The sequence below is a fragment of the Eschrichtius robustus genome, chromosome 7, assembly GCF_028021215.1.
Source record: "Eschrichtius robustus isolate mEscRob2 chromosome 7, mEscRob2.pri, whole genome shotgun sequence".
NCBI classification, from domain to species: Eukaryota; Metazoa; Chordata; class Mammalia; order Artiodactyla; family Eschrichtiidae; genus Eschrichtius; species Eschrichtius robustus.
Genome location: NC_090830.1, coordinates 130,642,464 through 130,755,824, shown reverse-complemented (window position 1 = coordinate 130,755,824; position 113,361 = coordinate 130,642,464). Strand labels below are relative to the sequence as shown.

Sequence of the window (113,361 nt, the reverse complement as noted above, 5' to 3'; positions counted from 1 at the left end):
GGCCATGCCAGCCCCACCCCCGATGGCTCAGTGACCACAGGTAAGTCAAGGGACTTCTTGGAACCCGAAATTCCTCATCAGTAAAATTGTCATAATAATCACAAACTCACAACGTTACCATGAGGATAAAAGATGCTTAACACCAGTGAAAGTACTTCAGAACAGAAACAACAAACTATACTGAACACTGTATTTGCTGGGTAATTTACATGGATGATCCCTTTTAATCTTTATGATGACCCTATGACAAAATTACTACCATGGGGCTTCCCTGGTGATGCAGTGGTTAAGAATCCACCTGCCAATGCAGGGGACATGGGTTCGAGCCCTGGGCCGGGAAGATCCCACATGTCGCGGAGCAACTAAGCCCGTGCGCCACAACTACTGAGCCTGCGCTCTAGAACCCGCGAGCCACAACTACTGAGCCCACGTGCCACAACTACTGAAGCCCACGCACTGCAATGAAGAGTAGCCCCTGCTCGCCGCAACTAGAGAAAGGCCGTGCGCAGCAACGAAGACACAACGCAGCCAAAAATAAAATAAATAAATTAATTAATTAAAAAATATCACTACTGTGATACTCATTATGTCTGGTCCCATTTTAGAGATAATGACACTGAGGTTCCAAGAGGCCAGTGATGCTCCCAGTCTCCCCAGGTAGGAAGGAGCAGGGCTGTCCCTGGGACTTATGTGCTTTGCCACCTGCCAAATGACCTCAGCAGCAAACCCTTTAGATGTCAGGAATGATTAATTGCAACAGTTGCCATAGCGCCTTTTGTCTTGAGGGAGACGGCAACCCAATCCAGTACTGGGGATGCGGAAGCTTCTGGAGCGAAGAGGCCTGATGATGGCACCCACCAGCCAAGGGAAGCAGCCGGGGCAGCACAACCCCTCAGCAGAAACGCCCACCCTACACAGTCCTTCCTGCTGGCAATCTCCCTTTCTGCTGGGAGAAGTAACTTCTTGCTTTCAGCTTCTAGGTTTCTTTCGTTAGGCTACGGTTGTATTTCCACAACAGCCTTGCTGTAAACTGCCTGCTACCCAGCGTCCAGTCTGACAATGGTCTACGTTGCCTTGCTGTCTCTGGTGGCCCTCAGGCCCGTGGAGTTGTATCTGAAGTGGTCGCCAGTAAGTCGTGTCATTCTCCAAACAAAGGTTATCATTATTCACGTCAAAGAGTAATCAAGTGGCACACACAGCAGGGGGAAGGTAAAGGTATGTAGAATCTGCAAATGATGGCGAGGGGACCACAGCCCCAGAGCAACTCCAGGTGGCAGGTGAGTGGGCACCCTGTGACGGTGAAGATGCCCACAGTCTATCTGCAGTTCCCCCTTCCTTTAAGGATAATGGCCCTGTAAATACGCACATGTATATTTAAACCCCAAAGGGGTCTATGATGTCCAAGGCCACCGATAAATCCACACTGGCCGAGGATTCCATAGCACGTTGAGAAAAAGGCTGCAGACCGGAGTCCACACTTGGGTATTGGATTGCTTGTGACGGGGAACCTGAGCACCTGCCTTCTTGCTCCAATAGAGGCCAGGCTCAGATTTAAGCAGTAAGAAGACATTCATAGCATTAGCAGTTTAAGATGTTCCAACCAAATCTCTATTTATACCCCCAAGCAGTTTTTTTTTTTTTTTTAATGGCTCTGGTCCATCTGTTCATTTAAGAAATATGTATTGAAGCCTTATTCTGTGATTATTTTATAAAAGGTTTCACCAAAAACATTCGTGGTTGATTTCAGGGAGTCACCCATCATGTGATCAGATTTTAAGTAAAAGCAAAGAAGCCTGACTATGCAGGCGGCGGCTCCATGCCCCGTGCATTGGGCTTTTCTGAAAGACTCATTTCACAGGTCTCCAGTCAGCAGCAAGGAGAATGAAAACACGGAGTAGAAGTAGAGGTGTTAGGACGTTTGCACTTGGGGCCCTGGAACAGTGGGCCTCCTGAGACGGTAGGGGGCGTGTTGGGGTGTCCAAGCGGAGGGCAGACAAAGGCCTTAGGTGGAGGACCTTGGCTTGGCCGGGGGACACCAGGCCTCCACTTCCTCCAGTTCGTCCTCATGGGAAGCTGGGGCTCTGAGCAGCGTATCTGGCTAATTTGTATAAATCAGGTTTACTTCCATCACCTCACTTGATGCTCACAGCTAACCTGGGAGACTCGTACTGTTATTATCATCCCCATTTTACAGATAAGGAAACCAAAGCTCGGGAGGAAAATGGCTCATCCAAGATCACACTTCTGGTGAAGAAGCAGAGCCAGGACTCAAATGTAGGTTTCCTGACCCCAACCCACCTATTTGGAGACAAGTAGGTGAATTTCCCTGCTGCTTCTTGGAAGACAGTGAAAAGAGGGCGTTGGCTGGGGCCTAGTAAAGGCAGCTCTGAAGATGTACGCTGAAGCCAATTTTGTTGCTTTTATGTAAGGTTTGTATCTTCTCGGTGCAGTTCTGGTTGCGCTTAATTTAATTATTAGAAACACAGCATTTTCACAGCCCCCAGTAAAAATACGTGTAATTATGGTGTGTAATGATGTAAGAATCCCTGGAAATCCTTATGGCATCCCCTTCCGTGGGAAGGCGAAAATTCCTGAATGAAGCAGCCCACTGCTTCTTTACCAAAACATCCCCTATAATTAGGTCACATTAAGGATGCAGTGCCCGTAAAATTAGATTGTTTAAAAGTAATGAAACTTTAAGCAGAAAAAAAAAAAAGAATTTTAACAATTAAAGATTTTCAGAGGGTGATTAAGGGAGACTTTTCTCCAGTTTGAACTGATTAAAATGTCACCAAGGGAATCAGATGCTGGGAAGAAATGAAAGGAGCATATTTATCCCTGTGATGTGGGTGAAACCATGGTGAGTTCTAGCTCCGAGAGGGCGGCCATGGTGAGTCACAGGGACAGAGTGTCAGAAGCTTAGGGGCTGTGGGGCATCTCCAGTTACGGTGCGATTATGGGTTGAAATACGGTTGACGGGTTTTGAAAGAAGCCCAACTACATGCCTTTTGGGCTTTCATTTTAACCCTGGGAAAAATCAGTGAAGTCCACCCAAGATGCCAATCTGGATGCATCTCTCCTGCCACCATCCCCGGGGCCCTCCCTCAGGCACAGCCACCATCAGAACCCACCTTGTTGACAGTGGTATCTGCTTGGTCTCTGTGCCCCTAGACTTCAAGCCTGGAATCAGAGAGAGGAGGCCAAGAGTCTTCCTCACTTTTGCTCTGGAAGCTTCCAGAAAGCTCTCTAGAGAGTCTTGGAAACCAGCCCAATGAGCTGAATTGGGAAGAATGGGGGGGGGGCATGTCTGCTCGCTCAGGGAGGGGCTTCACTTTCCGGCTGAGGTTTCATCCTGCTTCCGGGTCCCCTCCTTACCACCTGTGGAAGATCGTTCTGGGTCATGAGCATCCCTCACATTCATCACTCGTCCACTCACTCCTTCATCCAGAGTTACTTAGCGGGAGGGCTCTCTGTCTCTCGTGCTCCACGCACTTACACTCTTAGGGGGAGAGGCAGACAGTCAACAAGGGAAAAATACACCATTTCAGGTGGTGAAGAAAGCGTGAGCGAGTATGATTGGGGTGAGGGAGGGAGCAGGAGGCGGGAGAGGCCCCCGGGGGGCTCTGCTGCCGGGGCACAGGTATGTCTGCGGTTCCAGTTTCCTTCACCGACTCACAAAACCTGCGTGCTTCTTGGCCAGGAATCGCTCCCAGGGCTGTTGGTGAGTGGCATCCAGAGCAACCCGCTCCCCCGCATAGGGGCTGCCTGGAGGTCCATAATGAGGCCTGCCCACCTCCTGGCAAGCCCCCCGAACGCACCCCCCCACTTGCCTTGACTTCCTTGTGCCTCACACACGGGTGCCCTGGGCTGGAGAGACCGATTCCTTCCTAGAATTGAGCTCTTGGGTGGCGACACCTGTGCTGCTTATCATGGTGGGTGATGAGGGGGCAGAGTCCTCTGGGGGATGGGTCATTCAAAGAGGGGAGGGGAAACGCCATTTCCTTTCTTTCCTCCTGCCTCAGTGGTCAGGGTCTTTCCAGGCCAGTGTTCCTGGGGCCTCCAAGTGTGTTATTAAATTGGGTGCAAAAAATGGGAAAGTCCAGGTGAATGCTGGTGCTCTGGGCCATTCAGACTCTCAGGAAACAGGGCCAGTTTAACATCATGCTACAGCTCCCAGGCTTGGCTGGACCTTGACCCTAATTTATGAGGCCTTTTCAGAGCTGTTTGAGCCTCAGAGACAGGATTGGGTATCAATCCCACTGCACAGGGGGGAAACTGAGGCTCACAAAGAGAGCACGAAGGTCCTGGCCAGACACCTAGCAGGCGCCTGTGGCTCCGGGTGGGAGTTGTGTGCAGCTCCCAGTCTCTGGGGGACCCCTGAAACCCCCCCAGCTCGAGCCTGGGTCATGGGCCGACCCAACATGAGAAGCAACAGGGGGCAGAACATTTCAGGGAAATCATCCTCTTGTCTATCACCTGCCTCTGCATCGGGGCATTCTGATTTACTGATGATTCTCCTTAACTGAGAATTAACTACCACGGGTGCTTCAGTCTAATTGTTCTGAAAGAGGGGACACAGTGACATTCCCTTATGTGGAATAAAGCACCAGCCAGACCCAAATCCTAATAATGTGATGATTCAGAAGGTTCTCTGGGGCCTGACAGCCCTGCAGGGCCACCGTGATGCTCCCTGGTTATCACTGAGGCCAAGATGAGTCCACGTCAACGCTAATTAACGGGCACGCCTGGCAGGTGGAACGCCGGCCAAGTCCCACTTCCCAGCAGGGCTTGGGCTTCCTACCCACTGCCTTCCTCCACTTCTTCTCCCCACAGTTAGTGGAGAGTGACCTTGCTCTGCTCCTATGTCCTGAGTGACCGCAGGCCAGCCTAGCCTCTCTGTGCCTAGAACATCTTCCAAATGGAGATTATCAAACTTTCCCTGAGCCTTTCTTGGGCTTCTCGTGAGGGTCCAATGAGCCAACACATGCAAAAGAGAATTGAAACAGTTGTTTAAGTATGTCATTAAAATCATCACGATTGTTAAAAAGCCCTGCATAGGACAAACCACATGGCTGAGGAATGGAGTAGAGTGGTCTGTGCCGACACCCCAAAGACACGCAGGCTGTAGGGGGGAATCCTGCCCTCTGAGCTGGGACCAGGCTGCAGGAAGACATGCTTCCAGCTCAAAGCCTCCCTGACCACTTTGCTCAGTCAGTCCCCAGACAAGGGCTGGGCCGGCAAGCCAGGACCAACTGTCACTTGCCCGCAGGCCTGGAGCCTAGCTCTTGGGTCAGGCCATCTGCATGCAAGCCAAGGACAGATGAGACATTTAAGTTTTACCAGCTCTTGACATAGAGAAGTGGCTGCAATTCTTTTTTTCAGCTGAGAGAACAGGCATTAAATGACAAAACATTAGCCAGGGCCTAGATTCACAAAACCTACAAGTTCTGAAGCAGCTTCATGAAATGTAAACTTGGGGGGAGGCTGGAGAGAGAGCGGGCCGGGCCTTCCTTTCCAGGCAAGGCTCTTCAAGCATCTTGTCCATTCTTATATTTATTGTTTTGCCCAATCACTTTATTCATCTGTCTGTTTATCTGTGTCAACCCATTTTTTAAAAGTTTTAATTCTTATTTATAGAGTGACTTTAATAAACTCTCCTCAAGTACCGCGGGTTTGTCACTGTCACGGATGAAAACATTATTAATGGTAGGCTGGCTGACCAGGGACAACGGCTACACTTTAAACCCCTCGCAGCTGACCAGACTGCAGAAACGTGGCTGGGGAGAGGGGCTGCAGCCTATGAGGTCAGGGGTCAGCCATCGTAGCCCATCATTAATGCCCTTTCCCATCATCACAGCCAACCACGCCCGCAGGGGGAGCGTTCTGCTCCTGCACTCACGAACGGTCCCCAGCTCTCAAATGCACCGGAAAATCCACAGCAGTGGCCCTGGCCTATTTGTTTAAAATAAAAACAAATAAATGGGAGGTGGAGACAGCCATTTAAGGAGAGTGTATCTGACCTTGCCAAGGGGTGGGGAGCCATAGGGAAGCATGGGGAGCAACTTGGACCGGGCTGGGGGAAGCAGGATGCCTCTCACCTAAGCTCGTCCAATGAGCTGCCTTGGCCAGGCTGCCCTGTCCTTAAAGGCAAGACGCTCCTGGAGAAAGATTTGAAGCTTGGATCCTGCAACCCACATCAGGGCTGACATACCCAGTGCCTAGGGCCCAAAGCAGTGTTTTAATTTTCATTTCTTCTAAAATCAGAAGCAAAAAAACTAATATAACAGTAAAGACTATATAATCATGAATCTAGCCCAGCTTTTATTTGTCAGCATACCAATGCAGTCATAAGGTACAATTTAAAATACATAATATATATTTATACACATATTATATAGTTTAAAAGTATTTTTATATATGTTTTTTTTTAAATTTATTTATTTATTTTTGGTTGTGTTGGGTCTTCATTTCTGCGCGAGGGCTTTCTCTAGTTGTGGCAAGCGGGGGCCACTCTTCATCGCGGTGCGCGGGCCTCTCACTATCGCGGCCTCTCTTGTTGCGGAGCACAGGCTCCAGACGTGCAGGCTCAGTAGTTGTGGCTCACGGGCCTAGTTGCTCCGCGGCATGTGGGATCCTCCCAGACCAGGGCTCGAACCCGTGTCCCCTGCATTGGCAGGCAGATTCTCAACCACTGCGCCACCAGGGAAGCCCTAATTATGTATTTTTTAATTAATTTTTTTTAATGGTGGAAGGGGCACACAAAGGCAAAAGCACCTAGGACCCATGAGAGTTCAAATGCAGCCAGCCACTGGTCCAGGCTCCTGGATGGTTTTAAACTACATCTGACATTCTTCCCATATGGGCAATCCATAATTTCATTAAAAGGCACACCCCGGCTTTGTGGCCTTCTATTGTTACCAGAGATAACAAACATTCCAAAGATGCTGGCTTTACAGGGCAGAAAAATATGGGGTCAAATTGTAAGTCAAGGCTGCTCCTCTTAGCCTTAAAATTAGATATTTCCACGTAAAGTCTTGGTCAGGCTCTTAACAGACCACAGTCACCGGCCTCACTGGGAAATGGGCTGAGTCCTCTCTGTCGCTGGAGGACTAACCTGCTTGAAATAGACATTTTTTTTTCTAGTGACTTAAGCTTAACAATTACTTGGCCATCTCACACACCACTTATTTTCGTCTCAGGAGAGGCCTGCCGTGTTGGGTGGTGTGGTTTGGGTACTAAAGGCAGAGCTGAAGGGCCGAGGTGCCACAGCTTCCCCAAACGTGTGGCCGCTTGGACGTGGGAAGTCCTCCCTGGTCACGGGGCCCAGAGCCGTCGAGGTAAATCATGCCGCGTCCCCCATTAACGCCTCATGTTGTTGCAGGGTGGTAATTTTGACAGCAAAATAAGCCACAAAACTGCATATGCTATTGGGTGACATGCAATTTTAACTTCATTCAGGAGTGAGACCTTTGAGACATTGTTACCTGCAGGAGCAAGCAATAAAACAAGGATGTACAGGGATGTGTCAAATAGAGGCCCTTCCTAAATTACGCCGGGAGGCCCAGATTAATACATTTAATATATTCTGGTCATGAGTGAAGTGCTCATAGCAGAACAACTGCTCCTTCAGCGATATCATTCATGGGAATGAACTACAGTCTCACTGACAGCCTGGAAAAATGCGCCCACTTTTCAAACTGTACAAATGGTGGTTGGACACAGTAACTCAAAACTGGACACTTCATTTCAAGTTTAAAGCTAGTGGCCCAGCCACAAACTATTACTCCATCTTCTTTATTTGTGGTCCATGGTTTTGTACTCTTTAAGAATCAAATAAATACTGGTGTAATGGTTAGCAACTGCCAGTTCAACGAAAAATACTGCTAAATTCACCAATAAGTCTTTTTTTCCACACACACAAATTTATGCCCCAAGAACAGAGCCCATTCCTGCCACAGGGTCTGGATAGTTTTTTAATGTAGAGGGAGACTCACTTTAGTGATAAGAGTTTAAACCCTTATTCTTTTCTCCTTTCCTCTCGCTCATAGATCTAGCGCTGGGAACAGAGGGAGGTAAACAATCAATATACGTAAGCAGAGGTGCATTCACTCGAGGCGGTCACCACCTGGGGGAGCCGGACGGGACTCCTCCCCACGCCGTGCCAGCTGGACTCAGCTTCTGGAATTCCAGTCCACGCCTGGAATCTTCCAGGCTGGCTTCCTGGGCGTCCACCATGCGCTGAGTCCTAGCCAGAGTCAACTTATTGTGATGGTGTTGCCGTTGACAAAAGTATCTCCTGTTTTCAGAGAGTTGTTTTTAAAAAACAGCTTTATTGAGAGATTATTTACATATACAATTCACCCATTTAAACTTTACAATTCGGTGGGGTTTAATACATCTGTAGATACGAGCAAATATCACTACAATTTTAGAACATTTTTATCACCCCAAAAGAAACCCCAAACTCATTAGCAGTCACTTATTTCCCCTCAATCCTCCAGGCCTAGGCAACCACAAACCTACTTTTTGTCTCTGTAGATTTGTCCATTTGGAATATTTATGTAAATGGAATCAAACAGTATGTGGCCCTTTGGGACTGGCTTCTTCCACTCAGCACAATGTTTCCAAGGTTCACCCATGTAGTAGCATGGATCAGTATGTCATTCCTTTCTATGGCTGGGTAATATTCCATTGCATGGATAGATCACAGTTCATTCATTAGTTGATGGACCAGAGTGCCTCCCTTCCCCGCCCCAAATCTTCACAGCAGGCCTACTATGCTCCAAGCACGCAGAGGGCGGCACAGCATGTGTTTATCCATGGCTTCGAGGGCTTGTGATATACCCTGAGCAGCACCCCTGGTATTGTTAGTTCCTGGTTAGTTGACAGCTGGGGACTGCCCAGCTGTCTTACCTGGGGCAACAGCTCAGAATGTGGCTTTCTGCTCAAGCATTTTCCTTCCACAAGGGATGGATACGCCCTCTGTGGACTCGTTACCTTGGGAAATGTAAGCGCCTCCCAGTGAGGGAGGGAAGGAGCTTGGCTGCATGTTCTGTAGAGAGGCAGCCTCAGGGGTCCCTGGGGTTCAGCACCCTGGCAAAGACCACTCAGGGGGATAAGCTGCAGAATGCACAGGTCTGGGCTTCAGCAGGGCTCCTCTCCATACCTGCCCTTGGGTGAGGGGTTGCTGTGACTCAGTCACCATTCCAAGGGGGGAAAGTCCCATCAGGAGGTTGAGTGAGACCCAGAGAGGCTGGTTTCAACAGGAAGCCAAAGCATAGATTTGGGAACTGCAGTCCCTGCTTCTCTGTGTGCTGTGCAGAGAAAGCTGAAGAATCGTGCCCTGGGAAGAGGCTACAAGTTCCTGCCTGACATCCCTTCTCCCCTTATTCCTTATTGATATAACCTGGATTATATCCAGGTATCAGTACACCCAGTTCAAAGACTACATTTCCCAGATTTCCTTTCTGCAAGGGCTGGCCGATGAGAAGAAAGCAAAAGTTATTGGGCAAGGATTATAGGAAGTCTCTCCTTTAAAAGAAACAAACTTTTTATTAAGAAAATCTTCAGGCATGAAAAAAAGGTAGACCAGGGTAATGGACACCCATATACACCCATCACCCAGATTTAACAGTTGTTAACATTTTGCCATGTTTGCTTCTTTTTTACTCACGTATTAACCAGCCCATAATTCAAGTTAGGAAATCTCTTTAAAAGAAGCTGATTCAAATGGGAGACAGGTGTCCTTTGTCCCTCCGTGCTTTATCCTTCTGTTTTCCTAATCACAAACATGAAGGCTGGAGCCCCAGCAGCCATCTTGTGACTCTGAAGCCATCATGAGGATACAAGCCAGGAATAAGTATGGCAAAGTGGAAAGAGGGAAGGGTAGGTTGCCAGATTAGCAAAAACAAACAAAAACCAAACTAACAAAAGGAGATACAAAAAACCAAAACCAAAAAAAGCAAATAAAGAAACCACCAGTTTAATCTGAATTTCAGATAAAAATGAACGATTGGTTTAGTATGTTTCATGCAAAATTGGGGACATACTTATAATTTTAAAATTACTTATTGTTCATCTGAAATTCAAATATAACTGGACATCCTGCATTTTGTATGGCAATCCTGTAATCGGCCTAGGTCTCTGGTGCTTGTGGACTTGCCATACAAGCACTGGACTGTCCACTTAGACCTCCCATTTTATCTAATTAATGCATTAATGAGCATCTATATACGTGACTATTATGAGCTCAGTCTTGGGCAAAGCCCTGTGAGAACAGTCAGATTGGCACATGGGATTCACAGTCCAGTGCGTAAAACGAATATTAAGACAAAGTACCAGTGAAATGAGTAAGAAAAGGGGGCATGGGTTCTCCCCTCCCCCACACTTGTCCATACTGATTATTCCCTGAACACTGGGCTGTTTCCCACCTCTGGTCTTTGCCCACACTGTCCCTCATCCTGGAATGTCCTCATCAACACACCTGCTCATTTCACTTCATTCATTCATTCAGCAAACTTTGGTTAAGAACCTTCTGTGCCATGTACTAGGGAACAGAGGGCCCGCCCTGCAGGGGCCGATGGACTCAGTGCCCATTGATGAAGTCTTCCACGTGCCAGCATAGAGGTAGGATTGTGTGATGATGGTGTTACAGGGACAGGAAGAGAAGGGGAAGGGGAAGGGCAGGCCCACAACAGAGTGGGGTCTTGAGGGATAAATAGGAGCTCACTAAGCATGTGATGTGTGAATGCGCCATAATGGATGGACGAGTGAGTGAAGCTGATCACACAGATGAGGCCACTCCACTTCATGACTGGCCCCAGCCCCTCCTCTCCTCTCTGTGGGGAACAAGCCAGATCGAGGGAGGCTTCGGGGTCCCTACAGGGTGGACAGAGCACTTTTTGGGAGCCAGATGGCATTTCCCTGCCTCTGGTTATGCAGTCATGCCCTGAGCCCATTCCAGAAGGAGAAGCTTGAGTCAGGGCATTTGAATCTCATGGTCCAGCTTCCCCTGCCCAAAACTTAACACTTTGCAAAACGAAGCTGGAAGGCCCCTGAGTTGGCAATTTTTCCAGTGCCGTCAGTGTTTCTGGAGTCCTCCAGGTCAAGGCTGGAAGGTCTCTCTTAGCCACTATGTGGTCCAACCGCCCATTTAACTGATGAATAAACTGAGTCCCAGAGAGGGGAAAACCTTGCCAAAGGTCGCATTCCACAGCCTGGTCCAGTCCAGCGCTGCTGGACCCCAGTACCCTGGCCTTCCAGCCCTACACGGAGCCTTCCTGTGCCATAAGCAACAGAAATCGTACTCAGCGAAAGTTATAAATGACACCTTGCAACCAACTGTTTGGGGCATTCCGGCAGTGGTCCAATCCCCTATTCACAGACCTCAGCCCTCCTAGGCCGTAAGCCCCAGGCAGCTCAGCTTAGCAGGCGTCCACAAGCACCAGCCACCTTAGAGGATGTGGCCGCAGCTGACCTAGGAGGTGGCTCCTGGCAGATGGCCAAGGCCTCTCAGAGACCCTGTTACAGGGGCGCAGGAAGGACTCCTCTCTCAAACTGTCTCTCTTCCTTCCCCCGGGGTGCCTGCCCTCCAATCCAGCGTGTGATGCTGCAGCCACAAGCAAACACAGGGATGAAGCCACGGCCAGTTACTCCTGCTGAGGAAAGGGGAGAGGCTGAGCAGACTTGGGACTGCAGCCTGGCAGGGCCAGAGGATCCAGTTAGCTGCGGGGGGAGGGGGGAAGGGGGCATCACAGGTCTTGGGGGTGGGGGAGTGGCTGCTTCCCCCAGACTTTGGAGAAAGTGAGGACAGGGATGGAAAAGCCTTCCTGGGAGGGCAGCCCAGGAGCTGGGGCTTAGAGGACCTTTAGGACCTGCCTGGACAACCCCTGAGTCACTGATGAGGCCAGAGAGAGGCCGAGCCTCCCGACTCCAAACCCAGAGCTCCCCTTGGGGTCCACCTTAACCCCAAGCCCTCCGTAAACGCCAGCTCCTCCAGACGTGGATGTGGTCCGGATGGCCCGCCGAGGATGTTCCAGGGTCCCGTGACGGGCCGTCCTAGGTGAGAGTGTCCTCTCAGGAGTGGGGGGCATTACCCTTCATGGACTCAAAGGTTAGCTGCCGATTCCACCTTGCCACCAGTAATGAAGAGCACGGAGGCAGATGGAGGCTGTCCCGCGCACAGGATGCTAATTCCGCTAACCAGTGGACCAGGAAATGGCCGATTATTTGCGCCGCCATCAACAGACAGAGATGCTGCCTCAAAGCTCACTTGCCTTTAATGCTGTCCCCCTGTTGAGGATCTTCAGGGTGATCGCTCCAGCCAATTTCCAGAGATGCAGGCGGCAGGAGGAGGGGACGAGTGATGGATGTGCGGGCCTTGGAGGGAGCCCTCCGCCAGCACTCAGACTGCCTGGGGTCCCAGCAGTGACCGGGTGCCCTTGGGGCAGTCCCAGCACCTCCACTTCTGCTGCTCTGCCCGTGGGGCCTCCCTCCCAGGGCTGTGGCCTGGACCAAGAGGCAGGCGGGCTGCTTCCAGGGCCAAAAGGCTCTGATAAGAGAACAGAATTCTTGTTGTGGCTAGCAGGCATTTCTGGACCCTGTGCTGGCTCTCAGACCCGAGGTGGCCCCTTTCCTTGCTCATGGGGTGGTGGATGAGGGTAGGGCCAGAATGCTGTCTGAGACGTGCAGAGCTCCGTTCTCAGATTCTGGGACGTGCCTGAGGCCAAACCAGGGGCTGTCTCCTTGTCTGCCATTCAATCCCTCTTGTGTCCCAGTCCTGGAGCCCCAGTACTTTGAGCTTGAGCCCAGTCCTCCTGGGACCATTTTTTTCCAACGACCAATGGTCCTTTGCCATGGGGAAGGCACCCATACTGGGAAAGCCCTCCCTACCTAGATAACAGAGACCTGGAGTGGCTGGCTCCACCTGGAACCTGGGGGTGAAAGCTCCGGGGAAATGACTCCTGTGTGTGTGTGTGTGTGTCTGTGTGTGTTTGTGTGTGTGTTTCCCCCTCACTCACTCTGGGCAAAGGTATGTAAGTGATGGATCTCTGCAGCTCTGAACCCCTAACATAAAGAATGTGCACCTTTTGTCCTGGGGATCCTGAGACCTCACCTGGGGTATACAAAGTCCGTTCATCCTAGGAAAATTGGTGCTGGAAAAGGCCCACTTTAAATGGATCTGTGTTAAACAGGGATCTCCTTTCTTAGTAAATGGTGAAAACTAGAAAGACTTGATGTGGAATTTGTCTTAAATCTTACGTCTTAAAACTTATAAATCGTATTACAATTTATTAAAATTAATTTTCTTGTGTTTTAAGCTACGGCTATAATTCCATCCATAATCTTTGCGCAAAGAATGAATCAAGTGTTGATTTGGGGGTATAAATTTTTCAGCAAAAAAATTGTGTCATGGCTCACTCTGTAGACATTCTTTGTGCTTGATTTTCACAGCATGGTCTTACCAGGTGTCATTTTTGCAAAATTATCCAAAGGCTTCATGCATTTTCACAGAGGTGTTCGTTAATCCATGGCACTCAAATCGTTCCCTTTTGAGTGTCCGCTGTGTCATCACCTCTGCCCTTTTTTTTCTTCAAATCAAGAATGGCCAGATCCTCATTTATCAATGGTTTTGCATAGAATTTGAATGCTTCTTCAGCATCGTTTTCACTTCATGAAACCCTGTAACTTTGGCACAATTCGCATTTTCACCTTGCAATCAATTTATACTTTGCAATCAATTTATTTGGGTTTTGCGTAGGTGGGCAAAGATGGACACCAGAGTTTAGCAGAAGGGGGCGTTGGGTGGGCACCACATTTATAGATGGTCAGTTTTTTAGTGAACACCGTGTTGTGATGTCTCTAAGTGCCCTAAGCAAGCTACATGACTGGGGGACTCAGGTACTGAATCCTAGGATAACAAGGACCCGTGTGTGGTGCTCCTCGTTTTATGTACCCAGATCCTTCTCCACAAAGAGTAGTGGAGGCAACATGCTTCATCTTCCTGGTCTCTGCTGGTTCCTCCTGGACCACATCTGGGACTCATCCTGGTAGGGTACATGAGCCTCTGAAAAGGACCAGCCAACTCTATGAAAAAGAGCTCCAGATTTAACCCTACCCTCCTTAATTTGGTTTCCGGCAGCCTTCTCATCCCTGGACAGGGCATAGGATTCAATCTGAGATGCCACTTTCCTGCCATTTTCCCTGGGGGCACCAGGCTGCAGGACCCAAGGAAGTGGTGAGCGATATTTAGGGACATCCATTTCATTAAACACCTGTGGTCTTCCAAGTCAAATAATAAATAATAATAGTAATAAGTAAAATGTGTTGAGTGCTTACTATGTGCCGGGTATTGATGTAAACATTTCACAAGTATTATCTTACTTAATTCTCACTACCCTTTAAGTGCTACCCCCATTTTACAGTTAAGAAAATAGAGATGTAGAACGCTGATTTTTTTTTTTCCAGATCATACAGATGATAAATTGCAAGTTGAGATTTGAATCCAGGCAGTCTGACTCTAGACCTCATACTCATAACTAATGCTGTGTTGGAAACTAACTTGGCTTTTTTCTTCTGGGTTTGAATAATGCTGGGGGGTGTAGAATTGACTTGTTATAGGATAATCTAGCTCCTGTCCCACATTTGATAAGGGAAGAAAACTTGCCAAATGCAGCCTCCAAAATCAATAGCAAAGTGCCATACTGAAACTAACAAGTGTACTTTATGTTTACTCATGAATCCATTTTGAAAACTCTGTGCTAAGTCAAGAAACTCTGTCTTTTAGGAATTCAACCCCGAAAAAGCTGGTGTCTCTCAGTTTCAGGCATGGGAAGTATTTTCTCAAAGATGCCTCATTTCTTGAAACTAATAAAATAATTGGGTTGAACATGCTCAATGCAGACTTTCCCCTACCAGTGAGCTCTTTTATAGCCACTGAAAAGTCACTTTTTGGGGGACTCATTATCCCTCAAGATCCTGTGTCGCTCATTTACATTAGAAAGAGGAAGTTCATAAAAGCCCTTTCTTATTTTCTAACACGAGTTCAAATCGGGGGCCATTATCACCCTATAGAAAGACCCAAATGGCATATGGATCATTCTGGAGAAGGGGGTGAGCGCCTTTTAAGAGAATTGTTTTAGTTTTTGCAGGAAATTAATCAGAGGGATGGGCTTTGTGGAGCGGGGAGCAAATCTAATCTGTCCTTTGTTCGAATTTGCCTTGCTCCAATTCCTAGCAATTGTAGACAACATGCTCTTTTGTTCGGGAGACACTTGTTACATGCATAATTAGAGACTGCAGTAGCTGTGTTTAAAGAAAAACTGTTTTCCAATGTAATGTGTGATCTTGATAATAGTATTTTCATCAAAGGTAGCAATTACATTCATTAAGCTGGGACTGGCGTGGAGGCAAGGAAATTAAGTGGAAAGTGAATAAAAAGCTCCCCTCCCCCCATGTTATCTCCTTCTCTTTATAAGTTGAAATGCACCATGGTGAGCTGGAACTGGGAAATACATAGTGCATATAAAAAAATAAAGTCCTCCTTAATCTTTCTGAATAATGACCCTGCAGATATCCTAGGGATGGCAACTATAGATGCACTTTTCAAATTAAAGGGCTTTATTCTCCCTTAATTTCCTATGCAAGTTTTAAACGAGCTCAACATATGATTCAGGTCTTTAAAGGCTGCAGGGCTCTTTAGGATTCATTCACTGTTCTTTGCACACATAAATTAATAGTTTTGTGTTCTCAAAAAAAAACACAACAAGGCATAAATCAACCAGTTTAGGAGAGAAATAAAGCCATTTGCCTATTTTAAATTACCCCTTTAACTATCATTTAGGCTTCCTTATACTTTAATTTCAAAGATGCTATAAACGAAGTCCACACGTGGAGGTGGAAACACATTACAGGAAAAGAGCACCCCCTCCAGGTTCTTGACTCTCACTGTGTTGCTGTGAGAAATTTATTCTGGAAAAGAAAAAAAAATCCCACACATGTATGTGTGTGTGTGTATCTCCTCCAGGCAGATGCTCTGTGTCCCTCCCCCATCCCCCTGGATTAAAAGTCCTGCTTGCGATGCCTCAAAGGGCTTGATGATTTCAATTTTATTCAACAGAGCACAATGATAGCCAGACATTTCTGGGCAAAAGCAGATGGAAATATGCCACCTCCTATCAGCACCCTTGCTCTGGCCAATGTTTGACCTGAAAAGCTTTCTGAGAAAATGAAACCAGTCCACAAAAATCAATTGGGGACCCCTATTTCTTGTGATTGGACATGCGCAGCTCTGCGGCAAGAATCATTATCTCTAAATTGATTGACCCAAATGTCATGCAGATCATCTTGGAGTGGGAAGCCGAAGAGCTTGAACGGCCTGCGCATTTTCTGCTGGCTGCACAGCCAGATGCGGCAGTGGCCTTGACGGCTAACCTCTAACCAAGCGGGTCAGGGTATTCCACTCTTGGCTAAAGGAGTTGCTATAATTTGAGAAAAAGTGGGACTTCAGAAGTTTTTCAACTCTACTTTCTGACCTGCTCGTTAGCAGTTGATTTGACTTTATGAGACAAGGGTATTGAATGAGGAGCCAGGAGACCAGACCAGCCTGTGGTCCCAGCTGGTAATAAGAGCTAAGGTTTGTTGGATGGCTTACTATCTGCCAGCTACTTGGCTGGGGCTCACACGCATTGTATATCTCATTCCTCCCAGCAAGCCTTCGAGGGGGGCGTTGGTATTATCATTTCCATTTTACAGTCAAGAAAATAAAACCTTAGAGAGGTCAAGTAAGCTACCTCGGTCTGTATAATTAAGACATCGGGGACCAGACATCCGTACCCTGCAGTCTGATATCAAAGCCCAACCTCCTGGTCATTGACTGCGTGATCATGAGAGCAGGGGCTTTGACCTCTCCAGACTCAGGTTCCCTGGACATAAATAAGGGGGTAAGCTGACAAAGCCCTAGGGTCCCAAGCAGCTCGACATTTACCACTACAAGATTTCTCAGAAAACCTTTCAAGTTATCTTGTTGAAGCAGCTAGTTTGCTTTGGGGGGACTTCCTTTGAAAAGCCATAGGTAGTCCCCAGAGCAGAGAGAGGACAGAGCAGGGTACCCAAGGATCACAGGCAGCTGAAGCTGCCAGGAGGTGGCCCAGTGACAGGTGATGGGTGTGGATCTTGGTCCACCGACTCAGGTGAGCAAGAAGGAAACAGCGCATTGAGGCTCAACGTTCGGGGATGTTTTCTAATAATCATTCCCAATTACCCTCTACCCAAGCCCTCTCTCCTGCTCCCTTGGCAGTAGTAGATCTCAGTTCAACGTGACAAATTCAGTCACTTTTGGTTCATCGAACAGCCTCGGTTTGTTCTTAAGACTTAGCCCTGCTCATTAAAAAACTGCAGTCTCATGTCCATTTTGAGGTTCGTGTGTCCCGAATCTCAGCAATGGCCCGGCCTGTCTCGTGTCTTTAACAGTCTGTGGCGTGTGTGTGTGTGTGTGTGTGTGTGCGCGCGCGCACGTGTACGAGGGAGAGTGCAAGGTCTCTCTTGACTTTTTCCTTTTTCCCTCTGGTGCTGGGGGTGGTTATGAGTTGGGGGTGAAGGAGGGGGAGGCCTGGGCGGGTGCTGTCTCTCCCCTCCTTGACTCTGTGCTCCTTCTCTATGTGCATGTTATGAATGAGGGCTGGCTGCCAAGGGGACTTGCTTCCTGGGCCTTGGGGGTCTCTTGCAAGAGTGGCTGCATTTTACTGCTGGCTCTTTGCATTTCCTCCTCCGTGCATACCTCTTTGTCCTCAAGGGAAAAGAGTCTATAGAAAGATGGTATAACACAATCTCATCTACCTCCCGTGCCGGCTCTCAGGCCTGTGGGCACAAGCAGGATCCATCTTCCTTAACTTTTTGGAACCAAGAACTCAAGATGGGGTGGTCCTGACCCTCTCTTGGGGGTTCCCCCATTGTGCCACGGTTTCCTGGGTCTCTTTTCTCCTGCTTTTATGGGGAAAATCAACAATCCGCTGGCTAAGTAAGGTGTCCAACTGGGAACAAAATGCCAGGCTGCCTTCCTTGTAGAATCCTCAACCTTGGATTTGGGGTGGTAAAACACCCCTTCCTCCACTCTGGTGGGTGGCCTCCCCTCATTTTGAAGGTGGTTTACTGAACTGGTGCCTCTCTGAGGCCCCGGGGGAAGGTGGCTGGTCCTACCCCTGGGGGTTTTCTGAACTCAGAATATGAGGTACTTAGGTATGGTGACTTTATAATTGATTGCCCAAATTGGAAGGCTCTTTTGAAAATGAAGCATGGCACTATTAACAATCATTCCGAGACAGCAGACATGACCTGGGACTGTCTGGGGAGACGGAGACGTATGGTCCCTGATCCTTGAGCACCTCTGGACTCTAGCTCCAGTTCTGGAAAAGGGAAAAATCACATCCTACACCCTCTATACCGTCAATCAGTGTGATGTCGGCTCTGAGCCCCATCCCAACAAATTGACGGGTATCCAGCTTTGTTCAGGGCTCCTTTCTCAGGAGCTCTGTCTGGGTTCTGGGGTCTCACGCAGGATCAAAGTGCCTCCGTCCTCTGCCATACCACCTGCCTCCACGAGAGATGTCTCTTCTCCTGGTCCCGGGCCCTTCCTTCCAGTTGGCTCCTCTGCCGCGTCTGGAACCTGCTTGTGGTTCAGCATCTTTTGTGAGGCCAGAGGGCTCTGCCCAACATCCAGCCTCTTGGTGTCCCGAATACCTTTCCCTCTGGCACACATTTCCAGGGTGCTAGTCTAGGCCACATGTGGGGCATGGAAGGCCTCTCTTTCCTCTTCCAATCTGAAGAAACCCCTCTTTAATTTGGGGCAGATTCATTTGGGGCAATTCCCTTCAAGACTTATTTTCCACATTGGATTTAGGTTTCTCCTTTCCTTCAAACCCCTTTTGTCCATTGAAAACAGGGACAAAAGTCGGGAAAGTGCTGCTACCAGCCTTGTGGGAGGTACAGAACATAGAGCCTGCATAAATGGGGAGAAGAGAAAGGAGAAAATGCCAAAAAAAAGAGCAATAGCTCCCCAAATTAATCTTTCCATACTGCTTCAAAGCCACAAGTTCTTGGAGACCAGTAAAGTGTGCTTGGCCAGGTGCCCTGGACGCCACTTGTTCTTCTGTGGAAGCAGCTGCTCCATCTTCTAGAGCCACAGGAACCTATAGAACTTTCTGCAATCACTGAAATGCCCTATATCCACATGGCCCAATATGGTAGCCACTAGCCAAACATGACTAATGAGCACCTGAAACAACTGAGGGATTGAATTTTTATTTAATTTTAATTTAAATAGCCACATGTGGCTAGTGGCTCTCATGCTGGACAGAATGGTTCTAGAGAAATCATTGAAGAGGAGTGATAATAACCCAACTTACATTTAAAAGATTGTCTCAGGCTGCTATGGAAAATGGCTTGGATACTGGGGAAAGTAGAAGCTGGAAGCCAATTAGGAGGTGACTGCACTGAACCCAGAGAGAGATCATGCTTCAGATTGGACTAAGGTACTAGTAGAGGTAGAAAGATCTAGAGACATTAAGAATTATTTTGGAGGTAGAACTGGTGGAGGAGGCCCACTGGTTACTGGGTTTCTGCATGCCACTCTGAAGACCCCGTTTGCAGTTAAACAGATCCACTCTCGATGGTCATTTCTGAACCACTCATTAATCGTCACAGAGCCCTTGAAAGAGGACATGTCTTCTCTCAGAGGGGGATGCAGCTGGTTGCCATATGTACTGGGTTGAATAGTGTCTCCCATAATTCATGCCCACCGGGAACCTATGAATGTGACCTTACTTGGAAATAAGATCTTTGCAGATGTAATCAAGTTAAAGCGAGGTCATACGGGATTAGGGTGTGCCCTAAATACAACATGACTGGTGTCTTTGAAAGAAGAGGAACGTTCGCATAGAGCAAGGAAGGCCATGTGATGATGGAGGCAGGGATGGAAGTTGTGCGGCCACGAGCCAAGGAGCTCCTACGATTGCTGGCAACAACCAGAAGCTCAAAGAGGCAAGGAAGCGTTCTTCCCTAGAGCCTCCAGAGGGGATATGGACCTGCTGACACCTTGACTCCAGACTCCTGGCCTCCAGAACTGTGAGAGGATGTATTTCTGTTGTTTTAAGCCACCCAGTTTACGGTGTTTTGTTGCGGCAGCCCCGGGAGATAGAGTCACGCAGCCAGCATCCACTCCTTGTTCCTGCCTAGCAGACCTAGATTCTGCTCTGGTAACTACCCTCCTCCAGTATCCATGTACCTAAGGAAGTGGACCTTTCCTGGGTGGGTACTTCTTTGCCCTAAAGGTAATACTACTTTCTTGCCAGGGATGATTTCGGAATGAGTATGGGACTCAAAATTGGCCCGGAGGAAAAGAAGAGAAATCTGTGGAGGACTGTTCTTCCATCATTCCTAGAAGCTCTTCTTCCCCTGGACATTATTGTGTTAAAGGGTAACACCTGCAGCTGCGGCAGCACCCTGGCTACCTGCCTGAGGATGATGTCTGTGGAAGGGTGGCAGAGTATAGAGATGGGAAGACCCTGGGCCTGATAACTTTGCTGAGCTGCTGAATCAAAACAGCCCTGAGGCCCCCAGGTCTCTGGGGTTCCAAGCTCTGTGAGGTGACTTAGACAAGGCTCATACCTCCTCCATCCAAGTGGTTTATCAAACTCCAAACCCCCTAAGAGTGTTGGCAAATGCCATTGTCCCTATCTGGTTGACTTTCCGAAGGATGTTTTAGTGTCCCCAGCAACTCCCAGCTGGCCCCCACTTGAATGAAGACAGTGAGTAAAAGAAAGGAGATACATTTACTAAGCGGCTACTCTCTCAAGAAAAAACACTAACCAAAGAGTGCTTCCTATCTGGCCATCCATCCTGCAGATACGTTTTCTCAGCATCTGGCCTCAGCCTTTTTGGAGGCTGGGGCAGGGGTGTTGCCTTAGTCTGTTCAGGCTAAACTGGGCGGCTTATAAACAACAAACATTTATTTCTCAGTTCTGAAGGCTCGGAAGTTCAAGATTATGATGGCATCGGATTCGGTGTCTGGTGAGGACCTGCTTCCTCATTGACAGCCGTCTTCTCACTGTAACTTCATGTGGCTGGAGAGGCAAGGGGTCTCAGCCGGGTCCTTTCATAAGGGCAGTAATCCCATTCAAAGCACCTTCTAGAGGCCCCACCTCCTAATACTTTAACCCACTTTGTGGGTTAAGATTTCAATATATGAACACAAACATTCAGTCCATAGCAGATGGGAAAGATTCTTTCTCTCTTACCCCCAATTAGGTAATTCCACCAAAACTTTTCATGGTTTCTTGCTTCTCCCTTCTGTCCCTGGCTATCTCAAAAGTTCCTCTCATCCAGAAAAAAAAGTGTATCTCCTAATTTCAGAAGTCCTCACAACCCACCTGACTTTTAATTCCCCAAACTTATTTTGACATATTTCTCGTCCTTTTTTCCTCCTTAATAGGAGTAACTGAGTCCTCCTTTGGTCTAAATGTACTCAGCGCCCATGAACTCAGGCTCAGCTGCAGGCAAACCTTCAGTTCAGTGCCTGGAGTATTCTATCCCACAGATGTGCTCCCAAGTCCATTTTTCTTCTCCAGGGCCAGGACTGCTGGAGGCTCTCCCTTTGAATGTTCTTCTTCTTCCCTCCCACCCCCATAGTCAGCATCATGGGGCATTTCCTGACTCTTTCTAGCTTCCTGAGCTTGCCTCCTTGCTTGTTCTTAAGATTTTGATTCCCTTTTACCCCACATCTGAAAGCCAGTACCTAACGATTCTTGGCTCCAGGTCTCATCTCATCCTTCCCTTGTCAAGAATAAAAACGGGGCTTCCCTGGTGGCGCAGTGGTTGAGAATCCACCTGCCAATGCAGGGTACACGGGTTCGAGCCCCGGTCTGGGAAGATCCCACATGCCGCGGAGCAACTAGGCCCGTGAGCCACAACTACTGAGCCTGCGCGTCTGGAGCCTGTGCTCCGCAACAAGAGATGCCGCGATAGTGAGAGGCCCGTGCACCGCGATGAAGAGTGGCCCCCGCTTGCCACAACTACAGAAAGCCCTCGCACAGAAACGAAGACCCAACACAGCCAAAAATTAATTAATTAATTAATTAAAAAAAACAAAAGCAACACCCCAACTCACAGACCAGGTTGGAGTGGACCTGACGCTTGTCCCCCACTCCCTTGCTTGACACCTTGAAATAAACCCCTACTTTGCTGCAAATACTGGCTGTCAGAGTTTGGCTTTCTGCACCTGAGCCTGAGCTCAGTAACAAAGTCGTCGAAGAGAAAATTGGAGGAGTTTGTGGGTCAAGCTGTGGAGGGTACTGGACATCTGGCTAATGTGTTAGATTTCATCTGTAGACAGTGGGAGGCTCTAGTGAAAAAAAAAAAAAAAAAGAATAAAAACGTTGGAGGGGAATTCCCTGGCGGTCCAGTGGTTAGGACCCCGTGCTTCTACTGCAGGGGGCTTGGGTTTGATCCCCGGTCAGGGAACTAAGATCCCGCATGCTGCGCAGCGTGGCTGAAAAAAAAAGAATAAAAGCACTGGACTCCTTTCCTCAGAGTACCTGCACCTCTACCCAAAGGCTATCAGCTGCTTTTAGGATAAAGCTGGATGGGAAAAGGGGGCAGAGCCTCCACTTTCTCTCTGGTCTTGAACCTGACCTCCCAGTCAAGGCTGAGAAGCAGAAGCTTTGCTTCAGATATCACATGCCTAGTTCATACACTGGGAATGGCCGTGGTGGTATCCAGCTCTGCTTTCCTTGTGTCAGGAACCAAATCTTAGAACTAACAACCTATATGAAGATGTGGCAACAGAAGCAATTTTAAAACTAGATAAAAGAGTTTAACTTATTTCATCACAGTTCCAAGAATTCGGCAAGGTGTCTCGGAGCATTTCAGAATGATGTATTCCGCAAGTATTGTACGGATATTCTCAATGTTAGTACTGCACTTAGACCTGGGCAAGGGGACCTGCTGCCCCAGGCCCTGCATTTCATAAACACACAACAGTCCCTGTATTCACTGGGATCTGGTGCTCATGCTGGCACATGGTGACCTGAGCCCTAAGCATCCACTCTCATGACTAACACCTTTCAAGTCATGGGGGACCGCATCTCCTCCGCCCAAAGTGCCTGAAACAAAAGGAGCCTGAATCCTGATGAGGACAATATCAGAGAGAGATATTGCTTTGGAGGTGAGGAGGATTTGCTTAGGGAAAAGACAAATTCACTAACTTGTCAAATCCTTCCTCTTGGAAAACAAGAGTGGCATAGATCCTTGCACAACCGATGGTCATTTCCCAAAGCACAGAGCTTCCCTTTTCTGGCTTCTCTGTGTTCCAATGGACAGTTCCAGAAGTTCCCATGAACTGGCATAGCTTTCCAACAGTTTTACATGGTGGCTGACAACATTTTGTAATACTAATAATTCACACGACTTTTATGTATGTATGTCTACATGTAACATGCATGGTATGTGACACCAATTCATTACATTAACTGATGGACACTGAATACTAGAATTGTGAATGGTCTTCTTTTCTATAAAAAGTATTTAAGGGCTTCCCTGGTGGCGCAGTGGTTAGGAATCCACCTGCCAATGCAGGGGACACGGGTTCGAGCCCTGGTCCAGGAAGATCCCACATGCCGTGGTGCAACTGGGCCCGTGTGCCACAACTACTGAGCCTGCGCTCTAGAGCCTGCGAGCCACAACTACTGAAGCCTGCATGCCTAGAGCCCGTGCTCCACAACAAGAGAAGCCACCGCAATGAGAGGCTTGCGCACCTCAACGAAGAGGGGCCCCCGCTCACCTCAACTGGAGAAAGCCCGCGCGCAGCAACAAAGACCCAACGCAGCCAAAAATAAATAAAAATAAAATAAATTTATAAAAAAAAGTATTTAATAACTAATTGAAATTTCAAAAATCAAAATTAAAAATTAAGTTTTATTTAAATAACAAAAGATTTATATAAGTTGGAATTTTATTTGGCCTGTAAAATTTATTTATTTTTTATTTTTGGCTGTGTTGGCTCTTCGTTGCTGCGCATGGGCTTTCCCTAGTTGCGGTGAGCGGGGGCTACTCTTCATTGCGGTGCGCAGGCTTCTCATTGCTGTGGCTTCTCTTGTTGCGGAGCACGGGCTCTAGGCGTGTGGGCTCAGTAGTTGTGGCTCGTGGGCTCAGTAGTTGTGGCGCGAGGGCTTAGTAGTTGCAGCACACGGGCTTAGTTGCTCCACAGCATGTGGGATCTTCCCAGACCTGGGATTGAACCCAAGTCCCCTGCACTGGCAGGCAGATTCCCAACCACTGCACCACCAGGGAAGTCCCTGGCCTTTTAATATTAATAATTTTGAGGGCTTCCCTGGTGGCGCAGCGGTTGAGAATCCGCCTGCCAATGCAGGGGACACGGGTTCGAGCCCTGGTCTGGGAAGATCCCACATGTCGTGGAGCAGCTAGGCCCGTGAGCCACAACTACTGAGCCTGCGCGTCTGGAGCCTGTGCTCCGCAACAAGGGAGGCCGCGACAGTGAGAGGCCCGCGCACTGCGATGAAGAGTGGCCCCCGCTTGCCGCGGCTGGAGAGAGCCCCCGCACAGAAACGAAGACCCAACACAGCCAAAAATATATATATATAAATAAATAAAAATTAAAAAAATAATAATAATTTTGAGTACTTTAAAAGAAAAATAACTTTTGGAAACAGATGAAAAAGAATTTAAATTTTAAATTTTGCATTAACGTCAAATTTACATTTTTTATGAAGGTACATTCTTTAATTAATTAATTAATTTCACCCTCTTTATTAATTAAAAAAGTAATTACTGATTAAAACGATAAGACTAGGGGAGTTCCCTGGTGGCCTAGTGGTTAGGATTCTGGACTTTCACTGCTGTGGCCCAGGGTTCAATCCCTGGTCGGGGAACTGAGATCCTGCAAGCCATGTGGTACAGCCAAAACTTAATTAATTAATTAATTTTTAAAAACCCAGCAAGACCATAGCTGGGCCTCCGGTGGTAGGCTCGCCCCAGGCCCAGGGACATCAGGGCCTGGCCTCCTCACCTTCAGAGAACACTTGCAGAAATGCTGGTGGGGGAGATGTTCCCTCTTACACAGGGCATGCTGAAATTACTGTGGGAAACCCATCAAGTGAGGTAGTAAAAATGCGAGAGGAACTAGGGGCTGGAAAAATGTTAGAAGTTAAGGGCATAGGACAATTTCAGAAGAACATAAGAGAAAAATGAGTCTTGAAAGAAATTACAGAAAAGCCTCAAAATCAACCCACCTACCTGAGAGCACTCTCTTCTGGATGGTACCAAGGAAGCATGAGGATTTTCTTTCAAGAGATATTCCTTTTAGATGCCTGTGGACTATTCTGACTTTTGCATAATCACATGAAGCTCTTTCGTCTAAGGGGCCAGTGGTGAACACTACAGTATTTGATTTGGATTCAGCTTCTTCTTCATCTATATTATTAGTCAGAGATGATGAAATAAACTTGTTTTGAAATTTTTACTCTTCTGGTGATTGCCCTGGATTGCTGAAGCCCAGTAGAAATTTCAGACCAAAAAACCTGCTGGAATGAGGCAAACATTTGTATAAACTTAGGGTCAACTGAGGTGAGAAGTGTACTAACCCCAAGACAGCAGGAATGTCCACCAAATGATGCCTTCTTAGAACACAACAGTAGATGAATGGAGCCTACATTTTTTAATGCTGAAAAAACAACATCCATGCCTTTCTATATCTAGCCAGTTTTTTTTTTTTCGTATAAATTTTTTTAAAATTGGGGTATAGTTGCTTTACAACGTTGTGTTAGTTTTTGCTTTACAACGAAGTGAATCGGCTATATGTATACATATATCCCCTCCCTCTTGGACCTCCCTCCCACTACCACCCCCCCAATCCCACCCATCTAGGTCATCACAGGGCACTGAGCTGAGCTCCCTGCACTATTCAGTTTCCCACTACCTATCTGTTTTACACATGGTAGTGTATATATGTCAATCCCAATCTCCCAATTCATCCCACTCCCCCTACCCCTCCCATGTCCACACGTCCATTCTCTACGTCTGCATCTCTATTCCTGCTCTACAAATAAGTCAGAAAGAGAAAAACAAATACCGTACATTAGCACATATATGTGGAACCTAGAAAAATGGTACAGATGAATCTAGCCAGCTTTTAATGTTGGTACGTTTCAACCTGAGTAATTCCCAAGACTTCTTGCCCATTGGACAAGTGCAGGGTTGTTTCAGTCTCAAAAATGCCCTTTATTACAAAATATACTTAAAATGAGCTTAGCAGCAATCAATAAGTATATCCTTAGCCTTTGTCTACTTGGAAAAATCAACTGGGTTGAAAAGATGGAGTATTAATGTGCAAAGGAACTGTACATACATTATACAGTGATAGGTTTCTGTTGTATGACTGAGTGCAAAATAATGCAAGGGATTCACAGAAGCTGTCCACTCAACCAGATGTGCTCCCCCCAGACTCCCCAACCCTGCAAAGGTGCAAAACCTTACAACTCTGGTATTACTTTATTGTGTTTATATCTCCAAGAGGAAAAAATCCATTTCTCTCTAAGAGAAATTATTAGATTTAAGAACACCGAATCTAAGGTGATTTATCTCATCAGTAGTTTCTTCATTAACTCTCTTGCTAACAAAGGTAAGGTCTCATTAACGCAAGCCCCACTGAGTCTCCTATTTTGGGGTGGGAGAATTGCAATGAACACATTGCCCAAAATTGCTTTTGGTTCCACAGAACTAGGTGCACAGCTTCTAGCTGGAGCAAGTCTTCTCACTAGCGCCCTAGACTGGTCACCTGCAATAAGCAAGTCACCTCTGGACTTGGTAGAAGGGAGGGGGTGGTGCCCTGCCCGCTTCTTCCACTCTGCCCCTCTAAGCAAGTGGGGTGTCTGGGGAGTTCTGCGTTTGCTTAGTCGTTCCTGCTATATTGGGGCGCTGCAGAAGTTGAAAAGGAACATGGACTCTGGGGCTGGAATCCCTTGAACACTACTCAAGTTTTAGTATGTGATGAAAATGCTCTGGGGGATTCTGACATAGGCAGATTCCAGGCCCAGTGATCTGACCGGTAAATCAGGAAATCTTCCTTTTTACAAGGAGCTCTGGTGCTATGGGGGAAGAAGGCCCAGGAGAAGGCTGTTTTCACTGTTCCCAAGACCTTCACCTGTCTTTATACCACTAGGAACTATTTACATTGTCTCCTAGACCTCAACCTCCTACCTTAATCCTCCTGCAATTTAGACATAAATTTCCCAGAGGCGGCTGGACATCTTTCTGGAGGAGATCTGAAAATAAACATCATACCTAATGACGAGGAAGTTCTGGGACTGGTAGTCCCTGGTCTGCACTTTTAAGACTAGAAGTTATTCTCAAACACAGTGAGGACGTTAGTATGGAGGATAGAAGAGGTGCAATGGTAGAAACTTGATAAATGGTAGAATTTCCACTTATGGGAAAAGAAACCAAGAGTCAGCCAAAAGTAGACATTTTGTCAAAAAGCAAAGGAAGCAGAATCTTAGAAGTGGGGTATCCAAAGCTACGTTCGGAATGGATATAATCAGCCACGAGTTAAGGGTAAAAAGATAACTTTAAGAACATGGTTTAAACTCACTGACAAAAGTGAACGCCAAGCAAAAAGGGATTAAAGGATCAGGCGATGAGTACGAGGGGTTGGTGCAGGGAGAATGCAGCAGCGGCTCACGGAAGCTTATCCTTTAAGGATGGGGAGACCCGAGCACTTCTGTAGATGGAAGTAAGGAGCCAATCAGGCTAGATAGGCTACAAATGAAATTCAGAGAGAATAATAGTAACCCGAGTTCCTAGGGGAGGTCTTCTTTTCTTTTTTTTTTGGTGTGACACCCAGACTGACCAACTTGAGTAAAATCGGACTTAGGAGGCACTACTTTCATCATGGGCTGGCAAACTTTTCTTTACGCCTCGTGGGCAAGAGGCAAAATTAAGGAGATTATGCATATATTTATATACCATTTAAAATGCTAAAAAAAAAAAATCTAGTTTGGAGGTCATAGACCCTAGTTTTGCCCACCCAATTTAAACCTGGGTCCTTGAGATGTTTTGAAATTTTTTTTTCTTGTCCAAGAAAATATTATGTTTGAATACCTCAGATTGAATCACATAAAATCAAATTACAACTAAAGACAAGATGCTAATCCCAAGGCCAGTGCGGATGGTCCAGTTCATACCCGAGTGTGAGAAGTGCACCCAACCCAACCCGGGGAAGTCCCCGCTCAGCAAAGCAAGACACACCCTGCTTTTCGTGGGAGGGTCTTTCAACGTGGTCAGTGCTATTTACCCACAGAGGTCAAACCTTCATGGGATTAGGTGTCAGACCCCTTTTCTGTCCTCTCTGTGTCAGAGTCTTGTCTCCCGTGTGGCCGAATGGAGCTGCCTACGTGGCTGTGGCCATTTGAGAAAAGCAGAAAAATTGGTTAAAGGGGAATTGATGCACAAGAGTGAAAAATTTCATAACCCTATACACAGTTTTAATTTATTCTCAATTACGCAAGATTATATTTACTTTATTACAATTGCACAATATTATAAAATTATAAAAATTCAAACAATCTAGATGATGCCAACGATTCTCATGCCATCTTCTTGGCCCCCACTCCCAGCGCAGACCTCAGTGTGACGACTGTATTTTCCCATTTATTCTAAGAATTTATATACATGCTTCGACTTACAGAAACATATAGATTTGTACTGTTCTCCACAAATCTTATGTGATTTGTTATTTTCTTAAACAATATAAGCTGGTGATGATTTAACCTCAGAACATGGGTCTTATTCTTTTAAACTGCTGCACAGGATTGCGTAGTGTGTATGTCCATGATTTATATATTCTCCTACCTAGCCATTTCTAATTTTTCACTACTACAAACTACGCTGTCCTTAAAGTCCCTGACGTGCCTTCTTGCCCATCCTCCCAGAAGCACTGACTAAAACAGCTCAGTTTCCCATACTTTTATCGACAATTTGTAATTTATATCTTTATTTTCCAATTAACCAAGGTTATTTAAAGTTATGATGAGCTTTTTTGCATCCTATATTTTGGTTATTTACTTCTCATTGTGTACAGTCAATGTTGCCTGTAAGTCTGTCTTTTTGGAATTTGTAGAAGTTTCCTTTGTGGCAAAATTCTGAATTAGACAATTCATTTGCATTTGAAAAGAAAGTTTTCTCTCTCTCTCTCTATATATATATCAAACTTGTTAATTATGCTACCCAATCCCTCTCTGTTATTACCATTTCCTACTTGACTTGTTGATTTCTAAGTCAGAGGCTGTGATTATGGCTTTGTCAATGTTTTCACTGTATTTTTATTTTTTTTGTTGTATATAGTTCCTAACTATGTTGCTAGAGACATAAACTTCATGACTATTGGACCTTCTTGGTGAAGTCTTCCTGTTTTATTATGAGATTTACTTTTTTTGTCCTTTAAAATTATTTTTGCCTTTAATTCAGTTTTTTTTAAAAATAAATTATTTATTTATTTATTTTTGACTGCGTTGGGTCTTCGTTGCTGCGTCCTGGCTTTCTTTAGTTGTGGCGAGCGGGGGCTACTCATCGTTGTGGTGCGCGGGCTTCTCCTTGCAGTGGCTTCTCTTGTTCCGGAGCACAGGCTCTAGGCACGCGGGCTTCAGTAGTTGTGGCTCACAGGCTCGGTAGTTGTGGCTCATGGGCTCTAGTGTGCAGGCTCAGTAGTTGCAGCACACAGGCTTAGTTGCTTCGTGGCAATGTGTTCCCTGCATTGGCAGGCGGATTCTTAACCACTGCGCCACCAGGGAAGCCCCTAATTCAGTTCTGATTGCTGTTCCTGCTTTCCTTTTAGTAGCATTTGTATGGTCTTTTTCCTTCTCTTTATTTCAACTTTCCTGTGCTGCTTTTTTTTAGGTGTTTCTAACGTTATGTAGCTGGGATTTAAATTTTCCTTTTGTGCCATCTTGACATCTTTTATTTATAACAGGTGAGTTTAACTCATTTATACTTATAAGTCCTACTATGTTTGGCTATATTCCTGCCTTATTTTTACACTTACCATGATTTCTTTGAAGAAAAAAAAAAGTTTTGTAAAGTTAGGTTTTTTCCCCTTTATAATGTGAGCTGTCCATACGAGCGATGGCAAAGCAAACATCCTACAGCCACCCACTCAGATCTGCATCCCGCTTGTCTTTCTTCCTGCCTCAGGGCGGCTTTTTGATGGCCGTGATGGAGATGATTTTTTTTTGGTGGGGGGCTATTTCCGTAGTTCCCTTTTCAGTACTTTTCTCATCCCTCTACTGCAGCGGTCCCCAGCCTTTTTGGCACCAGGGACTGGTTTCGTGGAAGACAATTTTTCCATGGACGGGGGGCGGGGGCATGGTTTCGGGATGATTCGAGTGCATTACGTTTATTGTGCACTTTACTTCTATTATTATTACATTGTAATAATATATAATGAAATAATTATACAACTCACCATAATACTGACAGGAGGTGGAGTTCAGGCGGTAATGCGAGCAATGGGGAGCGGCTATAAATACAGATGAAGCTTTGCTCGCTCACCTGCCACTCACCCCCTGCTGTGTGGCCCTGTTCCTAACAGACCAAGGACCGGTATCGGTCCATGGCCCAGGGGTTGGGGACCCCTGCTCTACTGCATCTTCCTACTGCCCTATCCACCTACTCTCCCATTCTTTCTCTGAGAACACAGATGTTCCTACCACACCTATTTATTTCTTTTACAGGCCATGTTCTCAGCTAGCTTCTCTGCTTGAAAAGATCTGAAACAATCCCTGAAGAATTATTAGCTAATAAAGGGCTAGTTGGCAGTGGCATTTTACCGGAAGACTCCTGAAAATTAACAAACCTTAAAGACCCAAAGGAATGAATCTGGGAGGGCCTTCATCAGCCAGACTGCCCAAGTTTGAATCATTTCTGTCATGTATCAATAAGCAATTTACTTCTCTCTTCATGCCTCAGTCTCCTTGCCTTTACAATAGGCTAACAAGAGCACCTACTCTATAGGGCTGTGAGTTACTATGTGCCAAGAGCATAGAATAATGGCTGGCACATGATAATAGCTCAAGAGAGCTTAGTGCTATTTTTATCATTCTAACAGATCTAAAGAAATACTTTTGCGTAGGGTTGCCCTCGGTGGTTTTCTATGTGTGAGGATACACCAATGAGAACAGAAAAAAGACACCTGACATAAATACATTTCGATAAGAATCTGGTCTTACTCATCTTTGCATGGCAGCTTGGAGTCCATAGCACCTTGGGCCCTTGGTCACAGTGACTGCTCAGCACAGGTCACTGAATGACAAATGAAAACAGGGACTAATATCTAGTTTTCTAAAATAATGTAGGAAATAATCGGGAACAGACAGGCTGAAATCTCCTATAAGGTTAGACAATAGCGTATTACTGAGTAAAAGGTTCAACGATATAAAATTTCCAGAAGTACTACTATAAACATGGGCAATAAATATCAGCTAGATAAGAGCTACACTGTGAAGATGTGCTCAAAAGAGGTGACCTCTCTATTGAAGAGCTGCTTATTTTGTTTTTTAAAAAAAGGGCGTCCCTCTGGTAAAATTTTATTTAGCATCAAGAATTTAAAGTTAAATTATAAGATCTCTTCCCTGAAAACAAACAAAATTGGTTTACATGAGTCAAGCTATCAGCTTGGTAAACAGAGGTGTTGTGTCTATCTTGCAGGAAGGTTACATTATTTTCTTACTTCTTCTGTATGTATAACAAACAATTTTGCTTTATTAGAGTAGCAAAAGTCTCCAGTTAGAGCTTTATTTTTTCATTCTCCATAGAATACTGACTTTGTAACACTGATTACAGTCTGATACGTACCATTACAACAAAAGTTTCACTTTATGAAAGATGAGCAAAAATACATCAGCAAGGATATAACTAGTGCATGTACTAAAACACATCATAATCATAAAACCAAGTGATCACACACAATAATCTTTACATTTGACATACCAGCTACATCCTAGGAGAGCCAGTGTGTTTGGCAGGTGATTAATATATGTAAGTAACGACACTGATTAATCTTAACACTTCTGAAATGTTAATTCTTTATCAGTTAAACCTAAAATAAATCAATAGAGTATTGAAACATAACAAGGATGAAATCCAAAATCTGTTGAACAGAGACAGTAGTAAACAGTAGGAAGAGCACTGAATTGGGACCTAGTACATTTGGATCCTTGTCTTATCTTTGGCCCTGGATGGATGACCTTGGGCAAGTATTCTGGGCTATATGAATCCTTCACTCTTAAATGAGAGAGTTGGCTGGATGGTTCTCTAAACTCTTTCTAGATTTAGCTTTCCATAATTCTAAAATCTTTGACACCAATTCATTTTTGTGTTGTAAAGTGAAATGTCTAACGATACTAACTTGGCAGTTGGGTTGAGTCCAGCTCTGCCACACAAATACGACTTGTTGCTTGTGTTCAAGTCTCTTCCTTCTGAGCCCCATGACAGCCCTATCCTCAAATTAACAAACAGTAATGACAGGCTTCAGGAGGTAAACAAGCTTGTCCTCCACTAGACACAAACTCAAGACCGCCAAAGTCATGGTTATTAAGAAAAGCTATAATGGAAGAACTATGGGGAAAACCCACAACACCCTCTTTGGTAAATGGTACAATAACACAATTCACTAACAGAAGAAGGCAGGTACAGATATTAATTACAATACATAATTAATTTTCAACTGTTATTTGTGAACCTGTACAAAAAATATACACACAATTAGAACTGTATCAATATGAACTATAAATTCAAGGTCTAGATGTACACGGGAGCCTCTCCCATGCTGCTAATGTGAAGGAGGCTTACTGCAGTTTCACGTGTTTGTAACTCTACAGGAGGAAGCTGGGATTCTTTTTACTAACGTTGGCTTCTATTCCGTTATCTGAAAAGTCCACCTCTCTCACATAATCACAGAAATTAAAGATGTCCAAGCCCCCCTTTAGGGCATTTCCTCCATCCCCTACTTTCCTTATCAGATTACTGTCTTTTTGTTCTAAAACACTGAACGACTGGCTTCCATCAGCCCTATCTGAAAATCAAGTAGACTTTCTCTCTTTTGATCTAAGGTCTAAATTTGTCCGTATTTCTTCCTAATATTTTAATGTAATTCCTATCTCAATTGTATTCACACAATTCTGAATATTTAACTATGGTATCCATTCTAGAAATTAACCCAATTCAATGAACATGAATGCGCAAAGCAAAATTACTTTGAAAATGTCAAGTTTTCTTAATAAACATTATCCTTTCATTAAAGTACTAAAGTGCTTCCCTTTTGACAGCAGTGATTACTTTAAGCAACTGTATGAGCCTTGAAACATTTTCCAACATCTCTAACCCGTGCCCCCTTCCGGAAAATATAAAACACTCACCCTTCACCGTCCTCCTCCCTCCTGAGGGGACTGAGGACCTGCACTCTACAAGGTCTCTTCTGATTGAGAATCCCTGATACTGAAGAAATGGCATCGCCAGCCATATATTATGTTGAGCTTTGCCTTTCCATAATTTGACTGTAAAACAACAGATTTATTTTTGCCTTCCCAGAAATGTCATTTTTTATATTACCAAATATGCTTTTCGAACTCTACAGCTCCCTTCTATCCCTCATTCCTTACAAGATTTTAATACACTTCTTTATGGGGACAAGACATCTCCTCTTGAGAATCACTGAACCAAAATATAATTTCTGAATTACTATTCAAGATAAAGCTCAATAAGTTTGAGAAAACAGCATTCAATTTAAAGACAGAAAAAAATGAATATTACAATATTGAGTATATTCTAATTATTAAACCAAGTTATTTAAACTTCATACTTGAAAACTAACATAAAATGCACCTTTCATACTGGTCAATTATAGTAACAAATTATACTGCTTTCCTTTGTTGAAATGCTTTCTTCGATTATATAAACTACAGAGTTATACCCTCATTTTCAGATATTCAGAACTAAAACTTTTAGATTTTTCTAAATAAATTTTTATCAGTTGCTACCTAGTTTGGCAACTTAGAATCGAATCTATTTCTTCTATAGAATTGCCACTATCACAAACATCTCTCTGACTGATGCACAATGACAGGGATATAAAATACCCATGTCTGCAAGAAATACTTACATTGTCTTTATTTTTCCAAATTCTAATAGAGTGAAATTCTGTATACCCTGAAGCTAAAATGATAATGCATATAGAGTTTTAAAAATAGTTTTGGAGAAAATATGGATGCATTTCTTCCCAAAATTTAAAAATGATTTTCTGCGCCTAAGTTAAGCAGATTGGAAAGAGGAGACAGGAAAGGTGTACCTCCAGATCCAAGGTGAAGGGCCTAAATAAAATCATTCAATGCAGCCCCCAACAAGGCACAATAGTTTAAAATTTTACACCAGTGACACCAGGGAGGGGTCCCCCTCCCGTGGCTGTCAGTATTCTGAATCTATGCGCTTTGCAATGGTGTTCAGCTGGATATTTGAAGTTCCTTCATATATTGTACCTTAATAAATAAAGGGGAGAAAAGGAACAATTAGGAGTGGAGGCATGGTTAAGAGTCTATACAAGAAACAGCTCTGCAAACATTACCTCTGCATTTACTGTAAAACTTTACCAGGAACACTGTCCAATGTCCCCTGAATATGGTACTATTTGACAAGGTAGTTCTGCCTAAGAGATAACAATTTTCTATTTGGTTTACAGATTTCCAGAATCAGTATTAAACAGTTGAAGTTTTTTGTTCCTAAACTCTCAACACACAAGCCTGGATGGCTCCTCAGGAACAGGCAGCTTTCATAACTGCTATTTCTATTTTCCCACCTGGCAGTGGCGCAGCGGAACGCTCAGGCTTGGGTAGGCACTTAGCGTCTAAAATTAGAACTGAGCGTCAAACAACAGCATTAAACTAATAGAAAATATTAACATTTTTAGTAAAAGAAAAATTAAGACAGTAGATTTTGTTGTGGTTTTACTGAAAGGCCTTCAGAGGCCTTGAGGCATTTAAAAAGGTAATTTGATGTTTTAAAAAAATATATATAAAAATCTATTTTTTTGAAGGAAGAAGTAGGGGAAAAAAACCCAGCCACAGGGCTTCCCTGGTGGCGCAGTGGATAGGAGTCCGTCTGCCAATGCAGGGGACACGGGTTCAAGCCCTGGTCCGGGAAGATCCCACGTGCTGTGGAGCAACTAAGCCCGTGCGCCACAACTGCTGAGCCTGTGCTCTAGAGCCCGCGAGCCACAACTACTGAAGCCCGCGTGCCTAGAGCCCGTGCTCCGCAACGGGAGAAGCCACCGCAATGAGAAGCCCGTGCACCTCAACGAAGAGTAGCCCCGCTCGCCACAACTAGAGAAAGCCCACATGCAGCAATGAAGACCCAACACAGCCAAAAATAAACAAAATAAAAAATTAAAAAAAAAAAAAAAACCCAGCCACAAGAAAAGGAGAGCCAATAAACATAATAACTGAAGAGATTAATATTGCCTTTGCTTACGTACCAGTAATAAAAAAAATCCAACAGATACAACAGTCTAAAACACCTACAGAGTCAAATAAAACAAAATAAAGGTAAAAACTCTATTTACCAATCTTCGCATCTCGGAAGTATTTTTCCACAGGGTAATTTTTGGTGTAGCCTACTCCCCCCATCCACTCGATACATTTGCCAGTTGTTAGGCCCGCAATCTACCAAAAAGCAGCAACAAATCACACGTTGAAGCCACAGAACTTATGCATTACAAACACTCTTGTAGAATATTCTTAGTAACATGGATTCGCTGTTACTGGCAGTTGGAAGGATTGACGTCATTTTATAAATTAGCATTTCTCCTTAGTCCCATTCTCTATACATACCATTTATGTAAAATATCCTATTAATTCACAAAATTCTTATTTTCTTAAGAAAATTAGGGTATTTGTTTAGACTCATACTTGCCGACAGGTATCATTTACTCAGCAAATGTTAATCAAGGTCCTTCTTATGTCACCCACTCTGCCCGTCACAATGTGAGGCGTGGCCAGTCACTCACTGCCCTTTCGGTCCTGCTGGTCATTCAGAGAGACAGACATGGAATCGCGATCACCGAAACTGAAAAACTGTATGGGGCAAGAGAAGAGCCTGCTAGGGAAGCTGCCATGACTTAGATGGGGGATAGGTGAGGAAATTCCAGCCTCGCTGAGAACTAAAGGATGAGTTAGGGGACATTTCAAGCTGAGGAACGACACGTGGCAAGGCTCCAAGGGGAAAATGGGTTCGTCAGCCTCAAGGGCCTGAGGACCAATGGGCTGGGATCGGGGTGACCTGTAAAAAGGGAATGGGGAGCAGGTGGGCCGCACATGATGGTGAATAACGTACTGGCCCCCAAAGATGTCCACAGGAGAATCCCCAGAAAGTGTAAATGTTCATCACCTACATGGCACAGAGACTTGCAGGTGTGATTAAGTTAAGAACCTTGAGATGGGGTGATGATCCCAGACTATCTGGGCGGGTCTCATGTAATCCCAAGGGTCCTTATAAAGGAAAGAGGGAGGCAGAGAAGACGATGTGACCACGGAAACAGAAAGCAGTCAGATCTGAACACGCTACACTGTTGGCTCTGAAGACGGAGGGAGGGGCTATGAGTCCAAGAAACAGAGTTGGCTCTAGGAGCTGGAAAAGAAAAGGAAATGGATTCTCCCCTGGAGCCTCCAGAAAGGCAGCTCTGCTGACACGTTAATTTTATCCCAGTGAGACTCATTTCAGACGTCTCTCCTCCAGAGCTGTGAGATAATAGAATTGTACTGTCTTAGGCCACTAAATTTTTGGTAATTTGTTAAAAGTAGCAATAGGAAACGAATAAAAAGTTCCCATTTGTTGTGAGGAGACACTGAAGGGTTTAAAGCTGGAGAGTGGCATGGCCTCCTGGACACCTTGAAAAGGGACACTGGATGGGAGAAAGCAACAGGGGAAAACGAGAGGTTAGAAGGTGACTCCAGTGGTTTGGTAAAGAAACGGCACAGCTTGGACTAGACAGGTGGCAGTACGAAGGGAGAGAAAAACAAATTCAAGAAATATTTAGGGGGTTGAATCCTCAAAACTGAGGATGTATTCAACTGGGGGATGAGGGAAAGGAGGGCGTCAAGTGGACTCAGGTGTGCGACTGGGGTCGGGGGGAGGTGGGGAGGTAAAGCGGAAGTGGGATCTATTCGTCTGGGACTCAGAAGGGAGGCTGAGGCAGAAAATTAAATCTGGGGGCTGAAGAGGGTAAATAAATATCTGAAGCCAGGGAATGACTAAGACGCACTGCCGCAGCTGGGAGAGAGCAGCCCGGTGACGAGGCTAAGTTTCCACCAAAGTCCAGTGTGTTACGTGTAGGATGCATATGCATGAGCGGGAAGCATCAACACATGGACAGTCCCTTCTTGGGCATTTTTATTTCACATTATCTCCAGGGCACTCACTTCGTCCCAACCATCGTCCAGCTGAGGCTCATCCAGGGATTTAAGGTGGGCCTTCTACCTGAACTGGGTGACTGGGTTTCCACCTAAGAGCCTATGAAAACATGGAGGCCTCACAGAATCAGAGCACCTCCCTACGGCAGCTTTACTTTTTTGCATTTCTGGTGTAGGAACTAGAAAGTTCATGTTATTTTACTTGAGAAACAAATGCGTAACCAACATTTCTAAATGAAGAGGTTAATAAATAAATATCTTTAAAAAAATAAAGACTTTTTTTTTTTTTTTTTTTTTTACCTCTGATGCATAGTACTTGGCCATAGATGATTCTTTAATGAATGGCCTTCCAGCTTCTAAAAGCCTTGCAGCGTTGTATGTGAGTAATCTTGCAGCTTCTAGCTGGGTGGCCATGTGCGCCACTTGGTGTTGGAGCCCCTGTAACATTCAGGCCCAAGGTAGAGAACTGTGATTTCCGAAAACAGCTCATTGTCAAAGTCCTGCCTAGATGTGGAACACTGACAGATTCAAAATATACCCGTTCAAAAATTCACATTCATTTTGCAAAAACTGTTTAAAATCTGCAATCTAAAATAAACCACTACAGGGACCTCCCTGGCGGTCCAGTGGTTAAGACTCTGTGCTCCCAATGCAGGGGGCCTGGGTTCGATCCCTGGTCGGGGAACTAAGATCCCACATGCCGCAACTTCTGAGCCGGCGCGCCGCAACAAAGACCCAGCACAGCCACAATAAGTGAGTGAATGAATGAATAAATAAATAAATAATAAAATAAACCACCACGTGTATCGCTTCTTTAAAAAATTTCAAAGTTCAGGTAATTGTTAACAACTGCCAAGATTTAAAAAATAAATGATCACAAAATTAGGTTTAAAAATTTGACTTATTTTTAATAATGTGCCAAACACTTAAAACATTTACCTGATTCTGAATCACCCTAGATGGTACAGAGTGTTATCTTTATTTTACAGATGAGGCAGTTGAGGTTTGGAGAGGTGAGGTAACTTGCTCAAGGACTAAAGCTAGTAAGACAAAGAACCAGGATTTGAACCCAGGAAGTCTGACTACAGACCCCATGCCCTGGAACTCTGAAGCAGTGAGGAGGCAGCTCCCAAGTGCTCACCAAGGGATCCTGCATCATGCCATAGCCAGGCCTCAAGGACTCCTGCTCTGTCCCTGGAGAAGGTCAAAGCAGTCACAAGTATATGCACCAAGATCTATTCCTTCCTCTCCCATTAAAATCCCCGAGGGGATTCCCTTACAGCTTTGTAATGAAGCCCTTCATTAATGGGGAGAGGGAGAGCACAGCACTGTAGAAAGATGGTAATAATTATATACCTGAAAATCAAATATTCTTTTGCCAAATTGCTCCCTTTCTTTAATATATGGAATAGTGTAGTCAAAACATCCTTGAGCCAGTCCCAGCATCTGTTAAAAAAAAAAATCAGAATTTCTTATTTTTTATAAGTTTATGCTCTTAATTATTCAAGTTATGAATGCTTTTTACAGGCAAATTGAAAAGTTGGGGTAGGGAAAGGACTAGAGATACCGAGATGGTGAGGTCTAACGTTAATGACCTTCATCCACTGCATTTACAGAACTTAAGTTCTAGTAATTGGGAGAAAATTTGAGTAACTTCCTGTGAAGAAGAGCACATTTGATTCCAGGAGCTAAATCTCCTGGCGTGGCTGTGCTCATGCACCCAAGGTTACTTTTTGGGATTCTTCTCCCTTAAGCTTGAGGCTCCAGGCACAAAGTGAGCCTCAGAAATTCTGCTCAAAGACTGGCCTCAAAGACTGTAGAGTAGCTGCCTCTAGTCCTTCTAGAAGTCAAGTGTGCAAGGTCACTTCTGGTCTTCTTTTGTATATGATCAGGATTAACAAGAGCTTTGGTGGGTAGGGCATCAGAACGTAAGAGAGCAGCGTTTCTCAACCCTGGCAGCACATGAGAATCATCTCGGGGAGCTCAATAATGGGGGGTGGGGGGGTGGGGTGGGTGCGTGGGTGGTGGTGAGTGTGGCCTAAACACCAGCATTCTAAAAACTCTTTAATGTTTTAATGCACAGCCAGAGTTGAGGACAACTGCACAGAGGAGCTGGTAAAAACATCAGTTTATACATTTCAAGAACTAATCAGGATGTGGTGACAGTTTTTGCTGGACTGTCTCATTGCAAACTAATCTCCGTAACAACTGAATGACTCAAGCTTAGAAATTGTTTCTGAATTCTAACATTAGGTAGCCATTAAATCACTATCTAAATACAGATGGCCAAGAGGCACATGAAAAGCTGCTCAACATCACTAATGCAAATCAAAACTACAATGAGATATCACCTCACACCGGTTAGAATGGGCATCATCAGAAAATCTACAAACAACAAATGCTGGAGAGGGTGTGGAGAAAAGGGAACCCTCTTGCACTGTTGGTGGGAATGTAAATTGATACAGCCACTATGGAGAACGGTATGGATGTTCCTTAGAAAACTAAAAATAGAATTACCATATGACCCAGCAATCCCACTACTGGGCATATACCCAGAGAAAACCATAATTCAAAAAGACACATGCACCCCATGTTCATTGCAGCACTATTTACAATAGCCAGGTCATGGAAGCAACCTAAATGCCCATCGACAGACGAATGGATAAAGAAGATGTGGTACATATATACAATGGAATGTTACTCAGCTATAAAAAGGAACAAAATTGGGTCAATTGTAGAGAGGTGGATGGACCTAGAAACTGTCATACAGAGTGAAGTCAGAAAGAGAAAAACAAATATTGTATATTAACACATATATGTGGAATCTAGAAAAATGGTACCGATGAACTGGTTTGCAAGGCAGAAACAGAGACACAGATGTAGAGAACAAATGTAAGGACACCAAGGGTGGAAAGGGGAGGGTGGTGGTGGGATGAATTGGGAGACTGGGACTGACATGTATATACTAATATGTATAAAATAGATAACTAATAAAAAAAATCACTATCTAATTATGTCAAACCATGTGGGTTTTAGAAAAAGGAAAAGAAAAATCAATAGTTAAAGCTTTTGGGGGAAATGCCCACAAACTTATCAATATTTCATTAGTATTCATTCAAATTTTCCTTTAGCCTTTTATTTTGAACTTTCTGGAGACTGGAATATTACACTAAAAATTAAAGGACAAAACCCAAACCAAACCAAAACAAAACCCCAAAAGTAAATTAAAGTGAGACAGCGACTCACTGCACGTTTGGCTATGAGAGAAGATGATGTCATTAAACCCTTATAACTAAAGTTTACAATATGCCAACAATATGGTATATTGACACAAAAATTGTAATTATCAGTTGTCAGTCAAAACAGGCTTTTCCAAAACAGTGTAAAATGTTTTCACTATAAATACTGAAAAACTAAATTCTTTACAACTACAGAGTCTTGAGGTTGGATGCCTCCAGTTCACTGTTACATGTGCCTCTTTCTCCAAAAAGCATCCACAGTATTAACCAAGAAATAATAACTATCAGACCTTACCTTTTTCTCTCTTTTTCTGACCTTAACTTTTAATTAGGTTATAAGATAACTTGGAGTAATTAGACTAAAGCCCAGGCTGTGCATTTACTGCCAGACATCTATATTATTTACAGGTCTGGGAACAAGGAAATCCAGTGTTGTAGTTTTTAATGTCATATCTGATGAAGTTGAATCACAGAAAAACTTTAAAAAGACCAGATAAGCCAGATCTCTTTACTGACCCATTATCTAGTTTTGTGTGAAACATGGGTTAAGTTTTGATCTGAGAATACTTTGTTAGCAAATTAACAGCAGCAAAAACAAAACACTAGAGTACAATTACAATTTAAATACTCCAAAGAGCTAATATATGCAACATCTTCAAAATCTAAAAGCTGTAAGTTTTTGAATTTTGGATACTCATTGATTAAAAATAAATACATTACAAAAATGAAATAATTCATAATAAAACCAAAGACTTTATTCATTTTGTGATTCTAGAAAACAACTGATATCACCTAATAGAAAAATTTAATATGCTATAAGGGCAAATTTGGTAAAAAATTGAATAGTTTTCCTCATACGTATGTGTTTAATTGTTGCCATTTTAAGTGGCATATCAAAAAAATTGTCTGATTTTCACATGCAAAACACTAAGCAACAAATCTTTTGTTATCTATAGAGACTCTTACTACACAATAGAATGTTACTTATTCTTAATTTGAAAAATTTCAGAATGAATCACATACTTTGAAAAGCTGATTTAAAAAAATACCACATTTAATCTATAATGTACTTAAGAAGTTATCGATCCAGGTATTAGATAATACTTTAATGCTCTCAAAGCAGAAAAACTGTTACCACTAAGCCATTGTTTGGTTCTCAGGACATTATATAATTGACCAAAGTGGAATTTTAAAGAAATCACAGCCAGAAGCTATTCTTTTACCTCATGGAAGGGAAGGGTGCCATCTTGTGTTCACAAGCTTCCAAATACTCATTGGTTTTCCTGCATTTTTTCTTTTTACATTTTAATTGACTGTGTGTGGAAGAGTCAAGTTAAAGGGATAAAATTTGACTCACCTGTGCAGCAATTCCTATTCTACTTTCATTAAGACCCCCGATGGCATACTTATAGCCATGTCCAATTTGTCCCAGGATATTGGCTTCTGGAACCTGAAAAGAAAAACATGCAGTTATTTCTCAATTTAATTTAACATAATTCATTTTGGTAATATATTTTTTAATGCACATATATTCCCAATTTCTGTGATAATTCTCTAGCATGCTACTTATTAAACTCCAAGGAAATTATCTGCTATGTCTCTGTCTCCCTCTAAACTGTTTCCCACATGCTCTCGGAAGGATAGGACTCAAGTCCATGCTGTTCACTACTGCATCCTCCAGAGCCCAGCACAGACATTCGGTGAATCTAGAAAAATGAAATCTCATACAATTAATCAATAACATAAATGAGTAACAATTTTCCCCGAACTCTTATCTGTATGCTACAATGTAAGATAAAATATTAGGAATAACAGAAAACATATAAGGGTAGTAAACCTTTCTTCTGTTGAGACTATTATCACAACAAAAATCAACTGAGGGCCGTGTGTGTGTGTGTCTGTGTGTGTGTGTGTGTATGTGTACACAGGCATGTGTACCAAACAGAAAGGAGGAGAGAAGAAATACATAAAACTATTCAACCGTTTACTTGAAAAAAGATCTAGACTAGGTAATTTTAGAAAATACACTTAGCTTCTTAATATGGGCAGTTAGGAGAGAGTGTGGGCAGAATGGAGAAAGAAAAGGGAAATTAGGAGAAGAGAGACAGTTGGGGTGCAGTAGTGAGGCTCACATGACATCCATAAGGACACCCCGTGGGCACACACACAATCACCAGTGAGCAAAAAGGTCACATTCTAATGAGCGGTAGAAAATCCATCACATCCTGTCCGACCTATGTAAAGTTCTAAAACACAGCATTCTAGTTATCTCTTCCTCGTTTTTTTTAAGACTCGACTCTAAGCTGTGGGCGCTGCCTGGCTGTTTCCCACTCTCACTGAGCAACACCCCCATCTTGTGGCCTTGCTGGGCCGACACCACACTCCTCGGAAGCTATGTGTGATGCGCAAGTACCAGGTTTATGAAGTATAAATGAGATTAATCCTCGGGCTGGCTCTTGAGGCCAGCTGCTGGGCAGACAGGTTTCCACCTCTGGCCTAAACTCTCGTGGGAAGTACATTTAGGTCATAACCTAACCTAAGATCATCGTTCAAGAGTTTTACAAAGTGCTCTCCTACGCACGCCTAATAGCGCGACGCCTTTCTCACGCAGCTATACTTCCAGGCAAAGCCATTCCACATCTAGGATACCCACCTTGACATTTTCAAACGTTAATGGGCAGGTAGAAGAAGCTCTGATTCCCATTTTGTTCTCTGGTTTCCCTATATGAAGGCCCTCAGTATCACGATCTACCAAGAAGCAGGTAATTCCTTTATACCCCTGAAATGAAGATTTAAAATGCTATAAACACTTGGACTGATAAGATCCCTTGTTTCCAGAGTTCAAAGTAAACAGAAAACGAAAAACAAACCTTAGGGACTTCCTTGGTGGTCCAGTGCTTAAGAATCCGCCTGTCAATGCAGGGGACACGGGTTCGAGCCCTGGTCTGGGAAGATCCCACATGCCGCAGAGCAACTAAGCCCATACACCAAAACTACCGAGCCCGCGTTCTAGAGCCCGTAAGCTGCAACTACTGAGCCCGCGTGCTGCAACTACTGAAGCCCGCGCGCCTAGAGCCCATGCTCCACAAGAGAAGCCACCGCAATGAGAAGCCCACTCACCACAACAAAGAGTAGCCCCCGCTTGCTGCAACTAGAGAAAGCCCGCGCGCAGCGACAAAGACCCAGTGCAGCAAAAAAAACAAAAAACAAAACAAAACAGACTTTAGGAGTAAATACTAATGGACTCAGAATTGCAACATGTGTATTATGAAACAAGAAGGATGGGAGGGCATTAGGTTCAAAATCAAGAACCTTAATATTTATTTTACTCTTTCAGAAACCATTGTGGCTATTAAAATTATTAAGTGGGGGCTTCCCTGGTGGCGCAGTGGTTAAGTATCTGCCTGCCAATGCAGGGGACACGGGTTCGAGCCCTGGTCTGGGAAGATCCCACATGCCGTCGAGCAACTAAGCCCGTGAGCCACAGCTACTGAGCCTGCGCGTCTGGAGCCTGTGCTCCGCAGCGGGAGAGGCCGCGACAGTGAGAGGCCCGCGCACCGCGATGAAGAGTGGCCCCCGCTCGCCGCAACTAGAGAAAGCCCTCGCACAGAAACGAAGACCCAACACAGCCAAAAATAAATAAATTAATTAATTAAAAAAAAAATTAAGTGACACTAAAGTATTACATGATGAATTCCACATTTTAAATTTAATTTTATTACATATTTTAGTTTTAAAATTTAATTCAATTAAATGCTACACTAGACAAAAAACACAAGATATCTTTATCATTTTGCTATATGTCTATTTTCCAATTGAATAAAACATTCTTAAAAATAAATGTACTATTAAATAGGTACTTAAATTCTTCATTATTAAATAGAAAATCTGAAATTCTACAAAATTTAAGATTAGCCTCCTATATAACAGATTAGGAGATTAATTAAATGGTCCTCCATGTAGCTAATGTTTATTAATGTTAATTGTAGTATTTATTTTAGGATATTAGTAAATCAGAGGATGAAAAGATGTCAGTTGTTTAATCTTTTCAGTACTGAGGAGAATGAAGAATTTAAGACTAAGTCCTAAAAAGGAAATGGAAGTAGGAAAAAGAAATGAAGAGATAAGATTAGGACGGAAATGGGGAGCAGCTTTGTTTTCAAACTTACAAGAGTAAGGTCTACATTCGCCATCACCACGAAGAGCCCGGCATCCTTGGCGTTGCTAATCCACATCTTTGACCCGTTGATGACATAATAATTTCCCTTTTTATCAGCTTTGGTCTTCAAAGCAAATGAATCGCTACCTGCTCCAGTCTCTGAAAGGCAGAAACTGCCCATCTACACATGCAAAGAAAAAAATGCCAAATTGATACCTATATTTATACTTCACATAACAAATACCCACTTATAGCAAAATAAACATTTGAAAATCAAACTTTTAGCTACTTCTAAAAGCCTGTACGTATCAAAATAGTAATGGTATTCTGACAGTATTATTTTCCAAACTATACCCCACTATTTGCCTAAGGCAGATTTAAAGACCTAAGCACACATATTCAATGTTAAGTTTAATTAAATTGGTTTTCATAATTACAGGAGAAAGACATCTCAATGTAAATGAAACTACCAACAAAGGTGTTAGACAATATAATTGGGACCAAAAAAGAAATAATTTTATTGTCCAATGATAATTCCCTAAATTTCCAAGTGGCAAATGAGAGGCAGAGTGTATTTTTCTAGTAGCATTAATTTATTGAACATTGCTTGAGTTATTAATGGTGCTGTGTTGTGGTCCTGAATAGAAAAGCTAACACTGCGGCTGCTTTTCTCCTGAAAATATCCTATATTTAGAAAAGATCAGATCCATTTCAATAACTCATCTCAACTCACTTGTTCTGTAGCTAGCTTGGGCAAATAGATAGCCTTCTGTTCTTCTGTTCCGTATTTTCCAATTAGCCTGTTAATTACTGTGTTCTGGATGTCACATACCAGAGCCACAGATGCATCAACTTTGGCTAATTCCTCTATCACTAGGATAGAGGAAAAAAATGAAGCTCCCGTTCCTCCATATTTTGTGTCAATTTCAATACCCATCAACTAAAGGAAAAATAAGGAAACATAGATTAAGAAAGCTATTTTTATATGGGACAATTCCTTGCAAGAACAAGTTCAAAAATAATTTGTAACCACATCAGCTTAATTTTAAAATTCTGTATGTATATCTTAATTTGGTATGGCTCTTTCACTCTAAGTAACAAAAAAATCTATAACAGAAACTAAATATATTTGCAAAGGATAAAATTACATGCTAGAACTATCATTTGTTTCCTTTTGCGATCTAAAAAACAAAAATGAGAGGTAAAATGTTTTGAAGGATACTGGAATGGAATAGTGAGAAAATATATAATTAGGAAACTGAAGAAAGCAGTGGAATATCTAGTTTCATTTAGCGTAATCTCTTTGAGTCAGCCCCCCACCTTGACTCTTTCAGCCAAGATAATAAATGAATGACCATTCCTTTTGGGCCATTTTAGCAAGTCCAGATGGTTAGCAGACCACATGTGGTGGTGTTTCCTAGAACCACACTAGACAAGGCCCAGGTGCCTGGTAAACATGGCCAAATACTGGGCAAGGCTTTCCAGTAGCTGCCTGACTGTTTAGTAACCAGTCCTAAGTCTGGAACATGAAACGTCCATAACACTCCGTTTTTAAGTGTCCTCATTTCAGAAAGAGAACGTGTGCACACGTAATTCAAGACCCAAAGCTGTGAACAGGTAAAAGGGCAATGCTTCTTTCTATCCTCTCCACTCTATAGAGTTACACGCGCTGCAGCCTGGGTGTGGCTGCTATATTCTAAGCTGATGGGAAACTTAGCTGATATGAAGTTAGAACCACATGGGGGAGGATAGAAAGGCTGAGAGAACCAGAAATGATGTTCTATGAGGAAGAATTCAAGGATTGGGGTGTGCCTGAAGACTGGGGCCAGCATGAGAATATCGGACTATCGTATCTTTAACAGCTGTCAGAGACACTGCTTCTCTAAAAAGGTCACCAATTTCCCCTACACTGGAAATATTTGTCAGTTATTATGGCAGGTGACCTCTGTAGAAGTGGGACAACAGAAGCCAGGAGTCACACGAGGCCGAGAATAGCTGGTGCAGGATGTGCAACGCAGACCCTCCAGGGGGTACGACATCCAGGCAAGAGCAGCTGTGGAGGTGGCAGGCAACTCGTCGCTGCGTGTGACCCTGCCTGCGAGAACCGCCCCTCGGGAGAGTGTGGCTCAAGACCTCTCAGAGAAGCCTAGACGTTCTGCGAACAACGAAGATGAAATCTGGCTGAGAAGCGGACTCACAGATGCTCTTTGACCCACTGTGGCTCCACATAAGATTCCATCTTCCCAAGTCCCATTGCTAAAAGAAAGCTGGACAAATCACTACAATACATGGTATTAAAAAAAAAAAAAAAGCTGGTATCTTTTAAACAGTAAGAAATAAAACAGGGGGGCTTCCCTGGTGGTGCAGTGGTTAAGAATCCGCCTGCCAATGCAGGGGACACGGGTTCGAGCCCTGGTCCGGGAAGATCCCACATGCCACGGAGCAACTGAGCCCGTGAGCCACAACTACTGAGGCTGCGCTCCAGAGCCCGTGAGCCACAACTACTGAAGCCCGTGCTCCACAGCAAGAGAAGCCACCACAATGAGAAGCCTGCGCACCGCAACGAAGAGTAGCCCCCGCTCACCGCAACTAGAGAAAGCCGGCACGCAGCAATGAAGACACAGCCAAAAATAAATAAATAAATAAATAAATAATTTAAAAAAGAAATAAAACAGTTACGTGGAAAAGGCTAATTTTCAAACAGGATAACAGGATAAGATTTAAGCCAATGGCTCTGAGTAGGAGCTATTAGTTCTGGGATAGCCTTGGTATTCCAAATACAAAATCTTCACACCTATAGAGAAGGGAGAGATGAAGAGTGCAGTGGTTCTGAAATGTTCTCCTTGGGGCTCCCATGCTGATAACCTCTCCCTTAGAAATCGGCTGCCCTGGTTAATGTGGAATTCAGATACCACCTCTTGCTTTTAAGTTTTCCACATACATAGGGATTCAGGTAGATGTTCTGGTACGAAGTTTAAAGTAGGGTTTCTTAACCTTGGCATTATTAAGCTGGATAATTCGGTCTTGGCAGGCTGTCCTGTGCACTGTGGGATCTTTAGCAGCATCTCCAGCCTCTATCTCACTAGATGCCAGCAGCACACCCACTTGTGAAAACCAGTGTCTCCAGACATTGCCAAATGTCCTTTGGGGGACAAAAATAGCCCCCCGTTGAATACCACTGGTCTAAAGAAATCGCTCTTGCTTCTAGCCTTTTACTTAAAAAGCACAGTATTTCTAATTTAAAATGTTAATTCAATTAAAAATTTTTAACTAGGATCTCAATCTAAAAGAGATCTCAGATAATTCTGATTAGGAAATTATGCTATCATTACAATTCCTAAATTTAAAAGTATGCATACATTTTAACACTGGAAGGTATTTATGAAAGTCTGAAATTGGAAGAATCATTAATTATATACCCCTTGTTGAAATAATCCTCGTATTACTGATTTTTCCATTTTTGAATTTTCATCCATTTTTGAAACCAAAGGAGCAATTTGTTCCTGGGCAAATTTTTTAACTGTAGGAGAAAAAAAATATTGGTAAGTCTATTTTATTAATATGACACGTATCACTTTTTTCAAAATAATTTTTTAAAATTAACGTCAAAAATTCCATTCACAAACTTATATGAACACCTCTGCCAATCATGTCACATGTCATGTGATCTCACATTGTAGGCCCAAGTCACGACCAGAGGAATACCGTGGGGAAACTGAGAAGCTCACTCACCTGTGCTCTTTATCATCATCTCCTCATCTGTAAATGTTTGCAGAGGGGCATAGGGTAGGCCCTTATTTGTTGTTTTGAGTCCAGCTTCTGACTGGGAAGATTTTAGGACATGAGGAGGATTTTTCCAGGAAGACAGGCAAATCGGGAAGTTTCTTCTTAGCTGTAGGAACAGTCCCCATTGAATAAGGAACACACACACAAAAGGGAAGAAAAGTACTGGAACATCAGTTTCTTTGGGAATAACTTTATAATCCATTCTTATAACTTCTTTCAGCAAAATAAGGGAGATTGGGACTTCCCTGGTGGTGCAGTGGTTAAGAATCCGCCTGTAATGCAGGGGACATGGGTTCGAGCCCCGGTCCGGGAAGATCCCACAGGCCGTGGAGCGACTGAGCCCATGTGCCACAACTACCGAGCCTGCGCTCTTCCCATGAGCCACAACTACTGAAGACCGCGTGCCCTAGAGCTCATGCTCTGCAACAAGAGAAGCCACTGCAGTGAGAAGTCCGCACACTGCAGCAAGAACCCAACACAGCCAAAAATAAATAAATAAAATAAATTTATAAAAAATCATAATAATAAGGGAGATTAACCTGGCACATTAAGATTCACCGCCTTGTAACCAAAATCGCAAATTGGTTTGTTAACATGTATCTCCTTTATCCGGCAATGAGCTGTTCTGAATAAACACATTTCCCAGATAATTAACTTCTACCTTCAAGGAAACAGAACTTCCGAGGTGGAACTCATTCTTAAAATGTCACATTTCTCTAACTTCTTGGATAAGGAAACCAGACTTCTAAGAGTACTGACTGGCCACTGTGAAGAGAATTCTCTCGTGGGGCAGGAATGAGTGAGGGCACAGGGGCAACTGAGGGAGCAGAGCGCCCCAGCCCACCCTGCCTGGCTGCAAGCAGCTGTGCTTGTTTGGTTTCCATGGCCAGTTTTGTTTTTTCAGCTTCTCATTAGTAAGAGAGCATACGGGTTAAGAAGAAAATGGGCTCTGGAGCCTGAAAGAACTAGTTTCAGTCTGATACTTAACTATGTGACCTTGGGCAAGTGGTTTTTAAACTCTCAGTTAAAATCTCTCAGTCTTAGTTTCCTTCCCTGTAAAACGTGGATAATAACCTTTTGGAAAGTTTTGTAAGGATTAATGAAGCAATCCACAACAAGGGTTTAGTGTGGTACCCACCGTACAGTAAAGAGCTCAGCAAACAGTAATGACTAATTCTACTCTGATCCCTAAGAATATCGTAGTGATGGTCATAACAGAAGGAGTCATGGTTGTAACTTAGTTAAACTGCAAGGCTAGCTCTTCCTGCCATTAGTGTGTCCCCCTGTTGCAGGGCCCCAAATCCTTCAAGTCAGCAAAGGATTTGCTACAATTTTGTTGAAAAAAGAGACCATCCAATTTCGAATGCTTGTTATGCCTTCCCAATATTATTCTGTAGAATTCTAGTACAGGGGAAACAAATGAGGAATTAGTCTTTCCCTGAACATAAAACAAAACAAAAACATGCCAAGTGAAAGAAACCAGCCACAAAAGATCATATATTATATGAGTCAATTTATAAGAAATTTCCAGAACAGGCAAATCCATAGAGACACAAAGTAGAGTGGTGGTTGCCTGGGGCTCAGGGTAAGAATGACAAAGGACTGCAAAAGGGCACAATGATCTTTTTGGGGTTATGGAAATGTTCCAAAACTGGATTGTGGTGATGGTTGCACAGCTCTGTATATTTACTGAAAACCATTGTATTATACTCTTAAAAACAGTGAATTATATTGCTCTGTAAATTATGTATCAATAAAGCTGTTTAAAAAACTAGTGTTTTCCTTTCATTCACCAAAAAAAAACCCAGAATACACTGAGCATCTGTCAAATGCCTAAGAGTACATGTAGGGATGAAGTTCACCAGCTTCTGAGAAGCTTAGGATCTAGTTAGGACAAGACACAGTTCATGGAACAGGCAAGAAACAAAGCCAAGCTTTGCAGATTAAAAAGCAAATGTAGTAATATGCTGCAATATATTTTCTCAATAGTTCTGAGTGTACGCTGAAAAGCTTATTGATAAAAAGAGAAAAAAAGAAGCAAGAGTCACCATATTTGAAACCATTGTTAATCTCTCCTACATATCAGTCAATCTTTGCAGGTCTGTGCCTTAGATATATCCTGCTTTGGATTCACCTGGGAAAAAGGAACACTGGCCAGTCAGAAAAAAAAAAGTGTCTGTCTCAATTTTTCTAGCTAATTTTGTTTTGAGAATAAGGAGACAGATAATTCAGGGCAAAGTTGCATGGAACATTTTTTTCTCATTAAAAGACAGAGCTGGGACACGAAAACTTTGGACTAGTTAAAAGGAAGGGGGGGGGGACTTCCCTGGAGGTGCAGTGGATGAGACTCCGTGCTCTAAATGCCAGGGGCCTGGGTTCGACCCCTGGTCAGGGAACTAGATCCCACATGCCTGCCACAACTAAGGAGCCCACCTGCCGCAACTAAGACCCTGTGCAACCAAAATAAATAAATAAATATTAAAAAAAAAAGGAAGGGGGAGACATGAGATACTGTCCTCTTCCTGATGAAACAGACGACATGAATGAAAAAGCAGGGTAAGGAGAAGCGAGGTAAGAAATGTAAATGTGAAGGGGCCTAGGCGAGGGGGCGTGCAGGGGAGCAGTGCCAAGTAGCAGAAGGAGAGAGTGATCAGTAGCAGCAAGCACAAAGAGAAGAAGAATGCGAGAACGGATGCAACTAAGCACGGGTGCGATTTTGCTCAATGGCTGGATGGGGCCCTCAATACGTATCCAAATGAATGAAAGAATGGGCCAGACCATCTTCTCCACAAAATGCTCATGAAACTTGCCTATTACATTTCAAAAGCTGCAATACATTGCGCACATTTCTTATTTCTAGGGGAGATTTACTTCACTAAACTCACTACAGAATTCGTTGTGTCTCTTTGTCAATATATCCCCTTTCTACCGAAGTTTATCTTTAGCAGAATGCCCAGCACTGAGAAACAAGCCAGTGGGTCTCACTACACCCATTTTTCCCTGCTGACACAATTGTGACCCCCTTAGTCTCAATATTGCTACTGACAAAGTAGATGACTGTTCAACACATAGCAATTACTTTAGACATAAGAGAAGCAAATGTACTTTAAGAAGTGGTATACAAGTGTAGGGGGAGATTATTGAAGATACTTATCATAAAATACAGTGGCTATATATGCTAAGTGAATGGAATCCATTTTTAACCGAAGCATTGAAAGATAACACCTATCCTTTTTGGCAGAAAAAAAATTTCCTTTTAACATGACAGTTTCTAATAAAGGAGATGTTTCCTTGCCTTGCCTTTAACCGCTCAGCCCAAGGTTTCCACAATGATTTTCAACTGTCCCCTGCCCTTCAGTGTTGACCTCAGCCTCTGCAGATTTGGTGCCCACTCCATCAAAATGATTTTCCACAGTTATAAGCCATTGTACCACATCATCACATTTTTTTGTATAGAGCAGCAATTGCTACTTGAATGGAATAATGGTTATTTATGCCTTGCCAAATACTTTTCGAAGCTTGAGTCTGATCTGTTTCCTACTCAACTGCCTAGAGTTCTGTTGCACTTAGAAGTCCTGATGATCAAATCTGGGGTCTGCAGACTCCTAAAGGCAGGACAACAAAGTCCACGAACTTGGATGGGGGAAAAACTATATTTTATTTCACGAACCTCTAACTGAAATGTAGCATTCCCTTTGATTATGAATGTAGGCAAAAAGTCACAGTAGTACTGAGTTATCTGTGACTGTCACCAAAAGAAGTTACAGATATTTTTATATCAAATAACAGTTGAAATATTGTTGGTGCTCATCACTACTTCAAAATTATAGTAGTTATTCAAACTGCTGTCAGGTCTTATTTAAGAAGCACATAGTCCTATATCGCAATGTAAAATATTTTTATCACTTTTATTGTAACTGATTTCCTTTGTGATCCTATATATTTAACTTTATGCATTTTAAAACATTTTGAGAAAAGGTCTATAAACTCGACTACACTGCTGTCTACTTTCCACAGATGGCACAAAAAAAGGTTAAGAACAACTGACTGCTGAGCGTCCTGGTGAAACTTTTGCTAAACTCATTGAGTGAATCACAATCCTTCTCCATTACGTTCCAGCTGACAAAGTACTGTTCGAAACATCCTTAAAGTGCTTCAAGTCAAGAAGCTTTCGCATGTCTGAATGGTAAAAAGAAGACACAGGAGAGGTGCTGCGATCAACTGCGAAGACCCACCTCGGCTTTTCCAAAGGACAAGTTCTGATATAACAAGAGGGCTTAACCTTAAACCCCGATAGTCATTGGTTCCCACCACACGTGTCCTCCTGGCTCTCCTCACTGCATGTGTGCGTGAATGTGCACACATTCTTTTTTTCATATTTTGATTCCATTCTAGTACCAGAGTTCACAGGGTTCATTCTAGCCAGATTTTCTTATGGTAACTTCTGACAGTGAGAAAGCTGGCTATGACTCATGATCTAGGATGAATTTGCTTATTCAAACCTAGTCCACATATAAAATTGTCTCAGAACTGCTACACACCACTGTGAGAATCAAATTAATCAGAGTGCTTGTGTCCAGTTCCGTCTTTAGCCTCATGGCTCCCAGTCAAAACATTGTTTCTGAAAGTTCTTTCTTCCCCACTCCTGTATCTCAGCGTGGTTGTGTAATTCACTTGTAATGATTCTGGGACCAATTCCAACATTCGAGAGGCTTCCCCACACCAACAAGCGGTTTTCCAGCGCCAGCTGAGTGTCCTACTATTCAACTCAATTCTGACACTATCTACCTGTGAAAGCAGCTCTTTTGCCCCATTCCTGTCCCCCTCTAACCTTCAAAAACCTAAATACAGGAATGAGAGCACTAGGCAATTTAACCAAACTCCTGGCTTGTGCTCTCCTGAATGCACACCATGCCTTGCCTAACCTGTTCATTCTTTTCCTAGAAAGAATAACTAGCTCTCTACCCCCAACATCCCCCATAGCAATCCTGCAGGCAGATCACTGGGCAAGATAACATGTGAAGAGAACCAGACAGCCTGCATACAATGGAGAATGATGCAGAATCCAACCTCCTGCCTCAATGATTCACTGAGATTCTTCCCCCTTTTTTCCCTTTAAAAACTGTCATGGCTGAGCAGAATCTTCAGAGCTGGTCTTGGGACATGAGCCCACCTTTTCCCCAGATTCCAGCTTTTCTGACTAAAGCATCTTTCCTTTCTTCTGACACTTGCCTCTCAATTATTGGCTTTTAAGTGGCGAGCAGCCGAACCTGAGTTCAGTAACAGATTTTAGCACCCAACGTGGGGCTGCGCTCTTGGGGCATCTAGTTGCTTCTGGCAATCCTGAGTTGGAGCTGCCAGCTGCAGTGACTTGCAGGGTTGACCTCAGTGAACCTGCTGCTCCTGGCTAGCCAGCCCTGAGAGGGGATTCTCAAGTAAGTTCCAGCAGCTGCTGGAAGGAACTATTCATTCCAGGGATTCTCCCTGCCTCTCCCCCCGCCCCCGCTTGGCCAGCTGCCAATTTTCACTTTCGGTCAGTGGAAATGGAAATGTGCAGTTGGATGAGCTTATAAGCTCCGGGAGCAGTAAGTAAAGACTGGACTTGGTTTTCTCTGCCTGTTAAGAGAATAAAGTTTTCTTGGATAGCTGCTTTTGATAACAGATTGTGTGAGTTTCTTTGCCTTTAAGTGATCTGTATTTGCTTTTGACATCTTTTACAAACTTCTCAAATATCTACTTAAAGTTCCTTTGCCCTCCAGCTAACTTTGGGACGTTTCAGAGGGGCCTTGAGGCATTTCAGAGAGAACTATTTAATAGTATCATTTGGTATGTTAAATTACATGGAGAGCATTATCACATGAGTGATAAAACTATTTAGAATATACTGTATGGATAAATGCTATTAATAGACATTCTAAAAATTATATAAAATTTCTGAAATTTGGATATGTCCTGGTATAATATTATAATTCTAGTTGTGATCTTAAAATGTCGTATGTCACAGCAACTTGGTTAAGCTTCTTTGTCAAAAACACTGTAATCAGATCTTTAACCTTGCCTTTTTAAGTCCCTTATCATTCAAAGACACTTAAACTGATGCTTTGCAAAACTGCTTCATCTTCAAGAAGATTCACAGAAAGGACTTTCTGACATGTACGGGTTTTTGATAACTTTTAAATCATACTGCTGAACTGGGTAAGATATTCAAAAAGTCTAATGGAAACTCTGATTTCATAAAACTGTTAACAAAAAAGGATTAGTTACATAAACTTGAGTAAACTGAATATGGTTATAATTTTTTGGTTTTGTCTGAAATACTACTGGCTTTTAATCTGTATTTTTCCAGATATAAGGAAACCTTTCCCTTAAGCTCATTATGACTTACAGCAATTTGGTAAATTATCCATTTGTAAGCAGAACTGAAACATTTACTTTTTCTCTCTGTCTGATCCCTCCAGAGACTGGAAACTCTTAGGTTCCCAGCAGCTTTATCAGGAAAATTAGGAAGGCCACCTCCTTACAGGTGCAAAAATCTCAAGGTATCTTGGGAACCTCAGAAAGCGAGGAATTCATCGCAATCTGTCAGGCAAACTCTATGCCCCTGAGTTGGGTGACACCTGGAGACCACAGTGTCAGATCAGACAGGTTAAGGGCTCAGCCCCACGACGGCCCACACTCCACATCCCCACACACCAACTGCAAGCCCAGGTTATCACCTGGGCTTCAGACCCACTAGCTATACATGGGAAGTCCCCAGTACCCCTCCTTGGGTTCATTTGATTTGCTAAAGCACCTCTAGAGAACTTAGAAGAGCATTTTACTTATGGGATTACTGGTTTATTATAAAAGGATACTAGGGATTCCCTGGTGGCGCAGTGGTTGAGAGTCTGCCTGCCAATGCAGCGGACACGGGTTCGAGCCCTGGTCTGGGAAGATCCCACATGCCGCGGAGCAACTGGGCCCGTGAGCCACAACTACTGAGCCTGCGTGTCTGGAGCCTGTGCTCCGCAACAAGAGAGGCCGCGACAGTGAGAGGCCCGCGCACCGCGATGAAGAGTGGACCCCGCTCGCCGCAACTAGAGAAAGCCCTCGCACAGAAACGAAGACCCAACACAGCCAAAACTAACTAACTAACTAACTAACTAAATAAATAAATAAAAAACGATACTACTCAGGAACAGCCAGATTGTAAGCAGATAGAGTAGGGGGTCCCCAGAGAGAGAGAACCAGGCATGGCTTTCTTGACATAAGAAGCCACTTTTGGCCTAAGCCATTTTGTGATCTAAGCTTGGCCACAATGCTAGCACTAAAACATGTCTCAGTAACTAATGATCTTAAGGAAAGTGAGTGAATGTAGGAAAAAAGGAAAAGAAGTCAAGAATCCATAGATCAGTGATAAAATAGTCCCAAGGTCCTCTTCAAGGGATATACATAACAAACTGACACATATCTTTGAGTTCTGCAGGAACTAAGGGCCCCATCCAAGAAGAGGATGATGTTGACCTTTTCTGACCCTTCAGTCAACTAAAGCTTGGACTCTATCAACCTTTGCCCCAATTCTATGCTAATTCTCCTCTGCTCCAGCCTCCTCATGAATATGCAGGTACCCTTAACATAAAACTTCCCCAATTTTGCTGTTGGGAAAGATCTCCTTACTTAGCAGCAAATAATAAATCCTTCCTTCTCCTGATCTTTGGCTTGGTTGTGAGAAATGGAATATTTCCTGCCATATCAGTAAACAAAGGATATCAGTCACCAGCGCCTGCAGCCCTCCAAAGTGAGCTGGTGAGCCCTGAGGGAACTCAGGAAAAAAGAATACCTGCCACCTAGCAGTCATCAGACTGCAGCCACTCCCTACGGTGAGCCCTGAGGAGACTCAGGATGTGAAAATACAGGATACTGGTCCCAGCTAGCTGAGGTGCATATCAAAGGAATGATTTCAGTGAGCCCAGACTCTTGCATCTTCCCATACAGTCCACAATTGTGTCTTCTGGCTCGACACCCACCAAGAGGTGAACACAGTTTTTCGGGTAACAGGATAAAGAGATGTATAGGGCAAGATATGGGGACAGGTATCAGAGCTTCCATGCTCTTTCCAAGAGAACCACACTCACAGCACCTCAATGTACTCACCAACTGGGAAACTCAGAACCCTGTCCTTTTGGATTTCTATGGGGGTTTCATGTGACCCCTGATTCAACCTCTAGCCCCTCTTCCCTCCCAGGAGGTTGAGTGGGACTGAAAGTTCCAACTCTCCAAGCCTGTGGTTCATTCCCCTGGCAACCAGCCCCCATTCTTGGGTGTTTCCCAAGTCGCCTCATTAACGTAAACTCAGGAGTGGTTGAAAGGAGCTTGTTTTGAATAACAAGACACCCATTTAACCTTTATGGCTCTGAAGTGATTTCAGGAACTGAGGACAAGAGACCAAACATTATAACAAAAGATGCTCCCATTGCTCTTGTTACCTAAGAAATCCCAAAGTTTTGGGAGCTGTGAGCCAGGAACCGTGGAGAAAGACCAAAACATACATTTATTGTTACAGAGAAAGACCACAGGTCCAAAATGGCATCACTTGTGCTAAAGTGCATGATATCAAACCTAGATTTAATACGTGACCTAACTGCAGTTTTGGCCTTCCCCGGAAGTATAATCTTAATCAACCAATTTGGAATTTTCTGGTCAGTACCAATGAGACTGTCTGTCACTTGGGCCCTCTCCATCCCCCTCACCAAGAGGAAGCAGCAGCAATGTACCTGATAAAAGAAAAAAAACACCTGGGTGCACACCTTCTCCCAGATGTCCTGACCCCAAATAGCCCTTTCTTTTCTTTTGCCCAACCCTCCTGTTTATATAAAATCCTTCCATTTTGAACAGCTCTTAAGAATGACCTTCTAGGGAATTCCCTGGTGGCGCAGTGGTTGAGAGTCTGCCTACCAATGCAGGGACACGGGTTCGAGCCCTGGTCTGGGAAGATCCCACATGCCGCGGAGAGACTAAGCCGGTGAGCCACAACTACTGAGCCTGCACGTCTGGAGCCTGTGCTCTGCAACAGGAGAGGCCGCGACGGTGAGAGGCCCCTGCTCGCCGCAACTGGAGAAAGCCCTCGCACAGCAACGAAGACCCAACACAGCCAAAAATAAAATATAAAATAAATAAATAAATTTTAAAAATATATATATATATATTAAGCACAAAAAGTAATTTGCAAAAGGATTTATTCAGGGAGACAGCATTTATGTACACTTTAAAATCACATCAAATGCTAGTATATATTCTCATTGATACACAGATGTAGTCTAAAAACATAAACAGGAAGCATACACATCAGCCTCAGGAGTGTCGTTATGTTGTGATTTCTCTTGTGTTAGGATTCCCACTCACCTTGTGTGAACCTCACAGGAGTTGAGGTATGTTCAGTAAGTCAAGATTGAGTCATGGCAGAAAATGTGGAGTCCCAACGTCTTAGTGTGATAAATTAAGAGTGTTGAGGAATTTGTCTGGTAAAGCCTGAGGAAAGACATCACTGAAACAGAAGGAGCAACTGCTGGAGACAAGACCCCTTGGGCACCGTGACCATGACACCTACTGGCCGACTCCTTAGAAAGAACACTGAGATGACTTGAAGGCTCTTGGTTGGAGGACCCGACTCCTCGCTGCTGGGCTGTTGCAGATGGACGCTGCCAGAAGGCCCTGCTGGAGAAGGCGACTTTGCCTCCATGCTTGTCTCCACACCCGCTGCTGGACCAGGACTGCCACTCATGCTGAGACATCTCCTTTCCGGATTCCTCCTGGGAGGGCTTGTTATCCCCTTGCCTAGTTTCCCTACTTTGACTAACTCGTGTTGTGTGCTAATTGTGTGCAATAAACTGAGTGAGATCAGCTACCTTTTGTCTGATCTCCGGTCCTGTGATCCAAAACTGGCCTCACTGCTGGGCCCCGGTTACAAGTTACTTCTGTGGAGAGGGTGGAAGTGCAGGGTTTATGTCAGAATTGTTTTATTTCTTAAAAAAAAAAAGACAGCAAAAGCACGTTGTGTGGAAATGGATGCCAGTTATATTATTTCCCACACTTACCTGTGTTATGAGAAATATTTAATAATAAAAATTTTGATGTTAAGATGTTTTAAAATGAATAAATACCTGAATCACGTATTCTTTGGGCTTTCAAAGTAGGCTTGTTTTTAAAAATGCTAGCTGTAGGTCTTAAATAATATGTTCAGCATCACACTACAGAACAATTTTATGGACTTCTTAAGAACCTAACTGCAAAATATAGTTATACATAATTAAACTAAAGAAACTAGTTTATCCTGGGAACTTTTACCAATGACTCTGTTAGTGTCTTTGAAACAAGTCCCCCTGAGATTTAAATCAGGGGTGCCACTCTTGGCTACATACCCAGATCACCTGGGGGAGCTTAGAGTAAAAGATTTCAGCCCCACCAATTCGGACTCTGCTCTAACAGACTCAGGATGAAGCCTGGGCTTCTGCATTTCTAAAATGCTCCCTGAGGTGTGTGAGTGAAAAAAAAAAAAAAAAAGTTGCCTGCCAAATCAGTAAACAAAGGATGTTGCAGCCATCAAGCCATCACATTACAGCCACTCCATCGGTGAGCCCTGAGGAAACTCAGGAGGAGAGAGCACAGGATACTGGCCCCAGATAGCTGAGGCGCATATCAAAGGAATGATTTCAGTGTGCCCAAAACTCTTGCATCTTTCCATACATAGAAAAGTGATAAATTCATTAACTTGAGATGTCTGGTTTTCTTTTAATTATCAGCAATCTTTTGATGTTCCTACCACCCGGTCTTTGTTGCAAAAATCCCTATATATCTTGGCTCGTCCCTTACCTCTTTGGAGCAGTCCCTCAGAGTGATGAGAGGCTGTCTCCCCAGCTTGGAAGTCCTCAGAATGTCCGATGAATAAAACAGAATTCTCATCTTTTACGTTGTGCATTTTTTCAGTTGACAGGTGACTCTCATATGTAGCATGAGCTGGAATCTGTGTTTACATGCTTGACTCATGTCCACCCCTTATAACTTTCAAAAGCCAAAGTATTCGCTTGTTGTCCAAGGTAAATGATCCACGACTGCGCCTTCCCTGCTCCCCCTCCACCATGCCCCCAGTTGTCTTACTTAAAACGTTTTGGTTTGAACAGGTAACTATGTTCAAAAAAGCTGTTGCCCTATTTCCCATCCAGCCCACTTTCAACATCCTCCATAGGGGATAGGGGAGATTCTTATGTATCCTTCTGGTATTCTTCATATACAAACATAAGCAAGTAGAAATATAGTTGCTTATTTTCCTCCTGGTCCTTCTAAGAGAGCATACTACGTACCATATTCTGGTCCTTTTATTTATTTATTTATTTATTTATTTCCCCATGTAGCAATATATTCTGGAGATGTTTCTAACATGTAACACAACTCCCTTTGTTATTATAAGTAATGCTGTAACAAGGGAGCTCTTTGTTGTGAATGTCAATCTGTATCTTGATTGTGGACTTGGTTACACAAATCTACAGGTCATAAAATACCATAGAACTATATGTACACATTTCTTGGGAAGAAAACTTCTCTATTGCCTTAGGTTCTAATGGTAGAGGTTGGGTGGGGGGATAGGAAATGACTGACAATAAATGGATTTATAGGAGAAAAGACAGTTTCTTTATATCTACAGATGTACTTTCAGGAGGCTTTGTTTAAATTTAGATAATGTTTCTTTCTTGTGGCTGCTGAATGGTCAAATGTTTTAGGTTTAGAGTAATCTTCATGCCACTTTGGTGGGCTATCATTTCCTTGGCATTACAATAATATCAATTTCCTGGTTTCAATAATTGTACTACTGAGATACAACCATGGGAGAATCTGAGTGATGGATAGGGGGGACCTCTCTCTACTATTTGTATTTATGCAACTTCCCATGAATCTAATTACATAATGCATAGTAAAAAGTTTCTAAAAAAAGTGCTGCAATGAATAACTTTTGATGTACATTATTTCACATCTGTAGTACAAGCTAGAAGAGGGAAATCTGTCAATGTTAAAAATAAATTCAAAATACTGACAAATTTTCTCTTAATTGTCCTTCGTAGCAGTTAAACCATTCTCACGCCCACTAGCAAATATATAATGGTGCCTGTTTCCCTAGAATCTTGCCAAAACAGCTTGTAGGCCAATTGTTTGATTTCTGCATCCATCTCATAGGTAAAAAAACATTGTATCACAAAGTGTTCTTATAGCTGTCTTTCATTTACGAGTTTTCACCCCTTTGCATACATTTAAGAACCATTTCTAATTCTGTTTTTGTTTATTCATGCCCTGTGCTCATTTTCCTATTCAGTTTTTCTTTTTTTTTCCCTATTGATTTCCAGGAGCTCAATATAAATTAAGGAAATTAGCTCTTTGGTGACAGGTGTGAGCAAAACACAAAGCGCTTCCCTCATCATCCAGTTATACGAGGGTAAAGTCGCAACCCACTGTAGTCTCCCACCAAGAGTGCACCCTAAACGTAATTCAGACTTTTTTTTAAACCTGCAGGCTCAATGAAGCACTCTGTGCTTTCTACAAAAGGGTCCCTAGATGGATATATTATCTCAGGAAGAATTTCAATGACCCCAGATTCTTCCTGTGCATTAAAAAAAAGCACTAAAATCATTAACTTGAGATATTTGTTCCTTGTGATTAGTATTAGTCTTTTATCAAGATGTATGTTTGACTGCATGTCTTTCCCAGCGGAAACCTTCGTATATACGCTGGCTCCTCCCCTACCTTTTTGGCAGTTTGTTTTGAGCTACTTACTGAGAGGCTATCTCCCAGGTTTAGTCCTCACTAAGTCCCTGAACTCACAACTCTCATGTTGTGCATTTTTCTTTGACAGAGGAGTTGCAAATTTTTTTCAACCACTTTGTCATTTGTCTTTTGATTTTGCATATAGTTTGTTTTGTCATGCAAAAGGTTTTGATGTTTATGTTGTCAAAATTATTAACCTTTCTTTGATGGCCTCCAGCTTTAAATTAGGATGACTTCCTTACTCTAATAAAGGGATTTACCCATGTTTATTTTTAGAATTTTATGCACTCTATTTTTACATTTAATCTGAGTTTTTATATAGGCTAAAGATAACAGATGCATGAACAAAATTTTTCTTCTAAGTCCTTTTTGACTTAAGAAGTCCAAAAAGCTCATATGATGATTCCAGAGCTAGATAATTAGAGTGCTCACTCTTGGTAAGCACATTTTGATGGTATTTTTAATGTCCTCTTACAATGAAGCAACTTTACAGATCAAGAAAAGGTAAAATAATATTACGTTATAATTAAATGTGAAATGTTAAAAAAAAGACAACAGGCCCCAAATGAAATCACTTGTGCTAAGCCCACATCACCAAACCAGACTTAATACCTAAATTAATTAGTTTCAACTCCTCCCAGGAGTGGACTCTTAGACCAGTCAATCTGGAATTACCTGGTCGGCACTAGTGAGGTCATCTGCTTGACAGACCCTGCCGTCCCCTAAAGGAAGGTGACTTTGCCGCAATCATCTCTCTGCTAGCAACTTCCTAGTCCCACCCACTCCTGCCTATAAGTCTTTTATTTTGTATAGCTCTTTGGAGCTTCCTTCTGTTTACTAGATGGAATGCTGCCCAATTCATGAACTGTGGAATAAAGCCAATAAAATCTTTAAAATTTATTCAGCTGAATTTTGTTGTTTTAACAGTAAGATACTCAAAGAAGGATCTTTTAGCTTAAATAACCATTCTCCAAGTTGCTGGAAACTAAAGAATATTTTAAAATTAAATTAACACAGTAAGATATAATTACACACCTATCAGAATGGCTAAAATAAAAAAATTACTGACAATGCCAACTGCCGGCAAGGATGAGGAGAAACTGGATCTCTCATACACTGCTGATAGGAATGTAAAATGGTAGGGGGTCATGTTGGAAAACAGTTTCGTGGTTTCCTACAAAAATGCAGTTATTAGGGCTTCCCTGGTGGCGCAGTGGTTGAGAATCTGCCTGCCAATGCAGGGGACACGGGTTCGAGCCCTGGTCTGGGAAGATCCCACATGCCGCGGAGCAACTGGGCCCGTGAGCCACAACTACTGAGCCTGCGCATCTGGAGCCTGTGCTCCGCAGAGATAGTGAGAGGCCCGCGCACCACGATGAAGAGTGACCCCCGCTCGCTGCAACTAGAGAAAGCCCTCGCACAGAAACGAAGACCCAACACAGCCAATAAATAAATAAATAAATAAATTTATTTTTAAAAAAATGCAGTTATCATATGACCCAGTAATTGTACTCTTGGGTATTATCCTAGAGAAATGAAAGCTTAAGTTCAAATAAAAACCTGCACACAAATGTTCACAGCAGCTTTATTCACAATAGTCAAAAACTGGAAACAATCTGGATGTCTTTCAATAGGTGAATGGTTAAGCAACCATGGCACGTCCCTATCATGGTATGGGGACCCACATGGAACCTCAGATTCCAATAAAGATTATTCCAAGCCGAAGACATTTGAGATTCAACAGATGCAGAAAAAAGTCTTCTTATCTGACTAAAAGGAGCAACGACTGGGAAATGAGGCTACTGTAAATCCCCTTTTGGGGGGTTGTATGGAAAAGACCAGTCATACTTAAACACTGTTATCAACTTTCTTACCTCCTATCTGTTCAAAAATCTGTTAGGTCTTTCCTAAAGAACGCTATTTGTTTTTCCCATAGAATCAATTTCTCCCCCCTCCCATTTCCCTACTAAGTATATAAACCTTTAACTTTATTTAATGAAGCTACTTCTTTTGTTGACTTCCCTATGTATATCAAGTAAACCTTTTCCTCGGGTTAATCTGTTTTGTCACTTTAATTTGCAGGCTCCACACACTAAACCCAAGAGAGTAGAAGTTTTCCCCTCCTTTACAATGGAATACTACTCAGCAATAAAAAGGAACCAAGTATGATTCAGGCAACAACTTGTTTGAATGTCATAATAATTATGTTGAATGTAAAAAGCCAATTCCAAAAGGTTACAAATACATGATTCCATTTACCTAATAATCTTGAAATGATACCATTATACAGGTGGGGAATAGATCAGTGGTTATCAAGGGTTAGAAACAGGTGGGGTGGCGGAGTAGGGCTGTTGTGTAGTTATAAAAGGGTGAAACAAGGGCTACTTGTGCTGACAGAACTGTCCTGTAGTTTGACTGTAGTGGTGCATACATGTGATAAAACCGCACAGAACTAAGTGTATAAATTTATGTGTAAAACTGGGGATACCTGAAAAAGATTGATGGTTTGCATCAATGCCAATTTCCTGGTTGTGATACTGTACTATAGTTTTGTACGATGTTACATTTGGGGCAAACTGGATAAAGGGTGTGCAGGATCTCTTTGTATTAGTTCTTATAACTGCATGAGATTCTACAATTATCTACTGAAAATAAATAGTTTTAAAGAATTGTATCACTCCTCCCCCACACCCAAAAAAGTAAATTAAATTCCTTTAAAATTAGAGAAACCGAGTAGAGATGAAGATACACCTTGGTTAGAAGTACAGAAAAGAAAAAAAATAGAGCCGGGGGATTAACCAAGATGGCGGAGTAGAAGGACGTGCTCTCACTCCCTCTTGCGAGAGCACCAGAATCACAACTGGCTGCTGGACAATCATTGACAGGCAGACCCTGGACTTCACCAAGGAGGATACCCCACGTCCAAGGACAGAGGAGAAGCCACAGTGAGACGGTAGGAGGGGCGCAATCAGAGTAAAATCTAATCCCATAACTGCTGGGTGGGTGACTCACAGACTGGCGAACACTTATACCACAGAAGTCCACCCACTGGAGTGAAGGTTCTGAGCCCCACGTCAGGCCTCCCAACCTGGGGGTCCAGCAACGGGAGGAGGAATTCCTAGAGAATCAGACTTTGAAGCCTAGTGGGAATTGAGTGCAGGACTTTGACAGGACTGGGGGAAACAGAGACCCCACTCTTGGAGGGCACACACAAAGTAGTGTGCGCATCGGGACCCAGGGGAAGGAGCAGTGACCCTGGGGGAGACTGAACCAGACCTACCTGCTGGTGTTGGGGGGTCTCCTGCCGAGGCGAGTGGTGGCTCTGTTTCACCGTGGGGATAAGGACACTGGCAGCAGAGGTTCTGGGAAGTTCTCCTTGGCGTGAGCCCTCCCAGAGTCTGCCATTAACCCCACCAAAGAGCACGGGTAGGCTCCAGTGTTGGGTTGCCTCAGGCAAAACAACCAACAGGGAGGGAACCCAGCCCCACCCATCAACAGTCAAGTGGATTAAGGTTTTACTGAGCTCTGACCGCCACAGCAAGAGTCAGCTCTACCCACCACCAGAGCCTCCCATCAAGCCTCTTAGATAGCCTCAACCACCAGAGGGCAGACAGCAGAAGCAAGAAAAACTACAATCCTGCAGCCTGTGGACCAAAAACCACAGTTACAGAAAGATAGAGAAGATGAAAAGGCAGAGGGCTATGTACCAGATGAAGGAACAAGAAAAAACCCCAGAAAAACAACTAAATGAAGTGGAGATAGGCAACCTTCCAGAAAAGGAATTCAGAATAATGATAGTGAAGATGATCCAGGACTTCGGAATAAGAATGGAGGCAAAGATCGAGAAGATGCAAGAAATGATTAACAAAGACCTAGAAGAATTAAAGAACAAACAAACAGAGATGACCAATACAATAACTGAAATGAAAACTACACTAGAAGGAATCAATAGCAGAATAACTGAGGCAGAAGAACGGATAAGTGACCTGGAAGACAGAATGATGGAATTCACTGCTGCGGAACAGACTAAAGAAAAAAGAATGAAAAGAAATGAAGACAGCCTAAGAGACCTCTGGGACAACATTAAACGCAACAACATTCACATTATAGGGGTCCCAGAAGGAGAAGAGAGAGAGAAAGGACCAGAGAAAATATTTGAAGAGATTATAGTCGAAAACTTCCCTAACATGGGAAAGGAAATAGCCACCCAAGTCCAGGAAGCGCAGAGAGTCCCATACAGAATAAACCCAAGGAGAAACACGCCGAGACACATAGTAATCAAAGTGGCAAAAATTAAAGACAAAGAAAAATTACTGAAAGCAGCAAGGGAAAAACGACAAATAACATACAAGGGAACTCCCATAAGGTGAACAGCTGATTTCTCAGCAGAAACTCTGCAAGCCAGAAGGGAGTGGCATGATATACTTAAAGTGATGAAAGGGAAGAACCTACAACCAAGATTACTCTACCTGGCAAGGATCTCATTTAGATTTGATGGAGAAATCAAAAGCTTTACAGACAAGCAAAAGCTAAGAGAATTCAGCACCACCAAACCAGCTCTACAACAAATGCTAAAGGAACTTCTCTAAGTGGGAAACACAAGAGAAGAAAAGGACCTACAAAAACAAACCCAAAACAATTAAGAAAATGGTCATAGGAACATACGTATCGATAATTACCTTAAACGTGAATGGATTAAATGCCCCAACCAAAAGACATAGACTGGCTGAATGGATACAAAAACAAGACCCATATATATGCTGTCTACAAGAGACCCACTTTAGACCTAGGGACACATACAGACTGAAAGAGAGGGGATGGAAAAAGATATTCCATGCAAATGGAAATCAAAAGAAAGCTGGAGTATCTATACTCATATCAGATAAAATAGACTTTAAAATAAAGAATGTTACAAGAGACAAGGAAGGACACTACATAATGACCAAGGGATCAATCCAAGAAGAAGATATAACAATTATAAATATATATGCACCCAACATAGGAGCACCTCAATACATAAGGCAACTGCTAACAGCTATAAAAGAGGAAATCGACAGTAACACAATAATAGTGGGGGACTTTAACACCTCACTTCCACCAATGGACAGATCATCCAAAATGAAAATAAATAAGGAAACAGAAGCTTTAAATGACACAATAGACCAGATAGATTTAATTGATATATATAGGACATTCCATCCAAAAACAGCAGATTACACGTTCTTCTCAAGTGCGCACGGAACATTCTCCAGGATAGATCACATCTTGGGTCACAAATCAAGCCTCAGTAAATTTAAGAAAATTGAAATCATATCAAGCATCTTTTCTGACCACAACGCTATGAGATTAGAAATGAATTACTGGGAAAAAAACGTAAAAAAGACAAACACATGGAGGCTAAACAATACGTTACTAAATAACCAAGAGATCACTGAAGAAACCAAAGAGGAAATAAAAAAATACCTAGAGACAAATGACAATGAAAACACGACGACCCAAAACCTATGGGATGCAGCAAAAGCGGTCCTAAGAGGGAAGTTTATAGCTATACAAGCCTACCTAAAGAAACAAGAAAAATCTCAAGTAAACAATCTAACCTTACACCTAAAGAAACTAGAGAAAGAAGAACAAACAAAACCCAAAGTTAGCAGAAGGAAAGAAATCATAAAGATCAGAGCTGAAATAAATGAAATAGAAACGAAGAAAACAATAGCAAAGATCAATAAAACTAAAAGTTGGTTCTTTGAGAAGATAAACAAAATTGATAAGCCATTAGCCAGACTCATCAAGAAAAAGAGGGAGAGGACTCAAATCAATAAAATCAGAAATGAAAAAGGAGAAGTTACAACAGACACCGCAGAAATACAAAGCATCCTAAGAGACTACTACAAGCAACTTTATGCCAATAAAATGGACAACCTGGAAGAAATGGACAAATTCTTAGAAAGGTATAACCTTCCAAGACTGAACCAGGAAGAAACAGAAAATATGAACAGACCAATCACAAGTAATGAAATTGAAACTGTGATTAAAAATCTTCCAACAAACAAAAGTCCAGGACCAGATGGCTTCACAGGTGAATTCTATCAAACATTTAGAGAAGAGCTAACACCCATCCTTCTCAAACTCTTCCAAAAAATTGCAGAGGAAGGAACACTCCCAAACTCATTCTATGAGGCCACCATCACCCTGATACCAAAACCAGACAAAGACACCACAAAAAAAGAAAATTACAGACCAATATCACTGATGAATATAGATGCAAAAATCCTCAACAAAATACTAGCAAACAGAATCCAACAACACATTAAAAGGATCATACACCACGATCAAGTGGGATTTATCCCAGGGATGCAAGGATTCTTCAATATACGCAAATCAATCAATGTGATACACCATATTACCAAATTGAAGAATAAAAACCATATGATCATCTCAATAGATGCAGAAAAAGCTTTTGACAAAATTCAACACCCATTTCTGATAAAAACTCTCCAGATAGTGGGCATAGAGGGAACCTACCTCAACATAATAAAGGCCATATATGACAAACCCACAGCAAACATCATTCTCAATGGTGAAAAACTGAAAGCATTTCCTCTAAGATCAGGAACGAGACAAGGATGTCCACTCTCACCACTATTATTCAACATAGTTCTGGAAGTCCTAGCCACGGCAATCAGAGAAGAAAAAGAAATAAAAGGAATACAAATTGGAAAAGAAGAAGTAAAACTGTCACTGTTTGCGGATGACATGATACTATACATAGAGAATCCTAAAACTGCCACCAGAAAACTGCTAGAGCTAATTAATGAATATGGTAAAGTTGCAGGATACAAAATTAATGCACAGAAATCTCTGGCATTCCTACACACTAATGATGAAAAATCTGAAAGAGAAATTATGGAAACACTCCCATTTACCATTCCAACCAAAAGAATAAAATACCTAGGAATAAACCTACCTAGGGAGACAAAAGACCTGTATGCAGAAAACTCTAAGACACTGATGAAAGAAATTAAAGATGATACCAACAGATGGAGAGATATACCATGTTCTTGGATTGGAAGAATCAACATTGTGAAAATGACTATACTACCCAAAGCAATCTACAGATTCAATGCAATCCCTGTCAAATTACCAATGGCATTTTTTATGGAGCTAGAACAAATCATCTTAAAATTTGTATGGAGACACAAAAGACCCCGAATAGCCAAAGCAGGCTTGAGGGGAAAAAAATGGAGCTGGAGGAATCAGACTCCCTGTCTTCAGACTGTACTACAAAGCTACAGTAATCAAGACAATATGGTACTGGCACAAAAACAGAAACATAGGTCAATGGAACAAGATAGAAAGCCCAGAGATTAACCCACGCACCTATGGTCAATTAATCTATGACAAAGGAGGCAAAGATATACAATGGAGAAAAGACAGTCTCTTCAACAAGTGGTGCTGGGAAAACTGGACAGCTACATGTAAAAGAATGAAATTAGAATACTCCCTAACACCGTACACAAAAATAAACTCAAAATGGATTAGAGACCTAAATGTAAGACTGGACACTATAAAACTCTTAGAGGAAAACATAGGAAGAACACTCTTTGACATAAATCACAGCAAGATCTTTTTTGATCCATCTCCTAGAGTAATGGAAATAAAAACAAAAATAAACAAGGGGGACCTAATGAAACTTCAAAGCTTTTGCACAGCAAAGGAAACCATAAACAAGACGAAAAGACAACCCTCAGAATGGGAGAAAATATTTGCAAATGAATCAACGGACAAAGGATTAATCTCCAAAATATATAAACAGCTCATTCAGCTCAATATCAAAGAAACAAACACCCCAATCCAAAAATGGGCAGAAGACCTAAATAGACATTTCTCCAAAGAAGGCATACAGACGGCCACGAAGCACATGAAAAGATGCTCAACATCACTAATTATTAGAGAAATGCAAATCAAAACTACAATGAGGTATCACCTCACTCCTGTTAGAATGGCATCATCAGAAAATCTACAAACAACAAATGCTGGAGAGGGTGTGGAGAAAAGGGAAACCTCTTGCACTGTTGGTGGGAATGTAAATTGATACAGCCACTATGGAGAACAATATGGAGGTTCCTTAAAAAACTAAAAATAGAATTACCATATGACCCAGCAATCCCACTACTGGGCATATACCCAGAGAAAACTGTAATTCAAAAAGACACATGCACCCGAATGTTCATTGCAGCACTATTTACAATAGCCGGGTCATGGAAGCAACCTAAATGCCCATCAACAGACGAATGGATAAAGAAGTTGTGGTACATATATACAATGGAATATTACTCAGCCATAAAAAGGAACGAAATTGAGTCATTTGTTGAGACGTGGATGGATCTAGAGACTGTCATACAGAGTGAAGTAAGTCAGAAAGAGAAAAACAAATATCGTATATTAATGCATGTATGTGGAACCTAGAAAAATGGTACAGATGAGCCAGTTTGCAGGGCAGAAGTTGAGACACAGATGTAGAGAATGGACATATGGACACCAAGGGGGGAAAACTGCGGTGAGGTGGGGATGGTGGTGTGCTGAATTGGGCGATTGGGATTGACATGTATACACTGATGTGTATAAAATTGATGCCTAATAAGAACCTGCAGTATAAAAAAACAAACAAAACAACTAATACTAAACTTTCATTGGGTTATTTGTATGGAAATATGTTAATATAAATGTTTCAGACATTACATGAAATTTCTAAAAATCTTGTATTTGTATGGAGATATGTATGGAAATATGTTAACATAAATGTTTCAGACATTACATGAAAAAAAAAAAATTAGAGAAACCAAATGTTGTAGCTTTAAAATTATAGGAATTGGTATGGCTTATGAGAATTATATCAATGATTTAGAAGAATTAATGAATACTTAAACATTTTATTTCTTATGCCAAATACTGTGTACTGGTTGTTTAAAAGACATATATTTAGGAGGTATTCCAAAAACGAAGTAGTAGTAGAAAGGTCCTTCATGCCAAGTTTTTATATAATAAATACGAGATTAAACACCAATGTGCTTAATTATGCTCATTGCTTGTTACTGCTTTAGGGTAATCTAAGCAAAATGAGAACAGTGTTTTTCTGATGTTTTTATGCTCCGTGGATGTAAGGGTTAACATTGCATATAAACAGTTCTGCAATAGGCCAATATTTAATACAGAACTTAGATTTGACAGCTATGGCTCATTGTGTAATCAGTAGATGTCAGAACTACACTGGCACACTTTCTCCTACTGCCTTAGGTGCTGAGATAGGCAGAGTCATGCCGAAGCAAATTTCCCTTATAGCAAAGAATGAGGAGGAGGAGGAGGTGTGATGAGGATTTGCCTATAAAGGGGAGCAGAATATGCCACCCCTAAATATGCCACTTTGGCACACTGATCATTTTTTTAAATTAATTAATTATTTATTTTTGGCTGCGTTGGGTCTTCGTTGCTGTGAGCGGGCTTTCTCTCTAGTTGCAGCGAGCGGGGGCTACTCTTCATTGCAGTTGTGAGGGCTTCTCATTGTGGTGGTTTCTCTTGTTGCAGAGCACGGGCTCTAGGCACGCAGGCTTTGGTAGCTGGGGCGCACGGGCTTAGTTGCTCCGTGGCACGTGGGATCTTCCTGGACCAGGGCTCGAACCCGAGTCCCCTACATTGGCAGGCGGATTCTTAAACACTGCGCCACCAGGGAAGTCCCTACACTGATCGTTTTGAATTAAAGATACTTAAGAAATAGCAGTGCAAGAAGGATACTGACCTCCTCTGTCCCCCCTGAAAACAGGAAATAATCTCCCCTGTGAAAGGTACTCTCCCTGTACCAGGAGGGTAGAAGGCATCCTCATTACCAGAGACAAGGAATTGAGGGCAGAAAAGGCTGTATAAACAAAGCTTGTTACTTCTTCACTAATTAGCTACCCCAAGCCCAAACCTCTTTTTCTTGTCAATTCTTCACAAATGTACTGTTTCTTTGTCTAAAGAGCATAAAAGCTGCAGGTTTTGGTCACTTCTTTGAGTCTCTATTTTTTACGGGCTCCTTTAAGTACAAAATTTGTTTTTCTCCTGTTAATCTGTCATGCCAATTTAATTATTAGACCAGCTAAAGAACCTAGAAGGGAAAAGGGGAACAGTTTTCCTCCCCTATACTTATTAATGCTGTTTTATCCTTCAGGGTTTATATGTTCTTTTGTTCAGTAAATTACACAATGCTTATTTCTCTATGCCCTAATAGTTCAGGGACTCCCAGTCTTCTACTAAGCAAAACTTTACTGAATTCTGACTAAACCTGGGATGTCCATTTTAAGATCTGACTTAAGTACTGCATACCTGACTTTAGATTTTAAAAGTTGATCCTGGGACTTCCCTGGTGACGCAGTGGTTAAGAATCCGCCTGCCAATTCAGGGGACACGGGTTCAAGCCCTGGTCCAGAAGATCCCATATGACGCGGAGCAACTAAGCCTGTGCACCACAACTACTGAGCCTGTGCTCTACAGCCCGCGAGCCACAACTACTGAAGCCCACGTGCCTAGAGCCCGTGCTCCGCAACAAGAGAAGCCACCGCAATAAGATCGTGCACCGCAACCAAGAGTAGCCCCCGCTTGCTGCAACTAGAGAAAGCCCGCGTGCAGCAACGAAGACCCAACGCAGCCCACACCACCCCCCCCAAAAAAAGGTTGATCGTTTCTGTTTTCATATGCCCGAGCCAAAACTTTGGCACCAGAATCTCTCTAATCCCTGCTTCCTTTCTCCCGAAACAGTAGCTTCTGTTCTCAGGTGTTCTCGAAAACTACTAAACAGGTAACCTTTCCCTTCCATTAGTCTCAGGCTCCTCATTCCAGCCACTAGTAGTTCCTAACAATATCACCACCTTCTAGAAGAACAGTAGACTGCCTCAGGAGTGGGCTACATAAACCAAGACAGGGCACAGTGCCAGGAACCAGCATAAAGGAGACCTGTTTGCCTTCCGTGTGACCTTAGCCAAGTCAGCAAGTTCTCTTTCCCAAACTACCAGTGTACAAAAACGAAACCAGAGACTAACTTCTCTTCATTTCCAAAGGAATCTTAAAAGATGGGATTATTAATGAACTTTTTTTTTTTAATTGTGCAATTAACTTGGGTCCAATACCTTACCAGGTACTGGGAATTTCTTTGACCCACCCTCCTTTTCAGGGAAACCAGGCTGGTAGCAGAAAGAACAGTTAAGATAGAAGTAAGGACACCTGAGTTCCAGACCAGATGTGGCGTATTCCAGTGCCCCCAGGTGAATACCAAACTGAGTCAAGGGAGCCCTAGAACCTCAAGCTGTTCTTCACGCCTCAATGGACCAAGTTCACACGCTGCCTCAGTTTTCAATCCGTATCTCCATAAAGTGACCCTGGGTTAGGGGGCTGTATTTTGAACTTCTCAAAAAACACTTGCCTCTGCTTTCCTTGGGTTGTTTCCTTTACACGGCACAAACTCTGCTTGTACTTTTGCTCTTAAGAAAGGACTGAAATATCCTTCTCCTTCTTTTGCTCCAATTCTGAATAAAGCATGTTTGTCACAAAGCCTCCTCTGATATCCTACATTTATTCTCCTTTTGCTTTGCCTTTCTTCAACATTTACCCAGAATGGTCTGTAATGTACTCCAAAGGTTCAGACTTGTACCCTCTTGTGCTTTCATTCCCTCAGATGCCCCATCACTCATCTGTGGCTTTGCCTGTCTCCTACTTCTCTAGCTCTTATTTTTCTGCTGGTCTCCGGATCCTCCTCCTGCCCAGCTTCCAAAACTCTCCAGGGGTACATGTTACTGGCACTTTTTAAAGTGTAAAAGAGAATTAATTAATTTTCCTTCTGTTCCCCCTAAACTACGTTTCCTCCAGACATCCCAATCTTTGCCCATCACTTAGCCACTCCATTTAGAAAATGTGGAGTCCATCTAATTCCTCCATCTCAAGGTAATTATCAACTCTTCTCAAGTCTTTCTTTACTAATGTATCTCCCTCGCTAACCGTCAGTGGTATCGCCCTAGCTGAGGGCCTCATTACACCACAGGTGAACTTTTGAAATGGGTCTAAGTGGTATCTGTGCTTTTGAGTTCCTTCTGCAAGATACTGACCATTTAGCTTGTAAAACTCTTTGGCAAACAGCACCTCAGAATCTCAACCGCTCCTGTTGGAATCTTGAAGATCAATTCGTATAGTCCACAAACTGGGTACAGCAAATAGGTTGAGAGTTTTTTACCAGGTTGTAAGGAGAATGGTCCCTTCTTCCCACCCTTCTGGAGCACACAATAGTACAGGTCTACACCAGCGGTATTCAATCAGGGGCAATTTTGCCTTTGGTTGTCACAACTCCGGGGTGCTAAACATCCTACAATGCACAGGACAGCCTCCCACAATTGAGAATTATTTGGCCTCAAATGTCAATAGTGCCAAAATTGAGAAACCCTGGTCTAGCACTTAGGAAAAAAGGAATCAAGACAAATGGAGCCCAAGATAGGGTGAGTATTCGAGGATCCTGAGAGAAAGGAGAGAGAATCTTACAGCTGCCAGATAAGATCTTTATGGTTAGTCTTCCTGGCACCAGAGAGAAAGAAGGATGGTAAACAAATTATAAAGACACACTGTCATTTCTGTACTGATGAGTAATAACATTATAAATGATTGTGTTTTAGTAAACAAAAGGTCTGTTTTGCGTGACTGTGGGCAACCCTGTTTGGGCTACACGCACTGTTATAAGAACAAGTACGGACCTAACCCCTGAACATGATAGGGTCTTGCCAGCTGAATTCATTCCAACCCTCTGCAAACGTATCACATCAGCTATCCTGGCATAATTATTCCTCAAACAAGCAGAGTATACTCCTACCTCTACACCTTTGCTTATACAACCCTTAGCCTGGCATCTTCATTCCTCTGCGGCTTTACCTAAACCTAAGACATCCCTTCTTTTGACGCTCAGTTCAAGCCCCACCTCCTGTAAGCATACCTGTCCAAGCTATTTATTTAGCACTGGCAATATCTCATGCATGACAATAATAAGCTAACGTTTAATGACAGCTGACTCTATGCTAGGCACTATTTTAAGTGATTCATACCTACATATGAATTAATTTAATCTTCACAACGACCCCATGGTATATGTACTATTATTCTCCCCATTTTACAGATCAAGAAACTAAGACCCAAAGTGGTTAAGTAAGCTGCCCATGATTATACTAGTAGGAAGTGACAGCCTGGGTTCACAACTAAGCAATTAGCCTGCAGAACTCATGTTCTAAACCACTATGCTACAGGCAACATGCCATCAATCACATTTGCTAACTTATGCAAAAGAGCTCTAAAAGCTAAGCAAGACTGAAAGCCACAATAAAACCAAAAATTCCAAACAACAGGTCTTTGATATCTCTGAGGAAGGGGAGGCAGGAGTGCATGAATGTGAAATTTAGAAACAGACCAGAGTTAGAACACCAGCTTTAACACTTTCTAGTTGAGTGACTTTGAGCAAGTCACTTAATCTTTTTCAGCGTGAGCCTCTGTGTCTGAAAGATTAAACCACTTTTTAGAATGGTTGTGAGAATTAAATGAGATGATACAGGTGGGGCACCGAGCACATGCCTGCCACACAGTATGTGGTCAATAAATGATGGCTCTAGAACAAGAAGGACTCAAATTGTGAAATACAGGGAACGTTCTTTGCTAAACTATTACACAACAGTTATAAAATAGTATTAAACAGTAATCATAAAAACGTATTTCTTTGCAACAATACACTAACATGATTTTACTAATTTCCTTAATACCCCAAGCCTGTAAAAGAGTCAAACAACATTAATTATCTCTAATGAAACAAAAAGAACCTTGCCGCTGGGCATCAGACTAAAACAGCAAAGAGCCTTTAACTCATCAAAGAGAAATGCAAATAAATATAAAAAGCAAACAACCAGCAGTGGGAAAATTCCCATAAAGTGTACCGATAAAGGGGAATGTATTCAAATGTGTGACGGTTCTGGAAAGCATGCCATAAGATGAAGGGCTGAATGTTCAGTGTAATGAGAACCCGACGCCAAGAGCTGTTCAAGAATCAACAGTTTTTGCAGGTCCGGAGAGCAGAATCAGGTACAACTGGATATTCCCGGGAGGCAGGTTTCAGTTCAAGTTCTAAGAAGTGAGACAGGAAAGGGTTCCCCAGTGCTACGGTGAGCCTAACCATGCAAGATGTAATGTCCCAGCTGTGAGATGAGGAGCAGAGGAAACTGTCTTTCTGGCCGGTAACTCCGACCAAGTCCGAGGTCCCTTCCTAACTTTGGAGCAGGGCGGAGGAAAGGAGGACGAGCGAACACTGCACAGAATGAGACTGTGCTCATATTTCAACAATCTTTTTGGGGAAGGGTTGGGCGGTGAAATGTCATCACTGGGGAAAAGCGACATTAGAGAAATGACATCTCTACAAAATGCCTCGAAAGATTCAAGACTCGGTAGCTTTCAGGACCCAATGGCCTGCAAAAGATATCTTGCAGCTGTGTCTCTCCGACTCCATGCAAGGCGATTGCTCCGTCAAAGAAGCTTCTAGACCAGCCCCTAGCCCCCTTCTCACCAGCTGCCACTCCCAGTCCTCCTTACAGAAACTAAGGCCGGCTCGGCTAGAGGCCTGGAGAGAGGTCGGGGTCGTGGCCGGCCCGCGGTGAGGCGTCTGAGAGAGACCCGGCGGAGGGAGGGAAGCGCGGGCCCGGGACGTGGACCGAGCGCCCTAGTCCCATCAGGGGAAGACCCCGCTGCCGGGGCCAAGGTCATCCGGGGCCCCCAAGACGCCCGCTGCGAGCGCACTCACCAGCGTGCCGCCGCGCAGCAGCCGAACCGTGGCTCCCTCCATCTGCACCCCAGGACAAGCGCCGTCACGGATCCCGGGAAGCGGCTCTGGCCGGCCTGCGGGCCGCACACCAATGCCTGGGGGCGGGTGGAGCCAGAGCCCCGCCCACACACACTCCCTTGTCCCGCCCCCTAGCCCTTACGGAAGGCCGAGATAGACAAACAGCTTCCTCTCCGCTTTCGCCCTGCTCACGCGAGAGTTAGGAAAGGCCGTGGGGCGGGAAGGGAACAGGAGACACAACAAACATGGCGGCGGTGACGAAGACGGCGGAGGCGACGGCGACAGCAGCGGCGTTGAACAAGGCGGTAGGGGTTACTCGGTGCGGCTGTCAGGAGGTAAGTAGCTGGTTACCGGCTCGGACGACGGTGACACGGCTGAGGAGAGCGGTTAAGGAGGAGAGCGGTTAAGAAGGAGCGGCGCGAGGAGAGAGCAGGGTGTTCGCGACGGGCTGACTCCGCCCTGAACTCAGCCTCAGCGAAGGGGCGGGCGTGGTCGGTTGGTCTGCGGGGGTCACGCTCCAGGACCTTCCTGGCCCGAGCACGGAGGTTGCGGTGTCTGGCCGCGGGAGCCCCGAGGAAACGAACGGTCCCTGCGGTGGCGTCGCCGTCTGGCAGGGGCTTGGCGGCTCCTGGGTAGGGAGCTGCCTCTCGCTCTGACAGGTGGTCGTGGCGGGGGGCCGCCCCGAAATTTGCGTCTTCACCGGGTCCCGGGGCCAGGGGATCAGCCGAGGTGCGGGTCTCCTAGGTGTTCCGAATCCTGGTGAGGATGCCGCCCCGACGCCAGTTCCGGGCTGCTCGTTGGGACGACTTTTTAAAGCCTCCTTCTTTTATCTGACGGTCCTTCCTAGATCCGTTTCTACTGCTTGTGCACTCTAATTTTGGGGAGATGTGAGGTTTGGGGAGGATTTTGCAGCGAAGAACTGTTCAGGTTCGTGCAGGATTTAAGTCTTTTAATAAACTGTCCGGCGTGCGAGTAGTCAAGCCATGCATCTAGTAAGTGCTCGGTAAATTGAATCTAAATAGAAGTTAAACCGGTTCCAGCTGCCACTAACCACGTGGCCCATTTAGTGTCCCCTTAGTGTGCTGTTTAGGCCCGAAGAGGAGTGACAAGTGGAAGAAGAAGTAAAGCCGTTTTAAATTGTGAGCTCCACAGAACTTACGTTTGGAAGAAACACAACTTCCTTAGAACAACTTTTTAAACGTCTGGACTAACAATTTTACAAATCCCGTTTAATTTTGACTTTATGTTGTGCATTCAACACAGCTACAGGTTAATACAAGTTTGGGAGTTCGTTACAGCGAACTGAGACGTTTTGTGTTTTTTGCCCCCAGGGGTCCCAAGCGTTTCCCAAGAAAACCCTAAGTGTTTTGAGTTGAGATAGAGAGGATAATAAAGATGGGAATCAGATGTGCTGTTATTGGGCGTGCCTGGTGGGTTTTCTTTTTTAAACCTTTTCTCACAAATGTTTCCCTGTGGGGCTAGGCTAGTACCTTGTTTTTATGCAATTGTAGCTGTTCAGCAGTACTAATCCTGAGCCCCTGAGCCTTTTATAGAAGTGTACTACGAACAAATGAAGTTAATAACTTAATTTGGAAAGACAGTGACATTTTTTGCCAAAAAATGAAATCCACCAGTGGAAAAAAAAAAGATAGTCGTACTGATGCAAGTTACTCTTTGGTGATTATTTGGAGCTTTTGCTGAAGTGAACCTGCTGCTTTGTTGTTTATCTGTTAGCTTAGTTTTCTTTTCTGGTAGTGGTAGAATTGGCACAAGTTATTTTGTTAGCTTATTAAACCCGTAGATCCTAATTTTTTGTCACAAAGGTTTTGATTTATGGTGTATTTTTCTTTGCAGACCTCTGTATGGCTTTTCAATTTTAGTTGAAATTCCCTCCATGGCCTTTTGGAGTCCTTTGGTGTATCTCCAGAGTAAATTTCGATTACTCTACATTTCATCCATGTTGGAGTGGCAAGAAAAAGGAGGAACTGATTTGGGGTGAAAAGGTTAGATGGTGTAACTCCTCTTTTTTATTTTTCCCAGCTTGTATTTATTTGTTTTTACTTTTATATTATGTTTTCTGATTTCTCAGCACCTCATAATGTCCCTTTTTGCCTTCAGAGAATTGTTTTTTTGATGGTTATGTAATCAGAGGAAATGTGTTCTAATTCTTTTTGAAGTCTATGTTATTCTCTGTACAAACGAAACCTCATTTGTTAGACTTCTCCATTGATGTGTATTCTGTGGCAGAGTAAATCTTTCAGTGACCATAATTATTAAGCTATAAAAGTAAACACATTCAATAGAACTGCAGTCACTTAATGTGTATAGGCCTGCCTAAACCCCAAATTAAGTTACTGTATAAGGAAGTTAGTTGTTAGTTACCTTATGTTTAATAACCCTACCAGAAATGGTAGATGAATAAAATAGATCCTACTATTGCCTAATCATGTTGTTCTCAAAATCTAGAGTTTGGGAGGAGGGTAGGTTAAAGAGCCCTTTCGGGTTTTTACATCACCTCTATTTCATAGTTGTGGTTGTCTTCTAATTTGCATCATGATGCCTCTGTTTTACATTGTTTGCTCCTGGTTAAGAGGGGTTGGTTGTGTGTGTATTGATGGACAACTTCCCTTTTATGAGACTGAAGATCAGAGGACTTGAATATCAGAACCCAAGGAAGGTCAAGAATAGTTTAAGTTACCTGCTTCAAGATAAAGACGTTTTTGTGTTCTTTGGGGATATCAAAGCTTATTTCTCAAATGCTTCTTTCCTTCACTAGCATGGGTAGTCTCTGGTTGTTTTCTAAGAACCTTATTTGTGAGGTTTGAATGGATAGTTTCGGAGAGCTATTGGCATAAAAATAATTTAGGTGCATTCTAGCCAGTTTCTTTATAGACATGTATCTATACCCCATGGAATACCATACCAACTTAACTTTAATCAGAGGGATCACAGGGAGGACTCAGAAATTTTGCTGTATCATAAAAAATGATAATCATAAAGTATGGGAATGAGAGCATTATAGTTTGCTGATTCCTAACGTAGATTTTTATGTTACATTCACAAAGATTTTAAAATTAATCACTGTCTTAGATGCATCTTTAGATACCAGTTAATTTATGGAGTTCTTAGATTAAACATTTGGTCCTAAGACTGATGATTACTTTATTAAAGACAGGAAGATGGTTTGGATACAAAACTTTTTTTTTTTTTTTTGATATCAAGAAGTCTTCTGTAGTTTCACAATTATTCTTTTTCTATTTATTGTGCTTAGAATACTGGCTTGAGATGGAGAAAGCTGGGATTTGGACCATAGAGTCCATCTGGATTTAGGCATCTTTCATGCCTACTCATCTGTTCTGCAGGCTAGAGCTCTGCAAGGGCCTGTAATGCTGCACGGCGGGGAGGTGATGTAGGTCACGTGGGCACAAAAATGCTCAGGGATGGAAAGACAAATTTTAAATCGTTGCAGAATGTCTACAACTATAAACCATATCAGTATATTTAAAATTCTTAAGAATAGAGTTCCTCTCAAGTTTACAACGTTATCTTCCCTTTTTTCATTGGCATCCTTTATTGTTGTTGTTTTTTTAAGTCCATCATGCATTTTGATTGAAAATCGGCATACAGTTTTTGGCGGGGAACACGGTGAAACTTATAATGTGACAATGTGATAATAGCCAAGACTCAAAATATGCCAGTCGTTCTCTGTGATTAGGCTTACTTGAGTTCTTAAAACTTGAGATGCATGTATAAAAATATCATTTTCTTCTTGCTTAATGGCAGTCCTGTGCCTTTTTTCCTGCATTATCACATGTACCTTAGCAGTGTTACGCTTTCTAATCAGGATTTGGTAAGATTTATCTTGCTTATTGAAGCCTATCAGAGTATGTTCAGATATTTTCCAATGGCAACATCAGTTTTCATGTGAACTGATTGGCAAGAGGTGATGCAAAGTTGCAGTGAAATACCAGGATTTCTTTCTAAATTACAGCTTTTATAATTAGAACACAGACAATCTATAGGGCCTTACAGCTTTTACAATTTAAAAAACAACTTCCCAGATCTTATTCTTTTCTTTTTTGGGGGGGTGGGGGGAGAGGTATATCCCTGTCCTTACACCTTTTATTACTTTTTTCCTTTTTATATTGTGGGGTCTTTACCTGCTGCAGTACCGTGTAGAATGGTTGTTGTGATGCAAGCATGCTTGCCTTGATTCTAAAGGGAATGCATCTAAATTTTCTCCATTAATTGTGATGTAGATTTTTGGAAGCTAGCCTTTAGCAGCTTGAGGAAGTGAAAACATTCTAAGTTGGAGTAAATAATTGCTGTGTTGTTTCCTTGCACCCAGTGTTGCCATTGATACTCAATATCTGATTGTTTTTCCTATGTGGGTGGGCTGTTCTTCCTCACTAGAAAGTTTCATATTATTCTCTTTGTCCTTGAGATTTTAAAATTTCACAATGTGTCTAAGTGTTATTTATTGTTATTTATTCTATTTTGCACTCTATGAACCGTTTCAGATTGAATTGAAAGGAATCTTTAATTCTGGAAATTTCTTGATCATTTTTTTAAAAAGCATTTCTCTTCTTTGTTTTCTCTGTCTTTTCGAAACTCATTCTCCATCTTTATCTGCTATATTTATTACCTTTTTATGTATACTTTTACATTGCTTCCCATCCCTGTATGTTTTGAGGTGTGGGTTTTCTTTTTCAGTTTTATTGAGATATAATCTTATTATAGATTATTTTTTAATCTTATTCTTGATAATCTTTTTCATTGGAGCCGACTGGCCCACTTTTTTCCCCCCTAACCAGAGGGCAAATTTTAAAGGACAAATAATCAGCAGAATCAAGTATAGTCATAAAACAAATACTAATCAGTGATTAGGAAACAGAGGAGCAGTTCAAGTCAACAAGGTAAGATGGGAAAAAAGCAACTGAAACAAACTTGTTCAGAAACCAGCAGTAATCCTGAAGATTGAGAAAGCAGGGCCAGACTAAAGCAAGTGATTTAAAGAGGTGGCCTAAAAGAGTAAAATAAGAAGAGATGAGTTTGGGAAATTGTAAATTGATTTGGGAAATTGCAAATTGGGATATATGAATAATTGAAACTAAGGTGGACCGTGTTTGTTTCATTGTAACTAAAGAGGAGGTATATACAATGGTAACATAAGACACTTGGAATCTGGGACAGTGAGGAATTTCATAATCCAAGGTGTAACCATTTTTGGCTGCAGAAATAGCTACTGTCGTCTGAGAACATGCCATAAACTCCACATCTTGCGAGATACTTTACACTTATCTGTAAAACTTAAAACAGCACTGCAAATTGGTATTATTATCTCATTTTACAAAGTAGGAAACTAAGGCTAGAGAAGACCCTGTTCAGAGTCTTTAAGCTAGTAAGTTTGACCTAATACCATAATATTCTGTTGATCCAGAGGACAGATTTTCAGTAGCTTCAACTTTCTAGAAAACAGTGAAAAGAGATAGTAGTAATAATAAACCCCTAGGCATCTTCCAAGAAGGGAGGAAAGGAACTATTCATACATGTTGCATCAAGAAAAGTGAGAATTTGGTCACCTGCAGGTTCTTATTTGGCTAAATGTGTTCAGAGTAAAGAACAAATTAAATGTAAGGAGACAAGAAATACAAAAGTAAAATATATTAGTCTGGGGCTAGTAAACAAGGGAAACCAAAACTAGTCCTATGTTCCTTATTAGTTCCTAATAAGGAACTAATTGTTATACAGTTCAGTGATCTATAGTAGCAACACAGTCAAGGTAGTCTGTTTCCAGTAGATTTCTAGTTAAGTCAATTAAAATAGAAGTCTTAGTTCTTAAAATGTTGATCAAGCTTTTGTTAATTAGAAAATGTGCTTTTATCTCATTTCCACAACCCCACATTTCTTGCCACTGAAAAACTTAGGCTGAAAAGGACCCAGAGTAGTCCAAATATTCTTGAAGAAGAAAAACAACTGGTGGACTTAAATTACTGAGATATTAAGATTTTTATTATTAAGACTGTGTGGTGTTAGTGTGAGGATAGACAAAAATAGACCAGTGGAACAGAATAGAGAATCCAGAAGTAGAATCACATATATAATCACCTGATTTAGAAAGGTGATAAAAGAGTCTAGTGGAGAAAGGCTGGTCTATTAAATGCATGTTTTTAGGACAGTTGGATGTCTCCTTGGGGAAAAAAGTATATTTTGATTCTTACTTCACCATACACAAAGCTCAATTCCAGATAAACATATGCAAGGTAAAAAAATAATAAAATTTTTAGAAGAAAATACAGGAGAACATCTTCATGTAAAATATAGGCAAGGACACCAACAACTAACTGTAAAGGGCGGGGCAGGGGGGGAATGGGTAAATTGGACTATATTAAGAACGTCTGTTCATCAAAAGTTACCATTAAGAAAATGAAAAGGAGGCAACCACAGAGTGGGAGAAGTACTTAACATATAAATATCTAATAAAGAACCCATATCCAGAATATTTGACGAACTCTTACATATTACTTAGAAAAAGATGAACAACCTGATAGAAAAATGAACGGGAACAGATACTTCACTGGGTATGAAATAGAGGTTATCTAAGTGGGTAATTGAAGTACACAGCTTAATTAATTGTCAAGCCATACAAATTAAAACCAGTGCGATACCACTGTACACCCACCAGCGTGGCTAAAATGAAAAAGGCAAAAAATACCTGAGTGTTGGTGAGGACGTGTAGCAACAGAACTCTTGTCCCCCACTGGTGGGAGTGTAAATGGTACAGTCACTTTGAAAAACTATGTGGCATTATCTGAAGCTGAATATATGCATACCTGGTGGCCCAGCAATTTCAGAAGTCAGGGTTGTGGAGCCCTTGCTGGTGCACGGTGTGGGCGGGGGTGGGGATCAGTACTGGAAGGGTGCACGGGGGGGGTGGGGGGGGGCTCCTGGGATGCTGGTAGCCTTCTGTTTCTTGACACTGGTGCTGATTTTAGGGATGTGTTCATTTTGTGATGATTCACTGAGCTCTACCTTTAGGATTGATGTGCTTTTCTGTGTGTATGTTATGCTTTGAGAAAAAGTTAAGCATATATACAGAGAAGTGACTAATCTTTAGCTTTAAATGCCTACTACTGGCTGTTAAAGATGAGAACTTTTTTAGATAGTAAATTACTCATTAAATAGTTGGGTTTAGGGAAAGAAATTTTTAGCATATGGCATGTTTAAGAAGACCGTATACATTTACATAAATATATTTTTATTGGAAGAAAAAGACCTGTTGTCTCCTAGGTGCTAGACTTCCTCATCTTGTTCTTACTAGAAAACTTTCTGGTTATTTGATTTGCGAATTTGGGCTATAAACCTATGTGAGGACCAGTTTAGTTTATGACTACAAAATCTGACGTGAGGCTTATTCTCTGTACATCAGCATCAGGGATTTTTTTCTTTTCTTTAAATTTTTTTTTTTTTTCTTAGAATGAGTAGGATGATGGGTGGTGGTAGAGGTGGTGATTTGGATTTCTAGGGCAGGGGTCAGGAAACTGTAGCCCATAGGCCAAACCTGGCTCTGTTCCTGTTTTTGTAAAGCTTTATTGGAACACAGTCACACTTAATTCCTTTACATACTGTCTATGGCTGCTTTTAACTATAATGACAGCTGAGTGGTTGCAGCGGAGACCGCATGACCTGCAAAGGCTAAAATATTTACTGTCTGGTCTTTTACAGAAAGTTTGCCACCCCCTGTTGTAGATCACCTACTTCTCGAGCACTCATTCGTGGGAACCTTATGTTTTAAGAGCCTTTGCTGTCTGATATGATAGTCACTAGCCACATGCAGCTATTTCACTTTTAAATTAATAAAATAAGAAACTCAAGTCGTTTGTATTAGCGACATTGAAGCCCTCAGTAGCTGCACATGGCCAGTAGCGACTGGATTGGACACGCAGGCATGCTCCATGTCCATCATCCACAAATTCTCTGCAACAGCCCTGATTGAGCCACTTGGTTTCTCTACTGTCTCATTCATTGATAATCCCTGCTGATGTGCCTGTTTCTTTCCTCTGAATTTATTTTCTCTTTTTTCCTCTCTTTGTAATTTCTTTCTGTCCTCTAAAAACTACGTTTGAATCCCAGTTTATTTAAATATTAAATATATTAATTGTTCACAATTTTGTGTTTCTGTAGTTCACCAGGAAGATTATAAGATATTTAAAGGCGGGGATTATGTTCTCTGTTGCTTTGAAGTGCCTGGCACATAATAATCTCTGTCACTGTTGTTGTTTTAATACGTACTGTATCTCCCTAAATAATGTAAAATTATTTCATTTTTTCCCCCTGTAGGTATAACGAACTGTAAACTAAAAAAAAAAAAAAAAAATCAAAAACAAAGATGGGTGAAAAGAAACCAGAGCCTTTGGACTTCGTGAAAGATTTCCAGGAATACCTGACTCAGCAGACCCATCATGTCAACATGATTTCTGGATCAGTTAGTGGGGACAAGGAAGCAGAGGCTCTTCAGGGAGGTAGACTCATCTTAATACTACTAAATAATTCACTCTTTATAAATATATTAGTGTTAGTGTGTCATTACCCGTAGTATGAAGCCCACTACTGTTCACTACTGTGAATCATTCCATTTTTCCTAGAAAGATATGGGCAATTTTTTTTCCCTTCTTTAAACGTGTCAAGTTTTTGCTGAGGGAAAGTAAAGCTCCAGCAGGGCTTACCGTGGCCCAGAGATGCATTATGGTCTTGTGGGAAGGTTAGGGGTTCTAAATTCCCTTCCCATTCTCCCGGTTCTATTAGCTAACAGCAGACACAAGGAACCAAAAGGGGGTCCAGCTTCATTACACAAGGGGTTTGGCCATTAGGAAATCTGGGTTAGACCTGAGACAAAATAGGGGTTTCTGTTTCTTCTCTTAAAATGAAGAGAAGGCCAACCATGTATACCCACCTAGGAGGAGAAACCAGAGTAGAGAAAGCAGTGACCTACTTGAGCCTGTTCTACCTGACCTACAGATAGACTGTCTGGTTTGCTTACCACACGAAGACTGGAGTCTATTTCTGAACTTAGCTCAGGAGGTAGCAAACTACAGGCAGTGGGCCCCATCTGGACTGCTGTTATTACATGACCTGCAAGCTAAGAGTGGTTTCTACATTTTTAAATGGTTGGGGTGGGGGGGAAACAAAAGAAAAATAATGTCATGATGTGAAAATTATATGAAATTCCAACTTTAGCGTCCATAAATAAAGTCTTATTGAAACATAGCCATGCTTGCTTATTTACCTGTTTTCTATAGCTGTTTTTGAGTTACGACAGCAGAGTTGAGTAGCTGGGATAGAGACCATGTGGCCCACAAAGCCTAAAGTATTTGCTATCTGACCTTTACAGGAAAAATTTGCTAACCCTTGACCTAGGTGGTCTAGGGCCTTGTAATCCAGGGGCCAGCAACAGCAGAGACCAGGCATCACCTGGGAGCTTGTGAGAGGTGCAAAACGTCAGGTGCCACCCCAAATCTACTGAATCAGAAGCTGTATTTTAGTACGATCCCCAAGTGATTCCGTATACACATTCTGTTTCAGGAGTTACTGGCTTGGGAAAGCAATGGGAGAAGGGGGGACACTGAGCCTTGCTGTCCCTCCAGTGCAACGGGCCTGTTGGATGTTGGACTTGCACCAACCAGCAAAGTCACTTCTCTTCTCCTAGTGAAGGATAGAGGAAACAGTAGAGCAAAGGGCTTGAATTGTCTGCACCTGCCCTGCTGCCTCCTGCAGATGGAGCAGAAGTGCTTTTCCCGTGAAGCTGTAGGAGTAAACATTTCCCTCTTAATGCTTCAGTGGACAGTTCCTGGACTGAGACCCGAGAGGGCAGGGTTGTGGTCCCCCGCCCGTTGGTTTTCCAGATGATGAGCACTTGCCCCTTCAGTTTCTTTATCTATACAAAGAAGTAGTTTGATTAGGTTAAAAGCAAACAGCCAAACATCTCTAACTCTGAAATTCTTACAGTTCATAACATTCAGAGGTATCAGATACAATATTTCCCTATATGTGCTTAATTAGAATTTTAAGATCCTAAATGCAACCCAGAATCTAGAACATATGTGTAATCTGAGCGGAACTGCAAAACTCAACATTTAATTGTTTTAGATTAAATAGATTAGGATTTGGGGAGATGATCATGACTGCCCATTGTATTTGTAGAAGTGGCTAGAATCTTAAACATGTGTAACTGCCGTCACTGTTTATCCCCCTCTGTCTCCTTACCTGTCAAATGAATACCATACCCTGTTACCTTCCTCAAAACTATGTTGAGGACTGATATAATTTATGTGTTAGTAATTTGAAATCCCCCTAATAGAATACTGCTTTTGTATAAAGTTAACCTCAGTTCAGAAAGACTGATTTTTGTGAATTTAACTTTTGTGCTAAGCAAACTGTCAACTTATGAAAGATTTTCTACCACTCAACACTAAATTGCTAAATTGAGTTGATTCTGAGATGCATAATTTCTTTTGCTATACTTTGTTTATAGCTGGAACAGATGGTGATCAAAATGGACTTGATCACCCATCTGTTGAAGTTTCCCTGGATGAAAACTCAGGAATGTTAGTAGACGGGTTTGAAAGGACCTTTGATGGGAAGCTCAAGTGTCGGTACTGCAACTATGCCAGCAAAGGCACTGCACGACTCATTGAACACATTAGAATCCACACAGGTAACGGAGAAGTGGCTGGAGAGGGCATATCTTTACGGGCAGGTTGATCTATCATATAAATAGTTGTGATAGTTTGAAAATGAAGGTGGATGTAAGGTTTGAATAAATGGAGAAGTGACTCCGTTTTTACAGAGCAATAGCATACAGCATACAAGGAAGTGAGGCCCCTTGTACAGCTTCCCCTTCCTTAGCCATCTTCCTTCTTAATCTAAATAATCTCAGCATCTGTCTGCTTCTCAGGTTGGGCAGGTTAATGCTGAAGACAGCATGAAGTGATAAAATGTTTTTATCTTTATCCTTACTAAGTACGTTTCCTTTGCAGACCAGGGAAAAGGTTTCTGTACGGTTGCAGGCTACACTGCTAACCCTCAGATGTCACCTTAGCCATCCCTTCTGTGAAAGGGATTCATTCCACTAGTCAGTATAGTATAAAGGCTGTTATATGCAGGTTTCTTAATAAATTTTAATAATTTTTTTGCAAATGTGTTATTCTGAAAAGCATTTTATTTTTTGATCAATTTCTAAATCTAATGAACGGACAAAATACGAAACTTTTCGTAAATGAGCTACTCTTGCAGTTTCTCCCCCATTTTTCTTTTTAAACAGGTGAGAAACCTCATAGATGTCACTTATGTCCATTTGCATCTGCTTATGAGCGTCATCTGGAAGCCCATATGCGTTCCCATACAGGAGAAAAACCATATAAATGTGAATTGTGTTCCTTCCGCTGCAGTGATCGAAGTAACCTGTCCCATCATCGAAGGCGCAAGCATAAAATGGTACCAATGAAAGGTACTAGGTCTTCCTTAAGCAGCAAGAAAATGTGGGGGGTTTTACAGAAGAAAACAAGCAATCTGGGCTATAGCAGACGAGCACTAATCAACTTAAGCCCACCTTCCATGGTGGTCCAGAAGCCAGACTACCTTAATGACTTTACCCATGAGATCCCGAATATCCAGACTGACTCCTACGAAAGTATGGCAAAACCCACACCAGCTGGTGGCCTGCCAAGGGACCCCCAAGAACTCATGGTTGACAACCCTTTAAACCAGCTGTCAACTCTAGCAGGACAGTTGTCCAGTTTGCCGCCTGAAAACCAAAACCCCGCATCCCCTGATGTGGTTCCCTGCCCCGACGAGAAGCCTTTCATGATGCAGCAGGCCTCTGCTCAAGCAGTGGTTTCTGCCGTGTCAGCCAGTGTTCCTCAGAGCTCCTCGCCCACTAGCCCCGAAGCTCGGCCATCACATAGTCAGAGGAACTATAGTCCGGTGGCAGGTCCGAGCAGTGAACCAAGTGCTCACACGAGTACTCCCAGCATGGGAAACAGTCAGCCAAGCACTCCAGCTCCGACCCTGCCGGTCCAGGACCCTCAGCTTCTACACCACTGCCAGCACTGTGACATGTACTTTGCCGACAACATCCTTTACACTATTCATATGGGATGTCATGGGTATGAAAATCCTTTTCAGTGTAACATATGTGGATGCAAATGTAAAAACAAGTATGATTTTGCCTGTCATTTTGCAAGAGGGCAACATAACCAACACTGATGGAAAACAATCACGTTATGCTTTACTTGGTTTGCCTTTTTGTGTTTTGTAGTTTACTGTTGTTTTCTGCAGGGGAGGGGTGGGGGTGTCGTCCCTATTAAGGTGTTTGCTAATTTAAAGTCCATACATACAGAGTATAAATTTGACAGTGGAAACAAAATTTCTTTTTTCTTTTTTTTTTTTTTCCATAGAAACCTTGTCAGGGTCATTTATGTATTAGAACAGTTGGACATGTTGGTGTCTGTTTTTTCCTTTCATTTAGACATTTGAGAATTTGAGTGCAATGATAATCTTACAAGTGGTCATTTAAATTTCTCACATTTATGATCCATAAAAACTTCAAGGCTGATAGATACCCTTGGTATTTCAACATCTACACTGCAGCTAGATGTTATATCTGCCATAATTTCAAAATGGTAAATTACTTTCTCTTACAAAATCTGTTACAACTTATTTCAATGTTTAGTGGAGGAATTGCCTTTGAAATTGCCCTTAATTAAAAACTATTTAGTTAACATAGCTTAGTTGAATCAGTAGTTTAATTTCAACTGATAATAGTAAAGCAATTTCAGTGTAGTAAATCTTTCTTTTTTCCATAAGGGAAAATATAAAACATTGAATTCTTTTAAAATTAAAGTTATAAAAATATGAGGTAAAAGTTCTGAAAAGAAATGAAACTTAAGACTTTAAATTGAAAATGGAGTTTAATAGTTAAAATACCTGCCTATTCAACTTGTAGTTTAAACACACAGCAATTTTCCATTGGATTCATTTTTATTATACTTGTAATTTATTTTAAAAACTACAGGTAAATACATGAGAACACTAGGAATATCAGAGGATTATCTATGAAGATGCCTTTTTTCCTTTTAATCTGAACTGTTCATTTAAATCTTCATTCTGATGTTACACGTGAGGTTGATAACTATACTGAGAATCTGCTATTCCTTCTATTCCTTTGATGACCAAAGAGGTACAGTGGAAGTCATCCATCTTATTCCTAGGAAATGCGGTCCTTCCCCCCAGAATCTGAAGTTTCCTTTTCCTGCCTTCTATCCATTTATTGCCCATAATTTTCAAGAAAAGGTAGGTATAGAAACACATGGGAAAATGTGATGGTGAAGTGATATTTACAAAAATGAGAACATATGTCCAGAACGAATTCTGGACTCCTCTTCAGAATTGGCCATTTAAGATATTTTCTGTGAATTCAAGTTGTAATGCTTATTTGCAGTTTTACCAGTCTTTAATGTACAGCAAGAAAACTACATAAAACTGTGAATTGAATCATCATTAGTAGAAGAGGATAAAAAAAGTGTGGAAATGGATATAAAAATGCATTTAAACATGATATTTGTTTACAAAAATAAAACTTGCTATATAAATCCACAGTAAGTAATTTTGATTAGGAGGCTGTTTTTGTGTAATAACTAGCGGACTCTGAGGACAGCTTGGTCAAACAATAAAATATATTGTTACTAACTGTTGGTTTCTGTGTACTTTGCAAAATTTTTATTTTTAATTTGGTTCAAATCTTGAAAGTTACTAATTGGCCGTTTAAGCAAGTATTCTAACTATTAAGCATTAACTAAGAAGGACTTCTACACTTAATAGTAAGTGAAAGGGTAATGTTGATGGTGTAAGTCCACAAAAACCCCCAAGTGCCAAGTTAATGCATCTTCTGCCCTCCCTTCCAAATGCTAGAAAGCCATTAAAATGAGTTCTGTGGTTTAATATCCAATCTAAACTAATCTCCATCGCATTGTTGAAAAAGCTGCATCAAGGAGTTTCTGCAAACAAATCTTGTCAACCTGAGGCTTGTGAATCTAAAGTCTGCAGCCTGTTCTGCTCTGTTGCTTGGAGCGCTCGCTGCTCAGATCAGTTTTAGTGCAGCCATTTCCAAATGTGTAACTTGGCCCTCGTATGTATATATTGTCAGAAACAAGTTGCTGTCATTTGGAAGCTTTTGTGGTTATTTTTTTCTTCTATTTTATTCTTCATATAAAAGCAATACCACAAAATAGAAAATGAAAGTTTTCATTAAACAAAAAGGAAGAACTCTCATGTTAAAATCACTTTATTAACTGTATATTCTGGGCCAAATAGTGACAAATACATTTTTTTCTGACAACTAAGGAGGGATGTTTTGAAAGTACATTTTAGTTCAAACAGATTTTTTTTCACAATTGCAAACTAGAATGTATAATTTTAAAATTCCTAGGACTTAAAGAGCACAGTTGTATTCCAAAGGTACCGATGCTTGAAAGCTGTAGTTAATTCTAAATGCACTAAAGTTTTTGAAGCAAATCTACCTTAGACACTTTCTTAGTATTGTATTTTTAAAAATATTTAGGATTTTATTTAAGTTTTTTGTGAGTTAAATTCTGTATTGGAAAGATGTTAGTATCTTAAGTATTGAATATGTTTCTCCCATTTTATTTTTAATCAAATATTTTATAGAAATGAGTTCAGAAAAGTTTAACATGCACTATTTATAATACTTTGCTGTTAACAGGCAATGTTCTGAAACTAAATTTATTTTTGTTCAGTGAACATAAGTTTAGATTTTTAAAGTTGGTAGATACTTTATCTCCACTAATATTTTTTTAAGAAACTGTGAAGAGATTAACAGGGAGTAACTTTATTTCAGATTTTATGAATATAGTGTGTAGCTACAACTTCTTGAAATTCAAGTAAAGGCTAGACTTTTACTTTGAAAAAATTTCACTGGATATTTTCCAGTGCTATTTCATTTTAGAAATAAGTGTTTGCCATTCATCTGCAGAACTGTTTGACAAAGGGAATATTACTAAAAAAATGTTCAGAGATAAACTTCATTTAAGTTCTACAAAAATATTTATCAAATGGATATATTATTTTTTAAAAAATTCCCTGCTAAGGACTTTGCATTAAGTAGTCTTAGAGGGTATATGGTTTCTAGAACTTGGTTTTGTTAATATGTACTTTGATGTCAAGAACATATTTTGTATGTAAAACATAAAACTTGAGTATGGTTGCAAAACACACTATTGTTTAGGGATTCCAGAAAGCAGTTTAATGCTGAAATAACTCTATCTAGTATGTAGTTCATATTGTGAATGAAGCTTTGCTTTTGTAATATATGAATAAAAAATAACACTTTCTAATGATCTCGATTTTTCTTTTTTGAAAACTAGGATCCGATTAGTTTTTTAAATAATTTTCCAGTGTGTAAAATGTTCATTTTTTTTTTTTTTTTGAAGATTTTATGGCTACCTTGGTTTGGATTTGTAGAGTGCCTTACCCATGAGAAGATGTTGCATGAGTTAAAAGCAAAAACAGTTCCGTGATGAGCATCTTGTCTCCTTCCTAATTTCTTCTCTTTATTTAAGGTGTGACCCCTGCCCCCCCCACAACTGTTCTGGCACATAAATGAGGAAGTCTTCCTCTGATGCTTAATTATCCATGTCACATCTGACAAGTGACTGACTGAAGTAGTTTCTGTTATGACAAATGGATCTTTTAGAATGGACTGATTTTTTTTTTCCCCCCTTTGGCAATTCACATCATTGGCCTAGAAAACATCCAGTAATACAGACTTGTTTAAATTAGTTTGCAGAATCGTAACCAAAATGGGTTTGATTGGAAATCAAGTTTTAATGCTGCTTTGAAAAATACTTCCGTACAATGTTATCTTTCTCATAATGAAAAAAAGAAATAACATCTGATAAGTCCATGGTTTGTTGAAAGCACAGGTATTTTTTGTTTCCTTGTCTTAGGTCTTCCAAAAACTCTGCTTTGAGCTTGTTAAGTTCTTCGGCTAGAAGTTTCAAGTTGTATGGAAACACCTGTTCACCTAAAATAAAGATATTCTCAAATTATTTGTGTAAATTAAATCAAGCTGGACTGATGACAGCAGGAAATTAATTTGATTACTTCAGACAAACCATTCAGATTCTTCTATAAATCATAATTGAGTTGGTGTAATATATAGACAAAGGTCACATTAACGTGATACAGGCAGATCATTTAAATAACTTGCTATGGCATGCACAAGCAGAAAAGATAAACCTGAAAGGGACTTTGTGTTGACAAAATAAGTTGACTGAATTCTTACTGAATTAACAGGTAGTAAGGCAAAAAAGCAGAGCTAGAAAATGACAATTTGGCTTTGAAGCTCTGATTGATAGACAATACCTAGAACAGTTGTCCAATATAATTTTCTACAATGATGGAAATATTCTATATCTGCCCTATTCAGTCCAGCAGCCACTAGCCATGTGGGTAGTGTGACTGAGAACTGATTTTTTTTTTGAACAGCTTTACAGAGATATAAATCATATAATATACAGTTTACCCATTTAAACTACAATTTAGTGGTTTTAGTATATTCACAGATATAAGCAACTATCACCACAGTCAATCTTTGAACATTTTTATCATCTGTACTCTTTAGCTATCACCCTCTTAACTCCATTCCCCCTGTCTCTGCCCTCAGTCCCTAAGCAACCGTTAATCTACTTGGGGTCTCTAGATTTCCCCACTGTGGACATTTCACATGACTGGACTCATAACGTGTGGCCTTTTGTGACTGGCTTCTTGCACTTTGCATAATGTTTTTAAGGTTCATCCATGTTGTAGTACTTCATTCCTTTTTATGGCTGAATAATCCATTGTATGGATAGACCACATTTTGTTTGTCAGCTGATGGACATTTGGGTTGCTTCTACCTTTTGGCTATTAGGAATAATGCTGCTATAAGCACTTGTGTACAAATTTTTATAGGAACATATGTTTTCATTTCTAGGTCCCGTGGTAATTACATTCAATTGTCTGAGGAACCGCTAGGCTGTTTTCCAAAGCAGCTGCACCACTTTACATTCCCACCAGTGGTGTGTGTGGGTTCTGAGTTCTCCACATCCTAACAAACACTTGGACTTTTGGATTCTAGCTGTCCTAGTGGGTGTGCAGTGGTATCTCATTGTGGTTTTGATTAGCATTTCCCTGATGACTAGTGATGTTTTCATGTGGTTACTGGTCATTTGTATATCTTCCCTGATGAAATTTCTATTCAGATTCTTTGCCCATTTAAAAAATTGGGTTATTTGTCTTTATTGTTGAGTTGTGAGAGTCCTTTATGTATTTCAGATATAAGTCCCTTATGAGATGTGATTTGCAAATATTTTCTCCCATTCTGTGGGTTGTCCCTTCACTTCCTTGATGGAAGGAGAACTGAATTTTTAAATTTTATTTAAGCACAGTTTTGGAAGCTAGTACCACCTCCTTCACACACACAAAAAATTAATGGGTAGGAAAAGAGTCAAGAGTAATTTGGGCATAACCCTATTCCCCCTTCCCTTCATTTTATGGACAGGCAAATAGTTGAAAGAACTCCTACGACACCTTTTTGTTTTCATTCTGATCTGATGCCATTTTTGTTCCAGCTCTCTTTTTCAAACTTTGGATTACAACGCATAAATGGGTTGCAAGTTGCAACCAGTGTTTTTCTAAGATGGAATCAAATAGAACACAGTTCATTAAACATGTGAGGGTTTTGTGAAACTTGTTTCTATGCAGGAGTGTGTCTGTACTGGGCTACACACTAGGTTACAGTATTAAAACCTGCTTACGGATCATGGTTCAAAAAAGTCTGGAAAACAATATGGTTAGTATATTGTTTCTTTTTCCAATGTTCTAAGTTTTTGTAAAGGTATTAATAATAAATGTTGGTGATGTAGGGGAACATAACAGAAAGCATAAACTAGAATCAGACTTAGCTCAGCATCAGGTTGCGCAGGTACAATATTTAGCAGGTGTTAAGTTCAGCCTTGGACAAGTTACTTATCCTCTCAGACCTTCCATTTCCCCATTTGTAAAATTACACTTACCTGATAGGATTCTAAAGACTAGAAGCAATATTTATAAGGCACTTAGCATATAAAAGGAGTTCAAGAAATGTTAAGCTGCTGTTATTTTTTAAATCAAATTTTAAATATAGCAAAGAGTTCAATATTTAAAACCTGAAGGAATTATTTTATAAAACTATAATTATCGCATATTTCATCTAAGTTCAGACTGACAATGCACTAAGCCTGTTCAAACTCCATGCTGATTTTACACCTGGCCCCTGACTACCTCTCCCCATCCCTTACTTCACCCCAGACTCAATGGCTTCTTTTCTGTTCTAGAGCATACCAACTTTACCTGTGGACTTTTGCACTTGATGTGTCTACTGCCTGAAATGATCCTGCAAGCATCAGCATGGCTTGCTGTTTCCTTTCATTCACATCTTTGCTTCAATGCCATTTCCTCTGAGAAGCCTTCCTGATTACCCTCTTAAAAATAAATCCTCCCATCACTACCTTGCCTTACCCTACTTAACTTTTCTTCAGAGCACCGGCATATATTCATATATTTATTTATTTTTTTGTCTGTCTCCTCACTATGATGTTCTGCTCCCTCACAACTCCCCAGTATCCAAAATAAAGCCTAGTACAGAGTAGCCACTCAACAAAAACCTACTGGATGGATGAATGCCTGGTTCCAGAGGTAGAAGTTTTAGCTTAATATAACCAAGTTGCATATTTAAACTGAAAACATGATGTAAACTTTATGAATGAAAGCAAATAAACTACCCACGTCCAGGGAACAAGAGTAGCAGGAAAGAATAGTCTCAACTAAACAGAATCTTAACTACTCAACACACCTTTCGCTTCCTTCATTGTCTGAGAGACAATTCTTCGGAGGGTCTGATCAGCTTGATGAAGAATGTTAGTTGAACAAATAATTCTGTCTGTTTCCTAGGTAATAGACATTGTTATTGGAACAGTTATCTAGTTTTACAAAAGAAGTAACTAAAGTGTAGGGGATGCATAGGTGAAGAGACAAAGAAAAGGAAACGTGACTTTTCTGTTCCAGTTATTCTTCCCTAGGAGAGGGTCTAAATGAAATACATCCAGTTGTAAACTGGGTTCCATATGGGCAGTATGCTGGTAAATGTCTAAGAATGGGCTCTCAAAGAGAAAAACACAAACCTATCCATAGTATTTTGTCTATTTCTACGGTGTAAATATTCCCATCCACTCCCACTTCGAGCTACCAACATAACGTCAACAGGCTCCAACGTTTCTGAAAATTTAACAGTCGTCTTTGACCAGGCAGTGCGAGCTCCCTCCAGAGTACCACTGCATCCAGGTGTCAGGAGCTGAATGCTGGTAAGATGCCAAGGCAGGGACAAAGTGTCTTTCACATGTTACTCATATTTTACACTCAGGTCAAAAAGATCTTCCTACAAAAAGTTCCTTCTTATTTATACTAAATCTAAACTGGAAGACTTACCTTTTGTTCCACATTCTCCTCCACGTATTTTATTGGATTTTCCAAAGCCGTAAGCAGTAAATCAGTCAATTTCAGTCTATAAGACAAGGTAGGATAAAATAAATCCTTATATCAAACACCTGTTTTTAAAGAACTTGTGTTTATGGGTACTAAGCTGAATTCTAGAGGAATGAAAGTGGTATATCCAAACTCCTGAACAAAAGGGGAAAAGCAAAGTGATTTGGGAGCTACCTTCTACTTGCAAAATTAAAATGTAGAAGCTCAAAACAAGTGATAAGCCCCCCAAATCCCCTCATGTAAAAAATACTAATTTCCTAAGACTCATATTAATAAGGTTTTAAAAGACATTCTCTCTTTTCCCTCATTAACTGCTGAACTTTAGGCTCCTAGAACTTTATATTCCCTAAAGAAGGAGGCTTAGTCTTTATTTTCTGGCTTCTGCTCATTTACTGTATGTGAATTTGCAAAGTTCCCCACAGGACAAGAGGTCATCGAGGGTTGCAGTAGAATTCATTTATTCATTTAACAAATATTTATTGAGCATCTTCATATATGAAAAATGTTGTACAACTATGTATGTGAAACTATGTGCTAAGCTGGGGTTGTAGCAAGATCCCTACCCTCTCTAAGCCTGATAACATAATGGAGAGAGACAGAGAATAAATAAATAAGCAAAAAATAATAGTTTCAGACAGTGACAAGTGGATAAGTGAGTGAAGATAATGAACAAAGTGATCATAAGAGAGTGACTGGCTAGCCTATTTAACACCCTTCACGCTGGGTAGGATGGTCAGGGAAGCCAGTGAAGCTTACGTACGTGGGAAGGGTAGAGGGGACGGCAAGCACTATGGCCCCAAGACAAGAACAAGCTTCTCGTGTTCATGGGACAGAAAAGGCCAGTTTGGTTGAAAAGGAGCAAGGGGAGAGTCGTGGGCTATGAGGCTGGGGAGTTAATCAGGATTAGAGCTGGGGGGCGGGGAGGATAAACTGGGAGGTTGGAATTGACATGTACACATTACCATATATAAAATAGGTAACTAACAAGGACCTACTGTAGAGCACAGGGAACTCTACTCAATACTCTGTAATAGCCCATGTCGGAAAAGAATCTAAAAAAGAGTGGATATAGGTATAGGTATAACTGACTCACTTTGCTGTCACCTGAAACTAACACAACATTGTAAAGCAACTATACTCCAATAAAAATTAAAAACAAAGAAATTTGGGGATCAGATTTAAAATTCCAAAAAAGGAAAAGTACTGAATGTCATGTCTCTGAGAATATAAATTATGAAGTCTGTCACTCAAACATCATGTGCACGACAGGCAGATTTTCGTCTGATGAGATTTTTAATTATACGAAGTGAAAACTTTTAATGCAATCATGAGAGAGTTACATGTCAAAGTAAAGCTCTAATTTAAGTTTTCCAGAATAGTCTCATCTTAAAAAACAAGATTCTTTTCCCCCCAGCGTTCCACTCTCTCTGTTTTTGCTGACCTAAACTTTTCCCCCTATGAGTCACCAAACTAGTAAAACAAAACATCTTCCTTGAATGGACATATTTTTAGTAAAAGAATAGAACGTTAGGGCTTCCCTGGTGGCGCAGTGGTTGAGAATCTGCCTGCCAATGCAGGGGACACGGGTTCGAGCCCTGGTCTGGGAAGATCCCACATGCCGCGGAGCAACTGGGCCCGTGAGCCACAGTTACTGAGCCTGCGCGTCTGGAGCCTGTGCTCCGCAACAAGAGAGGCCGCGACAGTGAGAGGCCCACGCACCGCGATGAAGAGTGGCCCCCGCTCGCCACAACTAGAGAAAGCCCTCGTACAGAAACGAATACCCAACACAGCCAAAAAAAAACCCCAAAAGAATAGAACGTTAAAAAAAAAAAAAAAATCAGGGTTAGAGTGTGCAAGTTATGGTAAGGAGTTTAAACTTTGCTCAGATACAAGGAGTAGCACTGAAAAAACATAAGCCAGTGAAGTCACTGAATTAAACCTTCACCTCAGCGTGATCTTTCTCACGAAGAAAAGAGCCCAGGTTCTGGAATGAGTGAGACTGCAATGGGTCCAAATCTTGGCTCTGCTATTTACTATCTGGATATGTTACTTTACTTACCTGGGCCTCAGTTGTCCCATCATGAAAGGGGGATAATTGTATCTGCCCTCAAAGGGTTGTTGTGAGGACTGAATCAGATTATACATATAAAGTGTTCAGAACTTGCCCAGGACATAGTATCTGCTCAATAGCTGTTGCTGCTAATAGTAGTACTAGTAGTAGCATTAGTAGTGGTAATAGTAGTGGTAGTGGTAACAGTAATAGTAGTGGTAATAGCAGTAGTGGTGATAGTAGTGTAGTAGTAGTAGTAGTAGTAGTAGTAGTAGTAGTAGTAGTAGTAGTAGTAGTAGTAGTAGTATTTCACAGAAGCCTGGGAAAGGTATATTTGTCACATCATCTTTCAACTTCCAATACAGGGCCACCAGACTTCAGACTTCAGTCATAGCCATGCTATGACTATTTTGGACCATATTCTTAAGACCCAAGACAAAACTGCAGATTATGTTCAGGGTTGGTACTGACACTGGCAAAGCTCACACTCCTCCTTGCTTCTAGCAAGAACTGGCCCCCAGAGCAGAGATGCTAACCTTAGGCTGCTCTCACGGGGCAGAATGGGGCATTTCAACGCCTCAACCAGCCATTCACTTGCGAAGGAAAACATTTTCAGTATTCCAGAAAGGGGAGCCATCAATTGGCTACATGCTCGCCTTCTCAAAGTTTCAAGATATTATGAGAAGTTAAAATTAGAAATCTCAGCCATAGCTTATTTCATTAACCCTATAAACAACAGTTACTTAAATCGAATTTTTTCTTTTTTTCTTAGAATGTTAGAGTATTACAAAATCCATGGAAACTGTATCCTGGGAACAAAACATTTTGAGGAATGAGTTTAAAAAATTAGCCTTTTAAAAACTGCTGATCCCCTCTGGAAAACAGTCAAGCAGGAACTAAGGAACTGTGGGCAATATACCTCTCGAACTGCGCTGTCCCATGCAGCAGCCGCGGGCCACATGCAGCCAGTGAAGTTTAAAGTGATTAAGATAACATTTAAAATTCAGGTAGTAAGTTGCACTGGCTATACTTCTCAAGTGCTCAATGGTCAGTCGCATGTGGCTAGCAGCTACCATACTGGGCAGGGCAGATAGAGAACATTTCTATCATCAGTGAGACTTCTATCAGAAAGGTGCTGAACTAGAACTCTCCAGAACTCTAGAATTCTCAAGACCTATTTTAAGAATGAAATGCATTAGCCACCACAGCCACAAGCCTCACATCTACACAAGCAGTGTAACTGGAGTGAGGGTTAAAGCAAATTAGGATTTAGTACCAGTTCCACTCCTTTTCTCTCTATAAGAAAACTACTGGGCAATCTGTTTAGACTACGCTACTTCAGCAAGAGTATCAGAGATGTGCCCTACTCTGAACTCCCTGCCCTGACCTCTGGGAAACAGTATAACTTTAACAAGAGTACACATTTGCAAACACACCTGGGTTCACGTCTCAGCTGTAACAATCTCAGTGACTCTGGGCAAACTAAACTTCCTCACTCAGTTTCCTCTTCTAAAGAAAGGGGAAATAATGTCCCTCTCCAAGGCTTGTGTGAAGAGTAACCAGGTGGATACAGGGAAAGCATTCAGCACAGGGCCTGGCTCAGCAAAGCAGCTAGTGAAGGACACCTTTGAGTAGGCTACCTGGCCTCTGAAGCACATGCTGGGCTCTGAATTGTGAGGCTGTTGTGTTCCCAAGCATTTTTCTCAGGGTTGGGCTTTTCTATCTTGCTTCCCATCAGGTGGATGGTCTCGGCAGGCACTGGAAGTGGTCTCTGGCCATTCCTCTGTAGACAGGTCTCGAGAGAACACTCTAAAAAGAGCTGGCAAAAGCCTAATGAATCTGAAAACCATTCAAAAACCACAAAATTACTAGGGTACTATTTTTCCAAAATGTGAAATATACGTAGACACGTTAGACACGTTACCCCACCTGCAGCAGGAAAGACCATTTGCAATACTGAACATGTAGCTTTGAAAATTAAGTAAATCCATATAAACCTCCTAATCCAATCAAGCTCTCACTAAAGACAGTAGTGATTTTGATATGCGAATAAATGTCTCTGAGTGTAAGAAAAAAAATGTGTTAATTACATTTCCGAGCCAGCTGATAGACTTGATATCTCATACTTTGATAATAAAAGTTGTCATCTAAAATCAAAAGCAGAGGTCTAGAAACAGCAGTCTTCGTTAAGAGATAGTGAGACTGGGCCTCAAGTGCTGAAGAAGATATCAGATCTTGATCCTTCAAGCAGGTTAGAAAATCCTCCCACATGGCTTCAGTCCTGCTGGGTGGGGCAGACATCTGACACCCGTTAATGACAGCCAGAAAGAAGTATTCAAGGTACTTCAACAGTTCCTGGCGAAGCGATTTCCACTGGGATGGCTGCAAAATACCATAGAATTGCAATTTATATTAGGCTTTGGCCAGTAGGGTGGTCATGCCTCAACAACCCCCTGCTCCATATGATAATTTCTGAACCATCTGGAGTTCTCTAGACACAACTTGCTTTCTCATCCTCATGTCTTCATATACGCGCTGTTCCTCTGCCTGAAAAACTACTCAGTGATGTTCGTTCTCTGTGAACTCTTCTCAGACTCAGCCATGCGGAAGGCAGCTCAGATCGTCCCTTGCCTATCATGACGCCCTGTTCTGTGTATATTGGGTCTCCACTCTAACAGGGTTTACATTGTTTAGGTATCTCTATGTCCCTGCTAGATCAATAGTCTACTGTATACCCAGGCTTCAGCAGAGGGTCAGACACCTAATAGATGCTCCAGAAATGTATATGAAATGACTGAATGAATAAGTGAATAAATGAAAGAATGAAAAGCTGTTACCATCCAGGAGAAAGGAGGAACCAAAATCAATACCCTGGGACTTCCCTGGTGGCACAGTGGTTAAGAATCCGCCCGCCAATGCAAGGGACACGTGTTCGATCCCTAGTCCAGGAAGATCCCACATGTTGTGGAGCAACTAAGCCCGTGCACCATAACTACTGAGCCTGCGCTCTAGGGCCCGTGAGCCACAACTACTGAAGCCCACGCGCCTCGAGTCTGTGCTCCGCAACAAGAGAAGCCACCGCAATAAGAAGCTCCCACACCGCAACAAAGAGTAGCCCCCGCTCGCGGCAACTAGAGAAAGCCCGCGTGCAGCAACGAAGACCCAACGCAGCCAAAAATAAAAAAAAAACAATATCCTGCCAAAATAAAATAGTTGGGCTAAGATATAGCAATGCTCATTTGCCCTTGAAATAAGAAAAGTTGTAGATAGAAAGAGGATCAGCTGAAAGGTCCCTGGGTCCAGATGAAAAGACCTCAGGCTAACAACAGGATTGGAATGGGACAGGGAAAGATAGAGGAAGCAGATTGAGGAGAAGCGAATAAATAGCTTGAAAATATAAGCAGTCTTGCGCTGCTCAAAGGCTCTGGTGAACACTGACATAGTTATGAGGTCAAGGCTGGAGGGAAAACACAAGGACAGGAGATCAGGATCCCTCTCCTGTCTGTCCATGCTCTACCACGTCACTGAGATTATGGCACATAAAACAAATACATCAGCAAAACCCGCTCAGAAGGAAACAGAAACACGATCACTTCCTAAAAGGTGAGATATCCTACTCGTGGTGACTGGATGAGCCCCATGGCCTTGGTCTGTAGGGGGAGAGTGGAAAAAATATAATAAGAAAAGTGAGGGAAAACCCCAGCAGATACCACAATCCCTATCAACAACTTCCAGCTTTCTCCATAGTGGTAAAAATACTATTACTTAAGTAAATCCGGTGTTACCAGGGGCCTGATACTGTATTTACCTCACAGTTAACCAAGAATGGGGAAGTATATAGCTTTTGTGGAGAAGTTCAAAATTCTTCCATGTGCCAAATGTACTGTATTTTTTGCATATATACTTACAGAGTGGAATCACACCATATTTGCATTTTATTTATGTGAATTCATCTACATTCGGCACTAAATGACAAAAATAACTTTAAATTTTTCAGAATATGTTAATCAAAAAGTATTTTCTCTAGAGTGAGCATGAGATGGGTGACGTGACTCTACTCTTCCCCGCGGAAGTCTCAGTTTTCACATGCTTCTCAGGGGGATGCATCTCACAGCGCTGAGGGTGATCTGAGGGCTTAAACAGAAGTATGTACTGGGAACCCAAGTTGACCCCTAAATACAAGCCTATTACTTCATCTGGTGGTCAACTAAGAAACAGCCATCTTTTCCTACTCTGGCAGAAGCAGGTTTACCCTCAGTTGAATGAAGATCCAGCTTCAGAGGCCAAGTCCTTCATTTGCACAGAATCTATTGTCACAGGAGGGGCCCTAATAAGTACCCTGTCACTTATAATTTTGTATCCTTTTTCTTTAAAAGGGTTTCCCCAAACCGCATAACTTAAAGCCCCACAATACCTGGATTCGCCTGGCTGAATGTTAAATTGGCTGTGTTGGAATTTTTGAGAGATTCTGTCCTTCTTTTCAGAACAACCTTCCCAAAGGATTTTCAGGAGGATACTTGATTATGGGGGACTTCCACCTTGCACGCTGACTTCAGACCCTAAAGCTTATGCTGGTGGCTGTTTGCATCGTTTTCTATTTCTAGTCAACTCATTGTGTTAAACCAGCTCCCCTTTCCTCGAACTCCAGTCTCTCCTCTATCAGGGACCCACCTCCCACACCAGGTATTACCCAGTACAAGAATCGTGGAGTTTGTAGATTTCCCTCCGCGACAGCAGTCTAGGCCCCGCCCCCTCCGTACTGACCAACGGGCGAGCGCTCGCCTCCTCTAGGAACGCGTCTGGCATGACGTCATCATAGGCGACGACGCCCACGGCCCAGCTCCTCTCTTGCCGTAGACTGTGGCTGAGGGCACGCGCGAAGGTCGACTTTCCTGCTGCGGGCAGTCCACAGAGGACGCAGAGACCTAGCTTCTTCGGCTTCTCGCTGCGCGCTCCTCTGGCGTCCTCACCTGCCTTCATGCTGTCGCGAGAGACCCGAGGTAGCTGCCAGCGTTGTTTGCGGCAATGTCCGCCAACTGCGCATGCACAGTCTCCCACCGCCCTATTGCGCCGCCTTTGGCGCAATGGAGGAATGGGCGAGCCTTCGGCTCCAAACACCATGCGTGGTCGCGGTTGTATCCGAGGTCGTCCCCTTGGTCCCCTGAACCCCTGGTACTGAGCTTTCTGTGAGGCGAGTCCTCTAGTCTGGGAAGTCCACGGGGATGCGTTTCGTAAAACCTGGACGTTTCCTAAAGGGTCAGAAAGTTAGACAGTCTTCAGTTAGAATCATCCTTCCTTCCGGAAACTTGCAAACCATTAGGATCTGCGCCTCGGGTTTTTGTTTGTTGGTTTTTACGATGAAGTCCGTTGCCCAGGAAAGTCGCAGAAGAGACTTCGAGTCTTTTCCTCCAGCAGTCTGGAAGGTCAATTACTGGAAATCAAAAAATAGGAGTCGAATCTGAGTCCGACGACTGTGCTCCGCTGCCCCTCACAGTTGTGATAGGTGGAAGGGCAGAGTAAATAGTAGTCATTGCACCCTAACGCCGCCAGTCGGCAGCAAGTGTGAGGAAATAAAGGCAGGAAAGGAACATCCCCAGGCTTCAAGTCCAGTGCATTCATGCAGAGCACACTAGGTATTTTAGTGTTAAAAAAGAAACGCTAGGGCTTCCCTTGTGGCGCAGTGGTTGAGAATCTGCCTGCTAATAGAGGGGACACGGGTTCGAGCCCTGGTCTGGGAAGATCCCTACATGCCGCGGAGCAACTGGGCCCGTGAGCCACAACTACTGAGCCTGCGCGTCTGGAGCTTGTGCTCCGCAACAAGAGGCCGCGATAGTGAGAAACCCGCGCACCGCGATGAAGAGTGGCCCCTGCTTGCCGCAACTAGAGAAAGCCCTTGCATAGAAACGAAGACCCAACACAGCCAAAAATAAATGAATAAATAAATAAATAATAAAAATAAAAGGAATTCTTAAAAAAAAAAAAAAAAAAGAAATGCTAAGCTGTGAAGAAGTATAAAACAAATTCCCTCTGTGGGGATGTGGTGTAGAAAAATTGAATTCATTTTCTATCTTTCACCTTATTTTAGGAGATTACTTCTTAGTCATATGAAGTTATGTTTAAAATGTGAACGAGTGAAAATCAGTGTATACTGGGACAAAATATAATCAATAACCCAGTGCTAAATCTGATATATTTGTGATTACAGAGCATGTACACATACATTATCTCATTTTCTTTCTCTTGGATTGAAGGTGAGCATTGAATTAAACATACTTTTCATTTCATGACATTATTGTCATAGGCCCAGTGCAAGATCCCTCTCCTTAGTTTATTTTTCATCACTTATCCACACTCACACTCATTTCCTCCCCTTTTCCTAGGCAACCTTTTTTTTTTCTCGTTTAAACATGGTTATTGTTTGTTTACTTATTTTAAGATAGACTTTTTAAAGAGCAGTTTTAGGTTCATAGCAAAATTGAGCAGAAAGTACAGAGAGTTCACATATACCTCCCCCCACCCCAGTCTCTCTGGCTATCAACATCCAGTGTGGTACATTTGTTACAATCGATGAACCTACACATCACTATCGCCCGAAGTCCACAGTTTACACAGGGTTTACTCTTGGTGTTATACATTCCATGAGTTTTGGCAAATGTATGATGATATGTATCCATTATTATAGTGTCATACAGAATAGGTTCACTGCCCTAAAAATCCTCTGTGCTCTACCTATTCATCTCTCCCTACCCCAGCGGCTGCTTATCTTTTTGCTGCCTCCATAGTTTTGCCTTTTCCAGAAGGTTATATAGTTGGAATCATACAGCCTTTTCATATTTGCTTCTTTCACGTCTTTCATGGCTTGATTGCTTGTATCTTTTTAAGCACTGAATGATACTCGACTGTCCGGATGAATCACAGTTTATCCATTCACCTACAAAGGTTATCTTGGTTGCTTCCAAGTTTTGGCAATTGTGAATAAAGCTACTATAAACATCTGTGCGTTTGTGGACGTAAATGGACGTAAATTTTCAACTTATGTTATTTGGGTAAATACCAAGGAGCGTGATTACTGGATCTTGTGGTAAGAGTATGTTAGTTTTGTAAGAAAGTGACAGACTGTCTTCCAGAGTGGCTGTATCATTTTGCATTCCCACTGCAATGAATGAGAGTTCTTGTTGCTTCATATCTTTGTCAGCACTTGGTGTTGTCAGGGTTTAAAATATTCTAATAGGTGGGTAGTGTAACCAAACAGGACCCTGTGGGGCCTTCCCAGAGCAGACCCCACCACCCCCCCCATCATGTCCTCCGCCTGCCTCTTGTCTGTAGAAAAACTTTAGCCTCCTAGGCCTTCCCCAGGTTCCAAACAGTAAATTTAATCAGAGAAGTGAGAAAATGCAGAAAGAAAGGAAAACAGTCAAGCAAGACAAAATAATAATAGTTTAGTCATTAAACAAAGTCAAGGACCTTTAGTTCCTCCTCAAGGGTTATAGATAATATTCTGAGCCAAGTCCTTTGAGCTCTTTTGCAGATACTGAAATCCCCACCAGGTGGAAGAAGTTAACTCTATGCTGCTAACAAGCACATATGCATGGGGGTCCTGGAATCAATCTCCAGCGGATACTGAGGGATGACTATCTTCTCTGGTGAGGTTTTTGTTCAGATCTTTTACCCATTTTTAAACTGGGTTGTTCATTTTCTTACTGTTGAGTTGTAAGTGCTGTTTGTATCTTTCGGATAACAGTCCTTTTGCAAATATTTTCTCCCAGTCCGTGGCTTGTCTTCTTGTTCTCTTGACACTATCTTTGGCAGAGTGGAAGTTTTTCATTTTAATGAATTCCAGCTTACCAATTACTTCTTTCATGGATCGTGTCTTTAAAGTTGTATCTAAAATGTCATCACCAAACCCAAAGTCATCTAGATCTTTTTCCTATGTTATCTTCTATAAGTTTTATAGTTTTGCATTTAGCATATAGGTCTATGATTACATTTGAATTAATTTTTGTGGAAGATAAAAATCCTGTATCACATTTTTTTTTTTTTTACATGTGGTTATCTGTTTGTTCCACCTCCATTTTGCTGAAGACCTTTTTTTCCTCCATTGCATTGTCTTTGCTTCTTTGTCAAAGATCAATTGACTATACTTGTGTGAGTCTATTTCTGGGCTCTGTATTCTGCCCACTGATCTGTCTATTCTTTTTGCCAATACCACACTGTCTTGATTACTATAGCAGTACAGTTAAGTCGGGTACTGTCAGTCCTCTGACTTGGTTCTTCTCCTTCAATACTGTGTTGGCTATTCTAAGTTTGCCTCACCATATAAACTTTAGAATAATTTTGTTGATATCCACAAAAGAACTTACTGGACTTTTGATTGAGATTGTGTTGAATCTATAGATGAAATTGGGAAGAATTGACATCTTGACAACATTAAGGCTTTCTATCCATGAACATGGAATATCTCCTTTCATTTAATCCTTCTTTGATTTCTGTCATCAGAGTTTTGTAGTTTTCCTCACATAGACCTTGCACAAATGTTGTTAGGTTCATACCAAGTATTTCATTTTTAGGGTGTAATGTAAATCATATTGTTTTAAATTTGAAATTCTACTTGTTCGTTGCTAGTGTTAAGAAAGCAGTTGACTTTTGTATGTTAATCTTGTGTCCTGCAACCTTTCCATAATCACTTATTAGTTCCAGGAGTTTTTGGTTGATTCTTTGGGATTTTCTACATAGACAGGTCATCAAAGACAGTTTTCTTTCTTCCTTCTCAATCTGTATACTTTTCATTTCCTTTTTCTTATTACATTAGCTAGAGCTTCCAGTATGATGTTGAATAGGAGTGGTGAGACAGTCTTGCTTCATTCCTGATCTTTGTGGGAAAGCATCTAGTTTCTCACCATTAAGTATGATGTTAGCTGTAGGTTTTTTTGTAGATGTTCTTTTTTTAAAAATTTATTTATTCATTTTTGGCTGTGTTGGGTCTTCGTTGCTGCACATGGGCTTTCTTTAGTTGCAGCGAGCGGGGGCTACTCCTCGTTGTGGTGCACGGGCTTCTCTTGTTACAGAGCACAGGCTCTAGGCACGTGGGCTTCAGTAGTTGTGGCACACGGGCTCAGTAGTTGTGGCCCACGGGCTTAGTTGCTCTGTGGAATGTAGGATCTTCCTGGACCAGGGCTCGAACCTGTGTCCCCTGCGTTGGCAGGCGGATTCTTAACCACTGCTCCACCAGGGAAGTCCCTGTAGATGTTCTTTATCAAGTTGTAGTTCCCCTCTATTCCTAGTTTGCTGAGAGTTTTTTTTATCATGATGAAAATGTTGGATTTTGTCAAATGCTTTTTCTGCATCTACTGATATGATTGTGACTTTTCTTCTTTAACTTGTTGATATATTACATTACTCAATTTTCAAATGTTGAGCCAGCTTTGCATGCCTAGAATAAACCCCACTTGGTCATGGTGTCTAATCCTTTCTACACATCGCTGGATTTAATTTGCTAATATTTGGTTGAGGATTTTTGCATATGTATTCATGAGAGATACTGGTCTTTGGTGTTCTTTTCTTGTAATATCTTGTAATGTCTGGTTTTGGTATTAGGGTAATGCTGGTCTCATAGAATGAGTTAGGAAGTATTCCCTCTGTTTCTATCTTCTCAAAGAGATTGAAAAGAACCGATATAATTTCCTCTTTGAATGTTTGGTAGAATTCACCAGTTATTTTGGACCAGTTATCTTTTTTAACAACCTGTTTGGAACAAAATGATTTTTTAAAATTTTTATAAAAATTGTTTTATATTTCAGAACATCAAAACGAACTATTATGACTTCAAGTTTAGGTGTCCGCTATCTAAAAAGACATGCTCTTCAAGGACAGGTTCAAAAATAAGCATGTGATGTTGGCATACAGCCATAATTAGAGTACAACCCTGAATTTATAAAGCTTTCTTCACAGACCTCACTCTCACCTGAGACCTAGAAAAGGACAATAATGTGATGAGATACTTACTGAATATGTGGTCTCTTAAATTAGCAGGGTGCCAACATGGTAACATTGCATTTAGTACCAGAGACAGAATATTTGAGAGTCCAGGTGGGTGAATTTTTGGGTCAAATAATGGGGCCCAGACCACTTGGGTATGTGAACTATGTCCTGCTCCACACACTCCCTTCTTCCCTCAGCCCCAGGGCTGACCACTTCGCCCTAGGGAAGGGAGCTACTCTTGGCTGTACTTCAGTGGAGGAAATACTACACACCTCTGAGAGCGTAAAGGTGTGCCACAAAATCATTCTCTTCTTGAGAATGATCTTAAGAATGTACTATCTCCTTATCAAAGAAAGCAAGTGATAACTCACATATATAACTCAGAGTTTCTCCCTTTCCTCCAGAATTTATATAGTCAAGTGGGCCATCCTCAAGAGACATTTGTGACCCATTTTCCCTCACATATTAACACATAACCTGAAGGCACACAGATCACTCCTGTTTAGGATTTATTGTTAAACTTGATTTAAATCACTATTAGATTGATTACATCACATGGGCAGTGTTAGTTGTCATCATTCTGTTCCTTCTGATACTCAGCAGAGAATGGAGGTTGGTCAGTAATCCTTCATGCTGGAGCAGTCACTCTGCTTTGAACTTGGGGTGAGACTGCTTGACTGACCTTACTTTGCTGGTTCTGGTCTATCAGTTCTGCCACTCACAGCCACAGGCATTGCATGGGACTCTTGCCTCACCTAGACTACCACATGGGCTGTAGGAGGCACCCAGCACCCAGTTCCAATTTTAGCTTTAGCTAAATCTTCCCATGTTGGGGGTGTTCATTCTGTTCTTCTCATGAGAGCTTTCAATTCACTGTGATCCAGCTGCCTGTTCCAAACATGTTAGTTGACCTTAAGGGGAACTGTATTCATCTGAGAGCAAGTGAGCAGAAAAAGCAATGTGTGACAACTCTGGGTTTAAGTTTCTGATCTGTATAATGAATGAAGTCCTCTTAAGGGGACTTAGAAAATCTGAGATTCCACCTTCTGACATCCCCAGTATCTTCAGAAGCAGATTTTCTCCTCTGGTTACTTTTAACACTGTTTTCCACCAACTCAGCACTCAAGTTCTTTAATCACTAACAGAAATTGCTAACAGTCTAATTGCCAAAGCCCAGGTTTATTTAAACATAGCAAGAGCCATAAGACCTCATCCCTCACCACTTTTGTCCATCTTCTCTTTTCTTTACTGATCCCTAGAGCTAAGCCTTCTGGAACCCCTTTCTAGTCACAAACAAATTTTTACTTTTAAAAAGACCTTGAACTGCTTTACCTTAACCTCAAAATGACTCTGATAGCATGGCATTGTTCACAACCTCTCCAAAATCTCACTTGTAGTTGCTGAGAAGATTAACTAATACATGTTTACTTTGTGGCCTAGTAGACACTTAGTAAATGCTGGTCTCCTTGGCTGCCACCCACTTATAGGTCCGTGAAAATGAACTTCCTTACTTTACTCTCCAATGAGGTATTGCTCATACCCATTTCAATAACTCCTCCTCTAAAGTTTTTATGACAAAGTAAAAATTATAAGCTTATTCGCTCCTTTTCTATAATCACCATCAAAGTCATTTTCAGCTGAATCATGTCACCAGTCTTATCTTCCTTCTTAGCTTCTTTAAAAAAAACCTAATAAAGATAGCCTAAAGTGTGAGCCAGATACTCAAATGTTACCAAATCTTGAACTAACACTAGTATCTAGTGTTTTTCTGATTTCCCAAAGACCACTTTGCTCCTGGTATTGTTAGGATGAAAGCAAAGTAAATGACCTCATATGCTGAAAGTGGGTACTTAGACCCAGAATAATCATCAATCTCACTAACCCTAAGAACCACCAAAGTGTGTGAGGAAAGATCAAAGGTACAGGAAGCAGTTCTGCTAAGAAGAATCTGAATGCTACCAACCTCTGGCTCACAGATGAAACCGATGTCAATTCCTTGGTTTCTTAAGCTTCCAAAACAATTTTCTCAGAAGAAAGCAATTCCTAGAGATTTCCAACAGAGATTTTCACTGTTTCCTTACTTCCATCATGGTGTCATATGTTTAAAATTATTATAAAGATGTTTAAAACAATCAACCCCCTCGAAAGCCTAATAAATGAGCCTCGTATTTTAACAATGCGAAAGTTAACCATTCAATGTTCACTTGATATTTGTGTACCAAATACTGCCTTAAATGCTGGGGATTCACACATAAATAAAGACATCGTCTGGTGTTAAAAAAAGCTCATAATTTATTTGAGGAGAGAAAGTGAGAAAAATAAAATGTGCACAGCACAGAGATAAATATAACTACAAATTTTAAAAGTTTACATTGGCTGTTCACATTATGTTGTATATAAAAGCACAACTATCAAAGGTAAAACTGGTAAAAAGGATTCTATAGCTTCCCCTTAACCTGCAATCTAATAGTACAACATATCCCTGGAAGGACTTTAATAAACATACCTGAAAATTCTACAATTATACATAAAGACAGGTCATTTTTATAAAAAACACACAATATTCAAAATGAGTTGTGAACATACTATGTAGAATTTTTGCTCAGTTACTTCTTCACCATGTACAAGTGTCACAAAAACATAACAAAAAATAATAAAACACATCCAATAGTTGATTTAGCTTGGATACTATTTTATTTCATTATTAACTTACCAAAAGAAGAGTTAGTTCACATAGATCTTAAAACTCTAGGTAAGCAGTCTAAGACCCCAAGAATGCAGGATAAAACAATCCCATGAAATGGGTCCATTATGAAAGTTCTTTTTAAGCCAGGAATTCTGAAGCTGGAGTGGATTTTTCCGTAGATGATACCATGTTATTCATGCTGGTTACTTTTCAAGCCACTCTTTTTACTGGATTCGTTCACATTAGTGTATATTACTGTAGATCCAAGCAGAATAAGGTTGTTAATTTTTTTTAATGTAGAAGATAAAACCCACATAAACAAAAGCTCTTTGCAGTTTTCAACAGTTTAAGGGTATAAAGAGGTTCTGAAACCCAGAGTGTTTAAGAATCTGTTATAAGGCATGTACAGTTAGCAGTAAAACATGGTTATGTGATTACTACCTACCTTACCCCCAATACCTATATTTGTATCTTTAAAGAAATCTTTTCCCCAATTTTAATTCTTCTCTTTACTAAGACTCTAAGGTAGTGACAGTGGGCAGAGACAGGGAAGCAAGAAAAGCATGTAACAGTAGTGCAGGGTTCTTTTTTAAAGCTGCACACACTATCTCCTAATAAAACTCTACTACTTACCCCACTTAGAATTAACTGCTGTTACTAATGGAAGAATGCAGAATTCTTCAAGTCTTGTTGCTGTTTGTGCCTTATAACAGATTCTTAAACAGGAAAGAATACAGACTAAAGTTAGCAAAGCAAAGGCACATGGAGCAGAGTCCAAGAGAAACCAGGTGCAAGCATCCAGCAATGATGTGTGACAGCATGTGCAGAGTATTGCCAACCAAGGAAGCTCACCTGAGTCTTGGTGTTCAAGGTTTTTATTGGGGGTCAATCAGGTAGGCATGGAGCACCAATGTGCTGACGTTAGTTTCTTAGTCTTCAGCCTCCTCAGAGGTCAGACTAAAAGAGTATAGCCCTGGGGGCTTCCCTGGTGGCACAGTGGCTAAGAATCCACCTGCCCATGCAGGGGACATGGGTTCGAGCCCAGGGCCGGGAAGTTGCCACATGCTGCAGAGCAACTAAGCCCATGCGCCACAACTACTGAGCCTGCGCTCTAGGGTCTGCGAGCCACAACTACTGAGCCCGCGTGCCACAACTACTGAAGCCCATGTGCCCTAGAGCCCGTGCTCCGCAACAAGAGAAGCCACCGCAATGAGGAGCCCACATGCCACAATGAAGAGTAGCCCCCACTCGCCTCAACTAGAGAAAGCCCGTGCCCAGCAACAAAGACCCAAAGCAGCCAAAAATAAGTAAATAAATTTATATTAAAAAAAAAAAAGAGTACAGCCCTCACCACACATCACACTGTTAGCATAACCTAGCTGGCGGGGCTGAGGCCCATAGTTAAAAAGACAATTTTATTAAGCAGATATTCCAGCATCTTAGAGGATAAGACAGGAGTTGGTCCGGAACCAGGTCTTTCTTTGGAATGTGGGCAAGTTTTGAACATCCCACGCTTAATAAGTTAACCCTTTACTACAAAAACAGCTTTAGGATAAGAAGGTGTCACACAGGTGATAATCATGGATGTAGGCAGATTCAGCTACACATCAAGAGCTTCCCCATAATTTCTACATGTCTTCAGAAAGGCTGAAGCCAGGCTGTATTGAAAACTGTATACAGTTCAGCAATATTGGACTAACCAGAACAGAGGTTATAAATGACGTGGCGGTGGCGAGCAGCTATAAATGAAGTTGGGGAAAAAGGGGTAGGAAGGTTACTCTTTCTTTCCCACTTCTAACTTAACTGCAGGTCCAGCACTGAGGCAGCGTGAGAAGAAGGAACTCCAGGCAACCATAGGGCCTGCAGGGACCAGAAAGAACGGGAAGGGAGGAGAAGAGGCACAACTCAAGTGGTACCAGCTGGGAGGATAGTTAAGTTCCTATAACCACCTTGCTGGGAAGTATACTCCTGGGTAAAAGGCAGGGCAAATACAGTAAGAACTCATTCTACTTAAAATTAAGATGGTCAACACCTCAACTGTCATATTACTAAATGAATGGGCCCAAGAAAATTAATACCACAAGTCACTTCTTTCTAAAATGTACCTTTCAAATATGCATTGGTTCATATTCTGAAAACAGATTGGAAATATGCCTCTAAAGAGCATATTAAGTTCTTACACATTAAGCTGTAATAATGAACTTTAAAATAAGTGAGTGAAAGAATTGCATAGTACATCCTAGTGATATTGGTGGTAAGTTTCCAACATATATTTTATGATTTATTTCAAGGGGAAAAATAGGGCAAAAAAATCAGTTGCAATTCAGGACGAGAGTAATTTATCATATTAAGAGTGAGGTCAGTTCTGAACAACCACCACCCTGGCTTTGAAGAAAAAAGCATAAACCTGAATTTACTATTTTTGCCTTTTTCTGCATCTCTTATTTTGTGATAAAGCTGCCAGCCAACTCTCACCAATCTATCAATTCCATACAACAAACCTGTACTCAACACCTTTACCAGGCATAATATAATTACTAATCTCAGCAAGCCTACATAGTAGGGAACACAAATATGTAAACTGATAAAGTTTGAAACCATAATAGAATCATAGTACCTGACAAAGATTCTTGCTTGG

At 42.0% G+C, this 113,361-nt stretch overlaps 3 protein-coding genes across 8 annotated transcripts; 1 reads left to right on the top strand and 2 right to left on the bottom strand.

Moving 5' to 3' along the window:
- Window positions 1–34,200: 34,200 nt before the first annotated feature.
- ACADSB (acyl-CoA dehydrogenase short/branched chain) lies at window positions 34,201–76,463 on the bottom strand. The gene is made up of 11 exons (XM_068548712.1): window positions 76,333–76,463; window positions 48,645–48,804; window positions 48,332–48,432; window positions 45,646–45,852; window positions 44,923–45,093; window positions 43,407–43,532; window positions 42,111–42,203; window positions 38,871–38,960; window positions 37,815–37,952; window positions 35,669–35,768; window positions 34,201–34,589 (listed from the first exon to the last, which is right to left on the bottom strand). Exons 1-11 carry the CDS (start codon window positions 76,372–76,374, stop codon window positions 34,519–34,521), a joined length of 1,299 nt encoding a protein of 432 aa, XP_068404813.1. The 5' UTR covers window positions 76,375–76,463; the 3' UTR covers window positions 34,201–34,518.
- A 129-nt stretch (window positions 76,464–76,592) lies between these two features.
- On the top strand, window positions 76,593–89,122 carry IKZF5 (IKAROS family zinc finger 5). Of its 6 annotated transcripts, none has more exons than XM_068548706.1 (5): window positions 76,593–76,706; window positions 78,226–78,374; window positions 84,712–84,893; window positions 86,903–87,085; window positions 87,692–89,122. In XM_068548706.1, exons 3-5 carry the CDS (start codon window positions 84,761–84,763, stop codon window positions 88,633–88,635), a joined length of 1,260 nt encoding a protein of 419 aa, XP_068404807.1. In that variant the 5' UTR covers window positions 76,593–76,706; window positions 78,226–78,374; window positions 84,712–84,760; the 3' UTR covers window positions 88,636–89,122. The 6 variants fall into 6 exon arrangements, with proteins under 6 accessions (XP_068404807.1, XP_068404811.1, XP_068404810.1 ...); XM_068548710.1 differs by having other exon boundaries at window positions 76,593–77,003; XM_068548709.1 differs by having other exon boundaries at window positions 76,593–77,100.
- Window positions 89,123–91,538: 2,416 nt separating this feature from the next.
- Window positions 91,539–103,553, bottom strand: PSTK (phosphoseryl-tRNA kinase). Its single transcript, XM_068548715.1, has 6 exons — window positions 102,824–103,553; window positions 100,150–100,441; window positions 99,700–99,898; window positions 95,953–96,028; window positions 95,321–95,414; window positions 91,539–92,470 (listed from the first exon to the last, which is right to left on the bottom strand). The coding sequence occupies exons 1-6, from the start codon at window positions 103,178–103,180 to the stop codon at window positions 92,271–92,273; spliced, it is 1,218 nt and encodes a 405-aa protein (XP_068404816.1). The 5' UTR covers window positions 103,181–103,553; the 3' UTR covers window positions 91,539–92,270.
- Window positions 103,554–113,361: the final 9,808 nt, after the last annotated feature.

What these genes read in the sequence shown, in the direction of transcription:
- ACADSB (XM_068548712.1), bottom strand. Translation starts at nt 76,374, where the DNA reads ATGGAGGGAGCCACGGTTCGGCTGCTGCGCGGCGGCACGCTG. An exon ending in CCAAGCTAGCTACAGAACAA is followed by an intron (nt 45,094 to 45,645) that starts GTGAGTTGAGAT and finishes TTGCATGTGTAG; the next exon opens with ATGGGCAGTTTCTGCCTTTC. An exon ending in CGAATGTAGACCTTACTCTT is followed by an intron (nt 43,533 to 44,922) that starts GTAAGTTTGAAA and finishes TCTTCATTTCAG; the next exon opens with GGGTATAAAGGAATTACCTG.
- IKZF5 (XM_068548711.1), top strand. Translation starts at nt 84,761, where the DNA reads ATGGGTGAAAAGAAACCAGAGCCTTTGGACTTCGTGAAAGATTTCCAG. An exon ending in AGCAGAGGCTCTTCAGGGAG is followed by an intron (nt 84,894 to 86,902) that starts GTAGACTCATCT and finishes CTTTGTTTATAG; the next exon opens with CTGGAACAGATGGTGATCAA. An exon ending in ACACATTAGAATCCACACAG is followed by an intron (nt 87,086 to 87,691) that starts GTAACGGAGAAG and finishes CTTTTTAAACAG; the next exon opens with GTGAGAAACCTCATAGATGT.
- PSTK (XM_068548715.1), bottom strand. Translation starts at nt 103,180, where the DNA reads ATGGTGTTTGGAGCCGAAGGCTCGCCCATTCCTCCATTGCGCCAAAGG. An exon ending in AGGCGAGCGCTCGCCCGTTG is followed by an intron (nt 100,442 to 102,823) that starts GTCAGTACGGAG and finishes GGTATTTTGCAG; the next exon opens with CCATCCCAGTGGAAATCGCT. An exon ending in AGGAGAATGTGGAACAAAAG is followed by an intron (nt 95,415 to 95,952) that starts GTAAGTCTTCCA and finishes TCTATTACCTAG; the next exon opens with GAAACAGACAGAATTATTTG.